The 144,179-nt window shown below is 45.2% G+C and overlaps 1 long non-coding RNA gene across 2 annotated transcripts; it reads right to left on the minus strand.

The window, feature by feature from the left end:
- Positions 1 to 73,720: 73,720 nt before the first annotated feature.
- LOC125522323 lies at positions 73,721 to 75,040 on the minus strand. Of its 2 annotated transcripts, XR_007289725.1 has the most exons (3): positions 74,513 to 75,036; positions 74,247 to 74,419; positions 73,721 to 74,142 (listed from the first exon to the last, which is right to left on the minus strand). It is a non-coding gene; the product is annotated as an uncharacterized LOC125522323 (long non-coding RNA). The 2 variants fall into 2 exon arrangements; XR_007289724.1 differs by having other exon boundaries at positions 74,247 to 75,040.
- Positions 75,041 to 144,179: the final 69,139 nt, after the last annotated feature.

Here is a 144,179-nt window from a genome sequence, read left to right on the forward strand (position 1 = left end):
ATTTGATACTAGTTCAATTGCTAAGAGTAGTAACTCGAAACGGGAGTTGCAAAATAAACAAAGACTAGTTGAGGACGAGGTAACGATATGTGTTGGAAATGATTCCAAGGTTGATAAGATCACCATCACACACTCCCTTTACCGTCGGGATTAGTGTGGAACCTAAAAATAAATGTTATTTGGTGTTTGTGTTGAGCATAATATGATTGGATCATGTTTATTGCAATACGGTTATTCATTTAAATCAAAGAATAATTGTTATTCTGTTTACATGAATAAAACCTTCTGTGGTCATACACCCAATGGTGAATGGTTTATGAAATCTCGATTGTAGTGATACACATATTCCTAATACTGAAGCCAAAAGATGCAAAGTTAATAATGATAGTGCAACCTATTTGTGGCACTGCCGTTTAGGTCATATTGGTGTAAAGCGCATGAAGAAACTTCATGCTGATGGACTTTTGGAATCACTTGATTATGACTCACTTGATGCTTGCGAACCATGCCTCATGGGCAAGATGACTAAGACTCCGTTCTCCGGAACAATGGAGCGAGCAACTGACTTATTGGAAATAATACATACTGATGTATGCGATCCGATAAGTGTTGAGGCTCACGGCGGGTATCATTATTTTCTGACCTTCACACATGATTTGAGCAGATATGGGTATATCTACTTAATGAAACATAAGTCTGAAACATTTGAAAAGTTCAAAGAATTTTAGAGTGAAGTGGAAAATTGTCGTAACAACAAAATAAAGTTTCTACGATCTGATCGCGGAGGCAAATATTTGAGTTACGAGTTTGGTTTTCATTTGAAACAATGTGGAATAGTTTCACAACTCACGCCACCTGGAACACCACAACATAATGGTGTGTCCGAACATTGTAATCATACTTTATTGGATAAGGTGCGATCTATGATGTCTCTTACCGATTTACCATTATCGTTTTGGGGTTATGCATTAGAGACAGTTGCATTCACATTAAATAGGGCACCATCTAAATCCGTTGAGATGACACCGTATGAACTATGGTTTGGCAAGAAACCAAAGCTGTCATTTCTTAAAGTTTGAGGTTGCGATGCTGATAACCCACAAGTATAGGGGATCGCAACAACTTTCGAGGGTAGAGTATTCAACCCAAATTTATTGATTCGACACAAGGGGAGCCAAAGAATATTCTCAAGTATTAGCAGCTGAGTTGTCAATTCAACCACACCTAGAAACTTAGTATCTGCGGCAAAGTGTTTAGTAGAAAAGTAATATGATAGTGATGGTAACGGTAACAAAAGAGTAATGAAAGCAAAGTAATATTTTTGGTATTATGTAGTGATTGTAACAATAGCAACGGGAAAGTAAATAAGCGTAAACCAGTATATGGAAAGCTCGTAGGCATCGGATCAGTGATGGATAATTATGCCGGATGTGGTTCATCATGTAACAGTCATAACATAGGGTGACACAGAACTAGCTCCAATTCATCAATGTAATGTAGGCATGTATTCCGAATATAGTCATACGTGCTTATGGAAAAGAACTTGCATGACATCTTTTGTCCTACCCTCCCGTGGCAGCGGGGTCCTAATGGAAACTAAGGGATATTAAGGCCTCCTTTTAATAGAGAACCGGAACAAAGCATTAGCACATAGTGAATACATGAACTCCTCAAACTACGGTCATCACCGGTAAGTATCCCGATTATTGTCACTTCGGGTTTAACGGATCATAACTCATAATAGGTGACTATAGACTTGCAAGATAGGATCAAGAACTCTCATATATTGATGAAAACATAATAGGTTCAGATCTGAAATCATGGCACTCGGGCCCTAGTGATAAGCATTAAGCATAGCAAAGTCATAGCAACATCAATCTCAGAACATAGTGGATACTAGGGATCAAACCCTAACAAAACTAACTCGATTACATGATAAATCTCATCCAACCCATCACCGTCCAGCAAGCCTATGATGGAATTACTCACGCACGGCGGTGAGCATCATGAAATTGGTGATGGAGGATGGTTGATGATGACGACAGCGACGAATCCCCCTCTCCAGAGCCCCGAACGGACTCCAGATCAGCCCTCCCGAGAGGTTTTAGGGCTTGGCGGCGGCTCCGTATCGTAAAACGCGATGAAATCTTCTCTCTTGTTTCTTTTCTCCCTGAAAGCAGATATATAGAGTTGGAGTTGGAGTCGGGAGGTCTCCAGGGGGCCCACGAGGTAGGGGCGCGCCCTAGGGGGGGCGCCCCCCACCCTCGTGGACAGGGTGTGGGCCCCTGGTCTTCATCTTTGGCGAGGATTTTTTATTATTTATTGTAAGATATTCCGTGGAGTTTCAGGTCATTCCGAGAACTTTTGTTTTCTGCACATAAAACAACATCATGGCAGTTCTGCTGAAAACAGCGTCAGTCCGGGTTAGTTCCATTCAAATCATACAAGTTAGAGTCCAAAACAAGGGCAAAAGTGTTTGGAAAAGTAGATACGACTGAGACATATCAACTCCCCCAAGCTTAAACCCTTGCTTGTCCTCAAGCAATTCAGTTGACAAACTAAAAGAAATAAAGAAAAACTTTTACAAACTCTGTTTGCTCTTGTTGTTGTAAATATGTCAAGCTAGCATTCAAGTTTTCAGCAAAGATTATAACTAACCATATTTGCAATAATTCTCAGGTCTCATGATTGCCCATATCAATAGCATAATCAACTAGCAAGCCATAATAATAAATCTCGGATGACAACACTATCTCAAAACAATCATAATATGATATAACAAGATGGTATCTCGCTAGCCCTTTCTGAGACTGCAAAACGTAAATGCAGAGCACCTTTAAAAATCAAGGACTGACTAGACATTGTAATTCATGGTAAAAGAGATCCAATCATAGTCACACCCAATGTAAACTAACAATAATGAATGCAAATGACAGCAGTGCTCTCCAACTGGTGCTTTTTAATAAGAGGATGATGACTCAGCATAAAAGTAAATAGATAGGCCCTTCGCAGAGGGAAGCGGGGATTTATAGAGGTTCCAGAGCTCGGTTTTGAAATAGAGGTGAATAATATTTTGGGCGGTATACTTTCATTGTCAACATAACAACCAAGAGATGGCGATATATTCCATGCTACACACATTATATGCGGTTCCCAAACAGAATGGTAAAGTTTATTCTCCCCCTCCACCAACAAACATCAATCCATGGCTTGCTCGAAACAACGAGTGCCTCCAACTAACAACAGTCCCAGGGGGAGTTTTGTTTTGCAATTATTTTGATTTAGTTTGCATAAAGCATGGGACTGGGCATCCCGGTGACCAGCCATTTTCTCGTGAGTGAGGAGCGGAGTCCACTCCTCTTGAGAATAACCCGCCTAGCATGGAAGATACAAATAGCCCTAGTTGATACATGAGCTATTCGAGCATACAAAACAGGATGATTATTTGAAGGCTTAGAGTTTGGCACATACAAATTTACTTGGAACGGCAGGTAGATACCGCATATAGGAAGGTATAGTGGACTCATCTGGAATAACTTTGGGGTTTAAGGGATTGGATGCACAAGCAGTATTCCCGCTTAGTACAGGTGAAGGCTAGCAAAATACTGGGAAGCAACCAACTAGAGAGCGACAACAGCCATGTACATGCATTAAAATTAATAAACATTGGATGCAAGCATGAGTAGGATATAATCCACCATGAACATAAATATCGTGAAGGCTATGTTGATTTGTTTCAACTACATGCGTGAACATGTGCCAAGTCAAGTCACTTAAATCATTCAAAGGAGGATACCACCCCATCATACCACATCATAACCATCTCAATAGCATGTTGGCACACAAGGTAAACCATTATAACTCATAGCTAATCAAGCATGGCACAAGCAACTATGATCTCTAATTGTCATTGCAAACATGTTTATTCATAACAAGCTGAATCAAGAACGATGAACTCATCATATTTACAAAAACAAAAGAGGCCGAGTTCATACCAGCTTTTCTCATCTCAGTCAGTCAATCATATATCATCATAATTGCCTTTTACTTGCACGACCGAACGATGTGAATAATAATAAGAGTGCACGTGCATTGGACTAAGCTGGAATCTGCGAGCATTCAATAAATAGGAGAAGACAAAGCAATATGGGCTCTTGGTTAAATCAACAATAAAGCATATAAGATCCACTTCAACAATTTCATCATGGTCTTCTCCTACTGACCCCCAAAGAAAAGAAAAGAAATAAAACTATTTACACGAGAAAGCTCCCAACAAGCAAAAGAAGAACAGGAATTATTTTTGGGTTTTCTTTTTAATTATTACTACAGCGAGAAAAGTAAACTACTACTAATTTTTTTGGTTTTTCTTAAGGTTTATCAAACACACAAGAAGAAAGCATAAAAGGAAATAAACTAGCATGGATGATACAATGAAAAAGGATGAGCACCGACATCTAGCAATGAGTGTGTGAACATAAATGTAATGTCGGTGGGAAATACGTACTCCCCCAAGCTTAGGCTTTTGGCCTAAGTTGGTCTATGGCCACGGCTGGCCTGGCGGATATCCATAATAATAGTTGTTGGGGTCGTACTGTGATGAGGAAGAAGAAGGCTCAGATTGCCACTGGCTGACAATCATCTTCGGATCCCACTGGTAATTAGACTGTCGTGAAGGATCAAATTGTGGTTCTGGCTCTGGCTCCTCGGCTGGTGCAGGGTTCCGGTAGGCGTGGATAGCCGTCAACGGAACAAGGTACGTGCCTACAGTCAAATCAAACAAAGAAGGAGCAGGCAAGGTAATAGTCTCAGGATGATGTTTATTAAAGAATAATTGATATTTAAGCTCTCCTTCCCTATTCTTAACAATGAAATCATGTGCCGCCATACTTTTATAATCTAGGTAAACACGAGGCAGCACTTTTTCTTCCTTCTCAGCATGCCTAATAGGTATGTTAAAATGTGAAACTAGGCGTGTAGCATAGATGCCTCCAAAGATGGGGCCCTTGGTACAGTTCAGACTTAACCGTTTGGCAAGAATGCTTCCCATACTAAAAGAGTTATCACCGTATAAACCGTGATGCAAAATGATAATATCAGGGATACTCAGGTTTCCACAGTTTCCATGACCAATTAAGCAATGACTAGCAAATAATGCAAAGTAGCGTAAAACAGGAAAATGTATGCTAGTGATTTGTGCATCGGAAACCTTCCTTGTTTCCCCTACAGTGATAGTGTCAATAAATCCCTCCACATCATCACGATGTGGTTCTTCTGTCTTGCCCCCAAAAGGGACTAAACAAATCCGACAGAAATCATAAAGTGACATCTCCTTATGCTCATCATATAAATGAAATTCCACCGTAGGTGGTGAGTTCTTAGAATGAAAATGAAAGTTTTGCACAAAGGTATTTGTGAGCAAGAGATACTGATCGCATTGGTCGTGGAGGAAAGCGGTAAGGCCTGTAGTCTGAGCCAACTCATGAAAATATTCATAAATCCCGGCTGCTCTTAAGAAATCCTCGGAAGGCCATTCACACGCCCGAACCTCCGCGGTGCGAGGAAAATTATACTTAGGCTTCGGTGCCTTCTCCTTCAAGCTTTGGCTCGATGAGCCCCTCAAAAGTCTCTGCATCATTTTCAAGGAACAATCTCCCCCAAGCAGTTTTGTGAGAGGTGTTGTGAGCAAGGAGATCAAAAATGGCAGCAAAGAGGGCTGGAACTCGTGCTTGAGTTGGTTTTCTGTGTTTGTGGGAGGAAGAAGAAGAGGATGGGTGCAGGAACAAGTAGAGGAGGGCCACCGTGGGCCCACGAGGTAGGGGGCACGCCCAGGGGGGTAGGGCGCGCCCTCCACCCTCGTGACCAGGTGGCAGCTCCCCCCACGGTAATTTTTGCACCATAAATCCTCAAATATTCCCGAAAAAAATCATATTAAATTGGCATGTCATTCTGAGGACTTTTATTTTTGGGACATTTTTATATTGCATGGATAATCAGGAAACAGACAGAAAAATACTATGTTTACTTTATTTCAACTAAATAACAGAAAGTATAGAGAGGGTACAGACGGTTGTGCTTCTAGTTTCATCCATCTCATGCTCATCAAAAGGAATCCACTAACAAGGTTGATCAAGTATTGTTAACAAACTCATTCCGATTAACATGAAACCGGAGAAATTTTGAATAACACTAGGTTACCTCAACGGGGATATGCACATCCCCAATAATAAGTATATCATATTTCTTCTTGATAGTAGGAAGAGGAAATTCAAAACCTCCAAATATAATCGATGGAATTTTTCCGATAGAATTGATACTATGAACTTGAGGTTGTTTCCTCGGAAAGTGTACCATATGCTCATTACCATTAACATGAAAAGTGACATTGCCTTTTTTGCAATCAATAACAGCCCCTGTAGTATTCAAAAAGGGTCTTCCAAGAATAATAGGCACACTATCGTCCTCAGGAATATCAAGAATAACAAAGTCTGTTAAAATAGTAACGTTTGCAACCACAACAGGCACATCCTCACAAATACCGATAGGTATAGTAGTTGATTTATCAGCCATTTGGAAAGATATTTCAGTAGGTGTCAACTTATTCAAGTCAAGTCTACGATATAAAGAGAGAGGCATAACACTAACACCGGCTCCAAGATCACATAAAGCAGTTTTAACATAGTTTTTTTAATGGAGCATGGTATAGTAGGTACTCCTGGATCTCCAAGTTTCTTTGGTATTCCACCCTTAAAAGTATAATTAGCAAGCATGGTGGAAATTTCAGCTTATGGTATCTTTCTTTTATTTGTAACAATATCTTTCATGTACTTAGCATAAGGATTCATTTTGAGCATATCAGTCAATCGCATACGCAAAAAGATAGGTCTAATCATTTCAGCAAAGCGCTCAAAATCCTCATCATCCTTTTCCTTGGATGGTTTGGGAGGAAAAGGCATGGGTTTCTGAACCCAAGGTTCTCTTTCTTTACCATGTTTCCTAGCAACAAAATATTTCTTATCATAACGTTGATTCTTTGATTGTGGGTTATCAAGATCAACAGCAGGTTCAATTTCTACATCATTATCATTACTAGGTTGAGCATCATTATGAACATCATCATTAACATTTTCATTAGGTTCATGTTCATTGACAGGTTGTGTTTCAGCATCAGACATAGATATATCATTTGGATTATCAGGTGGTTCAGCAATAGGTTCACTAGAAGTTTGCACAGTTCTATCATTTTTTTCTTTTTCTTCCTTTTAGAAGAACTAGGTGCATCAATATTATTTCTCTGAGAATCTTGTTCAATTCTCTTAGGGTGGCCTTCAGGATACAAAGGTTCCTGAGTCATTCTACCAGTTCTAGTAGCCACTTTAACAGCATAATTATTTTTCTTACTATTCATCTCATTGAGCAATTCCTTTTGAGCTTTAAGTACTTGTTCTACTTGAGTGGTAACCATAGAAGCATGTTTGCTAACAAGTTTAAGTTCACCTCTAATATTAGCCATATAATCACCCAAGTACTTAATCATATCAGCATCTTGTTTTAATTGTCTACCAAAATAAGCATTGAAATCTTCTTGCTTAAACATAAAATTATCAAACTCATCCAATCATTGACTAGAAATTTTAGCAAGAGGGATTTCAGCTTTATCATATCTATAGAGAGAATTTACCTTTACTACCTGTGTCGGGTTATCGAGGTCTGGAGGTTCTTCAATAAATAAAGGATTAAGATCATATGTTTCTTCAATAGGCGGTAAATTAAGACCATGTATTTCTTTAATAGGAGGTAAATTCTTAACATCTTCAGCTTTAATACCTTTTTCTTTCATAGATTTCTTTGCCTCTTGCATATCTTCGGGACTGAGAAATAGAACACCTCTCTTCTTCGGAGTTGGTTTAGGAATAGGCTCATTAATTGGAGCAGGAGCTGGCTCAGGAGGTGCCCAATTATTTTCATTTGTCAACATATTGTTCAATAAGATTTCAGCTTCATCCGATGTTCTTTCCCTGAAAAGAGAACTAGCACAACTATCCAGGTAATCTCTGGAAGCATCGGTTAGTCCATTATAAAAGATATCAAGTATTTCATTTTTCTTAAAAGGATGATCAGGCAAAGCATTAAGTAACTTGAGAAGCCTCCCCCAAGCTTGTGGGAGACTCTCTTCTTTAATTTGCACAAAGTTGTATATTTCCTTTAAGGCAGCTTGTTTCTTATGAGCAGGGACATATTTAGCAGAGAAGTAATAAATCATATCCTAGGGACTACGCACACAACCAGGATCAAGAGAATTAAACCATATCTTAGCATCACCCTTTAATGAGAACGAAAATATTTTAAGGATGTAAAAGTAACGAGTTCTCTCATCTTTAGTGAACAGGGTGGCTATATCATTCAACTTAGTAAGATGTGCCACAACAGTTTCAGATTCATAACCATGAAAAGGATCAGATTCAACCAAAGTAATTATATCAGGATCAACAGAGAATTCATAATCCTTATCAGTAACAAAGATAGGTGAAGTAGCAAAAGCAGGGTCGGGTTTCATTCTAGCATTTAGAGATTGCTTACTCAATTTAGCTAATAACCTTTTGAGTTCATATATATCTTTGCAAGCTAAAATAGCTAAAGAAGCTTCTTGATCAAATAAATAACCCTCAGGAATAACAAGTGATTCTTCATCATCACTTTCATCATCATAATCAGATTCAATATTTTTAATATCTCTAGCCCTAGCAAGTCGTTCCTCGAGAAAATCACTAAGTTGCATAGTAGTATCAGGCATAGAGGTAGTTTCATCATAAGTATCATGTATAGCAGAAGTAGCATCATCAATAACATGCGACATATCAGAACGAATAGCAGAAGCAGGTTTAGGTGTCGCAAGCTTACTCATAACAGAAGGTGAATCAAGTGCAGAGCTAGATGACAGTTCCTTACCTCCCCTCGTAGTTGAGGGATAAATTGTTGTCTTAACGTCTTTCAAATTCTTCATAGTGTCCAGCAGATATAAATCCCAAGTGACTCAAAGAATAGAGCTATGCTCCCCGGCAACGGCGCCAGAAATTAGTCTTGATAACCCACAAGTATAGGGGATCGCAACAACTTTCGGGGGTAGAGTATTCAACCCAAATTTATTGATTCGACACAAGGGGAGCCAAAGAATATTCTCAAGTATTAGCAGCTGAGTTGTCAATTCAACCACACCTGGAAACTTAGTATCTGCGGCAAAGTGTTTAGTAGCAAAGTAATATGATAGTGATGGTAACGGTAACAAAAGAGTAATGAAAGCAAAGTAATATTTTTGGTATTATGTAGTGATTGTAACAATAGCAACTGGAAAGTACATAAGCGTAAACCACTATATGGAAAGCTCATAGGCATCGGATCAGTGATGGATAATTATGTCGGATGTGGTTCATCATGTAACAGTCATAACATAGGGTGACACAGAACTAGCTCCAATTCATCAATGTAATGTAGGCATGTATTCCGAATATAGTCATACGTGCTTATGGAAAAGAACTTGCATGACATCTTTTGTCCTACCCTCCCGTGGTAGCAGGGTCCTAATGGAAACTAAGGGATATTAAGGCTTCCTTTTAATAGAGAACCGGAACAAAGCATTAGCACATAGTGAATACATGAACTCCTCAAACTATGGTCATCACCGGTAAGTATCCTGATTATTGTCACTTCGGGGTTAACGAATCATAACACATAATAGGTGACTATAGACTTGCAAGATAGGATCAAGAACTCTCATATATTGATGAAAACATAATAGGTTCAGATCTGAAATCATGGCACTCGGGCCCTAGTGATAAGCATTAAGCATAGCAAAGTCATAGCAACATCAATCTCAGAACATAGTGGATACTAGGGATCAAACCCTAACAAAACTAACTCGATTACATGATAAAGCTCATCCAACCCATCACCGTCCAGCAAGCCTACGATGGAATTACTCACGCATGGCGGTGAGCATCATGAAATTGGTGATGGAGGATGGTTGATGATGACGACGACGACGAATCCCCCTCTCCGGAGCCCCGAATGGACACCAGATCAGCCCTCCCGAGAGGTTTTAGGGCTTGGCGGCGGCTCCGTATCGTAAAACGCGATGAAATCTTCTCTCTTATTTTTTTCTCCCCGAAAGCAGATATATAGAGTTGGAGTTGGAGTCGGTAGGTCTCCAGGGGGCCCACGAGGTAGGGGCGCGCCCTGGGGGGGCGCCCCCCACCCTCGTGGACAGGGTGTGGGCCCCCCGGTCTTCATCTTTGGCGAGGATTTTTTTATTATTTATTGTAAGATATTCCGTGGAGTTTCAGGTCATTCCGAGAACTTTTGTTTTCTGCACATAAAACAACATCATGGCAGTTCTGCTGAAAACAGCGTCAGTCCGGGTTAGTTCCATTCAAATCATACAAGTTAGAGTCCAAAACAAGGGCAAAAGTGTTTGGAAAAGTAGATACGACGAAGACATATCATATGCTTATGTGAAAAAGTTTCAAACTGATAAGCTCGAACCCAAATCGGAGTAGTGCGTCTTCATAGGATACCCAAAGAAACTGTTGGGTACACCTTCTATCACAGATCCGAATGCAAGATATTTTGTTGCTAAGAATGGATCCTTTCTAGAGAAGGAGTTTCTCTGGAAAGAAGTGAGTGGTAGGAAAGTAGAACTTGATGAGGTAATTGTACCTTCTCCCGAATTGCAAAGTAGTTCATCACAGAAATCAGTTCAAGTGATTCCTACACCAATTAGTGAGGAAGCTAATGATGATGATCATGAAACTTTAGATCAAGTTACTACCGAACCTCGTAGGTTAACCAGAGTACGGTCCACACCAGAGTGGTACGGTAATCCTGTTCTGGAAGTCATGTTACTAGACCATGATGAACCTACGAACTATGAGGAAGCGATGATGACCCAAGATTCCGCAAAATGGCTTGAGACCATGAAATCTGAGATGGGATCCATGTATAAGAACAAAGTATGGACTTTGATCGACTTGCCCGATGATCGGTGAGTCATTGAGAATAAATGGATCTTCAAGAGGAAGACAGACGCTGATAGTAGTGTTACTATCTACAAAGCTCGAATTGTCACAAAAATGTTTTTGACAAGTTCAAGGTGTTGACTACGATGAGATTTTCTCACTCGTATTTATGCTTAAAAGACTGTCCGAATCAGTTAGCAGTTGCCGCATTTTATGAAATCTGGCAAATGGATGTCAAAACTGCATTCCTTAATGGATTTTTAAACAAGAGTTGTATATGATGCAACCAGAAGGTTTTGTCGATCCTAAAGGTGCTAACAAAGTGACCAAGCTCCAGCGATCCATCTATGGACTGGTGCAAGCATCACGGAGTTGGAATATATGCTTTGATAAAGTGATCAAAGCATATGGTTTTATACAGACTTGCGATGAAGCCTGTATTTACAAGAAAGTGAGTGGGAGCACTACAGAATTTCTGATAAGTATATGTGAATGACATATTGTTGATCAGAAATATCTGGAAAGCATAAAGGAGTGTTTGAAAGGAGTTTTTCAAAGAAAAGACCTCGGTGAAGCTGCTTACACATTGAGCATCAAGATCTATAGATATAGATCAAGACGCTTAATAAGATTTTTCAATGAGTACATACCATGACAAGATTTTGAAGTAGTTCGAAATGGAACAGTCAAATAAGGAGTTCTTGCCTGTGTTGCAAGGTGTGAAGTTGAGTAAAGACTCAAAACCCGACCATAGCAGAAAATATAAAGAGAATGAAAATTCATTCCATATGCCTCAGTCATAGGTTCTATAAAGTATGCTATGTTATGTACCAGTCCTATTGTATACCTTATCAAGATTCTGGCGAGGGAGTACAATAGTGATCTAGGAGCAGATCACTGGACAGCGGTCAAAATTATCCTTAGAGGACTAAGGAAATATTTCTCGGATATGGAGGTGATAAAAGAGTTCGTCGTAAAGAGTTACGTTGATGCAAGCTTTTTACATCAATCTAGATAACTCTAAGTCTCGATCTGGATACATATTGAAAGTGGGAGCAATTAGCTAGAGTAGCTCTGTGCAGAGTATTGTAGACATAGAAATTTGCGAAATACATACAGATCTGAATGTTGCAGACCCGTAGACTAAACTTCTATCACAAGCAAAACATGATCACTCTTTGGGTATTAATCACATAGAGATGTGAACTAGATTATTAACTCTAGTAAACCTTTTGGGTATTAGTCACATGAAGATGTGAACTAATCACATAAAGATGTGAACTATTGGTGTGAAATCACATGACAATGTGAACTAGATTATTGACTCTAGTGCAAGTGGGAGACTGAAGGAAATATGCCCTAGAGGCAATAATAAAGTTGTTATTTATATTTCCTTATATCATGATAAATGTTTATTATTCATGCTAGAATTGTATTAACCGGAAACTTAGAAGATATGTGAATACATAGACAAATAGAGTGTCACTAGTTTGCCTCTACTTGACTAGCTCGTTGAATCAATGATGGTTATGTTTTCTAACCATAGACATGAGTTGTCATTTGATTAACGGGATCACATCATTAGAGGATGATGTGATTGACTTGACCCATCCGTTAGCTTAGCACGATGATCGTTTAGTTTGTTGCTATTTCTTTCTCCATAACTTATACATGTTCCTTTGGCTATGAGATCATGCAACTCCCGAATACCGGAGGAACACTTTGTGTTCTACCAAACGTCACAAAGTAACTGGGTGATTATAAAGGTGCTCTACAGGTGTCTCTAATGGTGTTTGTTGAGTTGGCATAGATCGAGATTAGGATTTTTCACTCCGGTTGTCAGAGAGGTATCTCTGGGCCCTCTCGGTAATGCACATCACTATAAGCCTTGCAAGCAATGTGACTAATGAGTTAGTTGCGGGATGGTGCATTACGGAACGTGTAAAGAGACTTGCCGATAACGAGATTGAACTAGGTATTGAGATACCGACGATCGAATCTTGGGCAAGTAACATACCGATGACAAAGGGAACAACGTATGTTGTTATGCGGTTTGACTGATAAAGCTCTTCGTAGAATATGTAGGAATCAATATGAGCATCCCGGTTCCACTATTGGTTATTGACCGGAGATGAGTCTCGGTCATGTCTACACAGTTCTCGAACCCATAGGGTCCGCACGCTTAACGTTCTGTGACGATTTGTATTATGCGTTATGTGATTTGATGACCGAAGTTTGTTCGGAGTCCCGGATGACATCGGGGACATGACGAGGAGTCTCGAAATGGTCGATACGTAAAGATCAATATATTCAAAGGCTATATTTGGACATCGGAAAGGTTCCGAGTGATTCGAGTATTTTTCGGAGTACCGGAGAGTTATGGGAATTCCTATTGGGCCTTAATGGGCCATACGAGAAAGGAGATAAAGGCCTCAAGGGTGGCTGCACCCCTTCCCCATGGACTGGTCCGAATTGGACTAGGGAAAGGGGGCACCCCCTTCCTTCCTTCTCCTTCTCCCTTCCCTTTTTCCTATTCCATGTGGGAGGTGGAATCCTACTAGGACTAGGGAGTCCTAGTAGGACTCCACACTTTGGGCGCGCCCTATGAGGGCCGACCTCCTCCTCCCTCCATCCTTTATATACGTGGCCAGGGGGCACCCCATAGACACACAAGTTGATCATTGATCTCTTAGCCGTGTGCGGTGCCCCCTCCACCATAATCCACCTCGGTCATATTGTAGCAGTGCTTAGGCGAAGCCCTATTCCGGTAGCATCATCATCACCGTCATCATGCTGTCGTGCTGACGAAGCTCTCCCCGACACTCTACTGGATCATGAGTTCGTGGGATGTCACTGAGCTGAATGTGTGCAGATCGCGGAGGTGCCGTACTTTAGGTACTAGGATCGGTCGATCGTGAAGACGTACGACTACATCAACCACGTTGTCATAACGCTTCCGCTTACGGTCTATGAGGGTACATGGACAACAATCTCCCCTCTCGTTGCTATGCATCACCATGATCTTGCGTGTGTGTAGGAATTTTTTTGAAATTACTGTGTTACCCAACAGTTACTACCGAACCTTGTAGGTCAACCAGAGTATGATCCGCACCAGAGTGGTACGGTAATCCTATTCTAGAGGTCATGTTACTTTACCATGACGAACCTACGAACTATCAGGAAGCGATGATGAGCCCAGATTCCGCGAAATGGCTTGAGGCCATGAAATCTGAGATGGGATCCATGTATGAGAACAAAGTGTGGACTTTGATTGACTTGCCCGATGATCGGCAAGCCATAGAGAATAAATGGATCTTCAAGAAGAAGACTGACGCTGATGGTAATATTACTGTATACAAAGCTCGACTTGTTGCGAAAGGTTTTCGACAAGTTCAAGGAGTTGACTACGATGAGACCTTCTCACCCGTACGATGCTTAAGTCTGTCCGAATCATGTTAGCAATTGCACATTTTATGATTATGAAATTTGGCAAATGGATGTCAAAACTGCATTCCTTAATGGATATCTTAAAGAAGAGTTGTATATGATGCAACCAGAAGGTTTTGTCGATCCTAAAGGTGCTACCAAAGTGTGCAAGCTCCAGCGATCCATTTATGGACTGGTGCAAGCCTCTCGGAGTGGGAATATACGCTCTGATAGTGTGATCAAGGCATATGGTTTTATACAGACTTTTGGAGAAGCCTGTATTTACGAGAAAGTGAGTGGGAGCTCTGTAGCATTTCTAATTTTATATGTGGATGACATATTGTTGATTGGAAATAATATAGAATTTATGGATAGCATAAAAGGATACTTGAATAAGAACTTTTCAATGAAAGACCTCGGTGAAGCTTCTTACATAATGGGCATCAAGATCTATAGAGATAGATCAAGACGCTTAATTGGACTTTCACAAAGCACATACCTTGATAAAGTTTGAAGAAGTTCAAAATGTGTAGGATCGAAAGTATGTCTAGAGGTGGGGTGATTAGACTACTTGACCAAATAAAAATCTAGCCTTTTCCCGATTTTAAGTCTTGGCAGATTTTAGCAAGTTAGCACAATACAAGTAATCAACCTACACATGCAATTCTAAGAGTATAGAAGCGGAATGTAAAAAAATTGCATATGAAGGTAAAGGGAGGAGTTTGGAGGGAGCAAATGCAATGTAGACATGGAGATTTTTGGCGTGGTTCTGATAGGTGGTGCTATCGTACATACACGTTGATGGAGACTTCAACCCACGAAGGGTAAGGTTGCGCGAGTCCATGGAGGGATCCACCCACGAAGGGTCCATGAAGAAGCAACCTTGTCTATCCCACCATGGCCATCGCCCATGAAGGACTTGCCTCACTAGGGTAGATCTTCACAAAGTAGGCGATCTCCTTGCCCGTACAAACTCCTTGGTTCAACTCCACAATCTTGATGGAGGCTCCCAAGTGACACCTAACCAATCTAGGAGACACCACTCTCCAAAAGGTAATAGATGGTGTGTTGATGATGAACTCCTTGCTCTTGTGCTTCAAATGATAGTCTCCCCAACACTCAGCTCTCTCTCATAGGATTGGATTTGGTAGAAAGATGATTTGAGTTGAAAGCAACTCGAGGAAGGCTAGAGATCAAGATTTATGTGGTTGGAATGGAATATCTTGACCTCAACACAAGTGTAGGTGGTTCTCTCTTAGAAAATGTATGTTGGAAGTGTAGGCATATTCTAATGGATCTCTCCTTGAGTGAAGAGTGGGTGGATGGGTATATATAGCCTCCACACAAAATTTAACCGTTACACACAAATCACCAAACTCGATGGGACCGAATCATATAACTCGGTCAAACCAATTTACTTCAAAATGTGAACGTTAGGATTTTCGATGGGACCCACATGTCAACTCGGTGGGACCGATTCCATTAGGGTTAGGGCATAACGTAATCTCGGTGAGACCGATTACAAAAACTCGGTGGGACCGATTTTGGTAATAGGCAAACAGAGAGTTGGTCAGGCAAACTCGGTGGGACCTATTCGCTCATCTCGGTTAGACCGAAACATTACGAAGGGGAAATAGAGAGCTTGCATTGCAATCTCGGTGGGACCAATCACTCATCTCGGTTAGACCGAAACGTTACGAAGGGAAATAGAGAGTTTGCAATCCCATCTCGGTGAGACCGAGATCCCTATCGGTGAGACCGAAGTGACTATGGTTTCTGGCAGTGGCTATGTCAAGTGAACTCGGTGGCGCTGGATAGAAGATTTCGATGGGGCCGAGTTTGACTTGTTTTTTTGAAATATGTACTGCAAGGCAACAACCTCACAGCTCTTTATTGAAAACAACAAAGTAACAAAGTCCTGTTACAAGTCCAAACAAGAAAAGAAAAGAGGAAGATAGTAATACTTACAAACTTACAACCCAAGCAGGGTAAAAAACACTAACTAACTAAGGGAGGTTAGAGATCCAAGTTAGAAGGCTATCCTTGTATTTACATTTTATCCTATGAGAAATAAGGGTTATGTCATGGATAAAGTTATGTCTTCAGGATCTGAAAGAAGGTGTCTCATTCCTGAAAACCTTGCCATTCCTCAAGATCCAAATGTTCCAAGCTGCTGTAAACACCACTTCAGTGAAGAAAGTATGCCCAAAATCCTTCCTAGCCTTTACAGCCATGTTGTAGGTTGTCATCCCAGGCTGGGGATCCCAGAGAATCTGCAAGTAGTTCCAGACTCTAACACTAAAATTACAAGAGAAGAACAAATGTGCACAATCTTCATGGATGAGATATGGACATAGGACACAAGTATGATCTTCCACATGCCAATGCCTCCTCAGTAGCATGTCTCTGGTGTTTATTCGATCCCTCGATAGTAGCCATCCAAACATTGCCAAGATTGACTTTTGGTTTGGGACATATGTGGATATGAGAAAGTAGTTGAGAGTTTTTGGAGCATATCACTAAGAAATTTGAGAAAGTAACTCATTAAGCAACACCTCACCCCCTTTTAATAGTATTGGCTTTTCCTATGTACTCAATGTGTTCTTGGATCACTAAAAGTAAAATGTAGAGTCTTGTGCTTTGAGCTTGAGCCAATCTTTTGTCCTTAGCATTTTGAGGGATCCACTTTCTAATCCATGCCATGCCAATCATTGAGCTTTCTTGAAATATTTATCTTCAAATAGAATTAGCTCAATGAGCTATATGTTGTTAAGAATTATCAAAACCACCCAGGGATAGTTGCACTTTCAATCTCCCCCTTTTTGGTAATTGATAACAACATATATATCAAAGCTTCGACAAATGATCATAAGATTGAAAAACATCGTCGCTTTGAGAAGTATGTGATAAGCAAGAGCTCCCCCTAAATTTGTGCATTATTTAAAATTTGCTTTTGAATGCAAATGCACAATCGATTAGGTTCATGGGTTACTCTTCCATGTCACATACATCTTGGTGGAGCGCTCAAAATGATAGAAATTAAAAGCATGCACTCATCACCAAGCAAGTGAATGATCATATATGAGATATAAAAGATAGCATCATTCAACCAAGCATTAAAGTAGCATATGATCAACCACATGATCACATAAGTATCTCACAAGGACATAAAGACATAAAGTATCTCACACAAAGACAAGAAGTTCAACCAAAAGCAAGAGAGATAAAAAGCAAGGCACTCTCTCTCGAAGCCTATGATCTATACATATTTCTCCCCCTTTGGAAACAAGTTACCAAAAAGTTTGAAAATGCATAGTGCTATACGTCTCTCAGGCTTGGTCTTCGAGAGGTGGTGTAGAGAGAACTCCAAGGACGAAGGCTTCCGATGATGTAGTTGGAGCTAATGGAGTGGGTGATGGAGGTGGCACTGGAGCTGTAGCTACTGGTGCTGACACTAAAGCTCTAGCATCTGAAACTGGCACTGCAGCAGACCTTGGACCTCATGGCACACGTTGAAAAGCATCAGTAGTTGCCTTTCCTTTCCTCTCCTCTGCTTCATCCTGAAGCTGCTCAACTGCAGTCTGAATCTCAGTCACCTTCAGATCAAGATCATAGAATTTTGTCTCCACAATCCTCTCCAGGCTCTCCTGATTCTGAGTCAGGGTGGCCAAGCCCTTCTCAATCCTCAGTGTAGCTTGAATCAGATAGCCTAACTGATCTTGCTTGCTTTTCAGGAAGACTCGAGATGCCTCTTCAACACTTGTCATCTGGGCAGCTTTCTCAGCCTTTGCCTTGGCTCTCTTCTCCTAGACTTGAGCTGATGATGGTTCCTCCTCATTCATCACGACAGTGTTGTCTTCAAACTTAGGATGTAGGGGTAGATGCTCCTTGTCCAGCAAATAAGTTCATGTGCCCATCTTAGAATTGATGAGCTCCTGAATATGTGGAGCATACCCACAACTCCTCTTTTGATCAGCAGCAGTCCTCTTGATCGTTTCTACGATCAAACTCATAACTTTGAAATTCTGGGGAACATCAAAAAGCTTTAGCAGGTTGATGGAATGTCCTCTGATCATCTTGTGATCTTCTAACTTGGGTAGCAATGTGTGCCTTAAAATCCAGTTGATGGTAGGCAGACCAGACAACAAGAAATGCACAGATCCAAGCTTGTGAGTTTCCAAAGCCTTATCAAGGATCTTTTTGTACATGTTTGCCATGGAGTTGTGGTCTTTCTTCTTGGTGGCATACACATCCAAGTCATCTTCATGTTCTTCGGGGGCATTGATTAGCTTGGCCCACTCCTCAACTGTGGATTGGTACCTGGTACCCTCAGACATCCATACTATCCTCCCATCTGGATAGAAGTGGGCAGTGGAGTAAAACTGCATGATCAGCTCATCATTCCATTTGGTGAGCTTTTGTCCAACGAATTCATCTACTCCACATGCCTTAAAGCTGTCATAAACTCCTGGGAAGTGATCTTCATTTTTCTGGATGTATTCCCAATCGACCCAGTTCATGTCACATACAATGGGCTTCTTGTCAAGCAAAATTGTCTCATAGAAGTCTTATTGTTCCTTTGTATGGAACATGTAGTCAACTGCAGTCCTCCTCCTAACAGCATAGGGATCAGACTGTCTCCACAATCTCAGTCCTGCATCTTTCCTGATGTGCATGTCCTCAGCGACTGGATGAGCATCATTGTGGTCAGGAATTTTGGGCTTCTACTTCCTCAAAACAAGAGAATCATCTTCCTCTTCTTCAGCTTCAGGCACTGGGGCCTTGTTCTTATCCTCAGTAGGTATACTCCTGGTGTTCCTCTTGGGCTTTGGGGGTTTCTGAGCAGCAGCCTTGGGAGCAGATTTGGGCTTAGATGGAGCAGCCCCTGACTTAACTGCATCTCACATAAGCTTCTGAGACTTGGGAGCTGGTGCAGCATCCTCTTCCTCCCCCTCTTCCTCTGGATCTTTCATAATGGAGGATCTACCAAGCACTCTGGCAGTGGTCTTCTTGACCCTTTCCTTCCTTTTCTTTCCTTCTCCAACTACCTCTTCTGTTGGCTTGGAGGTTTCAACAGTTGAGGCTCTAACCTTTAAGGTTGGCACCCTGTTGGCAGGGGCCTTCTTGTGCAAGCCAGACTTAGTTGATGCAACTGTGCCATACTCCTTCTTCAACACCTTCTTCTGGGAGCTGACTTCCTCCTCAACAGCCACATAATCCTCATCTTCAAAATCTGAGGTTTTTCTTCTTCCTTGACCTGGTGGCTGCTTTGGGCAAGTTGCTTGGTGTGCTCCTGCTGCCATCATCAGAAGTACTAGAGGGACTAGTGCCCTCACTCAATTGCACATGTTCCTCTGACTTTTTTTGGCTGTCGCTCTGGTCAGACATCTCTGCAAACTTACAGACAGCAGACCCTGTGAATAGATATAAACGAGGTAGAGTGGATGAGCATCACAAAGTGCAGAGTTTTTGCAAAAAGGGTGCCTTAAAAATTTAGTTTTAGTTCTTCACAGAAAGCATTTCGGAGCTACCAATTTGTAAACTCGGTGATACCGAAGCAGCTTTTGGAACCTAAACTAGTGAACTCGGTCAGACCGAGTCATAGTTCGGTGGCACCGAGACTGCTAGGGTTTCACAAAGAATCGAACTCGGTCACACTGATTTGCAGTTTTCGGTCAGACCAAAAGTGCAACTGCAATGGACTAAGCCAAATCAGTGAGACCGATTTCTACAATTCGATCGGTCCGAAATGAGTTCGGCGGAGACCTAACCCTAAATTTTCAAATCCAATCTAATCTAGAGGATGTTTTCAGTGGATAGATTGATTGCATACGTGGTCATGAACATGGCAAAGTAATGTGCTTCGAATCGGAGTTAAAAGAGTAGCACAAAGGATCGAACTCGTACCCTAATTCGGCGGAGTTAGCTACGGCGGCAACGGAGGGGCGGAAATCCGTTGACGGTGATGGAAACCAGCGGCGGGAGATCGCTGGCGGCGAGAGGACGATCCGGAGACCCGAGGCGGCAGAGCAGGACACGCGCGGGCTGAGAGGTTTTGAAGAAATTTCCAAAATCTCACCCTCGGGTATATATATCCCAACCCTGTCGATGTGACCGAGTGGAACAACTCGATGGCGCCGAGATGCAAAATCGCAAGCGGTTGCTGCAACTCGGTGTGACCGAAAAGTTCAAATCGGTTGCACCGAGATTGAAAACCTAGATCAACTTAGTGATCTCGGTGTGACCTAAATGGATGACTTGGTCATACCGAAATGCACAAATAGGTTTTGGAAGTTTAAGTCTATGACGAATCGGGGACTCCAAGTGCTCCTCACATGGAGTGGTTCGAATCTGACTTGATCAAACATTGTGATGTAGCATGAATAGAGTTTGAGAAAAGAAAAGCATAGATAGCTAGAGGAGGTTCTTAGGCATTCTTGTCCATCCATTTGGCAAAAAAGCCAAACAATCAAAGCAACAAATGGATGTCCTCGAATGAGTAAAATATCCATCCAACATGCTCACACAATAAAATGACAAATGAAATATGTGACAAAGCATGCACAATCACTCTAGCATCTATCAAGCAATTTGGCGATGACTAGGTCATCTATATATGAGTATATTGACTTAGGAGTCAAATGAGAACATTTGATCATAGGTCATACTCATCGTTTAAGCACAAGTGGGGTTGCCACTTTTACATAAAGCATTGTTGTGCTCACATCATTAGAGTTGCTTTAGCTCAATTGATTAGAGTAAAGCTCCCCCTAGATGTGATATCCCCCCTAAGAGGGATGAGCTAACCTTGGGTTTTGTCGATGATGACTTCATGTAGGTGTTGAAGATGTAGATGCTCAATGTTGATGTAGATCATTCGGAGCAATCTTTTGGAGTGAGTTGCACTTTCAATACCTACATGGGTTAGTCCCACAAGGAACAAACAAGGATATCCATAGACATAGAGTGATGTTCACATAGGATGATGTCCATGAAAGCATTAGGTTACCTTGTCCCTTGTCTTACCAACAAGAGGGTTTGTGACTCCTTGAACTAGTGCAAGATATGGAAGTTGTTTGCACTTGTCCTTGCCAAGATGATAAGAGTGAAGTATGTTGGCGGAGTCACCCTCAAGAACTCTCTAGTTCTTCTTCTTAGGGATCCACACCATCACATTATAATTACTCCAAAAAGCATTATTATGGATAAAAACATTGTAAATAACAGTAAGAAAACATGATGCAAAATGGACGTATCAACTCCCCCAAGCTTAGACCTCGCTTGTTCTCCAGCGAAAACCGAAGTCGAAAAACATGTCCACATGCTTTGAGAGAGAGGTGTCGATAAAAACAAAATACAGACATAGAAGCATCATGTTGATTATTATAACAACAACAAGATTAAACAAAGGACTCTTATCATAGAACTTTCATCATATACTTCCTATGAATAAGTAATAGTTCATCACACAATCGAAGTATAGAGCAAAAACTTTATTAGAAACTAACAAACTAGGTTCTCAGTCAACTTTGCAACTACAATTCATCATCTTTTCAGGAAGAGTCACATGTCGGAGCCTTTAAAGCAAGTCCACATACTCAACCATCATATAGTCTTCTATGATTGCTAACACTCACCTTGTACCCATGAACAAAACATTTCAATCGGACACATAGAAATATAGGGGCTTATAATTTTGCCTCCCAACATGCTCACCTCAAGGGTGATGTCAACAATAATAACTCATGCTATCTATATTCAACTGGACATAAGTGCCTAGATCTTTCCTCACCACATGATGCTTGCCAAAAGAGAAAATAAAAAGGAATAGAGGGAAAACTTTGACTCTTTGCATAAAAGTAAAGGATAGGCCCTTGGCAGAGGGAAGTAGAGGTTGCCATGTGCTTATTTGTTTGTATGCTAAATCCCTTAGTGCAAGAGAATGTCATGTTGTATTACCCCTTAAGATGACAACCTTTATTATGCAGTCTGTCGCTTTTATTCTTTGTCATCCAAGTTCGTACAACGCTCAATTTTCTCTTACACTAAATGATCTCACACTTTTAGAAGCAATTTTTATTTCCTTTTTGCACCGATGACAACTTACTTGAGGGATCTTGTTCAATCCCTAGGTAGGTATGGTGGACACTTGAAAAGATTTGGGTTTAAGGGTTTTTGGATGCACAAGTAGTATCTCTACTTAGTACATAATTTTTGGCTAGCAAAGATAGGGGGCAAGCATCACATGTTAAAGGATCTATGACAATATGACTTCTATGCGAATATAAACAAACATAAACCATTAAGTTGTCTTCCTTGTCCAACGTCAATAATTTTGGCATATAATATTTTGATGAGGGCTCACAATCACAAAAGATTTCTAGGATAGTATATCTATATGTGAATCTTCTCTTCCCTTATTAATTCTTTCATGAGTTGCATCATTGACTAATGCTATGTTTGTCAATCTCTAATAATATTTCCTTACTTATACTTTTCCTTATGTGGTGGTATCACCTACCATAGGATTAGTGTATGATCTTTTCATTAACTCTATCCTTTCTTTATTTCCTACTTTCTTGTTTCTTTTATTTTCTTTATTTGCAACATGAGAGTAATGAAAACAAAAGCTCATACTAAACTTTATTTCATCTAAAGCAAAATATTGAACTAAGATAAATAAAAGCAAAAAGATAGTGGGATGATACGATACCGGGGCACCTCCCCCAAGCTTGGCGGAAGCCAAGGGAAGTTCCCATACCTGATACTCATTTTTCCTTTGGTGATGAAGAAGAGGCCTTGTCCTCCTTTGATTACGTCTGTAGGCTCCTCCCTCTTTGTCTCGGTCTTCATCAGCCAAGCATCTTATTCCATGTGGTTGGAGGAGTAGGAAGACATGATGCCTAGCTTGACAAATCTGACCAGAAACAACGAGAAAAGAAAGCAAAGGATTTTCTCCGTGATATGGTGGTTAATAGGGTCGGGAAGTATATATATATACACACACACGTTGGAGGACAAGCATGTGGAAGAAAAACAGAGTACATGAGGTGTCCCAGGTGGGCACAACCCACCTGGGCACGCCAGGAAAGCCTGGCGCGCCTTGGTGTATTGTGCCCACCAGGGGACGCTTCCTGGGAGTTTCCTTATTTCTGAAATTTTAAAATATTCTAAAACTAATAAAAAAATATTTGCAGATTTTTCGGAGTCTGTTTGCTTATCACACTACGTACCTCCTTATTTTGACAATTCTGGAGTGTTCCGGAAGGACTCTTTTATGTATTCTTCCGGAGTGAAGTTTGGATAATAATGCTTTCAACATTAATAGGCGTACCTGAGATATAATGCTTTATTCGTTGTCCATTGACAACCTTTGGGTTAGTACCTTCGGAATTATTTATTTTGATGGCACCGGACCGGTAAACCTCCTCGATGACATAGGGGCCTTCCCATTTGGAGAGGAGTTTTCCTGCAAAGAATATGAAATGAGAGTTGTACAAAAGAACGTATTCTCTGACTTTAAACTCACGCTTTTGAATTCTTTTGTCATGCCATCATTTAACTTTTTCTTTGAATAACTTTGCATTTTCATATGCTTGGGTTCTCCATTCATCTAATGAGCTTATATCAAATAACCTCTTTTCACCAGCAAGTTTGAAATCATAATTGAGTTCTTTAATTGCTCAATAAGCTTTGTGTTCTAACTCAAGAGGCAAATGCCAAGCTTTTCATAAACCATTTTATAAGGAGACATACTGATAGGATTTTTATATGTTGTCCTATAAGCCCAAAGTGCATCCTATAATTTCTTAGACCAATTCTTCCTCGACCTATTGACAGTCTTTTGCAAAATTAATTTTATTTCTCTATTGCTAAGTTCAACTTGACCACTAGACTGAGGATGATAGGGTGATGCAGTTCTATGGTTAACATCATACTTAGCAAGCATTTTACGGAAAGCACCATGAATAAAGTGTGAACCACCATCAGTCATTAAATATCTAGGGACTCCAAACCTTGGGAAAATAACTTCCTTAAGCATTTTAATAGAGGTGTTGTGATCAGCACTCCTAGTTGGGATAGCTTCTACCCATTTAGTAACATAATCAACAACAACCAAAATATGTGTATATCCATTAGAGGAAGGAAAAGGTCCCATGTAATCAAATCCCCAAACATCAAATGGTTCAACAGCAAGTGAATCGTTCATAGGCATCTCTTGACGCTTACTGATATTGCCTATTCTTTGGCATTCATCACAAGATGAGACATACTTACGAGCATCCTTGAAGAGAGTAGGCCAATAAAATCCAGACTGTAATACCTTATGAGCGGTTCTATCTCCAGCATGATGCCCTCCATAAGCTTCGGAGTGACATTTCCGTAGGATTTGTCCCTATTCATGCTCAGGTACATAGCGTCTAATAATACCATCTACTCCTTTATAAAGATGTGGGTCATCCCAAAAGTAATGTCTTAAATCATAGAAGAATTTTTTTTCTTTTGTTGATACGTAAAGCTAGGTGGCAAATATTTAGCAACAATGTAATTAGCATAGTCAGCATACCAAGGATTACCATTAGCAACATTTATTGCAGCTAACTGCTCATCAGGAAAACTATCATCAATAGGAAGTGGATCATCAAGCATTTTTTCAAGCCTAGAAAAGTTATCAGCTACAGGGTTCTCAGCTCCCTTTCTATAAATAATATGCAAATCAAATTCTTGCAACAAGAGAACCCAATGAATAAGTCTAGGTTTAGCATCTTTCTTTTCCATAAGATATTTAATAGCAGCATGGTCTGTGTGAACAGTTACTTTGGAATCAACAATATAAGGTCTAAACTTATCACAAGCAAGCACCACTGCTAAGAATTCTTTTTCAGCAGTAGCATAATTTCTTTGAGCACTGTCTAGAGTTTTACTAGCATAATGAATAACATTCAATTTCTTATCAACTCTTTGTCCTACAACAGCACCAACAACATAATCACTAGCAGCACACATGATTTCAAAAGGCAAATTCCAATCAGGAGGTTGAACTATAGGTGCAGTAATTAAAGCTTTCTTGAGTGTTTCAAAGGCTTCAAAACAATCATCATTAAAGACCAAAGGAATATCCTTTTGCAAAAGATTTGTGAGTGGCCTAGAAATTTTAGGAAAGTCTTTGATAAATCTCCTATAGAAACCAGCATGACCTAAGAAACTACGAATACCTTTGATGTCCTTGGGACATGGCATTTTCTCAATAGCATAACCTTAGCTTGGTCCACATCAATACCTTTTTCAAAAAATTTATGACCCAAAACAATGCCTTCATTTACCATAAAGTGGCACTTCTCCCAATTCAAGACAAGATTTGTTTGTTCACATCTCTACAAAACTCGATCAAGATTACTTAAACAATCGTCGAAAGACTTCCCATAAATAGAAAAGCCATCCATGAAGACATCAACAATCTTTTCACAAAAGTCAAAGAATATAACCATCATACATCTTTGAAAGGTAGCACGTGCATTACATAAACCAAAAGGCATACGTCTATAAGCATAGGTTCCAAAAGGACAAGTAAAAGTGGTCTTTTCTTGATCAGGTTGAGAAACAGGTATTTATGAAAAGCCAGAATATCCATCAAGGAAGCAAAAGTGTGTGTGCTTAGATAATCTTTCAAGCATTTGATCAATAAAAGGCAAAGGGTAATGATCTTTTCTAGTTGCTTTATTTAATTTTCTAAAATCAATTACCATTCTATAGCCTGTAACAATTCTTTGTGGAATAAGTTCATTTTTATCATTAGGAACAACAGTAATACCTCCCTTCTTAGGAACACAATGAACAAGACTTACCCATCTACTATCAGCTATAGGATAAATTATACCTGCTTCCAGAAGTTTTAATATTTCCGTTCTTACCACCTCTTTCATCTTCGGATTCAACCGACGTTGGTGATAAACAACTGGTTTAGCATCAGGTTCCATATTAATTTTGTGCTGACATAGAGTGGGACTGATGCCCTTTAAATCATCAAGAGTATATCCAATAGCAGCTCGGTGCTTCCTTAGAACTTTCAATAATTTTTCTTCTTCATGTTCTGAAAGGTTAGCACTGATAATAACAGGATATATCTTCTTTTCATCTAGATAAGCTTATTTCAAAGTGTCTGGCAATTGTTTCAATTCAAACACATGATCACCTTTGGGTGGAGGAGGACCTCCTAGAGTTTCAATAGGCAAATTGTGTTTAAGTAAAGGACGTTGTTCGAAGAAAATATTATCCATTTCATTTCTTTCATGCATATGTAAATCATTCTCATGGTCTAGCAAGTATTTCTCTAAAGGATCAGTAGGTGGCACAACAATAGAAGCAAGACCAATGAATTCATCCTTACTAGGCAATTCTTTTTTCATGATAATTTCTACTAAACTTGGAAAAATTAAACTCATGAGACTCATCACCAAAGCTAACTTCCATAGTTTGTTTCTGGCAATCTATCCTAGCATTAACTGTGTTCAAAAAAGGTCTACCAAAGATAATGGGACATAAGTCATCAGATGGAGTACCAAGAACAAGAAAATCGGTAGGATATTTCGTTTTCCCACACAAGACTTCAACATCTCTGACAATCCCAACTGGTGATATAGTGTCTCTATTTGCAAGTTTAATAGTAACATCTATGTCTTCTATCTCAACAGGTGTTATTTCCTCCCTAATTTCTTGATATAACTTGTGAGGAATAGCACTCACACTAGCACCCATATCACATAAACCATAATAATAGTGATGTCCTATTTTAACTGAAATGACAGGCATGCCAACAACAGGTCTATGTTTATCTTTTCCATCAGGTTTAGCAATTCTAGCAGCTTCTTCACAGAAGTAGATAACATGCCCATCCACATCTTCTTCCAAGAGATCTTTAACTATAGCAATATTAGGTTCAACTCTAATTTGTTCATCTGGTTTAGGTGTTCTACCAGAGCTTTTGTTAACCACAGTTGAAACTTTAGCATGTTCCTTTATCCTAACAGGAAAAAGGAGGTTTCTCAAAATAAGCAGTAGGAACAACTGGATCAACATTATAAAGTATAGTTTCTTCTTTAACTGATACCGGTTCTTTAATTTCTTCTTTAATAGGTGATTGATATCTAATCTACTTCTCTTTAGGGAGTTCAACATGAGTAGCAAAAGATTCACAAAAGGAGGCTACTATCTCAGAGTCAAGTCCATATTGAGTGCTAAACTTTTGAAAAGCATCGGTATCCATAAAAGATTTAACAATCATACTTAAGCTTTATACCTGACTCTTTACCTTCATCGAGTTCCCAATCTTCAGAGTTGCGTTTAATTCTTTCCAAATGATCCCAATCCATAAAAAATTCTGAATAATAATTTCTCTTGAGAGCTCATGATTGGGGCATGAATATAACATTGACTTAAGCCTCCCCCAAGCTAGAGCGATACTTTCTCCTTCACAAGGCCAAAAATTATATATATAGTTCCGATCACGATGAACTAGATGCATAGGATATTTTTTTGCTGAAACTCCAATTTCAAACGATCCCAATTCCATGATCCAATATCATCGCATAGCCTATACCACGCTAATGCTTTTACCTTCAAAGATAAAAGGGAAAACCTTTTTCATAACTTCATCCCTGAGTAAACCTGCAAGCTTAAACAATCCACCAATTTGTTCCACATGTATCAAGTGCATATCAGGATGTTCTGTTCCATCTCCTGCATAAGGATTAGCTAGCGGCTATTCTATCATACCCGAAGGAATTTCATATTCAATATTTTCAGTAGGTGCTGTAGGTTGAGGGGCAATTAATTGTAACTCTGGACGCGGTGAAGATACCCCGAACATACCCCTCAAAGAATTGTTTTCCATAGTAGCAAGTAACAATAAATTTCAGCACACTATATAAATGTTTCCTTACCTAATTCCACTTACCAAAGGTGCTTCAGCCCCCGACAACGGCGCCAGAAAATAGCCTTGATGACCCACAAGTATAGGGGATCTGTCCGGATGTCACCTGCCAATCCTGTCAAAGGTAAGGGAGTTTAGATCCCGCATGGAGTCAAACTATGAAAAACTGATACCCTGTAAAAGGAAAAAATAGCTTACCGTGAGAGCATGACGCTGCGCACCGAATCCGCGATCCTCGGTAGCGGATGCGGGAGCCTCGGCGCCCTTGAAAAGCACCATCCAGGCATCTTCGTACGTCGTGTCGAAGAGCTTGCTCAGGGTTTGGTGCCGCGCCGGGTCAAACTCCCACAGGTTGAAAGCCCGTTGTTGACACGGGAGGATCAAGCGGATGAGCATAACCTGGACTACATTGACAAGTTTGAGCTTCTTGTCCACCAGGGTTTGGACGCATGTTTGGAGTCCGGTCAGCTCTCCCTTCATACCCCACGACAGGCCCGTCTCCTTCCAGGAGGTGAGCCGCGTAGGGGGTCTGGATCGAAACTCAGGGGGTGCGACCCATTCGGCGTCGCACGGCTCGGTGATGTAAAACCACCCCGATTGCCACCCCTTCAGGGTCTCCACAAAGGATCCCTCGAGCCAGAGGACGTTGGCCATCTTGCCCACCATGGCGCCTCCGCACTCCGCCTGGGTGCCGTGCACCACCTTCGGCTTGACGTTGAAAGTCTTGAGCCATAGGCCGAAATGGGGGCGGATGCGGAGGAAGGCCTCGCACACGACGATAAACGCCGAGATGTTGAGGACGAAGTTCGGGGCCAGATCGTGGAAATCCAGGCCGTAGTAGAACATGAGCCCCCGGAAAAATGGGTGAAGAGGGAAGCCCAGTCCGCGAAGGAAATGGGGGATGAACACCATCCTCTCCTGGGGCCTAGGGGTGGGGATGAGCTGCCCCTTTTCGGGGAGCCAGTACGCGATGTCGTTAGATAGGTATCCGGCCTTCCTCAGCTTTTTGATATGTCCCTCCGTGACGGAGGAGACCATCCACTTGCCTCCCGCTCCAGACATGGCTGGAGAAGGTTGAGGTGAGGAGTGCGGACTTGGGCGCTGGAGCTCGAGTGCGCAAGAATGGATAGGCGAAGGAGGAAGAAGGCGTAGGTGAAAAGGTGGGTCTTTATCCCCTTATATGGGTGGACGCAACTACATGTCCCCACCAGCCTGGTAAAACTCGCTTATCTCCAAGCGCCGTAATCAATGGCGCGGTTGGGTTACCCACCACCGTATTGATGAGAATCCTGGGATAAGGGGACACGATCTCTGCTTTAACAAGACGTGCCAAGGAAACCGCCTCGCATAACGTGCTGAGGTGGGATAATGAAACGACTCGGATAAAGGCTTGGCCGTGGTGTGTCACGCTACGGAATACGTCAGCAGATTAGATTGGTGTAAATATTATTCTCTCTATGGCAATATGTGGAAACTTATTTTGCAGAGCCGGACACTATCTTTGTGTTCAAAATCTTCTACGAAGTACTTGGAGGAGGAACCCGCCTTGCAATGCCGAAGACAATCTGCGTGCCGGACTCGTCATCGTTGAAGCCTGGTTCAGGGGCTACTGAGGGAGTCCTGGATTAGGGGGTGTTCGGATAGCCGGACTATACCTTCAGCCGGACTCCTGGACTATGAAGATACAAGATTGAAGACTTCGTCACGTGTCCGGGAGGGACTTTCCTTGGCGTGGAAGGCAAGCTTGGTGATACGGATATGTAGATCTCCTACCATTGTAACCAAATCTATGTAACCCTAACCCTATCCGGTGTCTATATAAATCGGAGGGTTTTAGTCCGTAGGACAACATACACATCAACAATCATACCATAGGCTAGCTTCTAGGGTTTAGCCTCCTCGATCTCGTGGTAGATCTACTCTTGTACTACCCATATCATCGATATTAATCAAGCAGGACGTAGGGTTTGACCTGCATCGAGAGGGCCCGAACCTGGGTAAAACTTCGTGTCCCTTGCCTCCTGTTACCATCCGGCCTAGACGCACAGTTCGGGACCCCCTACCCGAGATCCGCCGGTTTTGACATCGACACTCATCTTTAGTGAACAATGTGGCAATATCATTTAATTTAGTAAGATGTGCCACAACAGTTTCAGATTCATAGCCATGAAAAGGAACAGATTCAACCAAAGTATTTATATCAGGATCAACAGAGAATTCATAATCCTTATCAGTAACAAAGATAGGTGAAGTAGCAAAAGCAGGGTCAGGTTTCATCCTAGCATTTAGAGATTGCTTATTCCATTTAGCTAATAACCTCTTGAGTTCGTATCTATCTTTGTAAGCTAAAATAGCTAAAGAAACTTCTTTATCAAAAACATAACCCTTAGGAATAACAGGTGAGTCTTCATCATCACTTTCATCAGTATTATCAGATTCAATAATTTCATTCTCTCTAGCCCTAGCAAGTTGTTCATCAAGAAATTCATGTAACATCCCCAATTTTCAATTTGGGATGTTATACATAAATCATTCTTGCATATCATATTTTATTGCATTTTGTCTCGCAATCCTTGAAATCCTAAGCAACTCAAGGACCCTCGGAGAGAGTTGGGGATTTCCCCGGTTTTCGAAATTTGTTTTTTATCAAATTTTGGAACGAGGATTTTTGGTTTTAATTATTTATCTCTCCGAAATATTTCATATTAAAATACATGAGAGAAGATAATATGACTTCTCCAAAATAAATGAAATATGGGAGAAAAAATATTAAAATCAAATATTTGTTTTTATTTGGATTTTATTGCCATTTTATTTGCATTAGAAAAATTGCACGTTTTCCAAAGTTGCATTTTAGGGCCAAGAAAATGTTCATCTCGTACTAAATATTTTATTTAGACGGTGAAAATTTGTTTCGGCATTTTTAGATTTTTATTTTATTTTCTAGGATTTTTTTCTATTCAGCGGAATTGTTTTTTAAAAAAAAGATCCCCGGGCGCCGACTGGGCCGAAACCCCAGCCGGGCCGGCCCACTCCCTCCCGCGCGCCGTCTCCCTCCTGGAGACTGGCCACGCCGCCGCCGCCGCCGACTCGGAGGAGTCCGAGCCAGACTCCGCCTCCCCGCCGCCCTTGCCCCCTCCCCAAGTCACCCCCTCCTTTAAATACCTAGCCCCCCCGCCGCCACCACCCACCCCGCAGCCCCTCCCGCGCCTCGCCGCCGCCGTGCCCCGCCGCCGCCACTCCCGCGTCTCGCCGGACTGACGAGGTAGCCGTTCACCGCCGTTCTTTTAAAAAAACCAATTCAGTTTTTTTAAGAAAAACCCTAGTTCATTTTTTAGAACGGTTCGCCGGATTTTTTCCGGTTCTTCTCTTTAGCGGACGTTCGTCTGTATGTTCGTTTCAACGAACGGTTTTTGCTCATTAGTTACAGACAATGAACGCTGGTTCGTTAGCCTGTTCGTCAGTTTTCTTTTATCGGATTTTTCCGCGATTATTTCTGATCGCGATTTCTGATCCGATCTTCGTTCTAGTTTATCTTTTTGCTCGTTTGTCGGAATCAGGCAATTCAAGCGCCTAGGTCTTCGTCTCGAGACGCTCTTTCTTTTTAATCAACTTGAACAAGCTTTTGCTACTGTAAAATTTGACCTAGGTCTAGATTAGTAAACGGATCTTGTTGCTTTCGCCGTTTGAGTTTCGTTGCTCCGTTTGATTTGATTCTTTTTGCTAACCGGAGTTCTTAAGTTGAACTTTCTGGTAGATCTTCTTATTTGAGTTTTACTCGTGCTTCTTCGCTTGATTGCTTATGTGTGCTATTGTTTGTTTGCGATAGAATTCCCGGAGTGCGAAGCATGTTATTTCGAGTCCCTAGGTTTCGCGGATCGTCAGCAAGGCAAGTAACACTTCGATCATATCCCTTTATCACCCAGTTTTTATGCATTAGTTCCAATCCTCAAACATTGCATGGTTAGGATGTCATTAACATGTGGGTTGGGAAGTAGTTGATGAGGTAGAGCATATTGCCATGTTATATTGAAAACCTTGGGAGTTTCTTATATGGATTGCTTATACTGCTATGCTATGCTTGTAGACGTGGTTTGGGTGAGTGAAATCCATGACAGATGTGAGATTGTTAAATAATGGTTTAACTTAAGGTGGCAACTTGAATACACATCTGGGTGGGTTGAGGCACCTGGAGGACCCAGTGTTGCCTGTATTTTTGGAGATCCCGGGGTTGATTTTCCTATGGACCGCCACCCAGGCTCAAAGGGAACTCAGATGATTCATGCTAGAAACTTCCGTGTGCAGCCACAAGATATTATGGGCTCTAACATAGTGGAGTAAGTTACGTGAAGCTCTTGAAGAGGTGGATCAACAGGTAGTGGGTTGTAGGTTTGGTATGGTCTGCCCGGAGTAGAGAGTTAATATTTCTGAAAGACTGTGTCTCGGTCATCCGTTTCTCAAACATTATGTAGTGCGAGAAATTCAACGAAGGCGATCGAGTCTTGTGTGGAAAAGTGCACAAACCTGTGCAGAGTGTACAATCTAATCATGGTTAGCCGTGTCCCCGGTTATGGACATATTGAGTATCTAGTACTTGGAGTATCTTAAGTATCTCATCACTTTTAACTTAATAATGTTGGTTTGATAATTACTTTAATTGGGATTGAGTTGGAGGAACCTTCTCAATGATGTTTCAACTACCATGATAATTAAATTAAAATCTATTCCTTTGTTGTAGGGAAAAATTGGCTTTTCGCAAAACTGTAACCATAGAGCTTTCCACCAGCCAAATATGCATGTAGTGATAGCATTATTCTGTTCTTGCTCTACTGTGTTACTTTGCCAGCATATTTCATGTGCTGACCCATTTTCGGGCTGCAACGTATTACGTTGCAGACTTTTCAGACGAGGAGTAAGGTTCGTTAGGTCGTTGCCGTGCAGCTCAGCTATGCCGTTGGAGTTGATGGACTCACTTCATCTTCCAAGCCTTCCGCTGTTATCGTATTAGATGGCCTTAAGCCGTATTTATTGTAATGAGTTCTCTTTGGAGACATTCGATGTAATAAGTGTGTGATTGCTACTCTGTTATAAATCCTCGAGTACTTTGTGTGTCAGCATTACCGATCCAGGGATGACACTGAAGCACAGAGACTTGACCGTTTGAGGTCGGGTCGCTACAAGATGGTATCAGAGCACACGCTGAGTGTAGGACACGACCACTAAGCTAAAACCATAGATCACTATTCTCTTCTCATTTCTGACTCCTCTCCATTTTCCACTCTTTAGGATGTCGGATGCAAGGAACAAGTTTGCACAACCAGATGAAGAAGCACCTTTTGGATGACACTTGAAGGAAGTTACTAGGTACCTGAACATAGGAATACCAAGCTTCACCGGGACTTACAATGCCACTTTACCAGAAGAGGAGAGATGGATGATTCAAGTTCAAGTTCCAGAAAGGACATTCATGCCAGTCACTAAGCCCATAGAGTTTTCCTTCGATGCACCAACCTGGAGTCTAGGAAAGAGTATGGCAGCTCACATCACCATGGGACGCATTGGAGAAGTTTACCAAAAGGAGCTTAAGGATACTATCTATCAGATTTGTGGGCGCCGAGACGAGCAATGGGAGATGATCAGCACCAGGAAGGATAGATCAATTGCAGCTTTCATCCAGGAACTAAACCAGCACATTCGACGCCAGGAGAATCAGATGTGCGCAGGCATGATAGATCTGAAGAAGGCAATGACTAGGATCACGGAACTGGTGGAAAAACTCAAGGCTACACATGAAGATTATGAGGAGGAAATCGTCGTACTAGTGGATAAGAATGATGATCTGGAAAGGAAGCTAGGAGTATTCCTGGGAGACCCCACACCAGGAGGAGAAGACGAAGAACCCAGGGAGATTCGCCCGGAGGACTACATCATCATCGACGACACCGACTCCGACCTTAGCGATGATGACTTTGAAGACGAAGCTGGAGTAGACATCATGGAGTCTTCAACCGAGGAATATTTTTAGTAGACCACCACATCAGTAGTAGTATTCCACCATGTAAATACTGTAGTCCGAGCATTTTTGCGATAGTTCTAGACCGATTGTATGCCTTGCTTGATTAATTGAGTGAAATGTTTGTGTTTGTCTCATGTGCATATGGGTAGTGCTTTCTCATTAGACCTCATTCTATTCTAATCTCTCCCCTCTAAACCCATTAGATGCCTCCGAGACGTGACCCCGGATTTACCTTCCCACCGGAGCTCACTCTGTTGATCCAGCAACAGAATACCCTGATGCAGTTGTTAGTCCAGAACCAAGGCAACAAAAACAACAACAATCCACCACCACCACCAGTTGACAACTTAGCCTGTTTTCTAAGGTTACAGCCGCCGGTGTTTTCCAGTAGCACCAAGCCTATAGTAGCAGATGATTGGCTCCGCAGGATTGGAAGGGAGTTAACCACTATAGGATGTACTGATGCTGAGAAGGTGTGTTTTGCCGCACACCAGTTGGATGCACCAGCAGCCTCGTGGTGGGAGAATTACACTGTCACCTACCCTATAGCCACGGTGACATGGGACCAGTTTCAGCAAGCCTTTCGTACAGCCCATGTCTGAACTAGAGCAATGAGTATGAAGAAGCGTGAGTTTCGCAACTTACGCCAGGGGAACCGTACTGTGGCTCAGTAGGCGGATGAGTTTAGCAAGTTATCTCGCTATGCCCCTGATGATGTGGCCACAGATGCCGCAAAGCAGGAGAAGTTTATGGAAGGGCTAAATGATGAGATGAGCATGCAGTTGATGGTGGCAACATTTAACAACTACCAGGAGTTGGTAGATAAGGCTCTTATGATTGAAGTGAAGCAACAACAGATTGAGAACCGTAAGAGGAAATATGGACAAGGGAGGTATAACTTAGGAGCTCAGCAGAAAGCTCGCCTAACCTCGAACTCGGGAGGACTTGTTCATAACCATGGAGGCCACACCGATAATGGAGGAAGTAACCATAACCATACTGGCCCAAGGAATGGGAATGTGAATGGAGCAAGCAACAATCAGAACCGCCCCAATCCAGCCACACCCACCAAGAGAGACCTAAGACACATTACGTGTTTCAAGTGCGGGAAGACTAGACACTATGCCACAGAGTGCCCTGAAGGGAAGAATGGAAACAGAAATGGGAGCGCTGGGAAGAAGCCCAATCCATTCAACAAAGGACAAGTGAACCATGTTAACATGGAGGAGGTTGAAGAGCAGCCAGACGCGGTTATAGGTAAGTTTTTGGTTAAGTCATTTACCGCTCTTGTTCTTTTTGATACTGGTGCATCACATTCATACATATCAAGGGAATTCGTGGATAAGTTTAAACTACCGACCCAAACCCTTAGGACCCCTCTGTTAGTAAGTTCACATGGAGTAGAGTATATGGCTAGTCGATAGTGAGACCAGATACACTTAACCATTGGCAACCATGTTTTTCCATCCGACCTAATTATCTTGGAGTCACAAGGATTGGATGTGATATTAGGAATGGACTGGATGTCAAAGTACGGAGGAAGCATTGACTGTGTTAGTAGGCCAATTTGTCTCACCACCCCGGAGGGAAAAAGGATCAAGTACGTATCTAGGCATGCGCCAAGAAGTAGCCAAGTAAATACCCTCACGGGAGTTGTTCAGGAGGAAGTGCCTATAGTGAAGGATTACCCGGATGTTTTTCCAGAAGAATTACCAGGCATGCCACCGGATCAAGACATCGAGTTTTTGATAGAGCTATTGCCAGGCACAGGGCCAATATCCAAGAGACCTTATCGGATGCCCGCGAATGATATGGAGGAGATTAAGAAACAGATCAAGGAGTTATTGGAGAAAGGTTACATTCGACAGAGTTCATCACCATGGGGAGCCCCAGTGCTTTTGGTTGAGAAGAAGGATAAGTCCCTAAGAATGGTTGTTGATTATCGGGCGTTGAATGAAGTGACGATCAAGAACAAGTACCCATTGCCGATGATCAATGATCTGTTTGACCAGCTGCAAGGAGCTAAGGTGTTTTGGAAGATCGATCTGCGATCAGGATACCATCAGTTGAAGATACGAGAGAAAGATATACCAAAGACAGCATTCACCACACGGTACGGGTTATATGAATATACGGTCATGTCGTTTGGACTGACTAATGCCCCTTCCTACTTCATGAGCATGATGAACAAAGTATTCATGGAATATTTGGATAAGTTTGTTGTGGTGTTCATTGATGATATAATGGTATATTCAAAGAACGAGGAGGAGCACGAAGAGCATTTGCGATTAGTTCTCGAGAAACTCAAGGAACATCAGTTGTATGCCAAGTTCAGCAAATGCGAGTTTTGGTTGAAGGAAGTCGGATTCCTGGGACATGTTATATCAGGAGAAGGTATAGCAGTAGACCCCACCAAGATTCAGTCAGTCACTGAATGGTTGGCACCCACTTCACTTAGCGAGATCCGCAGTTTTCTTGGACTCGCAGGATATTATCGGAGATTCATTGAGAATTTTTTCCAAAATTGCGAAGACAATGACGGAGTTATTGAAGAAAGATACCAAGTTTAAATGGACGGAAGATTGCGAGGCAAGTTTCCAGGAGCTTAAGAAACGTTTGACTATAGCCCAAGTGCTGACACTGCCAGATATATGTAAGGATTTCCAAGTGTATTGCGACACCTCTCGCCTAGGACTTGGAAGTGTGCTTATGCAGGACGGAAGAGTTATTTCGTATGCCTCACGACAACTAAAACCACACGAGTTGAATTACGCTATGCATGATCTTGAGCTAGCAGCCGTAGTGCATGCGTTGAAGACCTGGAGGCATTACCTTATTGGAAACCATTGTGATGTGTACACGGATCATAAGAGTTTGAAGTACATTTTCACACAGAAGGAACTGAACCTTAGGCAGAGGAGATGGTTGGAGCTCATAAAGGATTATGACATGAAGCTTCACTATCATCCAGGAAATGCCAATGTCATAGCAGACGCTTTGAGCTGGAAGAGTTATGCTAATACCCTAGAGAGCACGGGATTGCTGAAGGAGTTAGCAGAGGATCTCCGGGAACTTCGATTGGAGATTGTTCCTAGAGTTTTTGTTGCAACCATGGAGGTTCAGTCTACCTTGTTGGGAAAGATTCGAGAAGCTCAGAAGGATGACAAAGAGATTGCGGAGATAAAAGAGAGAATGAGTGAAGGAAAGGCCAAAGGTTTTTGTGAGGATGAGCATGACACCTTATGGTTTGAGGATCGTGTTTATGTGCCCAATAACACAGAGATCGGGAAATTAATACTGCAGGAGGCTCATGACTCACCATATTCGATACACCCCGGAAACACCAAGATGTATTTGGATTTGAAGGAACGATTCTGGTGGACAGGGATGAAGAAGGATATCGCCGAGTATGTAGCCGTATGTGATGTATGTCAGAGAGTGAAGGCAGAGCATCAAAAGCCAGCAGGATTGCTACAACCTATGCCGATACCCGAATGGAAGTGGGATAAACTTGGCATGGATTTTATCACCGGATTGCCCAGGACCAAATCAGGTTATGATTCTATATGGGTAGTAGTTGACCGCTTGACCAAAGTGGCACACTTTATCCCAGTGAAAACAACTTATACTAGTGTAAAGTTAGCCAAGATATATATGACCAGGATCATATGTCTACATGGAGTTCCGAGGACCATCGTATCAGATAGAGGAACACAATTTACCTCAAAGTTTTGGCATCAGCTGCACCAGACTTTGGGAACACTACAAAAAATACACTTCTGTGATGATACGTGTTTGTCACAGTAGGTTGCTTTTTTTGTTATGCATGTACATCCATGACAAATTTATGACAGAATCAAGATAGTCATACCTGTGCTGTCATAGAAGTGTTCCATGACATTACCAAAATTATCATCATGGAAGTGTCCACTTCCATGACGATAAATCGCGCGTCACAGAAGTGCTTTCGTCAAGGGTGACCGACACGTGGCATCCACCGTAACGGAACGCTGTTAAGCTATCGGGTCGGGTTTTGGATCCGATAACCCGTTAATAGCCCCGACCAATGGGAATTTTCCATGTGTAAAATCATCATTGGTTGGAGGAAACACGTGTCGGCTCATCGTTGGGACAGATGTCAACCACTCATTGGACAGAAGGCGCCTATGATACGTCGACACGTGGCACGGCCCAATAGAGGCCCATTCCTGTGAAAAGGCCGGCCCATTTGACTTGGTCAAAAGGTGGCGGGCGGGCCCATTGAAAGCCTGTTAACGGCATGTTCACATATAGCCCATTTACAGCCCGCTAACCCAAGGCCCATTACGCCCTATCCGAGTTAGGCCCAGTAGCGTCATCTGGGCCATCCAATATGATTCCAGCCCGTTTTCACTTCTGGCCCATGTATGGCCCATGACGTCTTTCGGCCCATATGAGGCCCTATGTAACTCTTGGCCTATTAACGGCCCGTGGTGAAACTGGCCCATAATGAACAGTGTATCACTTTACACCCATTAACGGCCCGTGGTGAAACTGGCCCGTAATGAAAAGTGTATCACTTTATACCCATTAATGACCTGTTATTCCGTTATTCCGTTGGGCCGTTTCCAGCCCATGTTATCTTTCGGCCATCTCAGAGCCCATTTATTCTTGGGCTCATTTCCAGCATTCGTTTACTTACGGCCCGTTACTGTCATTTTCTGCTTGTGGGCCAAATTCAGCCTGTGGTTACAGTCGGCCCGTTTGTGGTCCGTTAATACGTTGGGCCGTTTTCATAGTGTCATCAAATATGGCCTATTAACAATGGCCCGTTACGGTCGGCCCATGAAAGGATGATTCCAACTCTAGTCCGTTTACGGCCATAATGCGGCCTGTTATTGGCCCATGTTTGGCCAATCGATCATACGGCCCATATAAGGCCCATTGATGATACGGCCCGTAGAAGGCCCATTGTTTCTATGGCTCGTAGAAGGCCTACTGTTTCTACAGCCCGTAGAAGGCCCACTGTTTCTACGGCCCGTAGGAGGCCCAGTGTCACTACAGTAAATATTAGCCCATGGTTATTGTGGCCTAGTTTTAAAAATTAGGTTATTGCAGCCACTAGTTAACCGCGGAAAAAGAACTGCAATGACTACAAGCAAACGAATAAACAAGACAACAAGGAAATAAATAAGCAAGCAACTAAGGCTAGGCTATCATGGCTATTACACATATTACATCCACTGGGCATCAAAGTTCGCCACCAGTGCAAATATAGGGAACAAAGCAGCATATCATATACACTGGCCATCAAAATTGGCCACCAGTGCAAATAAACGCGGCAGCAAAACAAGAGCATAACTGAAACAACTTCAGAAGAGCTCAAGAAACGGTATCCTGGGTATCCACCATGCTGGCAATAAGCTTAGCAAGCTGATTAGCTTTGTCCTGTTTGGCGCTAAAATCCTCCAACGCTTGCTGTTACACCAGAAAGTATGCATCTGAATGCTCCAGGGACTTCCACAGTCCTTCCGCTTCTTGTCGCAGCACAGCTGATCTATGTCTTTTAGCTTGTAGTTGAGACTCAAGAAACCGAATTGATTCAGACAGTGAGTTTGAATAGCTTGTGCAAGCGGTAGTGGCCAGTAACTCCAACACTAAACCAAGACAGGATGTGTCACTATCCTGAACCTTATCTGCATTACTTCCTTTACCGTTGCTTAATAAGGCACTCTTCCCCAATATTCTGTCAGCATTCTAAAAGAAGAAACAAGCAGACACATAACAAGTTTAGCATGTACTAGTATATGAAACTCATTTAGGTGAACCAGTTCATTAGTAAGGTGGACAGGATTAAACTACCAAGTCTTCTATTGCCAAGAACTAGTACATAATAAAAGCATCAAACAAACATATATCTATGTCCTATGGTAGCAATGGAATCTTAAATTAGAATAGTTGTTCTTCAGGTTTAGGCACTTGTTCTACATGAACAGAGTACAGTAAGACGCAAGAATATAATACTTAAAAATAGAAAATGAGCTCATAGACCTTACCACATTCTTGGTTTGGGACCAGTACAGAACAAGGCGTTCCCAGTCATCGTCCAGTAAATGTGTCTCAGGAGAACGTAAGGGAATTTGATGAGTTTCTTTGCCGGTGAAGTACATTTTCTTCAGGTAATTCCGATACTGCCACCAAGCATTCTTGAAGATAGCATAGGTATTAGCACAGGTTACCTCATCCTGAGTTTCCAAATCGGTCCTTCTCTATAGAGAAAAATGGGAAAATTTGCTGTATTATAACCATCATGGAGGTAGGATGTATGGGATGAAGCAAAGTAATTGCCATGAATAACATTACTTACACATAACTCCTGGACAAACACCTGCAACTGGCATTTTCCTTCATCTTCAGTATAATATTTCCAAGATGGGAAGATACGCACATACGATTTAACAACATCAAATGTGATAGATGCTAAACTACGACTAGCTGGTTGTGCTTCCTCCACAGGAATAGGCATACTAACTGGTGGAGTTGGGGTTCGCCGTGATAGTACTGGCCCTATGGGCACTGGAGCTGCCTTACTAACTGCTCTTGTTTGACTGTGGTGGAGATGGTGCTGTGTCAACAGGAACTGGGTTACTATCGGCTAGGGTTGGGTTAGATTGGGTGAAGCTGGTTCTCTGTCCATCGTAGTAGGGGTACAATCTGCGAGAGTTTGGGTTATGTGTGGTAGGGCTGGTTCTTGTGCATGTACAACCGGGGTGCTATCTCCACCAAGAGGTAGCACTGTTTTATTTGAAGACCGTGTTTTTAGTCCGCTAGATACTGGCATCACCCGCTCCAATTCAAATGGCTGATAAACAGGAAACATAGTTGAATGTACAGACATTGTATGAGAGACAGATGCAATAGATGGTGTGGAAAAAAGAGGGCATGAAATAGTTGACATGTATATTGTTTAACTAAAACAGATAGCATGACATAATTTCACATATATGATGTCTATCTAAACTGGATAGCATAGCATAACATAATTCAAAGATATGATGAATAACTAAACAGGATCGCATGACATAATTCACCTACATGTTATCTAAGTAATCAGGATTGCATCATTTAATTCACATATGTGATTTATATGCTAAACATAGGGCATTCGATATGATGTCTGAACTAAGAACATGGTGTTGAATATTGTGTATATGATGGCTAAACTATGCAATGCAAGACACCGTATGCATGGTATGAGCAGTATAACCATGCCAAGTTAGAGCATACACCTCAGTGGGGGAATAGGACTGGTCATCTGTCTCAGAATCCATCTCTGAGGAGCTATCGGGACCCAACAAGAGATATGCTTCGACAAGTAGCACTGTCTGCTCTGAAGGCCTTGTTTTCACTCCAGATTTTTCCATCTCCCACCCAAATGGCTGATTCACAGGAAGAGTAGTTTAATGTACAAACATTGTCGACAAATGGAAATGTAATGAAGAAAAGGATGGGCAAGATATCATTCAAATATATGATGCCTGGTTAAACAGGATGGCATTGCACATTTCACATATATTATGGCTGGCTAAAAGACATGAGACTGCATAATTCCCATATATGATATAGAAACTAAACAGGTGGCGTTACAGAACATGTCTAAACTAAGCAGGTGACATATATGATGTTAAAAGTAGGCACTGCAAGGCAACATATGCATGATATGACCAACATCATCATGCCAAGGTAGGGCAAACACCTTGGGGGGTAAATAGGAGTGGTCAGCGGCGTCCGAATCCGCTTCAGAACAGATATCTTCCTCTGGATTACAATCTGGAGACGGGTGGGGAGGGTTTGCCATTGAACCCACCATGGAGCGATGTCTGCATGACATTGTATTGCCGCGCAAAACTCTTCTCTTTTTCTCTACATGTTCAGCATGACTGTGTACAATATCTGACATGCATACGAAAAAAATATGGTGATATTATGTAAGGAGAGCATGCAGAAATTTAGAGTGATGGTAACAACCAGTGGATCGATGTTTTTCCGTTGAACCAAAATAGCCCTAATGGACCTACGTGAATGTATAGTAATAAGTGATGCAACAAGTGTACAACCTCTTTGCCGTAGCCGTGTCGACCTCAGCATCATTGGGTTGGTCGCTGAAGCAGTTGAGGCATAGGTGGCTATCGGAGGTGTGGAGGAAGATCTGAGGAATCTGTAGACGGCGTCCAGGGCACTGCTCTGTTGTGACAGATCGTTCTGTCGTTGGAGCAGCTCTGGTGAGCCGTAAGACGTCAAGGCTGAAGCAGCACAAGACAGACATCGTCAATCTCAAGTGGGATTCTAATAGCATCTCCAATAGATGATGTAAAATGGATGTAAAATTAACATCACCAAAAACCACTTGACTACAACAGATGAGGTAAAAACTGTTGACTCTGAACTTAACTGTTGAAACTAAAATTTACTGTGGAATCTGAATGCTACTGTCGAAACTGAACGCAATGGTAGCAGAGAGGCACTTGACATGTAGTTTAGGGAGGGTCTGCATTCATCTTCAACCTGCACCCCCCTGAGCCTCCAGCCACCATCGGCCGAACCGCCAGCCCCAGCGCCTCCTCGCCACCCCGAAACAACTCGCCACCGCCGCCCCGGCCAGCCCTCTAGGCCCCCGCCCCCACCCTGAACCCTAAGATAGATAGTGGGGTACCTCTCTGGCGAGCCCCCGTCCCCGCTGCGGGTGGTTCTTCCTTAACTCCGGCGAGCCCCCCAACCCCTGAAAATCGACTAACCCAAAAGTTGATTCAGTCGACTGAAGTGTGGCTTAATCGGAGCAGAGCAGCAGCACGAGCGAGGGGGAGAGCAGCAGCAGCAGCAGCTGGGCGAGCGAGCGATCGAGCGAGAGCCGGAGTAGCAGCAGATCCGACTGGTCTGGACGCTGCCGCTGAAGGGGCCTCGCACTGGTGGAGAGCCGCCATGGAGATGTCACCCACGGCGCCGGCTTCAAGGTAGCCGCTCCATGGGGGTGCGAGATGGAGCACCATCGGCGCCGGGAGGTCGAGTTAAGGAGAAGGTGCGATGCGATGAGTGTACAACCTCTGGTGGCCCCGAGTAGGCCTCGGCTTCGTCCGAGGAGTCGATGAGGATGTTGCGGTTCCGGTGGAGCAGGTTAAGGCGGCGCTGTGGGGATGGAGCAGCCGCGATAAACGAGGCCATCGTCGGAGCAGCTCCTTGGAGGTGGAGGACGGGGCGGCTGAACCGGCGGGATGGCGAGATGGATGACGGATCCTCATCCGGGAAGGTGGACGAGGGACGTCGAGCTATTGCGCTGGACGACGTTGTTGGGGAAGAGGCTCCGGCTGGGCAGCGGTGACGTGGCGGACGGAGGAGGGTGGGGTTTCGCGGCTGGAGCGGAGAGGTTATGGCGTCCTGGGATTTCAAATGGCGAAAAGGGGGCGATGGGAGGGGGTGAAGCATGACTTAGGAACGCGCTTGTCCAAAATGTAGGGTGTGTTACAAAAGTACTCCCCACCGATTTGAACTAGTGGCCCTTTCGGCTCAGGGTTAGAAGGGGGATTTCGCGTGTCAGGATTTGGCAGCTGGAGGGAGTTTTCGGGCGCGTTGTAATTTCGGGATAGCAAGGCGCGGGTTGTGAAGGCGCCAGTTTTGGGAGCACGATATCTCAATTTTTGGGATATAACAAGACGCGGGTTGAATTTTAGGGACAAGCCTAACGTGTAGTAATATTGTACTTGTACGTACCAAATCAATTCGCACTTCCCTCAGCCAATAAGAAAACGAAAAAATAAAACTATTCACACCACACAAAGAGAGAGTCTTGCCCCGTTTTACTATACAAATGCTATTCAAAGCTACTCCCTCCTTCCATCTATATAGGGCCTAATGCATTTTTTGATGCTAACTTTGACCAAATATTAGAGCAATGATATATGACATGCAACTTACAAAAAGCACACCGTTAAATTCGTCTGTGAAAGGTTCTTTCAATGATATAATTTTCACATTGTGCATGTCATGTACTATTAATCTTGTCAATAGTCAAAGGCGGTCTTAAAAATCTCATTACGCCCTATATAGATGGAAGGAGGGAGTATGAATCCATGTTATGTCCGATTAAATTTTTTCGCTTGCTGTATAATGCATGTAACCTACTCATACCAACATTTTAGTGCATTCCAAATGTCTATACTACCGCTGCAATTCAAACTAAATTTGAATTCGTTTCTCTATTTCAATAAGAATCTACAATCATGATTGTTGCCAACTTCAACCATCATAGTTTCCTTGCTATCCGCCAGATATAAATCAGACGGCCTATAATGCAGGATGGCAGGCACGCCATCATCAACAACTCCGTTTTTTATAAGAGTAGAGATAAAACATATTAAATGTAGTATACCATGTTCATAACCACACCATGTGTATCACCGTTATATATATTCACACATCCGTCGGTTTGAAACACTATGATAAATTCTTCAAATATCCAAATTCGCTTTTTATAATGAAGTATATATGATCTCTATTCATCTTTTACACCCACACAACCCTCTTATCTTTGTAGCTAGCACTAACTTTCTCTTGTGCATGCACACGCCCACATCCCTCTCACCCTCCCTCAGCATTCTCTAGCTCCATCGCGGAAATTCGTCTTTTCACTTTAGGTCATTCACCCACGGTGTGTGTAGGCCCCCCAGCTCCTTCTTTACGGCACACATCAATCGATATGCCTCTCTAGCCAGGTGTGCCTAGCACAAACACAAGCTTCCCCTCTTCTCTTGTCACCGTCCATGCCTCACTCCCACCACTCTTTTCATCGTTCTCGTACTCGCACACTCCTCCCCCTCGATATAGTATGCCTCTCGTACCACCTCCTACATGCATCCCTCTCTCTCTATCCTTCTCCTCATGCCTCATTTGCTTCTAACACACACATGCATGTATACCGATCAATCTCCCAACATATACCTAGATCGACTTTAACTATCCCCCATCGATTGACGTACCTCACAAGTTATGTCTCTCCTTTCTCTTACAAAGGGCGATTAATCTTCCTACGTAGTTACGTCTGCTTACCACAGCCACATCGTCCCCCCTCATCATTCGTGCATGCCTCCTGACCCGTCTCTCACACGCACGTGCACAGACAACAAGCAGCCATCTCCTCTCTTATTGATATTGCGGGCGTGCCCTCTGTTTGTCTAGCAAGCCTATCCCACCATTTGTTAGAAGCAACTCCACTACCACCCCCTCCAACACTCTAGCTCTGTCTCTCTCCTAACCTTATTCATCTCCTGCACATATGCATGGATGCCGATCGATCTCCCTTAATACATGAGGCAGATCGATCTCTTAATACATGAGGTAGGCTTCTCTCCTCCTCCACACATATACCAGCCATTGTACCTCTATAGTTAATTGGGCCTCCCTCTTCCCCCACCACACACCGATAGTCGAGCGCTGCGGGTAGGTATCCATGCCACAGAGACAAACTGCACATGTCCCGTCTCACGTTCCAGTAGGCCAGCCACTCTATATCTTTGACGTGGGCACACACAAATTCGATGGCACTCTTTATCGATCGCGCGCGCACACACACACACACATCATCCCTCTCTTCGATTCTATGGACACCTCAAGCCGATGATACCTCCACTCTCTTCTCGTGGATCGCCCCCTCTATATATGTTATATCCAGGATTCTATTTCACACGCATTGCATATGTTAAAATTTTTGATTGACCCCCCCCCCCCACACACACACACACAAAAAAAACTCTCAAGAACCCACACACTATATCTCTCTAGGTTTGTATCTCTCTCACACAACCCCACGTAGGTGGTGTACATATACAAGAAGAGAATAGGTGCACCGTGCACGTACTCACGCTTCGTGCCCAGCCACACCCGCGCGGGTACACGGTGGAGCTCATTTCTCCGCAGAAGCTGAATTTGTTTTTGAAACATCAAGTGGCCAGAGACTCGAAAACTTATTTTCCCATTAGTGACTTCTCAGGGTGGTGGATTTTAGTTTGTACGATAATGCTGCATCCACCTAAAGTAACAAAAGTTCTTACGTAAACTTCCTAGTAATTCCCTCTTCGTAGGTGCAGCATTACTCCTAACATTTGTAATATCAGTTTGAAACTTGTAATATTGCCGTGTCCTACTATTCCTGCGTTTTCAAAATCCTGCGAATCAAACAAGTCCTGAGTTGGTGATGATGTTGTGCCTCCCATCTTTCACCAATAGCCGTCGGATCTAGATCTGACGCATACAAACCAAGCTTCTCCATTTTTGCAAAAAGATGCCCGCACTTGTTCCCTATTTACAAACAACTCCTTGTCTCTCACAATCAGCCTCATCTCCTCCCCACCACATCTAGGAGTAGAAGGCCGTGGAAAAATCTGGTGCGATGGCCGCTGCCGGAGCCGTCCACCCCCAATCTTGGTGTTCCGTGCAATGCACGGGCATCTACGCACGGGAAATTATGTCGAACATGGCTAGTTGTAAGCAGGCTAGCTCTATAGCCATGATGATAGTGACTGCAGACGGTGAGGCTGACTATGGTATGCCAAACACGGCGCCTATACTCAGGTGTCATCTCCGGCGCAGGGTCTTGTCACTTCACTGTGAGGAGCAGCACGTAATAATTTGACCAACGGATAGTACAGTGCTAGTACTACTACTACTACATTGGTAGTACTACTACTAGTACTAGTAGCACCACCGTCTGGATTTAGGAGTACTACCACGTCCATCTGGATTTTAGTATTTGACTAGCAATATCTAGTAATGCATGTCACCAAAAATGTACTACTCCCTCTCTAAATAAATACATGGTGTTTTATTCCTATCGGCGAGAGAACTTAATCTTTTTTTGCTACTCCTAACTAGAGTACTAATAGGATTACATGCAATGAACTAAACACTGCATGTCATGTTTGGTAGTCTCAATTCATTGAAAGCATGCACGGCCCACATCTCTCATTGGTTGATATGTCATGAAATAAGAAACAAGGAGCGAGTTAATGCACCGTGCCTAAGTATTTTGGGATTATTTGGTTTTCGTGAGGTGACTTACACAACATTTCTGTTTACATGCATTAACATTTAATAGTTAAATCAAAGGTCAAAACTTGGCACAAAATGCAAAGGGGACCAATAAACCAGTAAACATCAAACTTCTCTCGTTTGGCCCCAACTAGAGGTCCGGTGAGATGACTATACTGCACCGGCACGGTGGGGGACACAACTTCATTGACTTACGGCAACTTCCTTTGGGTGAATGACACGTGGCCCCAGGGGGTGGCTGGCCCACCTATGATACAGCCAAAGGCAGGTGCAGTAGAGGGCCGTGGAGTAGTATGAAATCCTACGCACCTACGCACGCTAACCAAGGGCTGAGTGATCACTCGAATCGCAAGACCAGTTGACTAGAAGCTACGCTATACCAATGGAGGCGATGAGCGCGAGCATCAGCCGGCTGTGCCAGATGGTCCACGACACCGGCCTGCGGCCCGGCACCGAGGAACGTCTCCAGGTAGTATTGCTTGAGGCCTCCAGGGCGAGGGCCTGCTTGGACGACAGCTTCGTCTCCTTGTTCGACGAGGTCCTCGTCGGTTTCCTCGACAAGTTCACCGTCGTCAAGAAGCTTGCGGACGACTTTGACGTAAGCCTCCAGCCGACACGCCCAGGCTCTGCGATGCCCGCCACCCTCAACGGCCACTATGGTAACAACCTCTTCGACGCACTGGTGGCCCCGCGACTACCCACCGCGCCGCCGGAAAATGTCCACCTCGAGGTCGCGCTCGCCGCGCAGTGCCTGGCGCAGCAAGACACCATCAACATAATCACCCACGTCTACGCGCAAATCGTCCACAAGGACTACTACATGCAAGAGGAGGACGATAGGACGCTGGCCTTCTTGGAGCGCAGGGCAACCTTGGACGGCACTGTTCAGAAGCACGTTGAGCTCGCCGCCAACGCCGCTGCTCCTCACACGTCGGTTGGTGACCCGGCGCACTAGGGCGTGAGGATGTCGTTGAACGTTGATGGATCCGTATGTATTTTTATCTTTCCATCAAATCCATGTAGTAGTATATGATACTACAGTAATTATCTTGTCGGATGGCTGAGAAAATAGGAGGGAGAAGAGATGGCTGTAGCATGGACTCCAAGAAAATTGGTGTCGGATGGGAATCGTGTGGGTGGCGTGTGCCATACTGCTAGACGTGAATGCTACTGAGTTATGGCCCATGCCACCCCACTATATCGAGGTACATAGAACAAATTTCCTGCAGTCCGTGCTCAGCCCTCCTCTATCTCTCTTCTTAGCCAGCCAGCGGACGCACGAAGCCCATCGTCTGTTTGCTCACATGCGGCCCCACATGTCAGTGAAAACGCAAGAGGACCCACTGAACCTGCACATCTTTCACCTCGACGTGCTGGTGATGAAAAACAAATCCAATAAAGATCTTCGGTGGCCGCTTTTGGAGTTACTCAAGAGTAGTAAGATTCTATTTACAGTTTAACCCAAGATGCACATCTCGTGGCTTCAACTACCACTCTATTTTCTTTCATGACACAACCTGGATGCTGGATGTCCCACGTGTCGGCAAAAGGAGGAAGAACCCGACCAAATCTTCGGTTCTGCTATCGGATGAGATTAGTGCACTTGTTGATACTCCTACAAGAATAGAGGCTAGACATGAGACTAGATGTGAGGAAGCAATGTCTACTTCTTTACAATCGAAGAAGAAAGAAGCACACAAGGTCGAGCCTCCGTAGATCAACAATGAATGCATCGAGAAGGCACTAATCCAACTTACAGGAGTAGAAAAATGTATTCTTATGGTTCTTGTTTTCTTTGGTCTTGCTTTTCTAGTAAAAATTATCGTTGGAGTTCGTGCAAAACGGAGGTCCGTTTGGGGTCATGCGTTGGAGTTGGCCTTACAAGTGGGACTGCAGTTAAGGAAACTGACTATCGGCAAACCCCCACCTCACCCGCCGCGCGATGGCTGAAGTTAGGCTGGTCATAGTGGGAGTAACTTAGCAAGTAACATAGCACATTTCAAGACAAGTTTGCTTATGTGGCATATAGTTAATGAGGAGAGAAATGTTTGGAGTAACATAATATGTTACTCTAACATAATGCAAACCAAAGAAAAATGAGTCTATAATGTAATAAATGCAATCATCTATGATACTACTTGTATGTTACTTTGCACTATGAAGGTAGTAACAAAGACTAGTGTCATATGCATGACACTAGTCTAAGTTACTCCCCATTATAACCAGCCTTAGAGAAACGACGAGGTTGATGAGATTGCTCTAGCACAGACTCCAAGAAATAATATGGTGTCAGATGGATGTTGTGGTGGTGGTGTGTGCCGTACTCCTGGACGTGAATGCTTGTTCTGGCCCATGCCTCCCTACTACTCCTACTACTTACTCCTACTAGTATATAGTATACTAGTATCAAGGATTCGAGGTGCTGGTTACGTACAACGAACACATTAACATATGGCTACAGTAAAAACACCCGCCCGACGCGCGAAGCATGTGAAGCTAGTACAAATTTAGAGAAGCGACTCGAAAGCCATTCATAAATTTAGTAAGTTTATCACAGACATATCATTTTATTACATACAACAGGTCATCAACCCACATCGACAATGAGGATACATTATAAATACTAAAGTTTTCCCCACACAACAAATAACAAGCCATGAAATGAACTTCAACTCAACCATTCCGTGGCGTTGGAAACGCTTGCTTTGAACCACAACCGATTCTTTGGGATGGGCCATCTGTTGTCGATCTGGAGACCAACGCAGGACCGATCATCCAGGCTGAAGCAGCCTACTATATCAGTACGAGGGTAGGGAACCACCCAAATGTCCTAGGTATAGACACAGTTGCTTCTCATAAATGTGTCAGCACCAGGATCGCCTTTCACCATCATCAGATAGTTTTGTCCAAGGAAGAGCGAGTTTTCTCCAAGACTATCAATTCTGTGCCAGGGAGAAGGAGTTGGCGCTAGCACACTAGTATCCATCCCTAATACCATGCAACGGGTGTTGGAATAAGTCCGGATAGTGCGACCATGGGAGACACCTGCTTCCTTACCAGTAACATCATCAGTGGGTTGTATACACACAAGAAGAGGTGATCCATCGGAATTAGTTGCCAGGCGCCACAGAGTATATCGGCGCTGCTCGTCCTCATGCTCATGATCATCACCATCGTCATCTCCCCCTTGGTTATAAATTTTTTCGAGTATAGGTGGTGGGATGTTCACAGGACCTTGGAAACACAAGAAGAAGGTTAATTAGTAAAGGGAAACTTGCTAACCCGCATGCATGTGGATGAAACAATTATAATTATAGTGGAAGACAAACGTACCGAAACTACTAGGATGCCATGCAAAAATAGTGCCACGAGTGGTGGCAGCAAACACAAGGCCCTCGTATTGAATTGCATCATAGTACTCATCCGTGTACAAAAACTGATTTTTGAGCAATATCCATCGAGTCGAACCATGAAGGACGACAACAAGCTTGTCGAAGATAGCAACAACTTGATAGTTATTGTAATTCCAAGAGCGGTTGGGAACTCGACAAATTGCTATCTTCCATAGAAGACAGTCACCATGATCGTATTTGAACGTGCGTACATTACCGGTGTGCTCAACCTCTAGGCAGTGTGCTGAAATTTTTTGGAACTGGAACCCAGTGACGAGTGTACACATTCACAAGTTCCCACTCACAGTTGGACCCAATGTAAAAAACCCAATCTCCATTTGCGCCCGCCCAAGCCTTGCCCTCGAGCGATGGCATCTTAACATCATACGTATCATTATCAAGCAGCATCAACTGGCACAGGGCGAGGCCTCCGTCGTGCCGGCGCCAGTCATCAGGGTCACGACAAAGAAGATAGGGGAGGTCAAACCGCTCCTTGACTCTTGGATTCTTTGTAATGATGTTATTAATTGAGTCGAGAATGGGCTTGAACGAACCTGCCATGCTAGCCGAGGTGATGACGTCGCACCGATCAATGAGTTCCTCCACCACATCATCTTTCAGATCGGGGCAAGAATAATGGGGTCGTTTCCGGCCTGTTCCCTCCATGGTGAAGACGATCGAACAATGGCAGAAGAAAGGGTGAAGGGCTGAAGGAAAATGGAGGAGGGAGAGGAAGAGCGTGCGACAGCAGTTCCAAATCAAGAGGGAATGGCGAAGAGTCACTAGACGGTTGCGAGTTTGCCACGGTTCACGAAGAGGCACCCCGGCCTACACGTCCGTTCAGAAATACTGGGCTGTGCAAGACACTCTCGCCTGTCTAGACAGCCTTTTCTTTTATGTTTACCACGGACCAGCCCAGTAGTTGTTTTTCTTTCTGAAAATGGCTAGCCCAATTCTTTTGTGATTTGTCAAGTAAGTTGCTTTATCAGGCCCGCTGGGCTGCAAATCTTTCAGGACGAGGAGAGCTTCATTCGGCTGGCCGAGAAAATGGCCTATCAGTAATGAGAAATGGGCTGTACATTTTTAAAACACATCAAACCGGCAATTATTTTCAAATATCTTTTTTTTTCATTTCGAGATTTTAAATTGCATTGATTTTTATGCGTGGACAATTTATTGGATTTTATATTGATATACATTTATTTTTAAAATCAGTCTGAATGTGACTCGAAATTTTGGGATTAAAAACAGTTCAGACTGCACCGACATATGCAAAATTTCATATGATTTTTTAACCGTGGCCACAATATGGGCTGTAATGCTAACATAAAGAATATGGGCTCCAAAAAAACCCGTAAGAATTAGCAAATGGGCTGTAAATTATTTAAAATAATGGCAGATGGGTTGTATGCTGTTTTCCACATATTTGAGGGTTTCCACAGATGGCCTGTATACTATTGGATGTCCATCCAACGGCCGTCAAGCTTCTTCAATCTCTGCTCTTCCTGCTCCAGCCGCTCAAACAAGCGCCGGCGGGACTGCCTGCTCCCTCCTCCCCGCGGTCAGCTGTTCTGCCCCGCAGGCCTCACCGCCCCACCGTACTCCCATCGCTGGCCTAGCCATCCCTCTACTCACCCACACCTACTGTTATTCTCCGGCGACGGCAGACGAACCAATAAACCCTCGTACAGTCGTACTCCCCTCCGCGTGGGAAACAAAAACAACGGCCGAGTCTTCCCTCCCTCCGTGTCGTTCCCTTCCTAGGCCTCGCCGTCGTCCACCGCCCTGGTGCTCTCGGCGTGGCGTGGTCAGCGTGGTCAACGACCGACATGCATCTGAAGTGGACTGTACGTGGAGAGGCTGACAGCTGGGTCCACGGCCGCACGCAAGGAAATGCCTCCTTATTACGTGCAAAATAATGATTTCCTCCACCTGACATCTGGGACCCACCGAAACGGCCTCTGTATTTCACAAAAAAACGTTACCGCCGCTGACAGCTCGGACCCACCAGCTATATCTTCGCACACAAGGAAGTGCCTCCTTATTATGCACAAAAAATGAATACTCCCCCTGCTAGCTGGGACCCAGTATAATGGGCCTACTAAGTTGACGGGGACGAAGGGCTTTGTAAGCTTAGTCAATATGCACGATTCTAGCTCGACTGACCGTACGATGTCCATCCAACGGCCGTAGTGCTTCTTCAACCTCTGGTCTTCTTGCTCCAGCCGCCCAAAGCAGCGCCGGTCGTGCCGCCTGCTCCTGCCTCCCGTGGCCGGCTGTGCTGCCGCGGAGGCCTCACCGCCCCCATACTGCTCCCACCATTGGCCAGGCCATCCCTCCACTCCACTCACCCACACCCCCTATTATTCTGCGGCGACGACAGCGCAGCCGAACCAGTGAACCCTCGTACTCCTCTCCGCGTGGGCATCCACTGCCGCGTCTTCCCTGGCTCCGCGTCGTCCCCTTCCTAGGCCTCGCCGTTGTCCACCGTCGTGGTGCTGTCGGCGCAGCGTGGTCAATGAGGTCAATGACCAAATTCCATCGGAAGAATATTGTACATGGCGAGGCTGATAGCTGGGTCCACGACAGCCGCAAGGAAGTGCCTCCTTATTACGCGGAAAATAATTATTCCTCCACCTCACAGCAGGGACCCACCGGACGCCCACCAGTATATCGTGAAAAAAACGTTTGCCCCTGACTGCTGGGACCCTCCCGACGGGCCACCCTATTTCACGAAAAAAACGTTCCCCCTGCTGTCAGCTCGGACCCACTGGAAGTGCCTCCTTATTACGCACACAAAAATGAATACCCCCTGCTAGCTGGGACCCACCTTAGTGGAAGGCTGACTTGTGGGCCTACTAAGTTGACGGGGACGGAGGGCTTTGTCAACTTAGTCAATATGCACGATTCTAACTCCAGTGACCGTACGATGTCCATCCAACGGCCGTAGTGCTTCTTCAACCTCTGGTCTTCTTGCTCCAGCCGCCCAAACCAGCGCCGGTCGTGCCTCGTGCTCCTGCCTCCCGTGGCCGGCTGCGATGCGGCGGAGGCCTCACCGCCCCCTACTACTCCCACCGCTGGCTAGGCCATCCCTCTACTCACCCACACCCCCTGTTATTCTGTGGCGACGGCAGCCTCACACCGCAACGAACCAGTGAACCCTCGTACTCCTCTACGCGTGGGCATCCACTGCCGCGTCTTCCCCGGCTTCGCGTCGTCCCCTTCCTGGCCTCGCCGTCGTCCACCGCCCTGGTGCTCTCGGCGCGGCGTGGTCAGCGTGGTCAAGGAACGGCTTCCATCGGACGTGGACTGTACGTGGAGAGGCTGACAGCTGGGTCCACGGCCGCAGCAAGGAAGTGCCTCCTTATTACATGCAAAATAATTATTCCTCCACCTGACAGCGGGGACCCACCGGACGGGCCACCAATATTTTGCGAAAAAAAAATCTTTTCCCCCTGACTGCTGGGACCCACCGGACGGGCCACCGTATTTCCGCGAAAAAAACGCCCCCCCCCCCCCCCCCCCCCCCCCAAAAAAACCCCCCCCCCCCCCCCCCGCTGTCAGCTCAGACCCACCGGAAGTGCCTCCTTATTACACACAAAAAATGAATACTCCCCTGGCTAGCTGGGACCCACCTTGCTGGGAGGCTGACTTGTGGGCCTACTAAGTTGACGGGGACGAAGGGCTTTGTCAACTTAGTCAATATGAACGATTCTAGCTCAAGTGACCGTACGATGTCCATCCAACGGCCACAGTGCTTCTTCAACCTCTGGTCTTCTTGCTCCAGCCACCCAAAGCAGCGCCGGTCGTGCCGCATGCTCCTGCCTCCCGTGGCCGGCTGTGCTGCCGCAGAGGCCTCACCACCCCTACTATTCCCACCGCTGGCCAGGCCCTGCGGTGACGGCAGCCTCACACCACAGCCGAACCAGTGAACCCTCGTAGTCCTCTCCGCGCGAGCTTCCACTGCCGCGTCGTCCCGTTCCTCGGCCTCGTCGTCGTCCACTGCCGTGGTGCTCTCCATGCGGCGTGGTCAACGTGGTCAAGGAACGACTTCCATCGGAAGAGTACTGTACGTGGATAGGCTGACAGCTGGGTCCACGGCCACAGCCCAGTTTTTTGTGATTTGCCAAGTAAGTCGCTTTGTTAGGCCTGTTGGGCTGCAAATCTTTCAAGACGAGGAGAGCTTTCATTCGGCTGGCCGAGAAAATGGCCCATCAGTAATGAGAAATGGGTTGTACATTTTTAAAACACATCAAACCGACAATTAGTTTCAAATATCTTTTTTTCATTTCAAGATTTTAAATTACATTAATTTTTATGCATGGAGAATTTGTTGGATTTTATATTAATATACATTTATTTTTAAAATCAGTTTGAATGTGAGTCGAAATTTCAGGATTAAAAACAGTTCGGACCGCACCGAAATATGCAAAATTTCATATAATTTTTTAACCGTTGCCACAATATGGGCTGTAATGCTAACAAAAAGAATATGGGCTCCAAAAAAAACCTTAAGAATTAGCAAATGGGCTGTAAATTATTAGAAATAATGGCAGATGGGTTGTATGCTATTTTCCACGGATTTGAGGCTTTCCTAAAAAAAGGTTGATGCACAAGCACTGACTATTGGATGTCCATCCAACGGTCGTCGTGCTTCTTCAATCTCTGCTCTTCCTGCTCCAGTCGCTCAAACAAGCGCCGGCGGGACTGCCTGCTCCCTCCTCCTCGCGGCCGGCTGTGCTGCCGCGCAGGCCTCACCGCCCGACCGTACTCCCATCGCTGGCCTATCCATCCCTCTACTCATCCCAGTAAACCCTCGTACAGTCGTACTCCCCTCCGCGTGGGAAACAACTGCCGAGTCTTCCCTGCCTCCGTGTCGTCCCCTTCCCAGGCCTCGCCGTCGTCCACCGCCCTGGTGCTCTCGGTGCGGCGTGGTCAACGTGGTCAAGGAACGACTTCCATCGGACATGGACTGTACGTGGAGAGGCTGACAGCTGGGTCCTCGGCCGCAGCAAGGAAGTGCCTTCTTATTACGCGGAAAATAATGATTCCTCCACCTGACAGCTGGGACCCACCAGACGGGCCACTGTATTTCGCGAAAAAACGTTTCCCCCTGACTGCGGGGACCCACCAGCTACATCTTCGCGCGCAAGGAAGTGCTCCCGGGCAAAAAAAACGATTCGCCCCCTGACTGCTGGCACCCACCAGCTACATCTTCGCAGGCAAGGAAGTGCCTGACAGTCGGGACCCACCTGGTCGAAGCGTACGTAGCATTGTCATTTTGGTCGCGAACGTGTACATACATACTGGTCGATGTAGAGGCGCGCACGTGTCGTAGTAGAGGTGCGCACGTAGCATGTACACATATGTACAGCGGCCAGGGTGCAAGAAAGAAAATACGGCCATGTATGTGTACATACGGGCGGGGTCTCGAACACCTACTCGCGCATACGTATGGCGAGGGCTCGTGTACATGGCTGGGTCGGAACGGAGAAACAGCGTCGTCATCGTGTTCATGGGGAGGCAACGGAATGCGTCGTGTTCATGGGGAGGCAATGGAATGCGTCGTGTTCATGGGGAGGCAACGGAATGTGTCGTGTTCATCGGGAGGCAATGGAACGCGTGGGAGCCAACCGGCTGGGTCGGAACGGAATGCGTTGTCGTGTTCATTGGGAGGGCTTGGACGGAACATGCGATGGAAACGAGGCCTGGCGTACCACACAACGGAGGAAACGGACCTCCTATGTTCAGAACGGGGTCCTGTTGATCGGGAGGGGTTTGGCGTACCGCAAAACGGAGGAAACGGACCTCCTACGGTCGAAACGGGGGTCCTGTTGATCGGGAGGGGTGTGGCGTACCGCAAAACGGATGAAACAGACTTGTGTTGGAGCGCTACGGACGAAACGGGGGTCCTGTTCATCGGGAGGGGTGTGGCGTACCGCAAAATGGGACTCCACGAGATACTGTTCATCTCCACCGTCGACCCCCTCTAGCCTCCACGAGCTACTGTTCATCCACCATCGACCTCCTCCAGCCTCCACCTGCGACTGTTCACCCACGGGCTCCTGTTCATCCAGCCTCCACCGCGCGCTACTCCACCGGCTACTGTTCAACCAGCCCTCTCCACGGGCTCCTGTTCAAACACCCCTCCACGGGTTACTGTTCATCCTGCCCTCCACCATCTACTGTTCATCCTGCCCTCCACAAGGTGGTCCTTTTCATCCAGACCTCCACGGGGTCCTGTTCATCCAGCCCCAACCAGCTCGATCGATCGGGGTCATGTTCATCCAGAGGCAACACCATGGGTCCTGTTCATCCACCCCCACCGGGAACTGTTCATCCAACCCCCCCCCCCCGCAACGCTCACTGTTCATCCAGAGGCAGCATCGATCGGCTTCAGTTAGCAGCAGTAACGAAGGAATCACTCGATCAGGTTCAGTTAACAGCCATCGATCGACCGCTCGGGTTCAGTAACGCGTAGCCTGCAGTGCAATCGCTCGGGTTCAGTTAGAGCCCAACGCCTCGCTCGGGTTCAGTTAGAGACAACGCCTCGCACACACGCGCGTACGTGTACGAGAGAAATGCGGATCGCTCGGCCCCCGACCTCCCACCGTAACTGGGAACTCCCCGAAATTTTCCTCCCCCTCGCTTCTACCACGGGTTTTTCCGTCATGGACGGCCCAAAGAATGTCATGCAGCTGCGTCTCCGGCCCGCCCAGGACGAAAAGCCCATTTTCTGTCATGATTTTTTGTCATATAAGTAGGAGCCCACCACATCTATGATGATACCGGGTTTTGTCACAATTATCGTCATAGAAGTGTCATATGTATGACAGAAAAAAAATTTGTTCAGCCCAAAATGTCACGGATGTGTCTTTTTTTGTAGTGGAACGAGATTGGAGTTCAGTATAGCATTTCACTCGCAGGCCGATGGACAGACCGAGAGAGTCAACCAGATTCTGGAGGATATGTTGAGAGCTTGTGCGCTAGATTATGGCTCTAGTTGGGATGACAATCTGCCTTACGCAGAGTTCTCATACAACAATAGCTACCAAGCCAGTTTGAAGATGGCACTGTTCAAAGCCCTGTATGGACGAAGGTGCGGAACACCGTTGATGTGGGATGAAGTTGGAGACCTACAGTTGTTTGGACCAGACTTGATCAAAGAGTCTGAGGAGAAAGTTAAACTGATTCAAGATAGACTGAAGATAGCTCAGTCCAGACAGAAGAGTTATGCAGATTCAAAACGCAAGGAGGTAACCTATGAAATTGGAGATAGAGCATATCTGATAGTATCACCTTGGCGAGGAGTGAAACGTTTTGGAGTCAAGGGAAAGTTAGCCCCGAGATTTGTAGGACCGTATCGTGTTTTGGAACGGATGGGAGAAGTTGCCTACAAGTTGGAGTTACCTGAAGGACTGTCAGGAGTTCACGATGTGTTTCACGTTTCCTAGTTGAAGAAGTGCCATGCTGAGATGGCCGATATACTACTAAGAGATACCATACCCTTGGAGGCGATTCAGTTGGACAATGATTTGACTTATGAGGAGAAGCCAGTCAAGATTTTGGAGTTTGCCAGTCGAGTCACCCGTAGCAAGGTTATCAAGTTTTGCAAAGTTCAGTGGAGCCATCATACCGAGGACGAAGCCACCTGGGAACGAGAGGATGATCTTCGCAAAGACCACCCACACCTATTTTCTAGCCAACCCGAATCTCAAGGGCGAGATTCATCATAAGGGGGTAGGTTTGTAACATCCCAAATTTTCAATTTGGAATGTTATACATAGATCATTCTGGCATATCATATTTTATTGCATTTCGTCTCGCGATCCTCGAAATCCTGAGCAACTCAAGGACCCTCGGAGAGAGTTGGGGATTTCCCCGGTTTTCGAAATTTGATTTTTATCAAATTTTGGAACGAGGATTTTTGGTTTTAATTATTTTTCTCTCCAAAAATATTTCATATTAAAATATATGAGAGGAGATAATATGACTTCTCCAAAATAAGTGAAATATGGGAGGAAAAAATATTAAAATCAAATATTTGTTTTTATTTGGATTTTATTGCAATTTTATTTGAATTAGAAAAATTGCACGTTTTTCAAAGTTGCATTTTAGGGCCAAGAAAATGTTCATCTCGTTTTAAATATTTTATTTAGACGGTGAAAATTTGTTTCAACATTTTTAGTTTTTTATTTTATTTTCTAGGATTTTTTTTCTGTTCGGCGGAATTGTTAAAAAAAAGATCCCCGGGCGCAGACTGGGCCGAAATCCCAGTCGGGCCGGCCCACTCCCTCCCGCGCGCCGTCTCCCTCCTGGAGAGTGGCCGCGCCGCCGCCGCCGACTCACAGGAGTCCGAGCCAGACTCCACCTCCCCGTCGCCCTTGCCCCCTCCCCAAGTCACCCCCTCATTTAAATACCCAGCCCCCCCGCCACCACCCACCCCGCAGCCCCGCCCGCGCCTTGCCGCCGCCGCTGCTGCGCCTCGCCGCCGCTCCCGCGTCTCGCCGGACCGACGAGGTAATCGTTTGCCGCCGGTTTTTAAAAAAAAAAACGATTCGTTTTTTTAAGAAAACCCCTAGTCCGTTTTTTTGATTGGTTTGCCTGTTTTTTTTCGTTTTTCTCTTTAGCGGACGTTCGTCCGTACGTTCGTTTCAACGAATGGTTTTCGCTCGTTAGTTGCAGACAACGAACGCTCGTTCATTAGCCTGTTCGTTAGTTTTCTTTTATCAGATTTTCCGTGATTATTTCTGATCGTGATTTCTGATCCAATCTTCGTTCTAGTTTATCTTTTCGCTCGATTGTCGGAATCAGGCGATTCAAGCGCCTAGATCTTCGTCTCGAGACCCTCTTTCTGTTTAATCAACTTGAACAAGCTTTTGCTACTGTAAAATTTTACCTAGCTCCAAATTAGTAAACAGATCTTGTTTCTTTTGCCGTTTGAGTTTCGTTGCTCCGTTTGATTTGATTCTTTTTGCTAACCAGAGTTCTTAAGTTGAACTTTCTGGTAGATCTTCTTATTTGAGTTTTACCCGTGCTTCTTTGCTTGATTGCTTATGTATGCTATTTTTTGTTTGCGATAGAATTCCTGGAGTGCGAAGCGTGTTATTTGGAGTCCCTAGGTTTCGCGGATTGTCAGCAAAGCAAGTAACACTTTGATCATATCCCTTTATCACCCAGTTTTTATGCATTAGTTCCAATCCTCAAACATTGCATGGTTAGGATGTCATTAACATGTGGGTTGGGAAGTAGTTGATGAGGTAGAACCTATTGCCCTGTTATATTCAAAACCTTGGGAGTTACTTATACGAATTGCTTATACTGCTATGCTATGCTCGTAGACATGGTTTGGGTGAGTGAAATCCATGACAGATGTGAGATTGTTAAATAATGGTTTAACTTAAGGTGGAAACTTGAATACACATCTGGGTGGGTTGAGGCACCTGGAGGACCCAGTGTTGCCTGTATTTTTGGAGATCCCGGGGTTCCATGTGATTTTCCTATGGACCGCCACCCAGGCTCAAAGGGAACTGAGATGATTCATGCTAGAAACTTCCGTGTGCAGCCGCAAGATATTATGGGCTCTAGCATAGTGGAGTAAGTTATGTGAAGCTCTTGAAGAGGTGGATCAGCAAGTAGTGGGTTGTAGGTTTTGTATGGTCCGCCCGGAGTAGAGAGTTAATATTGCTGAAAGACTGTGTCTCGGTCATCCGTTTCTCAAATATCATGTAGTGCGAGAAATTCAATGGAGGCGATCGAGTCTTGTGGGGAAAAGTGCGCAAACCTCTGCAGAGTGTACAATCTAATCATGGTTAGCCGTGTCCCCAGTTATGGACATCTTGAGTATCTAGTACTTGGAGTATCTTAAGTATCTCATCACTTTTAACTTAATACTGTTAGGTTGATAATTACTTCAATTGGGATTGAGTTGGAGGAACCTTCTCAATGATGTTTCAACTACCATGATAGTTAAATTAAAATCTATTCCTTTGTTGTAGGGAAAAATTGGCTTTTCGCAAAACTTTAACCATAGAGCTTTCGACCAGCCAAATATGCATGTAGTGATAGCATTATTCTGTTCTTGCTCTACTTTGTTGCTTTGCTAGCATATTCCATGTGCTGACCCGTTTCGGGCTACAACGTATTATGTTGCAGACTTTTCAGACGAGGAGTAAGGTTCGTTAGGTCGTTGCCGTGCAGCTCAGCTATGCCGTTGGAGTTGATGGACTCACTTTATCTTCCAAGCCTTCCGCTATTATCGTATTAGATGGCCTTAAGCCATATTTACTGTAATGAGTTCTCTTTGGAGACATTAGATGTAATAAGTGTGTGATTGCTACTCTGTTATAAATCCTCGAGTACTCTGTGTGTCAGCATTACCGATCCAGGGATGACACTGAAGCACAGAGACTTGACCGTTTGAGGTCGGGTCGCTACAATTCACCAAGTGGCACAGTAGTATCAAGCATAGAAGTAGTTTCATCATAAGTATCATGTATAGCAGAAGTGGCATCATCAATAACATCTGACATATCAGAATGAATAGCAGAAGCAGGTTTAGGTGTCGCAAGCTTACTCAAAACAGAAGGTGAATCCAGTGCAAAGCTAGATGGCAGTTCCTTACATCCCCTCGTAGTTGAGGGATAAATCTTGGTTTTTGGATCTCTCAAGTTCTTCATAATGATAAGCAGATATAAATCCCAAGTGACTCAAAGAATAGAGCTATGCTCCCCGGCAACGGCGCCAGAAAATAGTCTTGATAACCCACAAGTATAGGGGATTGCAACAGTTTTCGAGGGTAGATGAGGGAGTCCTGGATTAGGGGGTCTCCGGATAGCCGGATTATCTCCATTGGCCGGACTGTTAGACTATGAAGATACAAGATTGAAGACTTCGTCTCATGTCCGGATGGGACTCTACTTGGCGTGGAAGGCAAGCTAGGCAATACGGATATGGATTTCTCCTCCTTTGTAACCGACCTTGTGTAACCCTAACCCTCTCTGGTGTCTATATAAACCGAAGGGTTTTTGTCCGTAGGACAACAATCACAACATACAATCATACCATAGGCTAGCTTCTAGGGTTTAGCCGCTCTGATCTCGTGGTAGATCTACTCTTGTACTACCCATATCATCAATATTAATCAAGCAAGACGTAGGGTTTTACCTCCATCAAGAGGGCCCAAACCTTGGTAAAACATCGTGTCCCTTGCCTCCTATTACCATCTGGCCTAGACGCACAGTCCGGGACCCCCTACCCGAGATCCGCCGGTTTTGACACCGACATTGGTGCTTTCATTGAGAGTTCCTCTGTGTCGTCGCCGTTAGGCTTGGTGGCTCCTACTATCATCGATAGCGATGCGGTCCAGGGTGAGACTTTCCTCCCCAGACAGATCTTCGTATTCGGCGGCTTTGCAATGCGGGCTAATTCGCTTGTCCTTCTGGAGCAGATTGAAAGCTACGCCCCTGGCCGTCGGGTCAGATTTGGGAGTTTGAACTACATGGCCGATATCCGCGGAGACTTGATCTTCGACGGATTCGAGCCACAGCCGGGCGCGCCACACTGTCACGATGGGTATGACCTAGCTCTGCCGCCGAACAGTACCCCACGGGCCGCTCCCGCATCAGCTCCGACCCTTAGCTCGGAGCCAACTGCGCCAATTGAGGACGGGTGGTTAGACACCGCCTCGGGGGCTGCAGTCTCAACGGCGATCGAGCCGAACACCTGCCTAACCCTCTGTGCAGCCTGTGACTCCATGGTGCCGGACTCTTTTCCGGACTCCGAACCATCCGCGCCCCTGCCAATCGAATCCGATTGGGCGCTGATCATGGAATTCACCACCATGGATATCTTTCAGCACTCGCCCTTCGGCGACATTTTGAATTCATTAAGGTCTCTCTCTTTGTCAGGAGAGCCCTGGCCGGACTATGGCCAACAGGATTGGGATGCGGACGACGAAGAAATTCGACGCCCACCCACCACCCACTTTGTAGCCACTGTCGATGATTTAACTGACATGCTCGACTTCGACTCCGAAGACATCGACGATATGGACGTTCTTGTAGGAGACGAACATGAATCAGCGCCTATAGGGCACTGGAAAGCCACCTCATCATATGACATATACATGGTGGATACACCCAACGAAGGCAATGGCGACAAGATAGTGGAGGATGACCCCTCCAAGAAGCAACCCAAGCGCCGACGTCAGCGGCGCCGCTCTAAGTCCCGCCAAAGCAAAAGTGGTGATACCGGCACAGGAGATAATAACACTTCGGATAGTGCCGAAGACAACAACAATCCCCTCCAGCAAGATTTAGAGCAGGAGGATGAAGGAGCCAGCTCTCCTGAGAGAGCGGCAGACGGAGAGGAGGATGATGACAATTACATCCCTCCCTCCGAAGATGAGGCAAGCCTTGGCGACAATGAATTCACCGTCCCAGAGGATCCCGTCGAACAAGAGCGCTTCAAGCGCCGGCTTATGGCCACGGCAAATAGCCTAAAGAAAAAGCAGCAGCAGCTTCAGACTGATCAAGATCTGCTAGCTGACAGATGGACTGAAGTCCTCACGGCCGAGGAATATAAACTCGAGCGCCCCTCCAAGAATTACCCCGATTGGAGGAAGAAGCGTATGATACGGCTGACCGGCCACCTCGTGTCCGCGATAGAGAGGCATTCCAGCCAAAAGCTCGGCCTCCATCCCGACGCCATTCAAATAAAAAGGCATGGGGAGATACGCCAAACCTGCGAGACATATTGGAGGATAAAGCAAAGCATGCAAGATTGATCTACGGATCACGACGGCGCACCACTCTGCGAGACGATAAACGTCACGCCGGATACAGTAAAAGCAAATCCGGCCGGGCCGAACACAGCGGGCAAGACCCATTCGAGCTGCGTCGCGATATAGCCCAATACAGAGGCGCCGCACACCCCTTATGCTTCACAGACGAAGTAATGGAACATCAATTCCCAGAAGGTTTCAAACCTGTAAATATTGAATCATACGACGGCACAACAGATCCCGCAGTATGGATTGAGGATTTCCTCCTCCACATCCACATGGCCCGCGGTGATGACTTACACGCTATCAAATACCTCCCACTAAAGCTCAAAGGACCAGCGCGACATTGGCTTAACAGCTTGCCAGCGGACTCCATTAGCTGTTGGGAAGATCTGGAAGCCGCATTCCTCGACAACTTTCAGGGCACTTATGAGCGACCACCAGACACCGATGACTTGAGCCACATAATTCAGCAGCCAGAAGAGTCGGCTAGGTAATTCTGGACTCGGTTCCTTACAAAGAAAAATCAAATCATCGGCTGTCCAGATGCGGAGGCCTTAGCGGCTTTCAAACACAACATCCGAGACGAGTGGCTAGCCCGGCACCTTGGTCAGGAAAACCCGACATCTATGGCAGCTCTCACGACGCTCATGACCCGCTTTTGTGCGGGAGAAGACAGCTGGCTGGCTCGCAGTAATAACATATCAAAGAACCATGGTACCTCAGATACCAAGGACGGCAATAGAAGGTCACATCGCAACAAACATAAGCGCCGCATTAACAGCGAAAATACTGAGGATACGACAGTCAATGCCGGATTCAAAGGCTCTAAACCCGGTCAGCGGAAAAAGCCATTCAAACAAAGTACGCTGGGTCCGTCGAGCTTGGACCGTATACTCGATCGCTCGTGTCAAATACATGGCACCCCAGACAAGCCAGCCAATCACACCAACAGGGATTGTTGGGTGTTCAAGCAGGCCGGCAAGTTAATTGCCGAAAACAAGGACAAGGGGCCGCATAGCGATGACGAGGAGAAGCCCCGACAGCCGCACACCGGAGGGAAGAAGAGGTTTCCCCCGCAAGTGCGGATGGTGAACATGATATACGCGACCCACATCCCCAAGAGGGAGCGGAAGCGTGCACTCAGGGACGTATATGCGTTGGAACCAGTCGCCCCAAAGTTTAACCCTTGCTCCTCCTGCCCGATCACCTTTGATCGCAGGGACCACCCCACTAGTATCCGTCATGGCAGATTCGCCGCACTGGTCCTAGACCCAATCATTGACGGATTTCACCTCACTCGAGTCCCTATGGATGGCGGCAGCAGTCTGAACCTGCTTTATCAGGACACAATGCGCAAAATGGGTATAGACCCCTCAAGGATCAAACCCACAAAAACAACCTTTAAGGGCGTCATTCCAGGTGTCGAGGCCCATTGTACAGGCTTAGTTACACTGGAAGTGGTCTTCGGATCCCTGGATAATTTCCGAAGCAAAGAGTTAATCTTCGATATAGTCCCGTTCCGTAGTGGTTATCACGCGCTGCTCGGGCGAACTGCATTCGCTAGATTCAATGCGGTACCGCATTATGCATACCTCAAGCTCAAGATGTCAGGACCTCACGGAGTTATTACAGTCAATGGAAACACAGAGCGCTCTCTCCGAACAGAGGAGCACACCGCGGCCCTCGCAGCAGAAGCGCAAAGCAGCCTCTCAAGGCAATCAACTAGTTCGGCGCTTCAAAGCCCGGACACCTTCAAGCGCACTCGGGGCAATCGGCAAATAGACCGCCTGGCGCGATCTGAGCTCGCGTAGCAATACGGTGGCCACCCCAATCCCAGCCCAATGGCGAAATTCATGCCGCGCTTACATAATTACGCATTAAAAATACCATGGGCACAGGCGGGGAGGGGGGCACAACTGCGGCACGCCCCAAAACGTGGCCTAAACCGCACTAGGGGCTTCCCGTTTGGTTATTTTCCCTTTTTCTTTCAGGACCTTAATCTCTAGAAACACGGTTCGTCAGCACTATTGCCAAACACATGATGCGGCAACCAAGGAGGCAGACAGCTACGTCATACCACAGAATTCCCAGGTTGATTACAGTAACGAGTGAAATATTCGATTTAATATCATTCCTCAGCTTGCCCTTGGAAGGGACATAGTCCTACTCTTTGCTTATCACACTATCTGTATCACTCTACTTTAACGCAATTTTTTAATAAACAATGCATGACATTACGACTATTATTGCAATCTTGTTATATATATATATATTTATGTGTTCATTAATGACGCCTTGCAACCGTACACTCTGGTACGGCCAATACACCAGGGGCTTACGTACCGCACAATACGGTGTGAAAAGTCCGAACACTTTCACAAGTGCGGCACCCCGAACTTATAGCATTATATGCATCAGCTCTGAATCATGTCTTTGGTCAAATGTTGGGTTTGCCCGGCTCCTATGTTTTGGTACCTTACGTTCCGCTCTATCGGCTAAGGTAGCGCTAGGAGAACTACTGCGATTGTGCCCCGGTTCTGCCGGGCTTAGCACCTCAGTAGAGAAAGCTAAAACTGACTATCATGATAAGGTGAGAGACTGGTCGCTGTTCGGCGAGGTTTTTCGAGTCCCTAAAGACTTATGCCGCTTAGGGCGAGGGGTCAGCCCTACCCGGCTTACAGGAGTGTATTGCGCCCCGAATTCTGCCTTCCGAATACCAGGGGCTTCGCCGAAATTTAAAATTATAGAATTCTATAGCTAAGCGAGAGTGATAAAGCAATATTAGTCCGGTTGCCTTGTTCGTTGTGCCGAGCACCTCCCTCGAAGGACCAAAATATGGGAACAAGAGTGCTCAGGTTTATCCCGAACACCCCAGCACTCATGGCATGGGGGCAGAAGCCGAGGACTAACCATCTCTCAGATTGGATAAACGGCCAAACAGAAGGTAATATTTTAAATTCACACAAGCGTTGCATAGCGCATATGAAACAAGTTTTCATCATAAAGGATCACACGAGCAAGTTTACTCAAATATTACATCCTTTGAACATTCGTCCGCTACAAGACGGGCACCCTTCAGGACACCCTCATAATAAATTTCGGGGGTGCGATGCTCCATGCCCTACGGCGGCCCTTCCTTGATTAGCTTCACAGCGTCTAGCTTGGCCCACTGCATCTTCACACGGGCAAAAGCCCGGCGTGCACCTTTGATGCAGACGGACCGCTTGATGACCTCCAGCCGTGGGCAGGCATCCACAAGCCGCCTCACCAGGCCTAAGTAGCTGTTCGGAAGGACGTCGCCAGGCTACAGCCGGACTATAAGGCCCTTCATGGCCTATTCGGCCGCCTTGTGCAGCTCGACCAGCTGCTTTAGCTGGTCGCTCAGAGGCATTGGGTGTTCGGTCCCAGTATACTGAGACCAGAACAGCTTCTCCATTGAGCTTCCCTCCTCGGCCTGGTAAAACTGCGCGGCATCCGACACGCTGCGGGGCAAATCTGCGAATGCTCCTGGAGAGCTCCGAATTCGGGTAAGTAATCAGTAATTTACTTTTACATGCTTGCTCTGCATATAGAATGCCTTCCCCGCCGCTATCTTCTTCATTGCGTCGATCTCCTGCAGGGCCTTCCGGGCCTCGGCCTTGACACTCTTTGCGCTCTCAAGGGCCGCGGCAAGCTCAGACTCTCGCGTCTTCGAGTCAAGCTCCAACGCCTCGTGCTTCGTCACGAGAGCCTGGAGCTCTTGCTTCACATCGCCCACACGAGGCTCTTGTTTCCCGCTCGGTGCGCTCCTTGGCCGCTTTATCTTCGGCCTTGGTTAGCGCTTGCTTCAGGGTCGCCACCTCGGTCGTGGCCCCTGGCAAACATACGATGATCCTGTCATTCTACAATCGCGTCCTATTTTATATACACATATATATAGACAGGGTATTACTTACCCCTGTTCTCCTCGAGCTGCCTCTTGGCAAGGCCGAGCTCTTTCCTGGACCCCTCGAGGTCCTGCTTCAGTACGGCGACCTCCGCAGTCAGTGCGGCGAACGCCAGCAGCGAAGCCTGCATACGCATATTGACATACTTATATTAGGCTCCTGCGATATTATTTGATCATCTGTTTGGCTTTTCTTTGTGAACACCGAACAAAGCATCAGGGGCTACTGTCTATGCGGTAATATTTCTACTACATTTTAAAACACTTACCTCAAAGCCTGTTAGAAGGCTGGCACAGGCTTCAGTCAATCCGCTCTTGGCGGACTGAACCTTCTGGATCACCGCACTCATGATAGTGCGGTGCTCCTCATCGATGGAAGCGCTGCAAAGCGCTTCCAGCAGATTGTCCGGCGCCTCTGGATGGACAGAGGTCACCGGCACAGGCGTCTTGCCCCTCTTAGAAGGAGGCCGCCTGCCCTAGCCCGGAACCGCTGGAGGGTCCGGCGCGGTGTTCAGCTGAGGGCCGAACTCGGAGATCTCGGGGGCCCCGTCCCCTCGGCTCCCGGAGTCCGGAAGGTCGCCTTGAGGCGCCTGCGGGATTGTCTCCCCTCGATCCTGTGCCTCTTGAGACAACACCTCGGCGTCGTCGGCAGGATGGGGGGAGGTGGCGGTCAGGACTGGATCGCTATCCATGTCCGACAAGCCCAAGGAGCCGTCCGATGATACCTCGATATTGGCTCATGGCGGCCTGCATAATTATGCTCGGCGATTAGGAAAACAGTGCGACAAAGGAATTCCATGAGTTACTCTGGTATCCGAACACTTACTATCTCCCCGGGGGCTTGGCCCTGGGCAACCACTCGTCTTCGCCTTCGTCCGCGGCGGTGGAACTGTCCGGAAGGAGAGTCCTTCCCTTCTTGGACCCTCCGGCCTCCCCGGTTGGGGCGGCCTTCCTTTTCCTGTCTCCCCCAGTCGGTGGGGGAGCATCTTCTTCTTCTTCTTCCTCGTCTTCGGGGGAAGAGTGCGCCACAGAGTCATCGGACGGTGAGTCCGATGACGCCTGGCATCGGGAACTCTTTCGGGTTCCCTTGGCCTTCTTGGTCTTCTCCGGCACCGTATAAGGGGCCGGAGTCAACATCTTCGCCAGAAGAGCGTCAGCGGGGCCTTCAGGCAAAGGAGCCGGACAATCGATCTGTCCGGACATCTTGTGCCAGTCCTGTCAAAGGTACGGGAGTTTAGATCCCACATAGAGTCAATCTATAAAAAAATTAGGATCCTGTGAAAGGTAAAGCAGCTTACCGCACTGGCTTGGCGCTTCGCGCTGAATCCGCGATCCTCACTAATAGGAGGGGGGACCTCGGCACTTTTGAACAGCACCCTCCAAGCATCTTCATGAGTCGTGTCGAAGAGCCTGTTCAGAGTTCGGTGCTGCGTCGGGTCGAACTCCGACAAGTTGAACTCCCGTTGTTGGCACGGGAGGATCCAGCGGATGAGCATAACTTGGACTATGTTGACAAGCTTGAGCTTCTTGTTCACCATGTTTTGAATACATGTTTGGAGTCCGGTCAGCTCTTTCGAACTACCCCAGGACAGGCCCTTCTCTTTCCAGCAGGTGAGCCGGGTGGGGATGCCAGATCGGAACTCGAGGGCCGCTGCCCATACAGGGTCGCGCGGCTCGGTGATGTAGAACCACCCCGATTGCCACCCCTTTATGGTTTCCACAAAGGACCCCTCGAGCCATGTTACGTTGGGCATCTTGCCCACCATGGCACCTCCGCACTCCACCTGGCGGCCGCCCACCACCTTCGGCTTGACATTGAAGGTCTTCAGCCATAAGCCGAAGTGGGGCTTGATGCGGAGGAAGGCCTCGCACACAACGATAAACACCGAGATGTTGAGGACGAAGTTCGGGGCCAGATCGTGGAAATCCATGCCGTAATAGAACATGAGCCCTCGGACGAATGGATGGAGAGGGAATCCCAGTCTGCGGAGGAAATGGGTGAGGAATACTACCCTCTCATGGGGCCTGGGGGTGGGGATGAGCTGCCCCTCATCTAGGAGCCGGTGCGCGATGTCGTCGAGCAGGTATCCGGCTCTCCTCAGTTTCTTGATATCTCCCTCCGTGATGGAGGAGACCATCCACCTGCCTCCCGCTCCGGACATGGTTGGAGAGGGTTGAGGCGGGAAGTGTGGACTTGGGCGCTAGAGCTCGAGTGTGTGAAACGGATGAGCGAAGGAGGAAGAAGGCGTGGATAGAAAGGTGAATCCTTATCCCTTTATATGGGCGGACAAAGCTAAGCGTCCCCACTTGCCTGGTAAAACTCGCTTATCCCCTAAGCACCGCAGTTGATGGCACGGTTGGGTTACCCACGCCCGTATTGATGAGAATCCTGTAATAAGGGGACACGATCTCTGTGTTGACAAGACGTGTCGAAAAATTGCCTCGCGTTATGTGCGGGGCTGGTTAAAGGGAACAGTTCGAATAATCACTGGGCCATGACATAATGTCATGCTGCCGAAACAAGCCAGCAAATTAGATCTGCGAAAATATTATTCTCTCTACGGTGGTACGTGGAACTTATTTTGCAGGGTCGGACACTATCCTCGTTTTTCTCCTATGATGTATTCGGAGAAGGAACCCGCCTTGCAATGCCGAAGACAATACTGCGCGCCGGACTCATCGTCATTGAAGCCTGGTTCAGGGGCTACTAAGGGAGTCCTGGATTAGGGGGTCTCCGGATAGCCGGATTATCTCCATTGGCCGGACTGTTAGACTATGAAGATACAAGATTGAAGACTTCGTCTCGTGTTCGGATGGGACTCTACTTGGCGTGGAAGGCAAACTAGGCAATACGGATATGGATATCTCCTCCTTTGTAACCGACCTTGTGTAACCCTAACCCTCTCCCGTGTCTATATAAACCGAAGGGTTTTAGTTCGTAGGACAACAATCACAACATACAATCATACCATAGGCTAGCTTCTAGGGTTTAGCCTCTCTGATCTCGTGGTAGATCTACTCTTGTACTACCCATATCATCAATATCAATCAAGCAGGATGTAGGGTTTTACCTCCATCAAGAGGGCCCGAACCTGGGTAAAACATCGTGTCCCCTGCCTCCTGTTACCATCCGGCCTAGACGCACAGTTCGGGACCCCCTACCCGAGATCCGCCGGTTTTGACACCGACAGTAGAGTATTCAACCCAAATTTATTGATTCGACACAAGGGGAGCCAAAGAATATTCTCAAGTATTAGCAGCTGAGTTGTCAATTCAACCACGCCTGAAAACTTAGTATCTGCAGCAAAGTGTTTAGTAGCAAAGTAATATGATAGTAGTGGTAATGGTAGCAAAAGGTAACGGTAGCAAAAGTAATGTTTTTGGTATTTTGTAGTGATGATAGCAATAGCAACGGAAAAGTAAATAAGCGAAGAACAATATATGGAAAGCTCATAGGTAATGGATCGGTGATGGAGAATTATGCCGGATGCGGTTCATGGTGTAACAGTCATAATCTAAGGTGACACAAAACTAGCTCCAGTTCATCAATGTAATGTAGGCATGTATTCCGAATATAGTCATACGTGCTTATGGAAAAGAACTTGCAAGACATCTTTTGTCCTACCCTCCCGTGGCAGCGGGGTCCTAATGGAAACTAAGGGATATTAAGGCCTCTTTTTAATAGAGTACCGGAACAAAGCATTAGCACATAGTGAATACATGAACTCCTCAAACTACAGTCATCACCAGTAAGTATCCCGATTATTGTCACTTCGGGGTTAACCGATCATAACACATAATAGGTGATTATAGACTTGCAAGATAGGATCAAGAACTCTCATATATTGATGAAAACATAATAGGTTCAGATCTAAAATCATGGCACTCGGGCCCTAGTGACAAGCATTAAGTATAGCAAAGTCATAGCAACATCATTCTCAGAACATAGTGGATACTAGGGATCAAACCCTAACAAAACTAACTCGATTACATGATAGATCTCATACAACCCATCACCGTCCAGCAAGCCTACGATGAAATTACTCACGCACGACGGTGAGCATCATCGAATTGGTGGTGGAGGATGGTTGATGATGACGATGGCGACGGATTCCCCTCTCCAGAGCCTCGAACGGACTCCAGATCAGCCCTCCTGAGAGGTTTTAGAGCTTGGCGGCGGCTCCGTATCGTAAAACGCGATGAATTCTTCTCTCTGATTTTTTTCTCCCCAAAACCAAATATATAGAGTTGGAGTTGAGGTCGGAGGAGCTCCAGGGGGCCCACGCGCGCCCCCACCCTCGTGGACAGGTGGTGGGCCCCCTGGCCTTCATCTTTTGCAAGGATTTTTTATATTTTCCCAAAAGTTGTTTCGTGAAGTTTCAGGTCATTCCGAGAACTTTTGTTTCTGCACATAAATAACACCATAGTAATTCTACTGAAAATAGCGTCAGTCCGGGTTAGTTCCATTCAAATCATGCAAGTTAAGAGTCCAAAACAAGGGCAAAAGTGTTTGGCAAGTAGATACGACGGAGACGTATCATTATGTCATTCAAATAGCAGATGAGGGAAACACATCAATAATATATAGGCAACAGAAACATATAGATGAACTATAGCTCTATATCAAAACCACTGCTTCCCGACATACAAAAATGGTAGGTACAGAATGAGATGAGCAAGGAAGCTTGGTACAAATACACAAATGCAGTTTCTAAACCGTAACAATGAACATACGTAATTAAGTAGGAGGATAGTTGTGCAGTTCGTTTCTGTTCTGAGGGCTAATGCTCATTTCTAGAGGAAAATAATCTCAGATTTCTAACTGAACTATAATCCCTTGTAGGTATGGTTGTAGAACAAAGAACACATTACACATCGATGTAATCCCTTCTTCCTCACAAGACTAAATAGCAGAAGACATAGGAGTAAAGTTATAATAACTGAATAAAAGAACACACATGACTAATTTAAATTATGAATTGGACATAAACGTTTTCATGGTTGCCTAGCAAATGAAAATAGCACCTTATCATATATTGGGTCTTCAACAGAATCAAATACATGGTCAGAGTGTTCCTGAGATTGATGGTCTTTGAACTCTGTTCCTTGACAACATGGCCCCTGCTTGCTTAATGATGGATCAGATAGACAACTAAATCCCAAGTTTTTTTACTTTCACTTTGCAATTTAATATATGCAGCAGGAGATTGTGGTACAACAATTTTCATTAAAGTAGCTACAAAAGGCCCCTAGTCAACATATTAACATCGTGGGAAATGTTTCTAATTTCCTGAAACATTACAGTGTGGCAAACAATTCGGAATTGTAGTTGCCTGAAACTGACATGTTTCTGTGAACATCTCAAACCTGGTGGACTTGATGCCTAAGATATTTTCAACACGAATTGGTACACTTTTATAAACTCAGATTCAAAACTATCGCTTCTTAAGAGCGTTTTCTGTACTTGTTCACTGCCAAATTATCCAGTATATTGTCAACTGAAAATAGGCTGAACATCTGTGTTTGCTGCCTGCAGTCAGTTTTCCTTAAGAAAGAAGAAATGATATATAATTTTGGTCTATTGAGCTTTCTTCTTAATGAAAATGAGGCATATTTGAGAAAAAATTAGCAATAGCATTCATCATCTAGTAGGGATGAATGACACGGGTGCCTTTAATATTCTTGCGGAATTTCTATGATGATTTCAATACAGTTTCAGATTCTAGAAAGTATGAACGAGACAAAACTTTAAATATTTAATGTTTATGACTTTTTTGTTTGATGAAACCAGTAGAAAATATATTCTATATGTGGGAACAGGTCAAGAACGAGGCCCGTAAGAAACTATTTCAGCCAAGCAACCAACCAGACTATGACAGTATTAGAAGAGTCTAAGCGATCACACATGTAACTCCAAGAATCGGAAAGAATAGTTCATTGAGATGCCCTGCCCAATATCATTGAATAACTAACAAGAAAAAAATAAGCTCCTACATTCAGCAATATAAAGCTAGCATAGTTGGCACCCCAAATTGAAGAATCATTCTGCATCTTGGAAAGGACAATAGCAGCAAGTGTTGTGCAGGTCAAATTACCACGCAACAAAACCATGATATGCATCATGTGGCAGTAGCATCGTTTAAGGGAAAATACTCTACCAGGAGATTGAGAGGATACATGCTGATGACCACATCGCTTCGACAGGTATCCATTGGAATCTCAAGTACATCGTACAGTGTTGTATTATCGAGTTCCATAATGTGGTCAGCTGTAAGCTTGCCGATGAAAACAGCCTGGAAGTTTTGAAGTGCTGATGTAGATTCCTCACAAAGGTCAAACCCAGTTAGCAGTTACTTCTATGCAACCCAGTTTGATGTTACCAAAAGGATCAAAGTAATTCAAGGCATGTGAACTAAACCAAGAGGCAGCAGGGAAGAACATGTATGTGTGTACCTGCGGATGATCGTCAAGATTAGGTCGGACGAAGGGTGTCCTCACACAACACATGTTTGATGAGACGCCGACATCCTCATACATCTCTCTTGTTTAAGTTTTATCTCTGTATTTGTCTGTTTCTTTGCTAAAACAATATGACAACAAGTCATCAGGCAGAAATAAAATCACCATTGGTATTAATAAAGAGATTTTGAGAAAGTAAAAATACATCAAATAGGAGAAGCTTACATGCCATCTTGAATTTCCTAGAAACTGAGTGACATCCGATGCATGACCAACTTACACCGGAAACAATACAAACCTGCATATTCTGTACACTCTCCTGAGTTGAATCCTGAATTTAGTAAGACAATGGGACAACTCAAGATATAGCAACCTTCAAATCCATTACCCTTCAGTACCTGTACCTCCAAATCCCTCGGTCACTAATAGAACCATGCTGTCGAATGCTTGTGCAGTAAAGTTCAGAGCATGTGTGACATCTAAAGCTTTACCTAGTTCAACAAAATTCATCACTGGAGCACCAGCCAGACGGGCCCTGCTGCTTCCCGATTTGCTGCACGACACTCATGGAAATCCCACTGGATCGGGGAAGTGGGGCGAGGGGCTCAAATTGGAGCAGATCTGATGGCAGCGATCGTCGTAGGCGGCGGGAGTCAACCTAGCAGAGGACGTGTGCAGTTGGAGCAGGCAGAGGATGTGCGGTTCCTCGAGAAGGACCCGTTCCGGCCATGGGGATGTGGATCCAAGCGGCGGAGCTTGGCAGGGGCGGCGGCGCTGCGAGGTGCAGCCGACGGGGAAGGCGAAGGGCGGCCGGATCCGCAGGTGCTGGCGACGAACGACGGCCGGGTCGGGCGCTCGGGGATCCTGATGGGAGGAGGGAAGCCGGTGGCGGTGCTCAACGGCGGGGGGTGGCCGGCGGCGCACGGTGAGGCGGGGGGTGGCCGGCGGCGCGCGGTGAGGCAGGGTCATGCGGCTGGCTGGGCTGTTTTCTTTTTTTTTTCTCGCCCGTATACCGGTTCAGGGTGACTTATGATGAGGACCGGGGGTTAATTTCTCAGAAACAGAGGGACTTTTATAAAAATGCCGATGACGTACAATCAGAGGTTTATTAGTACGTAATAAAGATCTATCACAACCTGCATGGTTCTACAAACCAATCCCCGTCTACGAGCATGGCCAAGAAATATAAGCATGGCGTATATTCTCGGGGTGATCAAAGGTATTAGGTTCCTACCTCATGAACTACATAGCAAATCCCAATTCCCAATCCAACTCATGTAAATTTGTAAGGGTGAACTAATGCATAGTAAAAATCGGGTATAGAAAAATATGATTAAGGTGTGAACTTGCCTTGTACTATTGATAAAGATTCTTTGCACTCATAATTTCTGATAGTTCTACTCGTTACATTCCGATCAATCTATGGTAAGTAAGCAATTATAACCACACATAAGCAATCACTCACAGATCCAGAAGAAAAGTCAAAAAAAGTTGCAAAAACAAATAAATTTAAAAGAACCAAATTAAATTATTTTGCAAGATCAGATCCTAATTTTGTTGATAAAGTGTGATGATGGCTCAAGATCATAGATTACGCCTAGGGATTCAACTGCAAAAGGAATCAATTGAAAATGCGCTAGTTTACAAGATATGATCAAATGAAGTTTCGAATAGTTTGAAAGGTTCAAAAGTTGAAACTAATAATGCTGTAGGGAGTCAATAGGAACATGTAGGAAGAAAAATTACTAGATTGAAAATAACAGATCAAAAGACACAAGTAATTCAACATAGCATTGAATCTGCTTAGAATGTTGTATGGTAACTCTTTTGTGGACTAGTAGAGTAATCTAACTATGATCAAAATTATATGTTGAAAAGATAACACTAATTGTATGAAGGAAAGATTTCTTTGATAGGAATCCAACACAATTGGATTCATCGCAAACAGAGTTACGAATAAAAAGATATGATCAAAAGAAGTTTGAATATGAATATGAACAAATATTTAAAGTTTGAAAATTTCAAAAATTGATGAGATAGGTTCACTGGTTAGGTGGAATCAAGACGAAAACGTAGGTGCTAGTTTTATCTAATTTGGATAAACGAGTGAAAAGTTATGAAAAATCAGGGCCAAACTGTTTTACGAAAGAAAAATAGGTATGACTAAAAGATTATAGGTCTAATGTATAAATACAGAGACTAATTGATAATCTAATTATTCTATCATACACTAATCTAAAAATAATAAGCTATGGAAGTATAAAAAGATACGAATAAAGATACCTTATAAGGTAGAGAAAAGACGACTTCGGAGAGAGAAGACAACTTACAGAAGTCCCGCCAAAGAGGAGAAATATATAGTTCTTTAATGAATCTAGTAAACCAAAATATTTATTTAACCTGAATCGGATGATTTTTAAAGCCTATATGAATCTATATTTATAAGTGGAATAAAGGTTTAGGGGGTCAAAGGCTGGACAATATGGAACTAAACATAGACGAACAAATAAAATGAAGGAATCGCAGGTGCTAAAAAGCACCATGGGACGGCAGCGCGCACGCTGTAGTTTATTTTATTTTATTTGGCCAAAGTAAAAAGAAAAAGAAAAATAAATTGAGAAGGAAATTGCTGGCTGGGCCTGGCCCATGTAGGAAAAAAGTGGGGCGCCGCTGCCACTACGCCGCGCGCGTGGGGGACATATAGTTACGGCATACGCGCATTTAGAAAAAATAAAAACAGGATAAGGAAACTAAATAAGTAAAATAAAATAAAGTTTTATATAGGCATATTATATATCAAAATTTTCAGAAAAAGTTTTTCTAAAACACGAACATATTTTCAGCGGCAAATAAATTCCACAAAAATTAAATAAAGCAAATAGTGCTACTGGTTCATTTAAAAACAAAATAAAAATATTTTAAAATACCAAAATGATTTCGAACTCATTTGTCCACTTTTCTACTATAGGGAGTCATTTTACCCTATTTTCTATATATTTTATTTTTGGAGAAAAGTAATTTGAATAAAAACCGAATAACTCCAAATTGAAAGTGGGTTTTCAAAATAACTTCAAAGGGACTTTCAATTTGATTCTTTGAAACTTCCAACTCTCTTCATTAGCATTTGAAGAAGTCATTTTATCCTCTCTCATGAAAGTCATTGAGTTTCATAAAGTTTCTGAATTTGAAATATTTCCGAATGAAATTCAAATATTTTCAAAAACCCTTTTCATTTTGAAATGGAAGAAGTCATGTCATATTCACTCTAGGGTTTTGTATTTGAAAAGAATTTGAATTCATGGAGATTAGAAGGCAAAGTGAAAGTTTGGGAAAGTCATTTCATTCCCTCTCATTCAACTTTCAAAAAGTTTTAAATTTCACTCAATTTCACACAACAAATCACATAAACAATCATTTATTACTTAATTAATATAACATTCCAAAATTTAGAATTTTGGGATGTTACATCTTCCTTTCCCTCACCTAGGAGATTCTTGCAGTAGCACTGACCACAAACGAGGGAGGTAGGGGACTGGTGGACATAGTGACGAGGGAGGGAGGAGGGATGAGGAAGGAGAAGAAGGGGCGCGAGCAACGACGCTGCATGAAGGCGCTGTCGGGTTGGGAAGCCCTCCTGACAACCCCAACTTGAAGACCCGCACTCCCCTGTTCTCCGACGGCGGTGACCTGTGCGCGAGCGATGGGAAGGCGAGGAGGAGAAGGAGTTGAGGTGGTGGAGGAGCAGCAGTAGGCGGCGGGGCTCCTAGGGCGGAGGCCGTGGCGACGAGGGAGGAGAGTGAGGGAGGGAGCGAGGCGTCGGACGAGGAAGGAGGAGGAGCGAGGAGTGAGGGGCGTGGGGGATGTGGATTGGGGCTAGGGTTCACGAGGTTGCCCAATGGGCTCTGCGGCAGGAACAACCAACCACACCCTTCGATTCCACACCGAGCCAGCACAGAACGACCCCACCTACAAATGGGCACACCGGTCATACATGCATGAAACAAATAATGAGGTGAAACACGCATTCAAGATAATACAACTGAGAGGAGAGGAGGTGGGAAATTTACAGCGATCGGACGACAATGAATGCATTGCATCGGGGGAGCTCTGTGAGGCAGAGTTGGCTAGCCTCCTTATTGGATTAAATAAGGTAGGCTTTGTGCTACCTTCTTATTTAAAAAAACCAGGTTCGGGCCCTCCTGAAGAGGAAGAACCCTACATGCTACTTTGATTGTATTGATTGGATGGAGTACAGAGTACAGGGTGATCTACCTCGAGAATGGATGTTTGTGTTCTAAAACTCTAGAGCTTGTGTTTATGTCTACAAAGACTAAGCCCTTAACCTTATATAGGCACCGAGGGTCCCTAGGTTACAGATATGGTGGATTGCCAACTAAATATATACATGGCGGCTACTAGATCTCTCCTTGAAGTACACACCAAGTCTTTGGAAGTTTCCATATTGCTTACGCCAAGGGAGAAAGCTTCTAGGGTCCTTACTCGAGTGATCGGCGGGTTATCAGCGAGACCCATGGATGACGGGCCATACAGTTTGGTACGCCTTAGTCTAGGACACCCTCACTAACTACCTTTAAAAATATTTTGGTGGCCAAAGATTGGTTTCCATTTACAAACTTGCTTTTTCCTTGTCGGGGTTCTGGACCCCATGGATTTTCGAAAATAACTTGGGCAAGTGGGGTAGAAATCCTTGTTGGCCCGCAATTACACAGCTATGGTTGGCTACCTGAGATATAGTGCTAGCCATATATAGAACCTCATGCTTTTGGTATGTCCAATTCAGAGATACGACCGACTCTCAATTCACCTGGATTTGTTTGTGGTTAGTAGAGGGTCTTATCAGGACTAACCTTCTGGTTTGCCTGTTTGAAAGGCTTGTGCGTGTGGTACCTGTAATGGTAAGTTGGAGCACCCCTCCAGCATTAAGTCTTTTCAAAAAGCCATGTCCGCGGTTACGGACGACTTGGAACGTGATGCTAGTCCATAGATGAGCTTAATTAACTTAACTAAAAAATTTCAGTGTGTGTGTGCCTTGATGTATCTTCTTCGAGGGGATTATATCAGAAGGAGAGGACAAGGTAGTGTTATGAATACGTAGGCAGGTGCATAGATGACTACTTTAAGACCCCTTTTCACGTATGATTTATCATCTCTAATCTAGTAGAGTAAGTATATCATTTAGCCCATTGCTGCAATCTCACCACTTTACCCGTACCATACCTCTACGTGTTATTACTTCTAGTACCAATGGTAATAGATTTTCTGAGTACCCAAGTACTCACCCTTGCCATGTCAACAACAATAGGTACCGATGCAGTTTACATGTATGGTGATGGACGTGGTTAACCTGGTTGCCCTTAGACAACGGTATGCACAAGGTGATGTATGCCATTGGCTTTAATTTGAGCCTTCTTAAGGCAATTTGTATTCTTACTTATTTACTTCTATTGTATGAGTTGGATTTTGGTCTTAAGACCTTGATTATATGATATATTGTATATGTATTATTGTTGTTGTATGTAGAATTGTAATCTACATTGTGATATCAACTCTTCCACATGGCGGTCACATTTCCACATTCTCATCATGTGAAGCTTTACTGATCCTGGGATTGATTCTATGCAGATGCTGTCCGAGGTTGCTAGATCTGCATAGTGCTCGTCCCATGGCGCTACATCCGCTTTAAGTGATTGTTGATGCTTGCTTCCCTTGGATGGTACATAGATTATCTCTCTCTCTCTCTCTCTATATATATATATATATATGTCCTCCATCCGTGTACCAAATCATATGCATGATTGCCTCCCCCTGACTGATGCACATGGAAGCCCCTCTGAGTTAATGGCAGCTTAGGCAAGAGGGATGACGTGCAGCCTATCAAACAACACTTTCAACCATTCAATGATGGTCACTGAGTTTATCCTGCTGTACTTGGAAGTATGACTCACTCGATCATGATTCAAATGGGGTAAGGACCGGGGAAGCATTGACCTTCGTTGCGTCCACGACATTGAATTTCACTATATGGTTTTCGGCTTCGTGTAGTCTTTAACAGTCCATGTCTTGTGGCCCGGGAGCATGTGATAATCTACCCCATGGCGAGCCATTTTCTGTATCCCTCCATGCACATTTCTTGCCTATTGATACGTCTTTCTATAATTTTTGATAGTTCCATGCTGTTATATTATCATTCTTGGATGTTTCATAATCATTTTATATCATTTTGGTACTAACCTATTGACATAGTGCCAAGTGCCAGTTGCTGTTTTTGCATGTTTTTTACATCGCAGGAAATCAATACCAAATGGAGTCCAAACGCAGCGGAACTTTTTGTGGATTTTTTGGACCAGAAGACATCTAGTGGGCCGAAGAAGCACCTGGGGGTGCTCCGAGGGGAGCACAACCCACCAGGGTGCGCCTGGAGGCCCAGGCGCGCCCTGGTGGGTTGTGCCCACCTTGGTTGCCTCCTGAACCGCCTCTTTACTCTATAAATACCCCAATATTCCAGAAACCCTAGGGGAGTCGATGAAAATCAATTCCAGCCACCGCAAGTTCCAGAACCACCAGATCCAATCTAGACACCAACACAGAGGGGTTCATCATGTCCATTGGTGCCTCCCCGATGATGCGTGAGTAGTCTTTTGTAGACCTTCGGGTCCGTAGTTAGTAGCTAGATGGCTTCCTCTCTCTCTTTTGATTCTCAATACAATGGTCTCTTGGAGATCTATTTGATGTAAATCTTTCTGCAGTGTGTTTGTTGGGGTCGGATGAACTTTGAGTTTATGATCAGATCTATGTTTTTATCCATGACAGTTATTTGAGTCTTCTTTGATCTTTTATATGCATGATTGCTTATAGCCCCATATTTCTTCTCCAATATTTGGGTTTTATTTGGCGAACTTGATCTATTTATCTTGCAATGGGAAGAGGTGCTTTGTGATGGGTTCAATCTTACGGTGTTTGATCCCAATGACAGGAGGGGAACCAGCACGTATGTATCGTTGCTATTAAGGATAACAAGATGGGGTCTATTTCTACATAAATAGATCTTGTCTACATAATGTCATCGTTCGCATTACTCCGTTTTTCCATGAAGTTAATACACTAGATGTATGCTGGATAGCGGTCGATGTGTGGAGTAATAGTAGTAGATGCAGGAAGGAGTTGGTGTACTAATCTTGGATGTGATGCCTATATAATGATCATTGCCTGGATATCATCATGATTATTTGAAGTTCTATCAATTTCCCAACTGTAATTCGTTTACCCACCGTTTGCTATTTTTCTCGAGAGAAGTCACTAGTGAAATCTACGGGCCCCAGGTCTCTTCTTTAATATATTTGCCTTTGCGATCTATTTTTATTTACTTTTATTTTCAGATCTATTAAACCAAAAATACAAAAATACCTTGCCATAATTTATTTTATTTGGTGTTCGATCTATCAATTTATTACAGCTTTCTCACGTCTGTTTGCCAATTTCTAGCGTCGTTGCCCGAAAGGGATTGACAACCCCTTTAATACGTCGGGTAACGAGTATTTGTTATTTGTGTGCAGGTGCCGTTCATGTTGTTGGGGAACGTAGCAATAATTCAAAATTTTCCTACGTGCCACCAAGATCAATCTATGGAGTCATCTAGCAACGAGGGAGGAGTGGATCTACATACCCTTGTAGATCGCGCGCGGAAGCGTTCAAGAGAACGGGGATGAGGGAGTCGTACTCGACGTGATCCAAATCACCGGAGATCCTAGCGCCGAACGGACGGCACCTCCGCGTTCAACACACGTACGGTCAGCGTAACGTCTCCTTCTTCTTGATCCAGCAAGGGGAAAGGAGAGGTTGACGAAGATGGCTCCAACAGCAGCACGACGGTGTGGTGGTGGAGCTGTAGTACTCCGGCAGGGCTTCGCCAAGCACTATGGAGGAGGAGGATATGTTGGAGAGGGAGAGGGAGGCACCAAAGGCATGGGTTGAGAGGCCCTCCTTCCCCCACTATATATAGGGAGCCTGGGGGGGGGCACCGGCCCTAGGAGATCCAATCTCCTAGGGGGGCGGCGGCCAAGGGAGGAATCCCTCCTCCCCAAGGCACCTAGGAGGTGCCTTCCCCCTTCGGGACTCTTCCCTTCCTTATCTCTTGGCGCATGGGCCTCTTGGGGCTGGTTCCCTTGGCCCATATGGGCCAAGGCGCACCCCCTACAGCCCATGTGCCCCCCCAGGGCAGGTGGCCCCACCCGGTGGACCCCCGGGACCCTTCCGGTGGTCCCGGTACAATACCGGTGACCCCAAAACTTGTCCCGATGGCCGAAATAGCACTTCCTATATATAATTATTTACCTCCGGACCATTCCGGAACTCCTCGTGGCGTCCGGGATCTCATCCGGGACTCCGAACAACATTCGGGTTACTTCATATACATATCCCTACAACCCTAGCGTTACCGAACCTTAAGTGTGTAGACCCTACGGGTTCGGGAGACATGTAGACATGACCGAGATCGCTCTCCGGTCAATAACCAATAGCGGGATCTGGATACCCATGTTGGCTCCCACATGCTCCTCGATGATCTCATCGGATGAACCACGATGTCGAGGATTCAAGCAACCCCGTATACAATTCCCTTTGTTAATCGGTATGTTACTTGCCCGAGATCCGATCGTCGGTATCCCAATACCTCGTTCAATCTCGTTACCGGCAAGTCACTTTACTCGTACCGTAATGCATGATCCCGTGACTAGACACTTGGTCACTTTGAGCTCATTATGATGATGCATTACCGAGTGGGCCCAGTGATACCTCTCCGTCATACGGAGTGACAAATCCCAGTCTTGATCCGTGTCAACCGAACAGACACTTTCGGAGATACCCGTAGTATACCTTTATAGTCACCCAGTTACGTTGTGACGTTTGGTACACCCAAAGCACTCCTACGGTATCCGGGAGTTACACGATCTCATGGTCTAAGGAAAAGATACTTGACATTGGAAAACTCTAGCAAACGAACTATATGATCTTATGCTATGTTTAGGATTGGGTCTTGTCCATCACATCATTCTCCTAATGATGTGATCCCGTTATCAACGACATCCAATGTCCATGGCCAGGAAACCGTAACCATCTATTGATCAACGAGCTAGTCAACTAGAGGCTTACTAGGGACATGGTGTTGTCTATGTATCCACACATGTATCTGACTTTCCTATCAATACAATTATAGCATGGATAATAAACGATTATCATGAACAAGGAAATATAATAATAATAACTTATTATTGCCTCTAGGGCATATTTCCAACACATGTAGTGTTGCGTGGTTCTCTTACTTGTTCAATAACCTTGGTCTCATCACTGAGGGAAATTGTAGGATCGAAAGTATGTCTAGAGGGGGGTGATTAGACTACTTGACAAAATAAAAATCTATACTTTTCCCAATTTTAGTCTTTAGCAGATTTTAGCTAACTTAGCACAAGTCAAGCAATCTTAACACAATTCAAGCAAGCACGCAAATAGTCTATGAGCAGCGGAAAGTAAAGCATGCAACTTGCAAGAATGTAAAGGGAAGGGTTTGGAGAATTCAAACACAATTGGAGACACGGATGTTTTTGTCGTGGTTCCGATAGGTGGTGCTATCGTACATCCACGTTGATGGAGACTTCAACCCACGGAGGGTAACGGTTGCGCGAGTCCACGGAGGGCTCCACCCATGAAGGGTCCACGAAGAAGCAACCTTGTCTATCCCATCATGGCCATCGCCCACGAAGGACTTGCCTCACTAGCGGTAGATCTTCACGAAGTAGGCGATCTCCTTGCCCTTACAAACTCCTTGGTTCAACTCCACAATCTTTGTCGGAGGCTCCCAAGTGACACCTAGCCAATCTAGGAGACACCACTCTCAAAGAAGTAACAAATGGTGTGTTGAGATGAACTCCTTGCTCTTGTGCTTCAAATGATAGTCTCCCCAACACTCAACTCTCTCTCACAGGATTTGGATTTGGTGGAAAGATGATTTGAGTGGAAAGCAACTTGGGGAAGGCTAGAGATCAAGATTCATATGGTAGGAATGAAATATCTTGGTCTCAACACAAGTGTAGGTGGTTCTCTCTCAGAAAATATAGGTTGGAAGTGTAGGTATGTTCTGATGGCTCTCTCTACGAATGAAGAGTGGGTGGAGGGGTATATATAGCCTCCACACAAAAACTAACTAAGGGAGTCCTGGATTAGGGGTGTCCGGATAGCCGGACTATACCTTCGGCCGGACTCCTGAACTATGAAGATACAAGATTGAAGACTTCGTCCCATGTCCGGAAGGGACTTTCCTTGGCGTGGAAGGCAAGCTTGGCGATACGGATACGTAGATCTCCTACCATTGTAACCGACTCTGTGTAACCCTATCCCTCTCCGGTGTCTATATAAACCGGAGGGTTTTAGTCCGTAGGACGAACAACAATCATACCATAGGCTAGCTTCTAGGGTTTAGCCTCTCTGATCTCTTGGTAGATCTACTCTTGTACTACCCATATCATCAATATTAATCAAGCAGGACGTAGGGTTTTACCTCCATCAAGAGGGCCCGAACCTGGGTAAAACATCGTGTCCCCTGCCTCCTATTACCATCCGCCTAGATGCATAGTTCGGGACCCCCTACCTGAGATCCGCCGATTTTGACACCGACATTGGTGCTTTCGTTGAGAGTTCCTCTATGTCGTCACTTTTAGGCCCGATGGCTTCTCCGATCATCAACAACGATGTGATCCAGGGTGAGACTTTTCTCCCCGGACAGATCTTCGTATTCGGCGGCTTTGCACTACGGGCCAATTCGCTTGGTCATCTGGAGCAGATCGAAAGCTACGCCCCTGGCCATCAGGTCAGATTTGGAAGTTTGAACTACACGGCTGACATCCGCGGAGACTTGATCTTCGACGGATTCGAGCCACAGCCGAGCGCATCGCACTGTCACGATGGGCATGATCTAGCTCTGCCGCCGAACAGTGCCCTGGAGGCCGCACCTGTGTCCGCTCCGACCCTTAGCTCGGAGCCGATCACACCAATCGAGGATGGGTGGTTAGACACCGCCTCGGGGGCTGCAATATTTATGGTGATCGAGCCGAACACCAGCCCTATTCTCTGCGAAGCTCGTGACTCCAAGGAGACGGACTCCTCTCCTGACTCTGAGCCCTCCGCTCCCCTACCGATCGAACCCGATTGGGCGCCGATCATGGAGTTCACCGCCGCGGACATCTTTCAGCACTCGCCCTTCGGCGATATTCTAAATTCACTAAAGTCTCTCTCCTTATCAGGAGAGCCCTAGCCGGACTATGGTCAGCAAGGTTGGGATGCGGATGATGAAGAAATTCAAAGCCCACCCACCACCCACTTCATAGCCACTGTCAATGATTTAACCGACATGCTCGACTTCGACTTCGAAGACATCGACGGTATGGACGCCGATGCAGGAGACGATCAAGAACCAGCGCCTATAGGGCACTGGAAAGCCACCTCGTCGTATGATATATACATGGTGGACACCCCAAAAGAAGGCAATGGCAATGGAACAGCGGAGGATGACCCCTCCAAGAAGCAGCTTAAGCGCCGGCGTCAGCAGCGCCGCTCTAAATCCCGCCAAAGCAAAAACGATTATTCCGGCACGGGAGATAATAACACCCCGGACAGTGCCGAAGACAACCACCTCCAGCAAGATTCAGCACAGGAGGATAGAGAAGCCAGCCCTCATGAGAGAGCGGCAGATAGAGAGGTCGAGGACGATAATTATATGCCTCCCTCCGAAGACGAGGCAAGCCTCGACGACGACGAATTTGTCATGCCAGAGGATCCCGTCGAACAAGAGCATTTTAAACACAGGCTCATAGCCACGGCGAGCAGCCTCAAGAAAAAATAGCAACAGCTTATAGCTGATCAAGATTTGCTAGCCGACAGATGGACTGAAGTCCTTGCGGCCGAAGAGTATGAACTCGAACGCCCCTCCAAGAGCTACCCAAAGTGCAGGTTGCTACCCCAATTAGAGGAGGAAGCACCTAAACCTACATCACCAGCGCATGACGCGGCCGACCGGCCACCCCGTGGCCGCAACAGAGAGGCCTCTTGGCCCTCCACTCAAGCCGCACCCCGACGCCGCTCAAAAAATACCAAGGCATGGGAAAATGCGCCAGACCTGCGAGATATATTGGAGGACAAGGCATGGGAAAATGCGCCAGACCTGCGAGATATATTGGAGGACAAGGCAAGGCAAAACAAGATCGTTCTACGGATCACGTGGGTGCCCCACGGCACGAGACGGTACTCCTCACGCCGGATACAGTAAATCCGGCCGGGCCGAACACAGTAGACAAAGCTCGTTTGAGCTGCGTCGTGATATAGCCCAATACAGAGGCGCCACACACCCACTATGCTTCACAGATGAAGTAATGTATCATCAAATCCCCGAGGGTTTCAAACCCGTGAACATCGAATCATACGATGGCACAACAGATCCTGCGGTATGGATCGAGGACTATCTCCTTCATATCCACATGGCCCGCGGTGATGACCTACACGCCATCAAATACCTCCCACTCAAGCTTAAAGGACCAGCCCGGCATTGGCTTAACAGCAGTGGCCCTAGCAATTCTGGACACGGTTCCTAACAAAGAAAAATCAAATCGTCGACTGTCCGGACGCAGAGGCCCTAGCAGCCTTCAAGCATAACATCCACGACGAGTGGCTTGCACGGCACCTAGGACAGGAAAAGCCGAAATCTATGGCAGCCCTCACGACACTTATGACCCGCTTTTGCGCGGGAGAAGACAGCTGGCTAGCTCGCAGCAATAACATGACCAAGAGCCCTGGTAATTCGTATACCAAGGACAGCAGTGGCAGGTCGCGTCGCGACAAGCAAAAGCGCCGCATTAATGGCGACAATGCTGAGGATACGGCAGTTAATGCCGGATTCAGAGGCTCTAAACCCGGTCAGCGGAAAAGGCCATTCAAAAGAAATACTCCGGGCCCGTCCAGTTTGGACCGAATACTCGACCGCTCATGCCAGATACATGGCACCCCCGAAAAACCAGCCAATCACACCAACAGGGATTGTTGGGTGTTCAAGCAGGCAGGCAAGTTAAATGCCGAAAGCAGAGACAAGGGGCTGCATAGCGATGACGAGGAGGAGCCCCGGCCGCCGAACAATAGTGGACAGAAAGGTTTTCCCCCACAAGTGCAGATGGTGAACATGATATACGCAACCCACGTCCCCAAGAGGGAGCGGAAGCGTGTTCTAAGGGACGTATACGCGATGGAGCCAGTCGCCCCAAAGTTCAACCCATGGTCTTCCTACCCGATCACTTTTGATCGAAGGGACCATCCCACTAGCATCCGTCATGGCGGATTCGCCGCATTGGTTCTAGACCCAATTATTGACGGATTTCACCTCACTAGAGTCCTTATGGACGGCGGTAGCAGCCTGAACCTGCTTTACCAGGATACAGTGCGGAAAATGGGCATCAATCCCTCGAGGATTAAACCCACTAGAACGACCTTTAAAGGCATCATACCAGGTGTAGAGGCCAACTGTACAGGCTCAGGTGCACGACAACGACCTAGCGCACCTTACTCCTCGTCTGAAAACTCTGCAACATAATAAGTTGCAGCCTGTGTAGGTCAGCACATGGAATATGCTGGCAAAATAACACTACATTGCAATGAAGAAGTAACCACTATAACTATATGCATATTTGGCTGGTGGAGGCTCTATGGTTATCATTTTCATAAAGCTAGTTTTTGCCCACAACAAAGGAATATATTTTATTTAACTACAAAGTTTGTTGAAAACATTGAGAAGGTTCCTCCAACTCAATCCCAAAATAAATAATTATCAACCCAACAAATTAATTAAGTAGAGTGATGAGATCAAATCAATAATTCAAGTACCAGATACTCAAGATATCCATAACCGGGGACATGGCTAACCGTGATTACTTTATACACTCTGCAGAGGTTTGCACACTTTTCCCCACAAGACTCGATCGCCTTCGTTGGATTTCTCACACTACATGATGTTTGACAAACGGATGACCGAAACACAGTATTTCCGAAGAGGTCCCCTTAACCGATAGATAGGCCGGCACACCTACAATCCCCTGCATCTGCTAGCCCATCATGGAAAGGTTTCCCACAACTTACTCAACTATGCCAGAGCCCATAATGGATTGTGGCTGCACACAGAAGTTTCTAGCATGAATAATCTTATGATCCCTTTGAGCCTGGGTGGCGAACCATAGGATGATCACACGGGTACTCCAGGATATCCCAGGACAACGCTGGATTTCTCTAGGTGCCCAGACAACCACTTGGTGCTCTAGGGTGCCTCAACCAATCCACCCAGATGTGTATTAAAGTAGCCACCTTAAGTTAACCATTAATTAAAACTCTCACATCTGTCATGGATCACTCAAACCAAACCACGTCTACGAGCATAACATAGTAGTATAAGCATTATATTGCAAATCGCGACAATCTTTGGGAAGGCCGTGCCTACCAACCTGTAAGCCCAGTTGGAGTCCGCGGCCATGGCGAACGTGTAGGTAGGAGCTAGCTTTAGTACGGACATGGAGAATCTCTTTTCTATGTCGTACAACCCTCTGGATGTGGTGTGCTGGAACGTGCGTGGCCTAAACAACCCTGTCAAGAACAAGGCGCTGAGGGAGTTTGTAGATTCATTGCGTGTGGCCATTGTTTGTATTGTGGAGTCTAAACTAGATCAGGTTGACTAGTTCATTATATTGCAATGCTTAGGTCCATCGTATGATGGTTATGCGTATCTCCCGACTTCTGAGACTATAGGAGGGATCTTGTAGGATGGTACTCCTCACGTGTCCAGCTTTCTAACTTCGCCTTTGACTCCTTCTCTCTGTCTGGTTATGTTGCGCCGCGGGAGGGGAGCCCGTGGTATATGGACCACAAGAGGATCACCTGAAAATTCAATTTCTCCAGGAGCTATCGGATAGAAGGACGTTGTGCCCGGGGCCGTGGCTGGTGATTGGAGACTTTAACATGATCTTACATGCGAGGGACAAAAAGAACATGTGGCTTGATCAAAGGATGATGGGGAAGTTCAAGAGATTTGTTGATGATAATGCGCTTAAGGAACTGTTCTTGCATGGTAGGAAATTCACGTGGAGCAATGAGAGGGAGGTGCCTACCCTTACTAAGATCGACCGGGCATATGTGTCAGTGGATTGGGAGCTTGATCACCTGGACAACTTGTTACAGGCTCTCTCGACTGACTCATCTAACCACTGCCCGCTATACCTCTTGTTGGAGGAGCGCATGGATACGAAGAGGAGATTTCATTTTGAACCGTTTTGGACAAATCTAGAGGTTTTTTTGGAGGTGGTACAAGAGGCTTTGATATGTGATCCCTTGATCGTGGAGCCGTTTCACCGTCTGGATGTTCTTTTGCGAAACACCGCTAGAGCTCTCACTTCTTGGGGCCAAAGGAAGATTGGGAATATCAAACTGCAGATCAGGGTGGCAAGATTGGTCATTCTCAGATTTGATTCTGCTCAGGACTCACGACTACTTACACCAGAGGAGACATGGTTGCGCAACATGCTTAAGCAGCTGATTTTGGGGCTTGCTTCGCTTGAAAGGATGATCGCGCGACAGAGGTCCAGGTTACACTGGCTCGAGGATGGGGATGCTAACACTAAGCTGTTCCACCTGGTTGCCAATGGAAGGAAGACCAAAAATTTCATTCCGGCCATAGTTGTTAACGGTCAGGTCATCACAGATCAAAGAGGAAAGGAGGAGGCATTTCTCCAGGCATAAAGAGAGCTGTTGGGAGCGTCTTCTGCTAGAGAGCACACCCTGGACTTGGAGTTTCTCAACATACAGCCAGTGGATCTTGCAGAGTTAGATCTTCCCTTCACGGAAGAGGAAGTGTGTGCCACTATCAAGGACATGCCATCAGACCATGCCCCGGGGGCAGATGGTTTTGTAGGAGTGTTCTTCCAAAAAGCATGGAGCATTATCAAGGGTGATGTGATGGCTGCACTTCACAAGTTGGTTCTCAATAATAGTCAGGGCTTCGAAAGACCTAATCAGGCCTTAATCACTCTCATACCTAAAAATCCGGAAGCTTGCAGAGTCAATGACTTCAGGCCCATCAGCTTAGTTCATAGCTTCCCAAAATTGGCTTCCAAGTTGATGGCCAACCGGGTTTGTCTGCGGATGGGAGAGCTTGTGAACATCAACCAATCGGCTTTCATTCGCGGTAGGAATCTTCATGACAACTTCCTGCTTGTGAGGCAAATGGCCAGAAGATTGCATCAAAGGAAAGCTAAGGGAGTTCTCCTCAAGTTGGATATTGCTTGAGCTTTTGATTCGCTGTCATGGCCCTTCCTTTTTGAGGTGCTTCGTGCGAAAGGTTTTTCGGAGAGGTGGCTAGCTTGGCTGGCGACTATGCTCACTTCGGCCAGCTCGAGGATTGTGGTGAACGGGCGTATGACAGACAAATTCATGCATGCTTGTGGTCTTAGGCAAGGAGATTCTATCTCACCGCTTATTTTTCTCATCGCAATGGAGACTCTAACGGCTATCATAACCAAGACGCATGTGCTAAAGGTTCTGGATAAGTTGAATGGATGCAAACCTTTGCAACGTCTTTCACTCTATGCAAATGATGTGGTTCTCTTTATTAGACCATCTAAGGCTGACATAGCTTTTGTCAAGGAGTCCCTGATGATCTTTGGAACGGCCTCGGGATTGAACATCAACTTCGCCAAGTCCTCGGCGATCTTGATCCTTGGAGAGGAGAATGACGAAGAGCTGGTCAGGAATGCTCTGCCTTGGAAGATTGAGCACTTCCCCTGTAAATATCTTGGTCTCCAACTGAGTATCAAACAACTAACACGCTCGGAGTGGCAATTCATGGTGGATGGAGCACTCAAGATCCTCCCGGGATGGCAAAGAGGACTGGTAACTCGCCCGGGGAGATTAATTTTGGTGAATCAAGTCATGAGAGCCCGACCTACACACCAGTTAATCATGGCTGAAGCGCCTAAGTGGGCAATAGAGAAAGTGGACCAAGGATGTAGGGCTTTCTTTTGGGCTGGTACAGACGCTGTCAGCGGTGGGAAGTGTGCAGTATCCTGGCAACGAGTTTGTCGCCCAAAACAGCTAGGTGGCCTTGGCATTATGGATCTCAGCAAGCATGGCCTTGCCCTCCGCATGAGATGAGAATGGTTACGCAGAGTGGATGAGTGCCGGCCTTGGCATGGTCTAAATCTGGTACCGGATAAGCATGTCCAGTGCACATTCAATAGCGTGGTGACTTGGGAGATTGGATATGGCAAAAGGATCCTCTTTTGGAAGGAGAGATGGGTGCATGGTTATACAATCTCTAAGATTGCTCCTAATCTGGTATCCAAGTTGAAAACGAGGATGATCAACACTAGGCTGACCAGCGAGGGTTTAAACCAACATGATTGGACCAATGACATCCCGGAGTCGCTATCCACGGAGGAGCTCGCGCAATCCATCCACCTTTGGGAGCTTCTTATGCAGTTTGTCATCACTCCAGGGAGTGGGGACAAGGCTATTTGGTCATGGCACAAGTCAGGTATCTACTCTGCTGCTTCGGCATATCGGATGTTTTGTGCGGGAGGAATCCGATTTGCGCCGACGGCTGCTATTTGGAAGAACGGTGCACCTCTTGCCTGCAAGATCTTCATGTGGCTGGCGATTCAATACCGTATCTGGACCTCGGATAGGAGACTAAGGCACGGCCTACAAGAGATAACATCCCCTTGTTACTTATGTGATCAGGAGGAGGACACGGTGGACCACCTCATGATCCAATGTGTCTTCGCGCAACAGGTGTGGTTCAGATGCTTCTCCAAGGTGGGCATCAATCCCAATCTGATCCCCATGCAACATGATAGGCTTCACTAATGGTGGATGAGTTCGCGCAAGCAGATCAACAGAGTGGACAAGAAGGGATTCGATGCTTTTGTCATGCGGATTTGCTGGACATTGTGGAAGCAAAGGAACGCTAGGCTTTCCAGTCGGGTGCAATTTATGATGAGCTCGCTACGACCAATCTTATATTTCAGGAATTGCATCTATGGAGGCTTGCAGGAGTGGTAGGAGTCCAACGGTTTTGTGAGTAGTCGGCTTAGCGTATTGGGGTGGTTGGGTGGGATCGCCGGCTTGTGACAATCTACCATCAAATCTTGTACATATATTTCTCTCTTCTATAAAGCTAAGGTACGCCTTTGGCGTACTCTCGAAAAAAAGTATAAGCAAAACATAGAAGTAACTCCCAGGGTTTGAAATTAAAGACAATAGGTTCTACCTCATCAACTACTTCCCAATACCCAAATGTTATCAAGCCAACTCATGCAATGTTTGAGAGTTGAAACTAGTGCATAAAAATTGGGTAAATAAGGGGTATGATCAAAGTGTTACTTGCCTTGCTGACGATCTGAAAATCCTAGTGACCCGTAGTAGCACGCTTCGCACTCCGGAAACTCTATCATAAACAAACAATAGAATATATAAGCACTCAAGCATAAGATTCAAGGGTAAACTCAAGAGAAAAGATCCAAATTGAAAGTTCAACCGAAGAGCTTCGATTTGCAAAAAGAATCAATCAAATCGGAGCTACGAAACTCAAACGACGATCAAAAGAAGTTCGAATTCAAATATGCTTGAAACCAAATTTTAAACTGTCTAGATCATGTTCAAGTTGGTTATCTGGAAAGAGGGGAACAAGACGAAGATTTTGGCATTGGTTTCACTAGGTTTGGACAAACGAGCAAAAAGTAACGAGGGTTTAAAGATCAGGGACTAATCTGTGATAAAAGTATTCGTGGATAGGTCCCTAGTCGAAAAATAAAACAAAATAGAAGAACTAACGATTGAATGTTCGCTACGAAAACCTAACGAATGAATGCGTTCGTTAAAAATAAACTAACGGGTGAACGTTCATCAAATAACAAACCAAAAATAAATTGATCTAAACCTAACTAGCCGAAAAAACCGAAAAAGAAAATCGTCAGTTTTTACCGGTTAACCGGACTTGGCTGGCGGCGGTCAACAGTGAACGGCATGGCGGCTCCGGCGAACGGCGAGGTGACGGGCGGCGGCACCGGCGCGGCGAGGCGGCGGTGACTTGGGCGGCGCGGTTTGAGGAGGAGGGGGGCGGTCGGGTCTGGTTAAAAAGGGGGTTGGGGGTTGCTTGGGCGAGGTGAATATTTTTCTGGCCTAAAAATGCAATTTTTAAAAATGCATATTTTTTAATTCAAACAAAATAATAATTTGATTTTAAAATTTCTTCTCCAATATTTCCCTCTTGTTGAAGAAGTCATTTTATCTTCTCTCATTCATTTTTATTATTGGAAATAATTGGCGAGAAAAATATTTAAAAATCAAATTGACCCCCTTTTCAAATTGAGAAAATTCAAATATGAAAATTTGTGAAACCTCCAACTCTCTCCTTGGGTCCTTGAGTTGCTTAAGATTTCTAGGATCGCAACCAATGCAAACAAAATATGATATGCATATGATGACCTATTTATAACATCCAAATTGAAAATTAGGATGTTACAAACCTACACCCCTTAAGATGAATCTCGCCCTCAAGATTCGGGTTGGCTAGAGAATAGGTGTGGGTGGTCTTTCCGTAGGTCTTCTTCTCATTCCCAGGTGGCTTCCTCCTCGGTATGGTGGCTCCACTGAACTTTGCAAAACTTGATAACCTTGCTGCGAGTAACTCGGCTGGCAAAATCAAAAATCTTGATGGGTTTCTCCACGTAAGTTAGGTCACTCTCCAACTGATTTGCTTCCAGGGGCATTGTATCTCTGAGAGGAATATCGGCCATCTCAACATGGCACTTCTTCAACTAGGAAATGTGAAACACGTCATGAACTCCTGACAATCCTTCGGGTAACTCCAACTTGTAGGCAACTTCTCCCATACGCTCCAAAACTCGATATGGTCCTACAAATCTTGGGGCTAACTTTACTTTAACTCCAATTCGTTTAACTCCTCGCAGTGGTGACACCCGAAGATATGCTCTGTCTCCGATCTCATAAACTACCTCCTTGCGTTTAGTATCGGCATAACTCTTCTGCCTGGACTGAGCTACCTTCACTCTATCTTGAATCAACTTAACCTTCTCTTGAAACTCCTTGATTAAATCCGGTTCGAACAACTGACGGTCTGCGACTTCATTCCACATCAATGGTGTCCTGCACCTTCTTCCATACAAAGCTTTGAAAGGGGCCATCTTTAAGCTAGCCTGGTAACTATTGTTGCAAGAGAACTTTGTGTAAGGCAAATTTTCATCCCAACTAGATCCATAGTCTAGCGCACAAGCTCGCAACATGTCCTCCAGAATCTAATTGACTCTCTTGGTCTGTCCATCTGTCTGCGTATGAATGGCTGTACTAAACTCTAGCCTGGTACCCAAAGTCTGGTGCAGCTGATTCCAAAACTTCGAGGTAAACTATGTTCCTCTATCTGATACGATGGTCCTCGGAACTCCATGCAGACATACGATCCTGGTCATATATATCTTGGCCAACTTCGCGCTTGTATAAGTAGTTTTCATGAGGATAAAGTGAGCTACCTTGGTCAAGCAATCAACTACTACCCAGATAGAGTCATATCCTGATCATGTCTTGGGTAATCCGGTGATAAAGTCCATTCCAAGTTTATCCCACTTCCATTCGGGTATTGGCATAGGCTGAAGTAATCCTGCTGGCTTCTGATGTTCTTCCTTCACTCTCTAACATATATCACATACTGCTACATACTCGGCAATATCCTTCTTCATACTTGTCCACCAGAAACGTTCCTTCAAATCCAAATACATCTTGGTGTTTCCGAGGTGAATCGAGTATGGTGAGTCATGAGCCTCCTGAAGTATTAACTTCCTGATCTTCGCATCATTGGGCACATATACACGATCCTCAAACCATAAAGTTTCATGCTCATCCTCACGAAAACCCTTGGCTTTTCCTTTGCTCATCTTCTCCTTTATATCAACAACTTTGTTATCATCCTTCTGAGCTTCTTGAATCTTTCCCAATAATGTAGACTGAACTTCCATTGCTACAACAAACCCTCTTGGAACTATCTCAAAACGAAGTTCCTTGAGATCCTCGACTAACTCCTGCGGTAATCCTTCGCTTACGAGGGTATTGGCATAACTCTTGCAGCTCAAAGCGTCCGCTACGACATTGGCCTTTCCTGGATGATAATGCAGCTTCATATCATAATCCTTTATTAATTCCAACCATATCCTCTACCTGAGGTTCAGCTCCTTCTGCGTGAAGATAGACTTTAAACTATTATGATCTGTGTATACATCGCAACGGTTTCCAATAAGAAAATGGCTCTAGGTCTAGAGCGCACGCACTTCGGCTGCTAACTCCAAATCATGCATGGCATAATTCAACTCATGAGGTCGAAGCTGACGTGAGGCATATGAAACAACTCTTCCGTCCTACATAAGTACACCTCCAAGTCCTAAGCGAGAAGCGTCACAATACACTTGGGAATCCTTGCGTATATTCGGGAGAATCATCACTGGGGCTGTAACTAAACGTTTCTTCAACTCCTGAAAACTGGCCTCACACTCCTCGGTCCATTTGAATTTGGTGTCCTTCTTCAACAACTCCGTCATGGGTTTCGCAATCTTGGAAAAATTCTCAATGAACTTCCTATAATATCCCGCGAGTCCCAGAAAACTGCGGATCTCTCCAACTGAGGTGGGTGCCAACCACTCAGTGATAGACAGAACCTTGGTAGGGTCTACGGCTATACCTTCTCCTGATATAACATGTCCAAGAAATCCAACTTCCTTCAACCGAAACTCACATTTGCTGAACTTGGCATATAGCTGATGTTCCCTGAGCTTCTCGAGAACTAATCACAAATGTTCCTTGTGCTCCTCTTCATTCTTCGAGTATACCAAAATATCATCAATGGGCACCACAACAAAATTATCCAAGAACTCCATGGACACCTTGTTCATCATACTCATAAAATAGGCAGGGGCGTTAGTCAATCCAAATTACATGACCGTGTACTCATATAGCCCATACCTTGTGGTGAAGGTTGTCTTAAGTATATCCTGTTGTCGGATCTTCAATTGGTGGCATCCTGATCGAATGTCAGTCTTGGAGAATACTTTAGCTCCCTGCAGTTTGTCAAATAGATCATTGATCATCGGTAGTAGGTACTTGTTCTTGATCGTCACCTCATTCAATGCTCGATAATCAACAACCATTCTCAAAGATCCATCCTTCTTCTCAACTAAGAGCACTGGAGCTCCCCACGGTGATGAGCTTGGTCGGATATAACCTTTCTCCAATAACTCCTTAATCTTCTTCTTGATTACCTCCAGATCATTGGCGGGCATCTGATATGGTCTCTTCGATATTAGTCCGGTGCTTGGCAACAACTCTATCAAAAATTCTATGTCTCGATATGGCGGCATGCCTGGTAATTCCTTTGGAAATACATCCGGGTAATCCTTCACAACAGGCACTTCTTCTTGAACAACTCCTGAGAGGGAATTTACTTGGGGCCTCCTTGGTGCATGTTGTGATACATACTTAATCCATTTACCCTCCGGGGTGGTGAGTAGAATTGACTTACTAGCACAATCGATATTTCCTCCATACATCGATAGCCAATCCATGCCTAGTATCACATCCAATCCTTGTGACTCCAAAATTATTAGGTCTGAGGGGAAAACATGCCTACCTATGGTCAATGGCATCTGAAAACATCCTGTGCTTATCATATACTCCGCTCTAGGTGAGCTTACTAACATAGGTGTCTTAAGAACTTTGGTGGGCAACTTATACTTATCCACAAATCCCCTCGATATGTATGAATGCGATGCACCAGTATCAAAAATAATAGTAGTCGTAAATGAATTAATCAAAAACTTACCGATAACTGCATCTGGCTGTTCTTCAACCTCCTCCATGTTAACGTGGTTCACTTGTCCTCTGGGGAAAGGGTTGGGCTTCTTCCCAGAGCTTCCATTGCCATTTCCATTCTTTGCTTCAGGACACTCGGTGGCGTAGTGTCCAGTCTTCCCGCACTTGAAACAAGTAATGTGACTTAGTTCCTTCTTGGCAGGTGTAGTGGGGTTGTAACGATTCTGACCGTTGTTTCCTCCATTCCCATTACCATTCTTAGGGCCACTGTGGTTATGTGAGCTTCCCCCATTGTGAGTATGGCCTCCATGCAAATAAAATAATAATTTGATTTTAAAATTTCTTCTCCTATATTTCCCTCTTGTTGAAGAAGTCATTTTATCTTGTCTCACTTATTTTTATTATTGGAAATAATTGGAGAGAAAAATATTTAAAAATCAAATTGATCCCCTTTTCAAATTTGAGAAAACTCAAATATGAAAATTTGTGGAACCTCCAACTCTCTCCTTGGGTCCTTGAGTTGCTTAAGATTTCTAGGATCACAACCAAAATGAAAATAAAATATGATATGCAGATGACCTATGTATAACATCCAAATTGAAAATTGGGATGTTACAAGTTTTTGGCCAAGTTACTCAAAGTTGTCCATATTCAAGGATGCGGCTAATCATGATAACATTTGAAACTCTTGAGAGGTTTGTGTACTTTACCTGCATGACCTAGTTAGTCGCTAGTCAACCAAACTCAAGGTGTGAACCGAGAAGACCAAGCCGAGGACTTTGGGAAGTAGATCCCCTAGCCCACCTTGTCTGACCCTTTCAACTTATCAAGACCTAAATCTATAATGGGCTAGGTACCCACAATTTACTTAGATAATCTAGGATCCATAATTAAACGCAACTACACATGGAAGCCACTCAACTTGGAACTCGTACAATCTCTTTGAACCTGGGCAGCAGACCCCACCAACTTGAACTTGCTCACCCCAATAACCAATACGCCCAGATGATTCACTAAGTGAAGTTGTCGTTAAATATCCATAAGTAAAGTATCATGTTTCACAACTGGTGCTCCATACCTATTTATAATCATAACAACACCAAGTAGTGTAACTACACATTCGCGACAAGGAACATGGTACAGATAATATGGCTATCCTACTATGTTTCATAGCATAACATATTAATAGTTTAGTCCTAAACTCACACCCTATCATGAGTACTACATGCATAATGAAAATAAGGTGATACTGTCAAAATGATCCACTTGCCATGGTTGTTGCTGTCAAAGGTACACTCTTCACAATAGTAGGGCTTGCACTCCTAATGATCTATACTTAAAAAGAGGACTTACATAAGAACCAATAATTCATGTGAAGGGAAAACTTGCATAAAAAACAACAATAACCAAATATTAGTTAAGGGACAACACATGATCCAATGTACAAAAGAAAATTATGGCATTTGGGTATGTAGTTTTTCAATTAAGGTCAAACAAGGGTTTATTCACATTTGAAACAATTCAATTTTTAATGACCCCACTTGAATTCAGAAAGTTTGAATGGTTTGGATTCAACATTTAAATGAATGTAAAAAAAGGATTTGTGTTGAAATTCAATTGGGGTTGGTAGTTATGATTCAAGTAGGTTTGAATTAAAATTTGAAATATTTCAAACGTGATAGGTTAGAGTTGGTCTCACAAGTTCAAATAGATAGTGATCAACATTTTGATATATTTGCAAAAAATATTCATTTTATCACAACATGTTATATAAATACTAGGTTCAAATGAGGTTTTAATTCAAACTTACATAAGTTTGAAATTGAAAGTTCAAACTAGGGTGATAAGGTTCTGTCGGTCATTTGTGAACCTTTGGAACACAAAAAAAGAATTCACAAAATCTAATTCATATTCCGACAGTTACAATCAATTCAAAAAACATTTTGAAATGGTTCCAAAACCTCTTCCATGACAAAAGAAAATGGCTGCCATGGGAGGATTCGTGAAACTTTGCCATGTCATTGAAAATAGAGCGAAAATTATTACAATGGCAGTAGTTTCCGCTATGAATCTGAAGTTTGGTTAGGTTCAAATTTAAATGTTGGAGTATGAAAATTAACATCTAAAGGACCATTTTAGAGAAAGTTTCACTCAAATTTGAATTGGTACCGTTGAATAGTGCATCTAATGAGGGTCAATATGTAAAAATAATAACCTAACATGGACTTACACATAAAAAGTTATGATGGTTTTAAGTTGTAGGATCTTTTCTACAAAGGTAAATAATTAATATTGCTTTAATTTAACTCAAAAAGTCAGAATCATGATAAATCTATTTCATCAAATCGTGGGGTAATGGACAACTCTAAATTAAATGTACCAGTTTAATTGAATTAAAATGTCGGTGTGTGATCTAGCTTGATGGACGCCCTGGGGTGGCCACGTCGACTCTAGGGTCTGGCCAGGCAGAGTTTCTCCATGGAGATGACATCAAATAAGGTGGATCACAACTATGGTTCTATATAGGGTCCAGAGTGAGGTGACACGATGGTGACAGTGGTGCGAGGGCTCACCAACGTTGGCCAAAATTCCTCGCTAGAGTTGCGTTCAGCGTCGGAAGTGTCCAGGTTTCACCAGATTTAGTGATGTCAGTCCTATATATGGTCACGTTAATGGGTCAACATGATGTGCAATGTCACAGTTGAGCAATTGGATAAGGTCAGAGGCCTGACCACGTCCTTAACTCACTGGAATGGAGATCATGGCGGTTGAAGTGCATCAAGGTGGTCGAAGTCGTGCTCCGGGGTTATTTAGGACATAATAATGTTGTCAGAATGTTGTGCTGGAGTGCATGGGTGGAATGGAAAGAAGGGTGGTTAAGGGATTTACATGGGCTCACCAGAATCATTTGCCAGAGTTGGCTACGGAGGTAGTGGAAGTGGGTGGTTTGCGAGCAACCTGGTGGAACTGAGGGACTACGGTCCCGATGATCGGTCTAGGGCATCGATGCCTATTTAACCATGGGGTTGGGATGGCTGTTGGGGCGCTGCATCATACTGAGTTTGGGATCATGCGGCGGTACATGCGCTGGCAAAATCACAAAAGATTGATGATGATGGGGTCAGCCCACTGTTAGTGGCCGCTGGGGATCGGGCATGTTGTCCACCATTTGATCTTATGAAGATTAGATGCCAACAACTTAGTCGTGTTGTGCATACGAGGCTAGCTGGTTGAGTAGGGTGTGGGCCAAAAGTGCGGTGGTGGCCGGCTGGGAAGTGCTATTGTGCAACGCCGTCGGCATAGTGAATACTCCTTTTTTATTTTCTCTCTGATATGTGTTATGAGTTTTGAACTAGGTTTAAATATTTCCAAATTCAAATCCTAAAAATCCAAAAACTAGCGTCAAAATATTGGAGCTATTATAGATCATAGGAAATATATTTGCAGCCCCAATGCGGGTTTGAGGAATCATGTTATGTAAGTGGACTTAATATGAAATATTAAACTAATCTCAAAATTAAATTCTGGTTCCTTATATAACTAGATTAACTTCCAAAGATACAAAATGCAGTGAAAACATGGCATGCATATGTATTATATGTTCAGATCCTAGTTTTTGAATTTTGGGATGTGACATATGGTCATCGACTTAATAGCTAAATCATGATGGTAAGATATGGCTTGATTACCAGGAATTTTCGTGTGAAGCGGATTAAGCAAATGATCTATTCAAGAGAAGAAATGTTTCTAATAAATGACCTATTTCTCAAGCAACTAGGAAATTGGAAGGTTCCATATACAATAGTTTTAACATTTGAGAGAGGGAGTCTCCCATTCTTTATTGATGCAACTACATCTAGGATGAAATATTACATAGCAGAATAAACATTTTATTTTTGAAGCAAATGAGTTGCCCATAAATGCCACAACTAGTGAATTTATGACCTCACATACGATATCCCTTCTCAACATCACACATAAGATAATCTTCAAGCTCCCAGTGGCAAGCACAAGGAGAGTTTTTGCCAATTCGACGATTGAGAAAGTGTTTTGCGGATATAGTTGTCTTATCTTCAAAGCAGTAGGTAGCAAAATGACGAAATATTCCTTGCATATGATAGTTGAGGTACACCGCATTGGAAATGATCCGAGGGAATTTCTCAGTGGATACCATGACTGTGTGAGATGCGGCAACGAATGCTGCACAATGGCTACCAATTCCATGTTGTGTCACCAATCTCCTCCTAGGGAGGTCCACTTCGAGCACCTCCATACGGGATGGGCAATATTGCCACATGAATATATCTTCTTCATTGTATCCACCTTCCTGGAGAAGGTTCCTACTGAAGAGGTACCTCATGATGAGCATTCGATCATGGGACCTAACAAGATAGGGGTAAATTATTGTTTCATGATGGTCCACCAACTGTGGGTCTTTATCGAGGAGGCAAACCATATGAGGTTCAACCCCAGGAGTCAAATCCAATGCGATTATCATGCCGTCCGATGTCGTGAAGTAGCATCGCCCTCCAAAGGTCAGCGGTGAATGGCCTCTAACCTTGTCAAGAAAGCTAGCCGAGCGTTGGTCGATAGCTTGCACAAAAGCCCAAAGCTTGTCACTAGGCTTGGCACAAATAACTTGACGCAAACCATTTCTCAGGCTAATAACGAGCGTACTAGGAATAGTTGAGTCATCGATGCCAGCACCGTTGATGGCAGATAAGTTCACTCGGAGGCGCCTATTCGATGTGGATGGTGCGCAATGTGAAGGGAACTCAGTGGTCTTACCGGTGAATGGGTGGAGAAGACGAATGGTATTAGTGCGCTTATGCCCAAGGACAAGGAGGCCGTCGGCCGTGCCGAGGAAATGGTGGGTGTCTAGATCCGGGAAGTCAATGTTGGTACGGGCACCGGTGGTGACATTGAGAAGGGTACGACGTGACGGGGATGCACAGTGAGCGGGCGTGATCCAGTTGCGTGGGCGAAAGCGGATGTCCATCGCATCACATGTGCGGGGGTCATCAGTGAAGTCACGCCATGGCTTGCAAGTTGCCCGAAAGCGGATGTAGTCTGCAATGTCAAAGGTGAGTAGCCGATTGGAGATTTCCTTCGCAAGATCTGTACATAGTTTGGCCTAGTCTCTCCATTTTGTGCTGGCATGGGAGCAAAAAATGTCCATGATCTATGAAGATACCAAAAATAGATAGCTCCCTTTCGTCTGATCAAGGCGCTGCATATGTTTTTAGCAATTTAATAAGTAAAGTTAGGTATACAATGTAATTTACTGCAAGCATAATAATCTAAATTTGAGGAGACTAATAAAACTTCTCATATATTGAAAAAGGTGTTCATACCTCTAGATTTGGTTACGATTTATGTCCGATGGAGATCTTGTCTTTCTTTCTGGAAGAGACGATGGGAAATTGACCAAATTAAAAAAAACAGTGGCTAGAGTGGGACTGGTCCTGGGCTGGTTCCACCGCGAGGATGACAAATAGATGTTTGGTGGTGAAAGAATGAAAGGGAAGAACAAGTTTAGGGTTTCATTCTAGGTGGCGGCGGGTATGAAGGGGGAGGGAAGGGGTGTGGTTGGCTTCTAGGTTAAAGAAGGATTGTGGGAGTCACTATTTATAGCGCGCAAGGGGAGGGGTGGGTAACTGGGCTGGCCCATCAAGAGGGGTTACTTATTTTATATTCACAAATTAATAGATATGGAAATATTTGCAAATGATATTTAATAAAAAGATATACAATGTATATAATGAAATATCCTAAATAAAGATAACATATTCACTTAATTCCATCAAAATGACTAATATTTAGTGTTGCACATAATAAAACCTTTGATATCATGTCCACTTTGTGGTTGCATTAGAATAATCAGGACCATATTATTTGCTCGAGGAAGAAATTCTTACATAAAATAAATATAAAAATTCTCCGGTAAACAGAATCGATTATATCCTATTCATGACAACATAAGTAAAACTATTGATAAATTAATCTAGAAGTGTAAAACCATTAGTGCATCATGTCTAGTTTCTAATATCTAATTAGCGCCTTTTAGTTATTATTTATCACTAGATATGTACGTATTAATTAGTGAGGGTCAAACAAGCAACCACATTATTTTCTTCCTTCTATTGACATGAATGCATTAACTCAAAAGGGACAATTCCAAAAACATCTAATTTGCGCACACTCTCATCTTTAGCTTGAAAAAAAATCATGTTCTTAAGTTTGCCCCTCTTCTGTTTGGTGGCCTTACAGAAATGCCCTTCATGCCATTTCCACTAGTCAAAGGCCTTTGACCGTCTATGAGCTATTCTTTGTACATTTGTACCCCTCACTGCTTAAGTCATATACATGTGGGGACTCACCCAAAGAAAAGGGAAAAGAAAAAAACTCTCCAACCCACCTCTACCAATTACATGTGGGACCCGACAGAAAAATAAAAAATCTCTCTTTCTCCTCTCTCTCTCTTTCTCCTCTCTCTCTCTTTCTCTGACTCATGAGCTACATGTGATCTATCTCTCTCTCCTGACCTCATCTCGCTAGCAGTAGAAGCTTCATGCGGTAGCCCATCCACAACAGCCTGATGACCCACAAGTATAGGGTATCAATCGTAGTCCTTTCAATAAGTAAGAGTGTCAAACCCAACGAGGAGTAGAAGGAAATGACAAGTTGTTTTCAGCAAGGTAATTTCTACATGCACTAAAATTCTTGGTAACAGGTAGTTTGATAGCAAGATAATTTGTAGCAAGTAACAAGTAACAATAGTAACAATAAGTGCATCAAGGTATCCCAATCCTTTTTGTAGCAAAGGACGGGCTGGAACGATCCCAGATAATAAGTAAAATGTTCTTGAGGACACACGGGAATTTTGTCTAGTCACTTTCATCATGTTAGTTTGATTTGTGTTCCCTACTTTGATAATTTGATATGTGGGTGGACCAGTGCTTGGGTGTTGTTCTTACTTGAACAAGCCTCCAACTTACGATTAACCCCCCTCGCAAGCATCTACAACTACAAAAGAAGAATTAATATAAAATCTAACCATAGCATTAAACATATGGATCCAAATCAGCCTCTTACTGAATAACACATAAACTAGGGTTTAAGCTTCTGTCACTCTAGCAACATATCAGCCAATAACTAATCCACAATGCATTCCCTTAGGCCCAAAGATGGTGAAGTGTCATGTAGTCGACGTTCACATAACACTACTAAGGAAATCACAACATCCATATCATCAAAATATAGAACACATATCAAACTCACATGATTACTTGCAACATGACTTCTCCCGTGTCCTCAAGAAAAAAAGTAACTACTCGCACAACACGTTCATGCTCAAGATCAGAGGAGTAATAAATATCTTAATGGATCTGAACATATAATCTTCCACCAAATAAACCGACTAGCATCAACTACAAGATGTAATCAACACTACTTGTCACCCACAGGTACCAATCTGAGGTTTTGATACAAAGATTGAACACAAGAGATGAACTAGGTTTTGATATGAGATGGTGTTGTTGAAGATGTTGATGAAGATTGGCCTCTCACAGATGAGAGGGTTTTTGGTGATGATGATGGCTTAGATTTCCCTGTCCGGGAGGGAAGTTCCCCCGGCGGAATCGCTTCAATGGAGGGCAAAAGTGCTCCTGCCCAAGTTCCGCCTCGAGATGGCGGCGCTCCGTCCCAAAAGTGCTCTCCTTATTTTTTCTAGGTCAAAAGACATCATATACCAGAAGATGGGCACCAGAGGTGGGTTTGGGCCCCCACTGCCCACCAGGGTGCGTCTGCCTAGTGGGCACCTGGCTGGCCCCCTCCAGTAGTTTTTTTCTCCAGTATTTTTTTATATATTCCAAAATAATTCTTTGTGAAATTTTAGCTCATTTGGAGATGTGCAAAATAGGTATCTTCGACATAGATTTTTCAGGTTCAGAATTCCAGGTGCCAGCATTCTCCCCCTTTGTGTAAACCTTACATATTATGATGGAAAAGGCATTATAATTACTTCACAAAATGTTATATTACATAAAAACACTATAAATAACAGTAGGAAAACATGATGCAAAATGGACGTATCACAGCCCGCCTGTTTGAACAGCCTACAATACAAAAAAACACTTCTGTCATGATACATGTTTGTCATAGTAGGTCATGTTTTCTGTCATGCATGTACATCCATGACGATTTTATGACAGAATCAAGATAGTCATACCTGTGCTATCAAAGAAGTGTTCCATGACAATACCAAAATTATCATCATGGAAGTGACCACTTCCATAACGATAAATGGCGTGTGATGGAAGTGTTTTCATCAAGGGTAACCAACACGTGGCATCCACCGTAATGGGTCGCTGTTGTCGGTGTCAAAACCAGCAGATCTCGGGTAAGGGGTCCCGGACTGTGCGTCTAAGGATTGAAGGTAATAGGAGACAGGGGACACGATGTTTACCCAGGTTCGGGCCCTATTAATGGAGGTAATACCCTACGTGCTACTTGATTGACTTTGATGAGTATAGGGGTTACAAGATTTGATCTACCACGAGATCGTAATGGCTAAACCCTAGATGTCTAGCCTATATGATTATGACTGCCTCTACGGACTAAACCCTCCGGTTTATATAGACACTGGAGGGGACTAGGGTTGTACAGAGTCGGTTTACAGAGAAAGGAATATTCATATCCTCACGCTAAGCTTGCCTTCCACGCCAAGGAGAGTCCCATCCGGACATGAGGGAAGGCCTTCTTATCTTGTATCTTCATGACCTATCTATTCGGCCCATGTCACGTAGCTCGGACACCGAGGACCCCATAATCCAGGACTCCCTCAGTAGCCCCTGAATCAGTCTTCAATGACGATGTGTTCCGCGCATAGGTTGTCTTCGGCATTGCAAGGCGGGTTCCTCCTTCGAATTCTTCAAAGCAGGTAATTGTCAGTACTATATCCGGCCGTGTACAACAATCATACCTCTGAATTAGAACACAGATAAATTCTGTCCTCCAATGATTTCACTAGTGAGATGTTACGTCCGGCCATTCTATTATTTCCAACCGTTTTTCGGCCTCCTGTTTCGTGTTTCGAGACACAACCACCGACGACACGTCTTGTCAAAGCAGAGAACGTGTCCCCTTATTATGGGATTCTCATCACACGACCCCTTGGAAATAGGCAAGCTTTAACGCTCGAGGGAGGGGACCCTTGATATTCGCAGTCCATATAAGTGGATAGAACCCATCTGTTCCACCCCATCCCCGAGCTCCAGCGCCCAAACTCCAAGCTCTTCCCTTCCCGACAACTCCTCTGACCATGGTCGGTTCTCAAGGCAAGTGGGTGCCCTCCTCCGTCACAGAGGAGAACATCAAGGAGCAGCGGGAAGCGCGACATTTGACTGCAGAAATCAAGCACATGCTTCCCGATCCGGCGCAGGTCATCCCCACTCCGGGGCCCGGTGAGAGGGTGGTGTTTATCCCCCACTTCCTCCATGGACTCAGATTCGCCCTTCACCCCTTTGCAAGGGGTCTCATGTTCTAGTACGGGCTGGATTTTCACGATCTAGCCCCAAATTCGTTCCTTCACATCTCGGCGTTTATCGTCATGTGTGAAGCCTTCCTCCGTGCCCCTACACATTTCTTCTTATGGTTCAAGATTTTTAATGTGAAACCAAAGGTGGTCAATGGGCAACATGCGGACCATGGTGGCGCCATGGTGAGCAAGATTCCCAAAGTTAATTGGCCAAAGGGAGTCTTTGTGGACACCTCAAAATATGGCAACAGGAATGGTTCTAGATTACAGAACCCCGCGGCTCGAAGTGGGCGGCCACACCAGCCTTTAGATCCGGACCCCCACTGAGGCTTACATCCAGGACCGACAAGAGTCTGAACTGGGGGTCGATGCCTGAGGTTGTGCGGCTGCAGAAGCGCATCAAGAGCATGATAGCGAAGGACGTTACCCTTTCTGACGTAGTCCAAGTGATGCTGATCCGCCGAGCACTTCCCTGCTAGAGGCGGCCCCTCAAGATGTGGGAGTTCAACCCGGAAGGGTCGCGGACCCTACAACGGTTCTACGGCACAACGCATAAGGATATCTGGAAGCTACTTTTTAAGAAGCAGAAATCGTGGTCACCGTCCTCTGACGACACTGGCCTCGACTGCAACCATCCGTCCTCCGAGGTAAATTCTAAAAACTCCGAACACCAATAGGCTTCAACAACCTGAGGGAGAGGTGCCAAGTAGTCCATCCCCTTACAGGTCTGGATTAAGAAGGCGGAGTAGATCCGGTGTCCGGCTCCGCTCCCCGAAGACCCAGCCAATCCTCTTCTAATGAGGATGCTGGTCCAGACGCCATACCAGGCGCCGGCAATGAAGGACAAGAAGAATAAAAGGGAGGAGAGCACTTCGGATGCAATGTCCGGAGATGCTGATGCCCAGTCCTCTCACGAGGGTGATGACGACGACAAGGAGGAGGAGGAAGAAGATCCTCCCCGCAAGGGTAAAAAGAGAGCGGCCTCCGAAGACCTGGAAGCCGAAGCGTCCAAGAGGGACAAAATTACCCTCCCCGATGACTCGGGGTCAGACGCCAAGGTTGCCCCGAAGCACCGCGCCGGACTAAGCCCCAAGCCGCCTCGTAAGTGGTCCGGGATTTTTCGCACTTATTCAATCAATAAATTGTGATGATAACTCTAAGTTCTATCTTTTAGTCCAGCTTGCGATCTTCCCCCACTATCTTCGTCCTCAGGGGATCTGCCACCGGAGATGATGGAGAGCGGGTTGCCTCCATTAGCATCCCCACCGCCTAAGGCGGATGATGCCGAGGTGTCGTCTCATAGGACCTCCACAAGCCTTGAAGAGACGGGGGGGGGGGGGGGGGGGGGCGTGATTTAATGGTGCCAGAGGGTAATACCTCGGCTGCCGGAGGGCTGGGGAGGACGATCCTCATGGAGACTGGCGGCGAGGGCCCCGGTCAATCCATCCCCCAGCCGCAGACTGCTCCGGAGACCAAAACGGCCTCGAAGTCTAATGAACGACCCCCTGCGGGAGAAAAGGGAGCGGCGACCTCTACTAATCTGGAGGTGCCGAATACCACGACGGACGCTCTTCAAAGTGCATCCGTCCTAGACGGGCACCGCATCCTGATGGGTGCGGTGTCTGAGAAGATCCAGTCCGCCAAGAGCGGACTGAACGAAGCCTTCTCCATCCTGCTAGCAGGCTTGGAGGTACGCAACGTAATGTTTTTGATCTTTTTTATGAGAAATATGACCATATATAGATAGTAGCCCCTGAGACTTTGTTGGGTTTGCTGAAAGAAAAGCGAGCAGAGGATCAATAATCAATTGTCAAGTGGTAACATGCTATTTTATTTGAATTTCAAAACAAGCCTCTCTGTTAGTGGCGACTGCCTAGTCTGCGGAGATTTCCGAACTCAAATGGAAACTGGAGCGAGCCGATGAGGATCTAGTCCTTGTTAACATGCTGCTCGACCAAGTGCAAGGTATAAGATACATCTTGTTGTATGCCTATTTATTTTCGTGCTTTTGTGGAAGTTGAAGAGCTTTACTGTGCATGGTTGTACAGATGGTGCCGCCGCGGTGGAGACCCTTAGGGGCGAGCTTGCTCAAGCCAAGGAGCAGAAAAGGGTAAGCCAGACGGCTGCTGACAAGGCGGATGTGGACTTAACGGCCGAATAGGCCGCTCGGTGCCGTTTTGAGGAACGGGTGACTGAGATGGAGCAAAAGCTCAAAGATACTACCGCCAAGTGCGAGTCGAAATGGAAAACAAAGCGAAGGTGACCGAACTCGCCAAGGCCCTTCAAGATGCTTCGGAGGCATGGTCCGAATCCCGCGTAGCGTGCGAGGAAATCCGTGAAGCCGGTCAGATAGCGGCTGGTAAGCCTTTTCTTTTATAGGCTAAATTTGGGGACCAGAAGTATGCCTTGCTTAATCAAGGTGTCGGGCGAGCCACTCGTCTCGGACGCGATGTTGGAAGGCCACGAGGGCTTCTGCATCCGGACAATCCATAATCTAGTTCTTTTTTATTAGGAACCTTGTCCAAAGTTGTCGGGCCGATTCCCCGGGTTACTGGATTATGTGGCTAAGGTCATCAACATCTGGGGGCGAACATAGGTACCTTGGAAGTTGTCTCTGAATGCATCCTCCAATTCCTCCCAAATACCAATAGAATTTTCTGGTAGGCTGTTCAGCCAGTGACGTGCTAGTCCCTTAAGTTTGAGGGGAAGGTATTTGATGGCGTGTAAATCGTCACCGCGAGCCATGTGAATGTGGAGAAGAAATTCTTCAATCCATACTGTGGGATTTGTTGTGCCGCCGTATCATTCGATGTTCATGGGTTTGAACCCTTCTGGGAACTGGTGCTCCATTACCTTATCGGTGAAGCATAGGGGGTGTGCGGCGCCCCTATATCAGGCTGTGTCACGGCGCAGTTCGGATGATGTTCGTATGTAGTTTTCGGCCGGGGCGTGGTTATACTTGCCGCGCCGGGATTGGTAACTGTCCTCTCGCGCCGGGGTGTGCCCCCGCGATCCATATATTGATCTGGTTTGACCTGCTCTATTTTCCAAGTCTTGTTGCAGGTCATATGTATACCCCCGAGCTATTGTTTCTCTGCTTTTACAATGAGCTGGAGCGGGTTGGTGTTCGGCCTGAGTTGCCGTTCTACCCTGGCCACGTGGTGGTCGGTTGGGTCCGTCAGCCGCGTTATGTGCGGGCGGTATGGGCTCCAGCGCCTCGTCGTCGAACTGGGGTAGCAGTTTATGCTTCGGGTAACTCTTTGTTGGGCGTTCGAGGCCGTACTCTTCGGCTGCCAAGACATTAGTCCATCTGTCGTTGAGCAGATCTTGGTCAGCTTGCAGCTGTTGATGTTTCTTTTTTTAGGCTTCTAGACGTGGCTATTAGCCGGCGCTTGAAGTGCTCTTGTTCGAGGGGTTTCGTCTGGCACGATAAAATCTTTGTCGCCAAGGCTTACGTCGTCTTCGGAGAGTGGCAGATAGTTGTTGTCCTCCGAGTCGTTGTTCCCTGTTTGTTTGTCAGGGTCGACTTGCCCGTCCTCCCGATCATCCTGTTCGGATGTTGGTTCGATGGGGTCTTCTTGGTCTTTGGCGTTCTCCGGAGTATCATTGTCTTCGTTGCTGGAATTGCTGTTCTTACCGCGATGCGATTTAGAGTGGCGCCGCTGATGTCGATTCGGCGGTATCTCAGGAGGTTCGTCCTCGACTGGGTTTTTCTCGTCATCACCGTCACTGTTTTTAGGTGTATCCACCATGCACATGTCATACGAGGAGACGGCCATCCAACGTCCGGTGACCGGCGAGTTTTGGGCCTGCTCCTCTCTGGCATCGTCGTCCATACCGTCGATGTCTTCGGAGGCGTAATCAAGAATGTCGGTTAGGTCCTCGATAGTGGCTATGAAGTGGGTGGTGGGTGGGAAGGAAAATTCCCTATTTCCAGCCTCTAGTCCAGGCTAGGCGTGGTTCAGGAGCGGTTCCTCTATGATGACGAGGGATCGCATTAGGTCCAAAGCCTCGTTTAAGAGCGAGGTTTGGAAATGGTCGGAAGTTTCTAAGCCGAGCTCGCATCATGAGGGCCTCCAGGGTTCAGAAGTAGTGTCCGGAGAAGAGTCCGGCCTTGCAATGGTTGCCAGAGATGCTATTCTTTTGGTGTTGAGCTCTAAGGTCGTAGAGAGTCCGGCAGGCTCTAGCCTCCCGGCTTCAGACCTGACGACGCGCTCCAGATCTAAGGCCGGAGCGGTGGTTGAGGCCGCTAACCCTTGGAAGATCAAGTCTCCTCGGATATCAGCGACATAGTTCAGGTTTCCAAAACTGATCTAGTGATCAGGGGCGTAGCTGTCAATCTGCTCCAGGTGGCCAACCGAGTTGGCCCCCAGTGCGAAGCCGCCGAATGCAAAGATCTAGCCGGGGAGAAAAATATCCTTCGTGGCAGCATTGTTGTAGATGATTGATGGATCCATCGAGCCTTTCGACGACGGCACAGTGGAACTCTCAATGAAAGCACCAATGTCGGTGTAGAAACCGGCAGACCTCGGGTAGGGGGTCCCGAACTGTGCGTCTAAGGATCGAAGGTAACAGGAGACAGGGGACATGATGTTTACCCAAGTTCTGGCCCTCTTAATGGAGGTAATACCCTATGTCCTGCTTGATTGACTTTGATGAGTATAGGGGTTACAAGAGTTGATCTACCACAAGATCGTAATGGCTAAACCCTAGATGTCTAGCCTATATGAGTATGACTGTCACTACAGACTAAACCCTCTGGTTTATAAAGTTACCGGAGGGGACTAGGGTTGTACAGAGTCGGTTTACAGAGAAAGGAATATTCATATCCGCGCGCTAAGCTTGCCTTCCATGCCAAGGAGAGTCCCATCCAGACACAAGGGAAGGCCTTCTTATATTGTATCTTCACGGCCCATCTGTTCAGCCCATGTCACGTAGCCCGGACACCCGAGGACCCCATAATCCAAGACTCCCTCAGCTGTTAAGCTATCGGGTTTTGGTTTGGATCCGATAACCCATTAACAGCCCGGACCAATGGGGATTTTCCACGTGTAAATTCTCAATGGCAAGAGGAACCACGTGGCGACTCAGCGTTGGGACATATGTCAGCCACTCATTGGACGGGAGGCGCCTATGATACGTCAACATGTGGCATGGTCCAACAGTGGCCCATTCAAGTGAAAAAGCTTGCGCGTTTTACTTGGTCAAAACATAGCGGCCCGGCCCACGGAAAGCCTGTTAACGGCATGTTCGCACATAGCCCATTTATAGCCCGCTAACCCACGACCCGTTATGGCCTATCCGAATGAGACCCAGTAGCGTCATCTGGGCCGTCCAATATGATTCTAGCCCATTGTAACTTCCAGCTTGTGTATGGCCTATGACGTCTTCCGGCCCATATGAGACCCTTTGTAACCCTGGGACCATTAACGACCAGTGGTGAAACTAGCCCATAATGAACAGTATATCACTTTATACCCATTAATGGCCCATTATTTTGTTGGGCCGTTTCCAGCCCGTGTTATCTTTTGACCTTCTAAGGGCCCATTTATTCTTGGGCTCATTTCCAGCATTTGAATACTTATGGTCTGTTACTGGCCTATTTTGCTTGTGGGTCAAATTCAGCATGTGGCTATAGTCGGCCCTTTAATCCATTGGGCCATTTTCATAGCGTCATCAAATATGGCCCACTAACAACACGTTATGCCTGTCGATATTATGAAGCCTGTTAAACATATCAGATTCTTAACAACTCGTTATGGTTGGCCAATGAACATACGATTCCCATTGTAACCCGTTTACGACCCATATTGAGGTATGTTATTGGTCCACGAATAGTATGACCCATGTTTTGCCAATCGATTATACAGCCCATACAAGGCCCATTGATTCTACGGCCCGTAGAAGGCCCATGGATCCTTCGGCCCATAGGAGGCCCATGGTTGATACGTATCCTACGTATCTATAATTTTTGATTGTTCCATGCTGTTATATTATCAATCTTGGATGTTTTATAAACATTTTATAGTCATTTTATATCATTTTTTGTACTAACCTATTGACATAGTGCCAAGTGCCAGTTCCTGTTTTTTCCATATTTTTTACATCGCAGAAAATCAATATCAGGCGGAGTCCAAATGCCACGAAACTTTACGGAGATTTCTTATGGACCAGAAGGAATATGTTGGGCCCTAGTTGCACCTGGGGGAGGTCCCGAGGAAGGGACAACCCACCAGGGTGCGCCAGGAGGCCAGGCGCGCTCTGGTTTGTTGTGCCCACCTCGGGTGCCCCCTGGACCGCATCTTTGCTCTATAAATACCCCCAAAATCCCAGAACCCTAGGGGAGTCGACGAAATATTCATCCAGCCGTCACAGAGTCTAGAACCACCGGATCCAATCTAGACACCATCTCGGATGGGGTTCACCACCTCCATTGGTGCCTCTCCGATGATGCGTGAGTAGTTCTTTGTAGACCTTCGAATCCGTAGTTAGTAGCTAGATGGCTTCATCTCTCTCTCTCTCTTGATTCTCAATACAATGGTCTCTTGGAGATCCATATGATGTAACTCTTTTGCGGTCTGTTTGTTGGGATCGGATGAACTTCGAGTTTATGACCAAATCTATCTTTTTATACCCATGAAAGTATTTGAGTTTCTTTGATCTCTTTTATGCATGATTGCTTATAGCCTCGTATTTCTTCTCTGATATTTGGGTTTTGTATGGCCAACTTGATCTATTTATCTTGCAATGGGAAGAGGTGCTTTGTAGTGGGTTTGATCTTACGGTGCTTGATCCCAGTGACAGAAGGGGAACCGACACGTATGTATCGTTGCTACTAAGGATAAAACGATGGGGTCTATCACTACATAGATAGATCTTGTCTACATCATGTCATTGTTCTTATTGCATTACTCTGTTTCTCCATGAACTTAATACACTAGATGCATGCTGGATAGCGGTCGATGTGTGGAGTAATAGTAGTTGATGCAGACAGGAGTCGGTCTACTATTCTTGGACATGATGCCTATATAATGATCATTGCATTGATACCGTCATAACTATTTGAAGTTCTATCAATTGCCCAACATTAATTTGCTCACCCACCGCTTTGTTATTTTTCTCGAGAGAAGCCACTAGTGAAACCTATGGCCCTGGGGTCTTCTTTCTCATATTATTTGCCTTTGTGATCTATTTTTATTTGCTTTTATTTTTCAGATCTATTAATCTATAATTCCCAAAATACCTTGCTGCAATTTATTTTATTTGGCGTTCGATCTATCAATATTTACAACCTTTTCCCCGTCACACACCAATTTTTGGCACCGTTACCCGAAAGGGATTGACAACCCCTTTAACACGTCGGGTTGCGAGGATTTGTTATCTGTGTGCAGGGGCTGTTTACGTTGTGTTGCTTGGTTCTCCTACTGGTTCGATAACCTTGGTTTCATATCTGAGGGAAATACCTACCGCTGCTATGCTGCATCATCCCTTCCTCTTTGGGTAAATACTGACATAGCTTCAAGCGACATTAATGGTCGCTACAGCAGGTAGGAGGTCCATGGTTACAACGGTCCATATGTTTCCCATGGTTATTGTGGCCTTGTTTTAAAAAATAGGTTATTGTGGCCACTAGAAAAACGTGGAAAAAGAAGTGAAGTGACTACAAGGAAACAGCTAAACAAGACAACAAGGAAATAAATAAGCAAGCAACTAATGCTAGGCTATTACGGCTATTCCACATATTACATCCACTGGGCATCAAAGTTCGCCACCAGTGCGAATACAGGGAACAAAACAACATATTACATACACCAACCATCTAAATTGGCCACCAGTGCAAATAAACACGTCAGCAAAACAAGTCCATAACTGAATCAACTTCAGAAGAGCTCAAGAACATTATCCTGGGTATCCACCATGCTGGCAATAAGCTTAGCAAGCTTATCATCTTTCTCCCATCTGGCGCTAAAATCCTCCAATGCTTGATGTTGCACCAAAAAGTAGGCATCTGAATTCTCCAGGTACTTCCGCAGCCCTTCGGCTTCTTGTCGCAGCACAACTGATTGATGTCACTTGAGTTTGAAGAGCTTGTGCCAGCAGTAGTGGCCAGTAACTCGAACACTACATCAATACATGACTTTGGGGTTGTCTCACTGTCTTCAAGATAATTTTCCTTAGCTGTTTTATCATCTTTTTTGGAGACCAACAAGGATGTCTCACTATCCCGAACCTTATCTGCATTACTTCCTTTACTATTTCTTAATAAGGTACTCTTCCCCAATATTCTATCAGCATTATAAAAGAATAAACAAGTAGACACATAACAAGTTTAGCATGTAGTATATGAAACTCATTCCGGTGAACCAGTTCAGTAGTAAGGTGGACGGGATTAAACTACCAAGTCTTTTATTTCCAAGTAGTACATAATAAAAGCATCAAACAAACATATATCTATGTCCTATGGTCGCTACATTGTGTTGCCAAATCAAAATAGAGACATGGTTCAAATCATGTTAGTTTAGTACAAGTGTGGGAAACTACACGACACAACAAGATTTAAGATGGGTACCACGGGTATACATGTACAACAACACTATTGGCTCTGTTGTGATGCAAGTAATGTGCATGATATGAGAAGTCAAGTGTATACACAATTGAAATTGAAATCAACAGAGCAATTTAGAAGATAAAGCATGTTAAAGAAACATGTTTAAACATACCTGTTATGTCATTGGAGTTTCGATTGGATCCTTCAATTTTGAAATAAGTTTGTATGAGTAAATACAGAGATACAAGAGTAAAGCAGTATGCACCATAGAAATGGAGTCTTAAATGAGAATAGTTGTTCTTCAGGTTTAAACACTTGTTCTACACGAACCGTGTAACACCCTCGATGCGGCTATATCTCCTACGTGTCGAAGCACGACTTAGAGGTATAACCGCATTGAAAGCAATGTCGCAAGTAAGGTAATCTTCACAACAACCCATGTAAATAGATAATAGGGGAAAAGGTACATAGTTGGCTTACACTCGCCACGTCACACATATACATGAATAACATTACAATCATCTAATACACTCATGGTCCGACTACAGTACCAAAATAAAAGATCAACCCCAACATGCGACACGGTCCCCGATCGCCCCCACTGGGCACCTCTACTGATCATCTGGGAAAGACACATAGTAACGACGAGAGTCTTCATCGAACTCCCACTTGAGCTCAAGCGCATCATCTGGAACGGTATCATCGGTCCCTGCATCTGGTTTGGAAGTAATCTGTGAGTCACGGGGACTCAGCAATCTCGCACCCTCGCGATCAAGACTATTTAAGCTTATAGGAAAGACAAGGTAAATATGTGGAGCTGCAGCAAGCGACTAGCATATATGGTGGCTATCCTGTTCGCAAAAGAGAGCGAGAAGAGAAGGCAAAGCACGAACGAAGAACTATGATCAAGAAGTGATCCTATAGCAACCTACGTCAAGCATTACTCCAACACCGTGTTCACTTCCCGGACTCCGCCGAGAAGAGACCATCACGGTTACACACGCGGTTGATTCATTTTAATTAAGTTAAGTTTCGTGTTATCTACAACCGGACATTAACAAATTCCCATCTGCCCATAACCGCGGGCACAGCTTTCAAAAGTTCAAATCCCTGCAGGGGAGTCCCAACTTAGCTCATCACAAGCTCTCATGGCCAACGAAGGATATTCCTTCTCCCGAGACATTCCGATCAGACTCGGTATCTCGGTTTTACAAGACATCCTCGACAATGGTAAAACAAGTCCAGCAACACCGCCCGAATGTGCCGACAAATCCCGATAGGAGCTGCACATATCTCGTTCTCAGGGCACACTCAGATGAGACATCCTACGAGTAAAACCAACCCTCAAGTTGCCCCGAGGTGGCCCCGCAGTCTACTCGGTCGGACCAACACTTAGAGGAGCACTGGCCCAGGGGGGTTTAAATAAAGATGACCCTTGGGCTCCGGAAACCCAAGGGAAAAAGAGGCTAGGTGGAAAATGGTAAAACCAAGGTTGGGCATTGCTGGAGGAGTTTTATTCAAGGCGAACTGTCAAGGGGTTCCCATTGTAACCCAACAGCATAAGGAACACAAAATCCGGAAACATAACACCGATATGATGGAAACTAGGGCTGCAAGAGTGGAACAAAACACTAGGCAAAATGCTGAGCCTTCCACCCTTTACCAAGTATATAGGTGCATTAAGATAAACAAGATAATATAGTGATATCCCAACAATAAACAATGTTCCAACAAGGAACGATCTCCAATCTTCACCTGCAACTAGCAACGCTATAAGAGGGGCTGAGCAAAGCGGTAAGATAGCCAATCAATGGTTTTCTAGGACATGGTGGGTTAGAGGTTTGACATGGCAATTTGGGAGGCATGATAAGCAAGTGGTAGGCATCGTAGCATAGGCATAGCAAAAGAGCGAGCATCTAGCAAGCAAAGATAGAAGTGATTTCGAGGGTATGATCATCTTGCCTGCAAAGTTGTCAGAGTTGACTTGATCCTCGTAAGCAAACTCAATGGGATCCTCGTTAGCGAACTCGTCTCCCGGCTCTACCCAAACAATACAAACAAGCAAAATGAACACAATCAACCACGTGCAATGCTCGAACAACATGATGCAAATATGGTATGCTATGCGGGATGCGATATGTGATGCATATGAAAGATTTGACAAGGAATGGTTGAACCTGGCCTCAACTTGTAAATCCAAGAGTGCCACTGGAAAGATGAGGTGATTTTGGTTGAAATCGATATAAAGATCACCGGAATCGGATGCACAGTTTGGAAATGGCAAGCAAAACAAACATGGCGTCGGTCTGCGATAATCAGCAAGTAGCCATCTAAATGCAACAAGATAAATATGCTACAGCACTCAAACATGCCAACAAAATACATGGCAGAGATCCACTCATGATGCTTGACAAAAGATGAACAATGAGATATGGCCAATTCATCCATTAACAGGTTCAAACAAGCATGGCAAAAATGCAAACGATAACAGGTTTCAGACTTAGTGAAATTAACACAAGTCTGGAATTTAACATCAGGTAGCACACTTTGGAGCATGAAAACTACATGCTACAGGAACTTAACATGGCAAAGCAAGGCATGGCATGAAGCTACTCAAAGCACTTAACAAAAGTCCCTTAGTGACCTTGAGCCAAACGGGATTAGAAAATACAATTGCAAGCATGTGAACATGGCAAAAACATAATCAGATTACAGACTTAGTGAAAAACTGGAGCATGCAAATCTGTTAACGAGTAGGCATGTTCACGAGCTCGATGCACTCACTACAGAGCATGGAATGACAAACTAAGCATACACCCATCAAGAATACATATCATAGAAGCTAGACATGACAAGAACAACAACATAGCATGCACGGATCAGTAACAACAACCTCGGCAAAATCGCTAACAAGTCAACAATCTGCCAGGATTCACGAAATGGCAAAAGTAGAGCTCGATTGACTCAAGCTAGGTTGCTCCATAAATGAAAACAAAGACATGAATGGATAGAGCACCACAATGTCAGCAAGTCATCCTTACTGATCATTCTCAAAAGAGGCACGGATCACTAGGAAACAACATGAACATATGGCATAATGACAAAATCAGATCAAGGACTTAGTGAAATTCTAAGTCCCTGAAATCAGCATTACCGATTGCACTACTTTGCAAGCTTGTGCTAGTCAACATACATATCACAAAATTACATGGTAGGCACCTATGTAAAGATGGCATGGCATATAATAAAACTCATGTAGAGCTCAGGAGCATATCATGCACATATTAATCATGGCAAAAATGACAAATAGCTATTTGATGAAACAGATAAGACAAGTATATCACATAGCCCTCTTCCAACAGCATTTCGGGCATCAAGATGAGCTCCAATGAAAATGATGCAATGAGATGAAATGATGTACTCTCTGAGATGAACATTTTGATATGCTACACGCTCGAATCGGAGCTACGGATGCGGAGATACGACATGATGAAATTTGCTAAAAAATTAGGGTTTGGGGATGAAAGTCAACCGATCCAGATCCAAATCTGGCGGGTACTGTAGCTGCACGGATTTTGAAGATGGCCATTTGGAGTCGAAGAACTCGCCGGGGCGAGGGGGCTCGCCGGAGTAGGGCGCGGCACTTGGAGCCGGCGGACGGGGGCGGCGGGCTCTGGGCGGTGGAGGACGACGTCGGCGGCGAGGCGGCGGACTCCGGGCGATGGAGGAGAAGCCTGCCGGAGCGGGGCGGCGGCAGGGTGGCGAAGGGTGGCGAAGGGATGGCGGCGGTGGTCCGGCGCCAGCGCTGGGAGAGGAGAAGCGGCGCGGGGCGCTGCGGGCGGCGGTCGGGCGATGGGCTCGCGGGGGCCCGACTCGGGCCTCCCGGGCCGGTGATGTGGGGCGGTGCTGGCGACGACTCGTGTCGCGACACGTGGCGACGGCGGGTCAGGTCGGACGTGTCCGGCCTGGCTGGACTTCGTCCGACGGCGCGAGGAGGGGGGAGACTAGGGTTTGGGGGTGTTTTGACCCGGAATTTCGGGAGGAGGCCTATTTATACAGGTAGGAGGAGCTAGGAAGCTCCAAATGAGGTGCGGTTTGCGGCTAGGCGATCGTGATCGAACGATCTAGATGATAGAAGGGGTTTTGGTGGGTTTTGGGCCAAAATGGAAGGGTGTTGGGCTGCAACACATGCGAGGCCTTTTCGGTCCCTCGGTTAACCGTTGGAGTATCAAACGAAGTCCAAATGGCACGAAACTTGACAGGCGGTCTACTGGTAGTAACCCAAGGCCGCATGACAAGTCTCGGTCCAATCCGGAAATGTTTAACCCCCACACACGAAAAGAGGTAGAAAGGACCACCGGAGGAGATAGGAGTGCCGGAATGCAAAACGGACAACGGGGAAAATGCTCGGATGCATGAGACGAACACGTATGCAAATGCAATGCATATGATGACATGATATGAGATGCATGCCAAAGGCAACAACACACGGAGAAAAAAACCCGAACCCGAGGGAAATAAAATAACTTAGCACCGGAGATGGCAAGAGTTGGGATACATATAAGGTAAATTATATCCGGGGTGTTACAAACAGAGTACATTAAGACCCATGCATATAGTACTTTAGAAAAAGAGCTAATAGACCTTAGCATATTCTTGGTTTGGGACCAGTACAGAACAAGGCATTCCCGATCATCGTTCCGTAAATGTGTATTAGGAGAAAGTAAGGGAATTTGATGAGTTTCTTTGCCAGTGAAATACATTTTCTTCAGGTAATTCCGATACTGGCGCCAAGCATTCTTGAAGATAGCAGAGGTATTAGCACATGTTACCTCATCCTGGGTTTCCAAATCGGTCCTTCTCTATATAGAAAAATGGGAACATTTGATGTATTATAACCAGCATGGACGTAGAATGTATGGGACAAAGCAAAGTAATTGCCATGAATAACATTACTTACACATAACTCCTGGACAAACACCTGCAACTGGCTTTTTCCTTCATCTTCAGTATAATATTTCCATGATGGGAAGATACGCACATAGGATTTAACAAAATCAAATGCGATAGATGCTAAACTATGAATGGTTGTTTGTGCTTCGTCCACATGAATAGGTGTACTAACGGGTGGAGTTGGGGTTCGCCGTGATAGTACTGGCGCTTTGGGCACTAGACCTGCCTTACTAACTACTCTTGTTTGGGAGCGCTGTGGTGGAGATGGTGTTGTGTCAACTGGAACTGGATTACTATCTGCTGGGGTTGGGGTTAGATTGGGTGAAGCTGGTTCTCTGTCCATCGGAGTAGGGGTACAATCTGCGAGAGTTTGGGTTATGTGTGGTAGGGCTGGTTCTTGTGTATGTGCAACCGGGTTGCTATCTCCACCAATAGGTAGCACTGTTTTATTTGAAGACCGTATTTTTACTCCGCTATATACTGCCATCACCCCCTCCAATTCAAATGGCTGATAAACAAGAAAAGTAGTTGAATGTACAGCCCTTGTATGAGAGAGAGATGCAATAGATAGTGTGGAAAAAAGAGAGCATGAAATAGTTCACACATATATTGTTTAACTAAAAAGGATAGCATGACATAATTTCACATATATGATGTCTATCTAAACTGGATAGCATAGCATGACATAATTCAAAGCTATGATGACTAACTAAACATGATGACATGAGATAATTATATAATGTCTTTAGTAAATAGGTTCGTATGACATAATTCACATACATGTTATCTAAGTAATCAGGATCGCATAATATAATTCACATATGTGATTTATATACTAAGCAGAGGGCATTCACATATATGATATCTGAACTAAGAACATGGTGTTGAATATTGTGTATATGATGTCTAAACTATGCAAAGCAAGACACCGTATGCATGATATGAGCAGTATAACCGTGCCAAGTTAGAGCATACACCTCAGTGGGGGAATAGGACTAGCCATCTGTCTCTGAATCCATATCCGAGGAGCTATCGGGACCCAGCAAGAGATCCGCTTTGACAGGTAGAACTGTCTTCTCTGAAGACCTCGTTTTCACTCTAGATTTTTCCATCACCCACTCAAATGGCTGATTCACAGGAAGAGTACTTGAATGTACACACATTGTCGACAAATGGAAATGTAATGAAGAAAAGGGTTGGCAAGATATAATTCAATATATGATGCCTGGTTAAATAGGATGGCATTGCGTATTTCACATATATTATGGCTGGCTAAAAGAGATGAGATTGCATAATTCACATATATGGTATAGAAAGTAAACAGGTGGCATTACATAACATGTCTAAACTAAGAAGGTGGCATATATGATGTTGAAAGTAGGTACTACAAGGCAACATATGCATGATATGACCAACATCATCACGCCAAGTTAGAGAAAACACCTCGGTGGGTAAATAGGAGTGGTCAGCTCTGTCTGAATTCGGCTCAGAAAGATGTAAGGAGAGCGTGCAGAAATATAGTGAGTTTATGTAACGAGAGCTAGCAGAAATCTAGAGTGATGGTGACACCCAGTGGATAGATCCAAAAATAATGATAGCAGGTTGATGATGGCTTTAATTTAATATAAAAAGAAAGATGATGATTTCTTTACTATTTGTTTCCCACCCAAGGTGAACAACATAGACATACCCTAGGTGAACCAGATAATAGACATAGATACTATTCATTGCTGCCTCGATATGTGCCCCACAAGCATTTTAAAACTCAAGTTTGAACACTAATTTGGACCTGACTTGGAGTCTAAGAGGTGAACAGGACGATAAAGTAGCAGGTAATATTAAGCAATGCATAACATAAGCAGAAACAAAAGAGTGCGACCTCTCTTGTGGACCCGTACTCCTTTGGTTCATCCGCTGAATCGATGATGGTGATGTAGTTGCGGGGGTTGCTGGTGGCAGGGAAGGAGATCTGGGGCGGCGAAAGACAGTCAGGAGTCGTGGTGTTTGGTATGGTGGATGCTTCTGTCGATGGAGTAGCTTAGGTGAGGTGAACTACATCACGACATGAGTAGGACAAACCACACAAAGTTTTTCTTTGACACCTATCTGTAACTGAAGTAATTCTGTAAGGGCTCCTTTAGCTTGCAGGATTCTAAAAACACAGGGATAGGAAAAACACCGGAATAGGATAGGAATGCACATGGGAAACAGAGAATTTGTAAACACATGATTTATGTCAACTTGGGTGTTTGGTTCACAGGAATTGGAAGAGCAGAGGAATGCAAAGAAACATGGCCAAATTAAAGTGAAACCATATGAAAATGTGTATAGTTAGAATGTTATTCTGCCACTAATGCACTTAATCTTGTTTTCATGCATAGGATTTTCAAAAGTAGGTCCAGGTGGATGTTTTGCTCCATTCCTTTCAACCAAATGCATGAATAATTGAATAGTAGAGTACCATAGGAAAATTTCTATTGCTATGTTTTTCCTTCACTTTTCCATTGAACCAAAATAGCCCTAATGGATCGACATGAATGTAGAGTAATAAGTGATGCACAAGTGTACAACCTCTTTGGCGTAGCCATGTCAACCTCAGCACCATTGGGTTGGTCGCTGAAGAAGTTGCGGCAGAGGTGGCTGTCAGAGGTGTGGAGGAAGATTTGAGGCGTCTGTAGACAGTGTCTAGGGTACTGCTCTATTGTCACGGATGGTTCCATTGTTGGAGCAGCTCCGGCGAGCCGTAAGACGTCGAGCCTGAAGTAGTACCAGACAAACATCGTTAATCTCAAGTGGGATTCTAATAGCATCTCCAATAGTTGTTGTAAAATACATTACCAAGAAGTGGTAGATGTAAATTTACATCACCAAAAACACCTGACTACAACAAACGAGGTAAAATTGTTGATTCTGAACTTAACTGCCGAAATTGAAAATTACTGTGGAATCTGAATGTTAATGTCGAAACTGAATGCACTGGTAACAGAGAGGCACTTCCCATGTAGTTTAGGCTGCTCAAGCACTAGTAGTAGAGAAACAGTGATCTAAATAGGCAAGCGATCGACAGGGAACACAGTAGCAGATTACAACCGAAGCAGCTGCGCCTAGAGCAGAAGCGCGAACTAGAGCTAGAGCAGCAACTCATGTAGCTACAGCAGCCTGTGTACCAGCATCAGCAGCGCGAACTAGAGCCAGAGCAGCAACTCATGCAGCTGTAGCAGCCCGTGTACCAGCATCAGCAACGCGAGCGCGAGCAAGAGCAGAGCAGCAACACGAGCGAAGGGAAGAGCAGAGCAGCAGCGCGACTGACCGGAGCAGCAGCAGCTCTGGTTTCTATAGACGCCACCGCCGAGGGAGCCTCGCACTAGGGGAGAGCCACCATGGAGATGTTTTTGGTGGCGCTGACTACGAGGTAGCCGCTCCATGGGGGAGTGGGATCGACCACCGGTGGCGCCATGAGGTCAAGTTAAGGAGAAAGTGCGATGCGATGAGTGTACAACCTCTTTGGTGGCGCCGATTAGGCCTCGGCTTCATCCGAGGAGTCGGCGAGGATGTTGCGGTTCTAGTGGAGCAGGTTAAGGTGGCACTATGGGAATGGAACAACCGCGATAGATGAGGCGATCGTTGGAGCAGCTCCTTGGAGGTGGAGGACGGGGCCGCTGAATCTGTGGTACGATGAGATCGATGACGGATCCTCATCCGGGGCGGTGGATGAGGGACGTCGAGCTGTTGCGGTGGACGACATCATCGGGGAAGAGGCTCCGGTTGGGCAGCGATGGGGTGGTGGACGGCGGAGGGTAGGGTTTCGCAGTTGGAGCAGAGAGGTTATGCCGGCCTCGGTTTTCGAATGGCGAAAAGGAGATTATGGGAGAGGGATCCATCTCTTAGGAACGTGCTTGCTCAAAATGTAGGGTATGTTATGAAAGTATCCCCACCGATTTGAACTAATGGCCCTTTCGGCTCAGGGTTAGAAGGGGGATTTTGTGTGTCGAGATTTGGCAATTAGAGGGAGTTTTCGCTCGTGTTGTAATTTCGGGATAGCAAGGCACAGGTTGTGAAGGCGCGAGTTTTTGGAGCACAAAGAGACAAAGCGATATCTGAATTATCGGGATAACAAGGCACGGGTTGACATATCAGGACAAGCCTACCATGTAATAATGTGCGTATAAAATCAATTTGCACTTCCCTCGACAAAAAAAACAAAAACTATTCGCACCACACAAAGGGAGAGTCTTGTCCTATTTTACTGGACAAATGCTATTCAAAACTATGAATCCATCTTATGTCCAATTAATTTTTTTTGCTACCTGTATAATGCATGTAACCTGCGCATACTAAAATTTTAGTGCATTCCAAATGTATATACTACCACTGCAATTTGAACTAAATTTGAATCCCTTTCTCTATTTGAATAAGAATCTACAATCATGATTGTTGCCAAGTTAAACCATCATTTGTATATTATGTTAACAACACACCACATGATTACTATGGAGTTAGATATGAACTATGTGTACTATATGAACTCGAATTCAAAATTTAGAATACACTTGATGTTGATTCCAAATAATAGTACATTTGATGTACTAGCTAGATCTTCATAATCTAAACCATGTATCATATGTATACTGTATTTATCACTCAAAGCATAGTGCCCTGCCCCCTACATTATGACAAGTATTTAGCAGTGAGATGCAAAAGCCACACATTATCACAAACTCAAAATAAATGTTATATATATATATATTATATGTAGTATAACATGTTCATAACCACACCATGCGTATCACTATTATATTCATGCATGTGTCGGTTTAAAACACTATGATCTCTTGTTCAAATATCCGAATCCACTTTTATAATGAATTCTGATATTTGTACGTCTTTTACACCCACACAATCCTCTTCTCTTTGTAGCCAGCGCTAACTTTCTCTCGTGCATGCACAAGCCCGCCTCCCTCTCGCTCTCCCTCAGCATTCTCTCCATCGCACACATTCGTTATTTCTCTTTAGGTCGTTCACCCATGGTGTGTGTAGGCCCCCCAGCTCCTTCTTTCCGACACACACCGGTCGATAACCTCTCTAGCCAAGTGTACCCACCACAAACACACACTTTCCCTCTTCTCTTCTCACTGTCCATGACCCCTCTATCTAATACGGTTCCACACATGTGCACACTCCCGCCCCTCTTTTCATCAATGTCATACTCACACACTCCCCCCTCGATGTAGTAGGCCTCTCGCACCAGCTCCTAGGCGCATCCCTCTCTCTGCCATCTCTTCGGGCCTTATTTGCTTCTAACACATGCATGAATATTCTCCCTACACATAGCTAGGTCGACTGTAACTCTTTTTCCCAACACACGATCGACGTACCTCACTAGTTATGTCTCTCCCTTTCTCTCACACGCGACGATTGATCTTCCTATGTAGTTACATTTGCTTACCATAGCCATATCGTCCCCCTCATCATCCGTGCATGCCTCCCGACCCGTCTCTCACACGCACGTGCACAGATAGGTAGGCATCCCCTCTTTTATTGATATTGCAGTTGTACCCTTCATTTGTCTAGCAGGCCTCTCCCACCGTTTTTGAAAAGCAACTCCACCACCAACCCTTCAACACTCTAGCTCTGTCTCTCTCCCAACCTTATTCCTCTCCTACACATACGCATGGATGCCGATCGATCTCCCTCAATACATAGCTAGGTCTCTCTCCTTCTCCACACATATACCAGTCGATCTACCTATCTATATAGTTAGGTCTCACCCCCCCCACACACACACTGATAGTCGGATGTTGTAGATAGGTATCCATGCCATAGAGACAAACTGGACCTCTCCCCTCTGATGTTCCAGTAGGCCAGCCTCCCTATATCTTTGACGTGGGCGCACAAAAATTCGATGACACTCTTTATCCATCGTGCACCCACACACTTCATCCCTGTCTTCAATTCTATCGATATCTCACGCCGATGATCCCTCCATTCTCTTATCGTGCATTGCCCCCTCTATATATCATATATCCAGGCCTCTGTTTCACGCACATTTCATATGTTACATTTTTTATGCGATATCATTGACACATTACCTCTGCTTCGCACACACCATCTCTCTCTCACACACCCACGTACGTGGGGTACCTGCATGAAGAGAAGAGGTACACACACAACGCACATACCCACATCTCGTTCCCGGCCACACCCGCGCGGGTACAAGATGGAGCTCATTTCTGTACGAAAAGGCAGCCCACGTGATAATTTGACGTGTGTAGCGATTGTTTACTTGAAGGAGGGTCGTGTTCTACACGTACACGGAACAAAGTTCGACTTGACGTGTTAGTTTTGAAATAAAGTTATATTCCTCAATGGCACATACAAAATATAAAATGATTGTTATCGAGAAAAAAGAAATCTGCTCCACTATATACAATGGAGCCTGCCTGCGAGGGTTTGTCTCTTTTCACAGTATCTCACACAAGGCGGATGTAACCTCTCTCTCTCACACCATTGGTCACTGATCCGACTGCGTCTCGTCTGCCGGCGGAAAGGGAGGATGTGCATCATTTCTCCGTTCGATGGTGTCGAGGCAGCCTGTCCCAATCTTCGATACCCGTCGTTCTCTCTGACCAACCTCTGGCGCGGTAGGGCCTTCCCCACTTGCTTCCTGCCATAGTATGGGCAGATCCTGCCCGCCCCCGCCCTCATAATAACATCCCGATGACCCCCAAGTAAAGCTTCCTCCCCTCCGGCCTTGCTCCACTTACCATCTTCCCACATCGCTACATGTGGATCTTCCCTAGTTATTTGCCCAAAACGTAGCTCGTCCAGCGTGCTTTCCATATTGCAACCTCATCCTCACATTGTTTTAGATAAACAACCCTGTTGCTATCTTCCCTAAGGACAAGGAATATGCTTCTTTTTATCGTCGTATGTGTCCTCAACTGTTATTGGCCAGTGATACGTCTCCAATGTATCTATAAATTTTGATTGTTCCATGTTATTATATTATCTGTTTTGGATGTTTAATATGCATTAATATGCTATTTTATATTATTTTTGGGGACTAACCTATTAACCTAGGGCCCAGTGTCAGTTTATGTTTTTCCTTGTTTTAGAGTTTCACAGAAAAGGAATACCAAACAGAGTCCAAATAGAATGAAACCACCGCGATGATTTTTCTTGGACCAGAAGGTAACCAAAAGACTTGGAGATGAAGTCAGGGGAGCCACGAGGCATCCACAAGGACATAGGGCGCGCCGAGGGGGTAGGGTGCGCCCTCACCCTTGTGGGCCCCCCATGAAAATCCTGACCTAAATCTTTCTCCTGTATATTCCCAGATATCCCCAAACCACCAGAGGCATCCACGAAAACACTTTTCCACCGCCGCAACCTTCTGTACCCGTGAGATCCCATCTAGGGACCTTTTCCGGCACCCTGCCGAAGGGGATTCGATCATGGAGGGCTTCTACATCAACTCTATTGCCCTTCCGATGAAGCATGAGTAGTTTTCCACAGACCTACGGGTCCATAGCTAGTAGCTAGCTATGTGGCTTCTTCTCTCTCTTTGATTCTCAATACCATTTTCTCCTTGATGTTCTTGGAGATCTATTCGATGTAATACTTTTTGCGGTGCGTTTGCCGAGATTAGATGAATTGTGGATTTATGATCAGCTTATCTATGAATATCATTTGAATTTTCCTTGAATTCTTTTATCCATGATTTGATATCTTTGTAATTCTCTTTGAACTATCAGTTTGGTTTGGCCAACTAGATTGGTTTTTCCTGCAATGGGAGAAGTGCTTGTTTTTGGGTTCAATCTTGCGGTGTCCTTTCCCAGTGACAGTAGAGGCAGCAAGGCACGTATTGTATTGTTGCCATCGAGGATAAAAAGATGGGGTTTTCATTATATTGCTTGAGTTAATTCCTCTACATCATGTCATCTTACTTAATGCGTTACTCCGTTCTTTATGAACTTAATAATCTAGATTCATGTTGGATAGTGGTCGATAGGCGGAGTAATAGTAGTAGATGCAGAATCATTTCGGTCTACTTGACACGGACGTGATGCCTATATTCATGATCATTGCCTTAGATTTTGTCATAACTTTGTGCTTTTCTATCAATTGCTTGACAGTAATTTTTTCACCCACTGTATTATTTGCTATCTTGAGAGAAGCATGTAGTGAAACATATGGCCCCCGGGTCTATTTTCCATCATATAAGTTTTCGATCTATAATATTAGTTTCTGATCTAATATTTTGCAATATTTTACCTTCCGATCTATAAACCAAAAATATTTACTTCACCATTTATCTATCTCTATCAGATCTCACTTTTGCAAATAACCGTGAAGGGATTGACAACCCCTTTATCGCGTTGGGTGCAAGTTGTTTGATTGTTTGTGCAGGTATCCGGTGATTTGTGTGTTGTCTCCTACTGGATTGATACCTTGGTTCTCAAACTGAGGGAAATACTTATCTCTACTTTGCTGCATCACCCTTTCCTATTCAAGGGAAAAACCAACGCAAGCTTAAGAAGTAGCAGCCAGTAATTGTTTCATTTCTACCTCTTTTTTGCAAATAGGGCTATCCATTTCACCTTGTTGTTATTGTGACGTTTTGGTGAACTGCACAAATCACTTTTTTCTTTAGAGTGTCTTGTGCAGTTCTACTAAAATATCACACGGGCAACGTCTCTACATTTCAGTGCGACTGCACAAAGGGAGATTGGTTTTGCTATCCTCCCCATCCAACTCTAAGCCTAATCTTCTCCAACAAGTGGTTAGTTTTATATGAGATTGCAAAGGTGACCGTCTTCTACTTGTGTCTGTATGTTTCATCAACTACTACTGGTGCTAGTATTAATGTAATCACACTTGTTCAATATCTTTGCAAACAGGGATGCTCAGCTCGATTTTAGTGGAACCACACAAAATGATCGGACGGTCCACGTCCTCCATATAATCCTTTCTTGGCTAACATGTCTTGTCCACTTCCATAGAGCTGCCTGAAACTAGCTGCCAACCAATGAACGCCAGGAAATGGAACCATGACTACGGACATCATCCTTCAATTTTTTATCTTTCTTTATTTGTACACATTCTCACAACTTTGTATTCAGTTGTGATGTAAATATTGATGCTGATCTGTGAATCATTGAGATGCATTAGCATGCATGTTAATTTCCTTTGTATTTGATGGAATGTTGTAATGAGACAACTTTGCAGGCAATACGACACATGAAACCAAAGTTGAAAGCTTCATAGAATCATATCACAATTTCATTATGCTAGAAAATTATGTGTACATATAAACATATCCCCTACAAAATCACTTAAATGTCTTTAAAAGGTCAAATGGCCCCTAGAATTTTCCTATTTTCATGTGAGAGTTGTATTAGTGCACGTTAAATGTAGGAAAAAATTTGAAGGCTGTAAGAGGAAGCTATCTCCTGTTCGTCATCAAACATGCATTGTTCCCTCACAAGCCTTCTAGTGAGTTGCTCTGGTTTGTGAGGGGTGTGTGTCCAAACTTTCATATAACATGCCAAAAGTTTTACCAAATCATCTTGGTGGCATGACATTACAACAAGCAAGGTTTCATTTCTTTCTGATCATTTTTTAATTTTTTGGAATTTAATGCCATGGCACTCCATGCATGTGTCCAAGCCGTGACACCAATATGTTTGAAAATTCCTTCCAATTTACTGCACATGGAATTAGCTCGCACACAAGTACACAAATATGATTTTTCAAACTGTTATGGTTAGCTGTTGCATGTAGATGTAGTTCAAATTTGAATTACGGTCATTAAATGGCTAGAAAATCACTTAAAATGTCTTAAAAGGTCAAATGACCCTTGAAATTTTACAGTTTTTGACATGACAGTTGTATTAGTACTAAAATTTTTACAATTTTTTGTAGGAACCATTTGCGATGAAAATTTGTGGGTCTATTTAAGTCTTCCTCCTTAACCTTCGCCAGATCTTCTGCTCCAGTGCAGGCAACCCCCGAATCCACAAATCCCAATCCCCATTCCGACAACCCCTTCTTGCAAAGATGACGTCGTGGAAACGCTTCATGAGGGCCCGTATGGTGGCTGCATCCTCTTCGAGCGTCGCCGCCTACACCGAGAGTGTCGCCGCATCTGCATTGAGCGCGGCCGCATCCGCTGAGAGGGCGTCTACGACAACCGGCAGGGCAGCTGCAGCAACCGAGATGGCTCCAGCAGCTGCTGCAACGGTGGCTGCAAACGCCGAGAGCGCTCGAGCTACCATCCGTGTCGCTGATGTCGTCATGGCCCGGGTCGAGGCCATCCACGCCAAGATCAAGGACGCACACACCAAGACGTTCCAGGCCACCTCAGATCCAACATGCAACCTACGTCCAAAAAGGAGGCGGTAGCCATGGAGCACTTGCTTCCTCATGAGATCGCCGAGCAGGAGCTGGAGCTGCAAAAGGAGGCGGAGATTTAGGAGCGTCGGGAGGAGGAGTTGCGCGTGGCTGAGGTCGAGATAGAGAAGAGTCTGTCCGTCGAGGAATTGGCGGTGGAGTACCAACGCGAGCTCTGGCGCAGCCACTACTACGAGCACTACAACCTTGAGGGCAGCGCTGAGGACGAGGACGAGGACGTAGTTGACTTCAGCAGGGGGGATGCGGAGTCCACCAACGATGGCATGTCGCCAGGACAAGTCATTGATGTCTCATCTCAACCGGCGATGCATAGGACGGCGCGGTAGCGACTTTGTTAAAATCATGTGTACTTTGGCTTTGTTTTTAATGCTCGTCTTTTGTTAGAGCAATGTTCAAGTCAACTGGCTGTGTTTAATTACTAAAATTGCTCAGTTTAGTAAGTGTGGTCTATGTGATGTACACTCTTTTCTGTGCCCAAATTAGCAAGCGATGTTAAATTATGCAATGATGTGGATGAGGACAATACCTAGGGAAATTTCCACTAAAATTTGAATTACCAAACTCATCCCATGCGCATAAAGGAGAAGAATCGTTTGCGATGCACACAATCATTCAAATGAATGGTGTTCGGAGGCACCGCACGCAAAGTTTCCCTCCACATTTCGAAATCTGTGGACTACCGCTTAAATATCTACCCCCGCCCCTCCGCACCCCCTTTTCTCCCCGACCACAAGTCACATTTCCCCTATTTCCTCCTTCCTTCCTTCCTTCCGAAGCTATAGCCGCTTCCTCGCTCTCGCCGTCTTGCATCCTACCGCCAGGGTCGCCATGGTCTTCTTCAATGACCTCTCCAGCGGTTCCTCCTCTGACAATGAATTTTTCAGCACCCGGGTATGCCTGTCTTCTCTCTCTCGGGTTATGAATTGGAATGAAGGATTTTACCCCAGTGGTTGATTTGAGTCATTTCTTCCTTTTGTAGCTCCCTAGGAACATCAGTTGCAACAAATGGAGCGGGGTGGCTAAAGATCTCACTATAAAAAAGACACATCCATGACATTTTGGGCCGAATGAAATTTTTTTCTGTCATACATATGACACTTCTATGACGATAATTGTGAAAAAACCCGGTATCATCATAGATGTGGTGGGCTCCTACTTCTATGACAAAAAATCATGACAGAAAATGGGCTTTTCGTCCTGGGTGGGCCAGAGACGCAGCTGCATGACATTCTTTGGGCCGTCCATGACGGAAAAAACCATGGTAGAAGCGAGGGGGAGGAAAATTTCGGGGAGTTCCCGGTTACGGTGGGAGGTCGGGGGCCGAGCGATGCGCGCTTCTCTCGTACACGTACGCGCATGTGTGCGAGGCGTTGGCTCTAACTGAACCCGAGCGAGGCGTTGGGCTCTAACTGAACCCGAGCGATTGCACTGCAGGCTACGCGTTACTGAACCCGAGCGATCGATCGATGGCTGTTAACTGAACCCGATCGAGCGATTCCTTCGCTACTTGCTGCTAACTGAAGCAATCCGATGCTGCCTCTGGATGAACAGTGAGCGGGCGGGGGGGTGGATGAACAGTTCCCGGTGGGGGTGGATGAATAGGACCCCGTGGTGTTGCCTCTGGATGAACAGGACCCCGATCGATCGAGCCGGTTGGGGCTGGATGAACAGGACCCCGTGGAGGGTTGGATGAACAGGACCACATCGTGGAGGGCAGGATGAACAGTAGACGATGGAGGGCAGGATGAACAGTAGCCCGTGGAGGGGTGGTTGAACAGGAGCCTGTGGAGAGGGTTGGTTGAACAGTAGCCGGTGGAGTAGCGCGCGGTGGAGGCTGGATGAACAGGAGCCCATGGATGAACAGTCACAGATGGAGGCTGGAGGAGGTCGACGGTGGATGAACAGTAGCTCGTGGAGGCTGGAGGGGGTCGATGGTGGAGATGAATAGTATCCCGTGGAGTCCCGTTTTATGGTACGCCACACCCCTCCCGATGAACATGACCCTCGTTTCGACCATAGCGCTCCAACACAAGTCCGTTTCCTCCGTTTTGTGGTACGCCACACCCCTCCCGATCAACAGGACCCCCGTTTCGACCGTAGGAGGTCCGTTTCCTCCATTTTGCGGTACGCCAGACCCCTCCTGATGAACAGGATCCCGTCTCGAACGTGGCCGGTCGAACACAAGGCCGTTTCCTCCGTTCTGCGGTACGCCAGGCCTCGTTTCCATCGCCTGTTCCGTCCAAGCCCTCCCGATGAACACGACGCATTCCGTTGCCTCCTCATGAACACGATGCATTCCGCCTCCCCATGAACATGATGACGACGATGTTTCTCCGTTCCGACCCAGCCATGTACACGAGCCCTGGCCGTACGTATGCGCGAGTAGGCGTTCGAGACCCCGCCCGTATGTACACATACGTGGCCGTATTTTCTTTCTTGCACCCTGGCCGTTGTACGTACGTGTACATGCTACGTGTGCGCCTCTACTATGACACGTGCGTGCCTCTACATGCACCAGTATATATGTACGTACACGTTCGCGACCATAATGACAACGCTACGTACGCTTCGACCAGGTGGGTCCCGACTGTCAGGCACTTCCTTGCGTGCGAAGATGTAGCTGGTGGGTCCCAGCAGTCAGGGGCAAACGTTTTTTTCACGAAATACGGTGGCCTGTCCGGTGGGTCCCTGCTGTCAGGTGGAGGAATAATTATTTTGCACGTAATAAGGAGGCACTTCCTTGCTGCGGCCGTGGACCCAGCTGTCAGCCTCTCCACGTACAATCCACGTCCGATGGAATCCGTTCCTTGACCATGTTGACCACGCTGCGCCGAGAGCACCAGGGCGGTGGACGACGATGAGGCCTAGGAAGGGGACGACGCGGAGCCGGGGAAGACACGACAGTGGATGCCCACGCGTAGAGGAGTACGAGGGTTCACTGGTTCGCTGCGGTGTGAGGCTGCCGTCGTCGCAGAATAACAGGGGGTGTGGGTGAGTAGAGGGATGGCCTGGCCAGCGGTGGGAGTAGTAGGGGGTGGTGAGGCCTCCTCCGCATCGCAGCCGGCCACGGGAGGTAGGAGCACGAGGCACGACCGGCGCTGGTTTGGGCGGCTGGAGCAAGAAGACCAGAGGTTGAAGAAGCACTACGGCCGTTGGATGGACATCATACGGTCACTGGAGCTAGAATCGTGCATATTGACTAAGTTGACAAAGCCCTCCGTCCCCGTCAACTTAGCAGGCCCACAAGTCAGCCTCCCACCAAGGTTGGTCCCAGCTAGTAGGGGGTATTCATTTTTTTGTGCGTAATAAGGAGGCACTTCCGGTGGGTCCGAGCTGACAGCAGGGGGAACGTTTTTTTCGTGAAATACGGTGGCCCGTCGGGTGGGTCCCAGCAGTCAGGGGCAAACGTTTTTTTCGCGATATACTGGTGGGCGTCCGGTGGGTCCCTGCTGTCAGGTGGAGGAATAATTATTTTCCGCGTAATAAGGAGGCACTTCCTTGCGGCTGCCGTGGACCCAGCTATCAGCCTGTCCACGTACAATATTCTTCCGATGGAATTCAGTCGTTGACCACATTGACCACGCTACACCGACAGCACCACGGCGGTGGACGACGGTGAGGCCTAGGGAGGGGACGACGCGGAGCCGGGGAAGACACGCCAGTGGATGCCCACGCGGAGAGGAGTACGACGGTTCACTGGTTTGGCTGCGCTGCCGTCGCCACAGAATAACAGGGGGTGTGGGTGAGTGGAGTGGAGGGATAGCCTGGCAGCGGTGGGAGTAGTAAGGGGCGGTGCGGCCTCCACGGCAGCACAGCCGGCCATGGGAGGCAGGAGCAGGCGGCACGACCGGCGCTGCTTTGGATGGCTGGAGCAAGAAGACCAGGGGTTGAAGAAGCACTACGGCCGTTGGATGGACATCGTACGGTCAGTCGAGCTAGAATCGTGCATATTGACTAAGTTGACAAAGCCCTTCATCCCCGTCAACTTAGTAGGCCCACTATATTGGGTCCCAGCTAGCAGGGGGAGTATTCATTTTTTGTGCGTAATAAGGAGGCACTTCCTTGCGTGCGAAGATATAGCTGGTGGGTCCAAGCTATCAGCGGCAGTAACGTTTTTTTCCGCGAAATGCAGAGGCCGTTTCGGTGGGTCCCAGATGTCAGGTGGAGGAAATCATTATTTTGCGCGTAATAAGGAGGCATTTCCTTGCGTGCGGCCGTGGACCCAGCTGTCAGCCTCTCCACGTACAGTCCACTTCAGATGCATGTCGGTTGTTGACCATGCTGACCACGCCACGCCGAGAGCACCAGGGCGGTGGACGACGATGAGGCCTAGGACGGGAACGACACGGAGGCAGGGAAGACTCGGCCATTGTTTTTGTTTCCCACGCGGAGGGGAGTACGACTGTACGAGGGTTTACTGGTTCGCCTGCCGTCGCTGGAGAATAACAGCAGGTGTGGGTGAGTAGAGGGATGGCTAGGCCAGCGATGGGAGTACGATGGGGCGGTGAGGCCTGCGCGGCAGCACAGCCGGCCGCGGGGAGGAGGGAGCAGACAGTCCCGCAGGCGCTTGTTTGAGCGTCTGGAGCAGGAAGAACAAAGATTGAAGAAGCACGACAGCCATTGGATGGACATCCAACAGTATACAGGCCATCTGTGGAAAGCCTCAAATCTGTGGAAAACAACATACAACCCATCTTCCATTATTTCAAATAATTTACAGCCCATTTGCTAATTCTTACGGATTTTTTGGGAGCCCATATTCTTTATGTTAGCATTACAGCCCATATTGTGTCCACGGCTAAAAAATTATACGAAATTTTGCATATGTCGGTGTGGTCTGAACTGTTTTTAATCCCGAAATTTCGAGTCACATTCAGACTGGTTTTAAAAATAAATGTATATCAATATAAAATCCAATAAATTGTCCACGCATAAAAGTCAATTTAATTTAAAATATCGAAATGAAAAAAAGATATTTGAAAATAATTTCCAGTTTGATGTGTTTTAAAAATGTACAACCCATTTCTCATTACTAATAGGCCATTTTCCCGGCCAGCCGAATGAAGTTCTCCTCGTCTTGAAAGATTTGCAGCCCAACAGGCCTGATAAAGCGACTTACTTGACAAATCACAAAAGAACTGGGCTAGCCATTTTCAGAAAGAAAAAAACTACTGGGCTGGTCTGTGGTAAACATAAAAGAAAAGGCTGTCTAGACAGGCCAGAGTGTCCCGCACAGCCCAGTTGACACCTTGCTTCCGTCTCAAAAACAAATTAGATAAATTCCACTCCAACTATGGTGATTCATAAAAATGCCACTGCAATTTCCAAAATTTGAAAAATGCCACTGCAATTTTTGCAAACTTTGAAAAACGCCACTGCAGTTTGCAAACTTTGAAAAACGCCACTCCAGACTTCGAAAAATGCCACTAGAAATGGCATGAAATGGCACTTTTCAAAGTTTGGAAATTGCAGTGGCATTTCTCAGATAAACCAGATTTGTAGTGGCATTTATCAAATTAACCCAAAACAAAAATAACTGGGCGAGCTGCTGGGTCCCTGGTGTCAGCCGCTCGTTGTGCAATTCTCTCGTTTATTGACTACGTTGACAATGGCATGGGACCCAGATGTCAGAAATCCACTAGGAGGAGCCATTTTTTTATTGGCTTGAAATAAGGAGGCACTTGCTTGCGTACTTCCATGACCTTGGCGGGTCCCTGCTGTCATCCTCTCCACGTACAATCATCTCTTGATTGTATACGCGTCAACTTGCTAGGCCCACAAGTCAGCCTCTAAACCGTGGAGGACAAATACAACCCATTTAAAAAAATAACAGCCCATTCCATACGTTCAAACAGAAAGTTCAACATTCAGAGCAAAGTAACAACTATGATCCACATATAGAGTACTGAACTTCCATGTTGACAACCATCATAGACAAGTTAACTATCTACTCCCACTAACACTCTAGTAGCGTACAAGTACTAACTTACTCTTAGCTAACTAGACGATGCCGGCCGCCATCTGCTGTCCATGCTAAATGCCGGCACCGTCGTACTCCGCCTTGCCTTGGACTTGCCAGAGGTGCGATAGGGCGCGTTGCTCGCGCGCGTTGGCCCTTTCCATGCTGGCGTGGTCCACCGAAGCTTCGGCTTCCAAGCGGGAAACCCACTTGACGAGCTGGTACTAAAAACAGCGTCCCGAGTGCGTGTGTGCCCGACAGCCTCCAGGGCTGTTTGCCGGGCATCGGCCTCCATGTAGTCGGCCTAGTTGCGGGCACTCTGCTCGCGACTAAGAGCGTCGGTGCGCTGCTGCTCCATGTCCCACTGGCGGCGCAAATCGGCGATACGCTGCTCCTCCACCAGGCGGTCGTGCTCCAACAACTCCTGCTCCTCCGCCATGCGGTCGTGCTCCAACAACTCCTCGATCTCCACATTGCCATCTAAAGATAGATAGAACGCCTCCTCCCTCCGCCTGCCTTCCGGTGAAAACCCGAACACTAGTTCCGGCGGTGACCGCCTTCGGCGTCGCCTACCACGGACAGGCGGGGGCATGGCAGACGTGGCGAGCGACGTCGGGCCGGTGGGGGCTTATGAGGATATGGCGAGTTGGGTCACGGTGGCACCTGAGATGGCGGGAAACAGTACTTATAGGCGAAAGGTAGCGCGACGGTCATCGGAATTCAATGCATAATGGCTTAGCACACCAGCTTGCCGTGGAAAACTAGAGAAACTGAAATTATGACTGTGTCGTCCCGTCCTGTCTGGGTCGCACGCCGGCATGGCGGTCAAACGAGTGCACTCGAATCATCTCCCTCCTTGTCAATAATGATTCCACGGATTTAAAGTGTATCTTTTTTCGCATCAGTTAGCTGCCTTAATTACGGCCGGCTGCATGTAGGCACTCAGAATCGCTCGTAGGCAGTACGCGAAGCATCATGCAACGAGTCGCAGCCGAGGGCACGCATGCAGCCACTTAAATCGCTGGAATTAATTAGGCTTAAACTTTTTCATGCCGTTAATTATTGCCATGCCTTGGTCTTGCTGCTTTGCTCACGGGACTAATAAATCCCGGACGGAGGGAGTACCTTGGTTGGTGAGAGGTTTGAATTAAGCCCTGCAAACTGGAAAGGAGGTACTAGTACGTGCATGATCCGCTATTTATTCGTGTATGATCGAGTAGGTCGTTTCTTGAATTGAGCCCTGCAAACCGGAAAGGAGGTAGTACGTGCGTGATCCGCTATTTATCCGTGTAGGATCGATAGTGTAGCTTGTCAGTTTCTTCAGAGGTAGGCATTTTTATCCGTGTAGGATCGATAGTGTAGCCTGTCAGTTTCTTCAGAGGTAGGCATTATTATTCAAAAAACTACCACTTCGCATCTTGCGTCGCAAATAAAACTGCCAGGAGCGCATTTGTAGGCTAGCTAGTGATCGATCAGTAACTTGTAAACACTGAGCGAACAGAAATAAGTAACTGTTAATGCATCTCAATGATTCACAGATCATATACAGATATGTAGCTCCAAAAGCAAAGATCAGCCACTTCGGATCTTGCATCGCAACTAAAACTAACTAGTACGATTCCCATACATAAGATCCACATGTTAATGCATCTCAATGATTCACAGATCATATACAAATATGTAGCTCCAAAAGCAAAGATCTAGAAAAACATTTGTTCTTCCTTCTAACATGGATGCTTCTCTTGGCCAACATTCAGTACAGACTGAAAGACAAATTTGTTTGTGAAGTCTACAATTCCTCTTGCAAACATAAGTGGTTTCACCAACAGCTGGAACCATGAGAATGAACCACACATGATGGAGGAACATCCACTGCAATATGATTTGGTCTTCTCTCGATCACACGGTGAGACTATTTTCGGAATAGAAACTTTAACTTAGGCAAAATGATGCCCATTGTATAATCAGACCAAAGCAATGAAGCACCTAGTGTTGGCTAATAAATAGTACAGTACTACTTTTCTGCAGTCCATGAAGTGACTATCCAATCTTTCTGTGTCTATTTTCAAATGGCACTGCATGCAGTGACTATACTATTCTCTTGTGCAGTTCAACCAAAATTGCGGGCACTTTGTTTGTTTGCCAAATAGCAACATGCAGACATCTCTGTCTGCACAAATATCAAGCAGCTAGTAAACATATACCACACCTTGTATTTTCGGTTTAAACATGTCTCTTCCGCTTAGCATCTGTCATGTTCTGCACTAGACAATTTGATACAGTTATGTTTTGCCCTGGACAATTTCATACTGAATTTATTTGCTGGTTCAGAGCAGAAATATAGTGCCTATTCTTCATCAGACCAAGGATCTCCATGTTCGCAGTGATGGAAGAGGTGAAATCGATACAACCGAAATTGATCATCCAATCATTGAATCCTATCCTACACCTCCAATGTAGGTCCACCCTGCCAATAAATTCACATGCAAACCACTAGTATTACTATCTAATGACAGTACAAAAAGAGTAGCAAGATAGTAGCAAACCATGTACCTTCGTAATGAACAACTCATAGTGCCACCAATTGGATATAAATGTTTGGAAAAAAACATGCTACTGATGTTCAACTAGTTGGACTTTTTGTGCAGTTCCACTAAAATTGAGCATCCCTGTTTGCATAGATATTTTACGTGTGATTACTCTAAAAGTGGCACTAGTTGAAGCATAGACTCACAAATATAAGCATTCCAATTTCTTAATGGGAAAAGGTAGCAAGACTGTTTCTAACCACCTGTTTGAAGGAATAAATAAAGCAACAGCGGCTGATGTCAGGAAGGCATACATAGTTTTTTCTAGAAAAGTGAGCCATTCCTAACCTTTCCTCTTCTTTTAAGCAAATTTTGTGCAGTTCTAGTAAAATAAAATGCCATCACCGCCTTGACAATTCAGTGACACTGTACAAAAGGAAATGACTTAACATTACATCATGATGTCAGGTATGTAGTCGACAGGCATTAGAGACAAACATATAGACCTCCTCAAGAGAACAGCCGGAGGAGGATATGCCCACTCTTGACCTTTCCTCTTGTCTTCATAATTGTCTATGCAGTTTAACCAAAATAAAATGACATCAGCGCCTTGGCATTTTGGTGACACTGTACAAAAAAATTAACTTATCTCATGAAAGTGAGGTATGTAATCTATAAGCATTAACAGTTTAAAAATCTGAAGGTAGTAACAAGTTTCATCGTTGGCATACTGGCTGTGCAACAGCACTAGAATGCCTTAGCTGAAAAATGTTTAATACATCCACAATCAACAGCTAACCCTGAAATAATTCAGTGCAAGGTTGTCAGAATCGCGATTTTGAATCGGATCGGAACCCCGATGGTAGGATCGCAAATCATAGAATCTTCACTATCAGAATCGTAGAAGCGTAGATTCTATGAAGTAAAATCATAGAATCAGAGGGGTTAGTTTGGGTCGTAAAGTCGTAGAATCGTATAATAGAATCGCGATTCTGACAACCTTGATCCAGTGACATTAAATGGAATTGCTTAAATTTATGGGTGGCATTAGACTGAGAGCAGCATTAGTTAAATGTGGCATCACTTTAGCAGTAGCATTGCTTGACTTGACTGCTGGCGTTATACTAACAGCAAAAAAAGTTGCAATAAGAGCATGGGAGGCCCATTCGGACAGTGGGCGCACCAGTACGATGTACCTCCACGGAGGTAGAGTGGTGAGGGAGGTATGGTTGCCCAGAGCAACAAATATCCAGGCAGCATATGTGGATTACGTCCCATTTTTGTTCTCTTTAGCCACATTTTTCCTATGCAAGGACAACAAACCGATCGACCTGGTCATTCTCTATTGCGTTGTCATGCCTTTCTACCCTTCTTCAACCAAGAGACACGAGACTCGTTCCTTAGCTACTGATTTTCCCCTTTTCAACCTAGATGCGGGTTCGATGCCTACTCTCTTGGACAATACAGTCTCCCTTCCTTTCCTTATTCAACCCAGACATGGATTAGTCTGCATGAAGTAGGGTTTCCTTTAATAGTGCAAATTATGGTTTTCATCTGCGTGGCCAGCAGAGTAGAGGATAGCAAATTGGGAATATGGTGGAGTGGAAAAAGATCCACATGCAATGACATAGCAGATGGGGCAATAGAACAAGGTTATGGCTCGAAAAGAGGTAACATACCTGAGGGTCGGCGGGAAGTGGCTTCGCTCGTGGTCGTCGTCCTCCGCACACACTACGGCAGTGAGCTTGGGGACAGAGGCCATCCCGCGCGGGCGCTAGGTCTGAGAGGACGGCCTTGTCGTCAGTGCGTGACCTCGCTCGCCGACACGAGTGCGTCAACACTGCACGTCCTTTTCTTCCCGGGCGGATCTGTGACCAGCGATGAGGAGGGAGAGAGGGGCCATCTTTTTTAGATTTGGAGAGAGGGTGGTAGTGTGAGAAGCAAGTGGGCAGCCCTTGGCAAGAAAGCGCTGAAGCTCCAGCCTATATATCTTTTTTATACTACTAGTACTGGTGGTGGGGTAGTGGTAGAGTAGTTTATATTTTCTCTGTGTACAGTACCAGTTAGTCATGCTTCAAAACTGATTGGCACGCCATTAAAAAATAAAGGTCGATAACTAATGCGGCACCTCGGGCCAACGCGGCCAGGTCGCATTTTGCACGAGAAATTACACACCATGTTTCGTTGACATGTGGTCCCGTTCCAACATATCAGTGAGACGACGGCGAGTAGTAGGAGTATTTTCGAACGGACGTGTAGGCCGGGGCGCCTCTTCATGAACCGTGGCAAACACGCAACCGTCCACCGACTCTTCGCCTTTCCCTCTCGATTTGGAACTGCTGTCGCACGCTCTTCCTCTCCCTCCTCCATTTTCCTTCAGCCCTTCACCCTTTCTTCTGCCATTGTTCGATCGTCTTCTCCATGGAGGGAACAGGCTGGAAACGACCCCGTTATTCTTGCCCCGATCTGAAAGATGACGTGGTGGAGGAACTCATTGATCGGTGCGACGTCATCACCTCGGCTAGCATGGCAGGTTCGTTCAAGCCCATTCTCGACTCAACTAATAACATCATTACAAAGAACCCAAGAGTCAAGGAGCGGTTTGATCTCCCTTATCTTCTTCGTCGTGACCTTGATAACTGGCGCCGGCATGACGGAGGCCTCGCCCTGTGCCAGTTGATGCCGCTTAATAATGATATGTATGATGTTAAGATGCCATCGCTTGAGGGCAAGGCTTGGGCGGGTGAAAATGGAGATTGGGTTGTTTACATTGGGTCCAACTGTGAGTGGGAACTTGTGAATGTCTACACTCCTGACCGGGTTCCACTTCCAAAAATCTCAGCACACTGCCCAGAGGTTGAGCACACCAGTATTGTACGCACGTTCAAATACGATCATTGTGACTATCTTCTATGGAAGATAGCAATTTATCGAGTTCCCAGCCGCTCTTGGAATTACAACAACTATCAAGTTGTTGCTATCTTCGACAAGCTTGTTGCCGTCCTTTGTGGTTCGACTCGATGGACATTGCTCAAAAATTAGTTTCTGTACACGGATGAGTACTGTGATGCAATTCAATACGAGGGCCTTGTGTTTGCTGCCACCACTGGTGGCACCGTTTTTGCATGGGATCCTCATAGTTTCGGTACGTTTGTCTTCCACCGTAATTATAATTGTTTCATCCACATGCATGCGGCTTAGCAAGTTTCCCTTTACTAATTAACCTTCTTCTTGTGTTTCCAAGGTCCTGTGAACATCCCACCACCTATACTTGAAAATTTTTATAACCAAGGGGGAGATGACGATGGTGATGATCACGAGCATGAGGACGAGCAGCTCCCATATACTCTGTGGCGCCTGGCAACTAATTCCGATGGATCACCTCTTCTTGTGTGTATACAGCCCACTCATGATGTTACTGCTAAGGAAGCAGGTGTAGTCTCGCTTGGTCCCACTCTCCGGACCTATTCCAACACCCGTTGCATGGTATTCGGGATGGATACTAGTGTGCTAGCGCCAACTCCTTCTCCCTGGTACAGAATTGATAGTCTTGGAGAAAACTCACTCTTCCTTGGACAAAACTATCCGATGATGGTGAAAGGTGATCCAACTGCTGTTGACACAACATTAACAGTACCATTTCTGAGAAGCAACTGTGTCTATACCTCAGACATTTGGATGGTTCCCTACCCTGGTACTGATATAGTAGGTCGCTTCAGCCTAGATGATCAGTCCTGCATTGGTTTCCAGATCGACAATCGATGGCCTGTCCCAGAGAATCACTTGTGGTTCAAAGCAAGCATTTCCAACATCGAGGAATGGTTGAGTTGAAGTTCATTTCATTGCTTGTTATTTGTTGTGTGGTGAAAACTTTAGTATTTATAATGTATCCTCGTTGTCGATGTGGGTTGATGACCTGTTGTATGTAATAAAATGATATGCGTGTGATAAACTTGCTAAATTTATGAATGGCTTTCGAGTCGCTTCTCTAAATTTGTACTAACTTCACATGCTTCGCGCGTTGGGCGGGTTTTTTTACTGTAGCCATATGTTAATGTGTTCGCTGTATGTAACTAGCACCTCGAATCCTCGATACTAGTACTATATAGTAGGAGTAAGTAATAGGAGTAGTAGGGTGGCATGGGCCAGAACAAGCATTCACGTCCAGGAGTACGGCACACACCACCACCACGACATCCATCTGACACCACATTATTTCTTGGAGTCCGTGCTAGAGCAATCTCTTCAACCTTGTCGTTTCTCTAACTTCAGCCATCGCGCGGCGGGCGAGGTGGGGGTTTGCCGATAGTCGGTTTCCTTAACTGCAGTCCCACTTGTAAGGCCAACTCCAACGCACGACCCCAAACGCACCTCCGTTTTGCATGAACTCCAACGATAATTTTGACTAGAAAAGCAAGACCAAAGAAAACAAGAACCACAAGAATACATTTTACTACTCCTGTAAGTTGGATTAGTGCCTTCTTGATGCATTCATTGTTGATCTACGGAGGCTCGATCTTGCGTCTGTGCTAGCTAAAAGTGATAGAACATCTACTAAATTGCGCTCTATCAATATATGCATGTACTCTTCTTCCCAATACAAAAACGTGCATCCATTCTACTCCCCCCGTTGCACAATACATGCCTTCTATTTTTCAAAATATATATGTATCTAGACATGTCTTAGTATATAGGTACATCCATTTTTGGACAAATGGAAGTCAAGTATTTTGGAACGAAGGGAGTACACAATAAAATTTTTAAGTTAGCATAACTAGTCTAATCTGAGAGTAGAACCGAAGATTTGGTCGGGTTCTTCCTCCTTTTGCCGACACGTGGGACATCCAGCATCCAGGTCGTGTCATGAAAGAAAATAGAGTGGTAGTTGAAGCCACAAGATGTGCATCTTGGGTTAAACTATAAATAGAATCTTTCTACTCTTGAGTAACTCCAAAAGCGGCCACCGAAGATCTTTATTGGATTTGTTTTTCATCACCAGCACGTCGAGGTGAAAGATATGCAGGTTCAGTGGGTCCTCTTGCATTTTCATTGACATGTGGGGCCGCATGTGAGCAAACAGACGATGGGCTCCGCGCGTCCGCTGGCTGGCTGAGAAGAGAGATAGAGGAGGGCTGAGCACGAACTGCAGGAAAATTGTTCTACGTACCTCGATATAGGCTCGATATAGTGGGGTGGCATGGGCCATAACTAGCATTCACGTCTAGCAGTACGGCACACGCCACCCACACGAGTC

The sequence above is a fragment of the Triticum urartu genome, chromosome 7 (genome assembly GCF_003073215.2).
Source record: "Triticum urartu cultivar G1812 chromosome 7, Tu2.1, whole genome shotgun sequence".
Taxonomy (NCBI): domain Eukaryota; kingdom Viridiplantae; phylum Streptophyta; class Magnoliopsida; order Poales; family Poaceae; genus Triticum; species Triticum urartu.